General features: G+C 33.8%; 1 non-coding gene and 7 pseudogenes across 1 annotated transcript; 3 read left to right on the plus strand and 5 right to left on the minus strand.

The window, feature by feature from the left end:
- Positions 1–36,553: 36,553 nt before the first annotated feature.
- LOC109677442 (olfactory receptor 6C3-like) lies at positions 36,554–46,069 on the minus strand (annotated as a pseudogene).
- Positions 46,070–46,341: 272 nt separating this feature from the next.
- On the minus strand, positions 46,342–46,888 carry LOC109702898 (chromobox protein homolog 3 pseudogene; annotated as a pseudogene).
- Positions 46,889–60,242: 13,354 nt separating this feature from the next.
- LOC141425518 (olfactory receptor 6C6-like) lies at positions 60,243–61,189 on the plus strand (annotated as a pseudogene).
- A 14,741-nt stretch (positions 61,190–75,930) lies between these two features.
- Positions 75,931–76,892, minus strand: LOC109677435 (olfactory receptor 6C6-like; annotated as a pseudogene).
- A 22,888-nt stretch (positions 76,893–99,780) lies between these two features.
- Positions 99,781–100,717, minus strand: LOC109674381 (olfactory receptor 6C74-like; annotated as a pseudogene).
- Positions 100,718–107,956: 7,239 nt separating this feature from the next.
- Positions 107,957–120,326, plus strand: LOC141425923 (olfactory receptor 6C65-like; annotated as a pseudogene).
- A 4,072-nt stretch (positions 120,327–124,398) lies between these two features.
- On the minus strand, positions 124,399–124,505 carry LOC141410520 (U6 spliceosomal RNA). The gene has a single exon (XR_012435380.1). It is a non-coding gene; the product is annotated as a U6 spliceosomal RNA (small nuclear RNA).
- Positions 124,506–138,670: 14,165 nt separating this feature from the next.
- Positions 138,671–139,629, plus strand: LOC141425924 (olfactory receptor 6C2-like; annotated as a pseudogene).
- Positions 139,630–144,179: the final 4,550 nt, after the last annotated feature.

A 144,179-nucleotide genomic window follows, 5' to 3' on the forward strand; every position in this document is an offset into this window, starting at 1 on the left:
TGGTTTGCCTTGAGTTTATCCTGCTTGGAATTTGTTTAGCTTCATGGGTTTATCTTACATCAAAAACTGCCTGCACCCAGACCTGCATTTGACAGCTCTGTGCCTCTAATAGCTCTGCCCTTGTGGCTCATAGAACTTCTTTTCTGGCTCCCTACAGAGACTTTCCCTCCTTTTGGAACTTCTTCCTTCATCTGTGTCAGTTCTGAGTTTGGGCTTCCAGCACAGCCCTCTGAATCCTGCAGCCTCTTTAACCCTGTCTTAGCACTTCCTATATATTGTTATTGTACAAAGCATAATTGTGATCTGAGAGTTAATATTAGTAACTAAAACTGGAATAAAAGAACCTCTGTGGCCAATGGCTTAGGCTATCAAGTGACATCAGTAGTACTGGTGAATTAACACCAACAAAATTGGCATACCTTGTGAATTTGTTGTTATTTAATAAATTCTGACCTTGTGAAAAGAAAAAAAACAATTGGGAGGTTTTCAGCCTCTCAGATATCATTTCTGCCCCATTCTTTCGTAGTTCTACAGATGAGATTCACACAATGATTATTTTGATCTGTTTGGAAATGGTAACAAATATAAATGTGAAATTTGAGTTGATTCCAATTTTCGATGAACACTAATGGCTTAGCTGAATTTATTCCCTATGTAAGCTTCAGTTGTAAAACCTTATTACAGTTGTGTCCTGTGATTTCAGCATTGCTTTGTAGGTTGTTTTATCAGGTACTTGTTCATAGACCTCTGCCTTATTTTGCCTTTCATATTTTAAGCTGATTTCTTCTTGATTTTAAGGATAATGCATGTAGCATATGAAAAGGAAGATCAAAGGATAATAGATACCTAGCTAACATCTTTTTTTTTAAATTTTATTATTCATATGTGCATACAAGGCTTGGGTCATTTTTCCCCCCTGCCCCCACCCCCTCCCTTACCACCCACTCCACCCCTTCCCTCTCCCCCCCAACCCCTCAATACCCAGCAGAAACTATTTTGCCCTTATTTCTAATTTTGTTGTAGAGAGAGTATAAGCAATAATAGGAAGGAACAAGGGTTTTTGCTGGTTGAGATAAGGATAGCTATAGAGGGCATTGACTCACATTGATTTCCTGTGCGTGTGTGTTACCTTCTAGGTTAATTCTTTTTGATCTGACCTTTTCTCTAGTTCCTGGTCCCCTTTTCTTATTGGCCTCAGTTGCTTTTAAGGTATCTGCTTTAGTTTCTCTGCATTAAGGTCAACAAATGCTAGCTAGTTTTTTAGGTATCTTACCTATCCTCACCCCTCCCTTGTGTGCTCTCACTTTTATCATGTGCTCAAAGTCCAATCCCATTGTTGTGTTTGCCCTTGATCTAATGTCCACATATGAGGGAGAACATACGATTTTTGGTCTTTTGGGCCAGGCTAACCTCACTCAGAATGATGTTCTCCAATTCCATCCATTTACCAGTGAATGATAACATTTCATTCTTCTTCATGGCTGCATAAAATTCCATTGTGTATAGATACCACATTTTCTTAATCCATTCGTCAGTGGTGGGGCATCTTGGCTGTTTCCATAACTTGGCTGTTGTGAATAGTGCCGCAATAAACATGGGTGTGCAGGTGCCTCTGGAGTAACCTGTGTCACAGTCTTTTGGGTATATCCCCAAGAGTGGTGTTGCTGGATCAAATGGTAGATCAATGTCTAGCTTTTTAAGTAGCCTCCAAATATTTTTCCAAAGTGTTTGTACTAGTTTACATTCCCACCAACAGTGTAAGAGGGTTCCTTTTTCCCTGCATCCTCACCAACACCTGTTGTTGGTGGTGTTGCTGATGATGGCTATTCTAACAGGGGTGAGGTGGAAACTTAGCGTGGTTTTAATTTGCATTTCCTTTATTGCTAGAGATGGTGAGCATTTTTTCATGTGTTTTGTGGCCATTTGAATTTCTTCTTTTGAGAAAGTTCTCTTTAGTTCACTTGCCCTCTTCGTTATTGGTTCATTAGTTTTGGGAGAATTTAGTTTTTAAGTTCCCTGTATATTCTGGTTATCAGTCCTTTGTCTGATGTATAGCTGGCAAATATTTTCTCCCACTCTGTGGGTGTTCTCTTCAGTTTAGAGACCATTTCTTTTGATGAACAGAAGCTTTTTAGTTTTATGAGGTCCCATTTATCTATGCTATCTCTTAGTTGCTGTGCTGCTGGGGTTTCGTTGAGAAAGTTCTTACCTATACCTACTAATTCCAGAGTATTTCCTACTCTTTCCTGTATCAACTTTAGAGTTTGTGGTCTGATATTAAGATCCTTGATCCATTTTGAGTTAATCTTGGTATAGGGTGTTATACATGGATCTAGTTTCAGTTTTTTGCAGACTGCTAACCAGTTTTCCCAGCAGTTTTTGTTGAAGAGGCTGCTATTTCTCCATCGTATATTTTTAGCTCCTTTGTCAAAGATAAGTTGGTTATAGTTGTTTGGCTTCATATCTGGGTCCTCTATTCTGTTCTACTGGTCTTCATGTCTGTTTTTGTGCCAGTACCATGATGTTTTTATTGCTACTGGTTTGTAATATAGTTTGAAGTCAGGTATTGTATACCTTCTACATTGTTCTTTTGGCTGAGTATTGCCTTGGTATTCATGGCTTCCTGTGTTTCCATATAAATTTCATGGTGGATTTTTCAATCTCTTTAATGAATGTCATTGGAATTTTGATGGGAATTGCATTAAACATGTAGATTACTTTTGGGAGTATCGACATTTTTACTATGTTGATTCTACCAATCCATGAGCATGGGAGATCTCTCCACTTTCTATAGTCTTCCTCAATCTCTTTCTTCAGAAGTGTATAGTTTTCCTTGTAGAGGTCTTTCACATCTTTTGTTAGGTTTATGACTAGGTATTTGATTTTTTTTGAGGCTATTGTAAATGGAATTATTTTCATGTATTCTTTTTCAGTTTGCTCATTATTAGTGTATAGAAATGCTTATGATTTTTCTATGTTGATTTTATATCCTGCTACCTTGCTATAGCTATTGATGATGTCTAGAAGCTTCTGAGTAGAGTTTTTGGGTCTTTAAGGCATAGGATCATGTTGTCTGCAAATAGGTATATTTTGACAGTTTCTTTGCCTATTTGTATTACTTTTATTCCTTCTTTTTGCCTAATTGCTCTGGCTAGGAATTCCAGTACTATGTTGAATAGGAGTGGAGATAGTGGGCATCCTTTTCTGGTTCCTGATTTTAGATGGAATGGTTTCAGCTTTTCTCCATTAAGTATAATGCTGGCTGTAGGTTTATCATATATAGCTTTTATAATGTTGAGGAACTTTCCTTCTAGTCCTAGTTTTCTTAGAGCTTTTATCATGTAATGGTGTTGGATCTTATTGAAGGCTTTTTCTGCATCTATTGAGATGATCAAGTGGTTTTTGTCTTTGCTTCTGTTAATGTGGTTTATTATGTTTATTGATTTTCGTATGTTGAACCACCCCTGCATCCCTGGGATGAAGTCTACTCAGTTGTGGTGAATAATCTTTTTGATGTGTTGTTGAATTCGGTTTGCCATTATTTTGTTGAGGATATTTGCGTCAATGTTCATTAAGGAGATTGGCCTATAGTTCTCCTTTTTGGAGGTGTCTTTGCCTGGTTTTGGGATAAGTGGAATAGTGGCTTCATAAAATGTGTTTGGCAGTTTTCCTTCCCTTTCTGTGTCGTTGAACAGTTTAAGGAGGGTTGGTATCATTTCTTCTTTAAACGTCTGATAGAATTCAGCAGAGAATCCATCAGGTCCTGGACTTTTCTTTTTTGGGAGACTCTTGATTGCTGCTTCAATTTCATTTTGTGTTATAGATCTATTCAGGTGATTAATTTCCTCTTGGTTCAGTTTTGGATAATCATATGTATCTAGAAATCTGTCCATTTCTTTAAAATTTTCAAATTTATTTGAATAAAGGTTCTCAAAGTAGTCTCTGATGACTTCCTGGACTTCCATGGTGTTTGTTGTTATCTCCCCTTTTGCATTCCTGATTCTATTAATTTGGGTTTTTTCTCTCCTCATTTTAGTCAGGTTTGCCAGGGGTCTATCAATCTTGTTTATTTTTTCAAAGAACCAACTTTTTGTTTCATTAATTCTTTGTATGGTTTTTTTGGTTTCTATTTTGTTGATTTCAGCTCTTATTTTTATTATTTCTCTCCTTCTATTTGTTTTGGGATTTGCTTGCTCAACTTTTTCTAGGAATTTGAGATGCATCATTAGGACATCTACTAGGTCCATTTGATCTATTGCATATTTTAGATCTTGGATTTCTTTATTGATTTTTTTGTTTGGATGACCTATCTGTTGATGATAATGGGGTGTTAAAGTCTCCCACAACCACTGTGTTGGAGTTTATATATGCTTTTAGGTCTTTCAGGGTATGTTTGATGAAATTGGATGCATTGACATTGGGTGCATACAGGTTGATAATTATTATTTCCTTTTGGTCTATTTCCCCTTTTATTAGTATGGAGTGTCCTTCTTTATCTTGTTTGATCAATGTAGGTTTGAAGTCTACTTTGTCAGAGATAAGTATTGCTACTCCTGCCTGTTTTCAGGGGCCATTGGCTTGTTAAATCTTTTTCCAGCCTTTCATCCTTAGCCTATGTTTATTTCTGTCGGTGAGATGGGTCTTCTATAAGCAACAAATTGTTGGATCTTCCTTTTTAATCCATTTCATCACACGGTGCCTTTTGATGGGTGAATTAAGTCTGTTAACATTAAGCGTTAGTACTGATAGGTATGTGGTGATTCCTGTCATTTAGTTGTCCTAGTTGTTTGAAGGTTTGATTGTGTGTACCTAAATTGAGGTTACTCTCTACTTTCTTGCTTTTTCTTTTCCTGTGGTTTGGTGCTGCCTGTCTTTTCATGGTTAAGTTGGGTTTCATCTTACATAATTGACACTTTAATCGTTGTATACCAACTCTCCAATTCCCCAACTCCCCATGTGAGTGCTGTTATTTTCAGTACCTCCCACATGTGGAGTCATGCATTACTTGTCATTCTGACTGACATAATATTAAGTTCTCCAGGTTCATCATTGTTACTTGTAGCAAGATTTCCTTATCATTTCAGGTTGAATAATATCACACTGTATGCATATAACACATTAGGTAACATTTGCGTTGTTTGTATGTCCTGGTTTTTGTAAATAACAATACTATACATACATATAGAATACAGATATCTCTTTAATGTCTTGGTTTCAATTTTTGAATATCTATCCAAAAATGGAGTTTATGGATCATATCATAGGTCTATTTTTAATTTTGATGGAGACACTTGTTCTCTGTATGTCTGCATCATTTTGCATTCCTAATAGCAGGATACATGAGTCTCAATTTCTCTTTCTTTGGCCAAAACTTGTTATTGTGGAAATTTGGAGGAGGGTTGAGGTGTTGTATTTCTTCCTTTCCTTTTTTTTTTTTATTTAAGTAATAGCCATCATAACATGTGATATCTCACTGTGTTTATTCCCTCCCTCTCTCTCTTCCTTCTTTCCTTTCTTCCTCTCTTCCCTCCTTTTTTCCTTCCTCCATCCCTCCCTTCCTTCCCTTCTTTCTGATAGCATCTTGGTATACAGCCAGGCTGGCTGGGAGCATGTCATCTTCCTGCCTCAGCTTCCTGACTACTGGGATTATTGGCCTATGCCTCCACGCCTGAATCTAAATGTGCTTTTGACTTTCATCTCCCTGATAGAATGTTGAGAACCTTTTTCCGTGTGTTAACTATATGTATAGGTCTTTTGCCTATTTTTCCCCAATTGTGTTATTTTTTTATTCTGTGGAGTTGATGGAGTTCTTCATATATTTTGAATATTAACCTCTTAGGAGGTATATGACATAAATACTTTCTTCAATTGATTTTCTTTGTGTTCTATTATTTCCTTTGCAGTGTAGAGATTTTTGTTTGATGTGTCCCCACTTCTCTATTTTTATGTTTGCTGCCTGAGTTCTTGGTGCTATAGCTAAGAAAACATTCCCAACATGGTTCATGTCATGGAGGTTTTCCCATATATTTTCTTCTAGAAGTTTTACTCTTTCAGGTCTTATGTTTCAGTCTTTAATCCATTTTGAGTTGATTTTTGTATATAGTATAAGATAAGGGTTCATTTTCATTTTTTTAAATATGGAAATTCAGTTTCCCAGACTTTACTTATTGTAAACATGAATATTTCCCATTGTCAAAGATCAGTTGTCTGCACATACATGATTTATTTATGTGCACTTTATTTGGTTCAATTGCTTTACACAACTGTCTTCATGTACTTTACACACACTGATTTAATTATGGTAGCATTATATTATATTTGAAATCAAGAAGTGTGATACATCTAGCTTTGTTCTTTCTCAAGATTAATTTGGCTATTTAAGATCTTTTGGCAGTCTTTGCTGCATGTTAATTAGAAAAGAAGTACTTCATTTTTTTTCATTTTCGTTAGCATATATTCATTGTACAGAGGATATTCATTGTGCCAATTCCCAATAGCTTTACATTGTACATTGGTTAGATTGCCTCCATCTCCTCTCCTTGACCCCCTACTTAAAATAATTGCAATGTTATATGTGGCCTTTTTTCCAAGTGAATTACAAATTTGGTGCAAATTTGTGTTTTCACTACATCTCATTTCTAATGATTGTACTTTGGCTTCAGTTAAAATGTTATATTTTTCCAAAAGTTAATTAACTCACATTTGTCTTATAAAAATATGTTTATAAATTATTATAAAACTGGTACATTAAAAGTGGCTCATTTGATGCTTCCTAGAATTTTAGTATATTTTTCTAAGACATAAATTTGAAAACTGTTCAACTAAAAATAATTTAGATATTTTTTAAATGTCCTATTTATTTTCAGAAACATCTTAAAATTACTTACAAAAGATATGATTACATGTCCCACTGCAAATATTTTGCATCCAATTGAACTAAGTTTAGGTCTCTTATCAGATAAAAAGAAGACTCTTGTGATCACGTGTGTCATTTTAGAATTTTCAGCCATTGTACAAAATTCAAATGGTTGTACATAACAAACATCAACCACTCTGTAACTCTGTCTTGTACAGAATAAATAATTGATAGACCTCTAAGGAAAAGAAAATAAAAAGAAGAGAATGGAAGTATGCTATATATGTGTGAGCATTAAGATAGTGTAATGAAACTCACCAAACTATTTAAAAAATGGAGGAGAAGGGGGTGAAATATAATGGAGAGAGTAAGCATGCTGAAGGTGCACTGTACATATGTATGGAATAATCACAATGAAATCCTCTCATTTTAATGTATACTAATTCAAAACCAAAATTAAATTAAAAATGAAATGACAATTTATCTATCTCATTGAATTAAGTGTGGATTGAGGGAGATTATTACCAAAATACCAAATTGCCTGTCAAAATAATAGCCAAGTGTTTAATTGCAATTTTTAAAAATAAATATCATTTGTTGCAATAATCACATAACAGTCAACATTTTATCTCATTTGAGAGTATAGAATATGAATAAACATTTATTAGTTAAGCACTTATAAAAATTTCAAATAATACCAATAAATAACAAAATTAGACTTCACTTTAAAAATAGTTTCCCAGTGCTGAGATCCTGGCTTCTCACACCATTTCTCCACAAAAGGAACCTGGGATCCTTAAAGATTCAGCTGGTCTTAGCTTAGGTACAGAATTTGGAGAATATATGATGTGCACAAAAATCAAAACCAAAAGATCAAATCAAAGGGATGCAGGAGCCAACTGAAGGCCAATGAATGATGCTATAATAATCAAAGCAAGAAAATGGGAAGTTTTGATTATTATCTAAACTATGAAATTAATGAGTCCATACTGACAAAAGCACATCATTGAATAAATAAATGGAATGTAATGAACACATGTTCTACACGGAATATCCAAAATACAGACACTTTTCACTTGAAGAGTTGAACATAATTCCATATATTTTATATTTGGTCATCCAGTAGTAACTCTTTCTACAAAGAATGCAGTGGAATAAGTGGGTGCAGAGGAAGAGTAACTTGATTGTGAAGAAATCTCACAGTCACTACTTCAACCAAACACTGAAAGTTTATGTTAAGGTAAACAAGTCTTTTTAGTAACATGAATTTTTTAAATGAAGTGCTAAAAATGAAACTTTACTACTTTAGACTTTCTCTCCAAATGTATTTTATTATTCTAAATATCAGAAAATCATCAGGCAAATCCCAGTTGAAACATTTTCTGAAAGAGACTTGGTTAGTATTCTTTAAAACTGTCAAGGTCATCACTGACATGGAAAGCATGGAAAAACTTCAATGTTTAGAGGAGCCAAAAGCTACATGGCTATCAAAAGTAATGTGGTAGTTTGAAACAGGAAAAATAACACTGTGTCTTGGAACAGAAGTATTTGTCTTGCAACACAACAAAGATCTTAATTTAAAAGTAGTGGAAAACAATGTATGAACCTTAATTGAGAATATTGTATCAATAGTGGTTCGTTAGTTATGACAGATATAGAGTAATAACACAAGTGTTAATAATAGAGAGGATTGGTTTTATTGCATACAGGACCCCTATGTACTATCTGTGTAACTATTCTGTAAATATAAAACTATTCTAAAATAAAAAGTTTAAAAAAATAAATGATTGCAAATAAATAATTTTGGAATCAAAATAATTTACATTTAAAGAAAATAGAATGAGGGGAGGAAGAATAAAGGCGAATGGTGGAGGGGGTGAATTTAAGTTTTATATATTTGAATATTGAATATTTAATCTACAAATTAAAATGGAGAGAAGAATTTCTTGGGAGAAATATTTTAGATTTATAGAACAAATTAAAACTTTCAAAGGATGTCACATCAATAAAACAAAACAAGACACAAAGTAGTTATTATAAAATACATGTGTCTAATAATGTATTTTTTTCTAGTAGCTATTTCATGTAAGAAAATATGTAGCTTAGACACACTAGAAAATATCATATAAAAACCCATTCTTGACAACTTCTCATTTAATTTATATTTTTGTACATTTTCAGTTAGAAAACTTGTCCTTCATTACAGAACCTGGTTTTTAAAAATCTTTGTATTTTACTTCTGCATGTGAGCATAATTATGGATGGGACCCCTAAGTTTAAACTACAAGAAAATGAATGGAAGTTTTTGTCTTGCAGTCTGGTCTATAAAAAAATTCCCCACAATCTGTACTTCTTTTCTCCTCCCTGTCTTTTAGAAAGCAGATATCTGGAAAAAAAAAAAAGAAAAACACAAACTCTTACACGGAAAGATGATTACAGACATGAGTAGTGACATTGCATTGAGTGAGGAAAAAAAGAAATAAACATTTTTTTTATTGTGACAAATCACTATGGGCACTTTTTATTAGAGAAAGTAATATTATTCACATTAAGAACTGCTCACTGAATGCTAATAGAAAGACTTCTTTGACTATCTCATTTGAATTGATTTTTATAATTTAGTGAATAAATACATGTTTTCTAAAGTTTATAAAAAAATTTGGAATTAAGTTTTTATTTGAAAGGCACAAATAATTTCCAATTTCAATTTAGTAATTCTATTATCTGATTAGAATTGTTCTGAATCTGTTTAAAATTTTGTAACCTATTTTCAAAAAAAATAAAAAAAGAACATGCATAAAGAATATAACACCATATAAAACACTGAAATGGTAAGATTAAGTGTAGTAAGTATTTACTTGATGCCGTGTCTTTTGCTTGTTTGGAGTTGAGTGCATGGGTGAAAATCCAGACCATTCCCTATTCAGTACTTCTCACAAATACTATTGCATTCATTCATTTATGTGCTGAGATTGTCTGCTGCACATGAAGTTGCAGAATATATGTGATCTTTGCTTGCACAGCCTAAATTACTTACTATCTGGCCCTCAGAAGAAAACATTACTGACCGCTGCTGCAGAAAATCCTCAAATAATTAGCCATATTTTTAAGGTTGCCATTGTGACTTTCTTTTGGTATGGTACACGTTTTACCTAGTGGATTACTATTGACACTAACACAAGTTTTGTTAAAGAAATGTGTATCATCTTCCTTTTTATAACAAATGACTCTGCACTGTACTAAAGTAAATGAATATTTTTCCATTTTGACTGAAATTTATATCAAAAACTCATTTATTTATGAGCTCAGGTTTTTATGACTTTAGTTTTTAAAAATTTAGAGAATGAGTATTCTCTGTTTACTAACTATGTGAATTTGTAAAAAAATGATTCTTCAAAAATTAAGAACACTGGCTTAAATATTTTGCCTTTTGTAGAGGTTTTGTTATACTGATTTTTATTACTTATTAAAGTATCTCTTAGATAAAGTCATTTACCCAAAGAATGGACTTGATTATATTGTGCATTTATAGATACAATAGAAAGTAAACACAAAAATGTTTGTATAAGTAGTGCTGTAGAGCTGAGCAATGGAGGTTCATACATGTCTGTTTCTGGTATTGTAATTACAGATCCTCCACAAATGGCATGGCTTTCAAACTAACGTTCTTAATGCTATATATATCTTTTAAATCCATTTTTTTAGTTTGCTTCTTTATCTTTTTTTATTATTGTTGTACTGAGGGTACATTGTGACATTTACTAAACTTCTTACAATATATCACATTTGAATTCACTTCCACTATCAATCTCCTTTATCTTCCTCCCTCACCCCATTCTTGGAATAAATTCGATAGGTCTCACATTTCCATTTTCCAAACAGAACTAATAAATGTGGAAAATAAATCTGATAATGAAGTTCTTTTCCTATGAGCTATTTTCCTCGGGATTTAGATTGAAAGTTTTCAATTAAGCTGGTCTTCTTTCCAAATTTGAGTCTTAAGGTATAAACTTACATATGTATTTCCTTCAAAAAATAAGGGTTTATTATTTTGATTTCTATTTATAGTGAACTAAATTTTACTTCAGAAATGAGCAAAAATTTAATTTGTTCAAATAGTTTTCACTTTTCTTGATAGGGCTAATAAGGTTTATTCAAAGAAAACCTCATAATTTTTACATAAAAAAGCAAGATATGGACTACATATATATTATCTATTTTGGATATCACAACATTCGATTTTAGTCAAAACAAGAATCTATGACTAAGTCAGGGGTGGTGCTGGATGCAATAACAACACTAGGGAGACTGAAGCAGGAGGATCTAGAGTTCATTGCCAGCCCAGGTGGCATAGTGAGAATTTATCTCAAAACAAATTCAAATAACGAATAAAGATGATATAAGATACTCATTCACGAAGATGCTGTTGTCATTAACTGATCCCTCTTGATGAACAAACATTGTCTTTCAATTCACTCTTTATTAAAAACTTCTGTGCTCAACACTTGCAGAAAAGAAATTGTGATATTAATTTATCCTCCAAACAAAATATATGCTAAATAGGAGTTTTTATGTTTCCATGTACAATACATGAGAGTAAAAACAGTCTCAAAGGACACACATACACATGCATACTTACACACACACACCTTGTTTTTAGCACATTTACTCATCTCCTCAATTGCATCTTGGGCATATACTGAATGTGCTTCACAAACTCTGGTTATTGCTGTTTGCTTAAAATATGTAATCAGTGCTAACCAGCAATTCAGTAAGACTGAGATTCTTAAATTAATGTCCATAAAATACAATGGAAGTCAAAAAAAATTGAAGACAACCCATTATACTGGGTTGAACGTATTGCTCATGTATGGGTTTAACCAGTGTTGTCCTCAAAAGTGAGGCATTTAGAGAGTGCTTAGTGAGTAGAGACAGCACAACTTTCAAAGTGCCTGACATATCAGTAATCACTTAAAGTTCCCCATAAAGTTAAATCTTTTTTGAGAGCATGGTGGGTATGGGGTTTGAACTGAGAACGTTACACTTGCTAGACAAGTAGTCTACCACTGGAACATTCTGAACTGTTTTTTGCTTTGTTTATTTTTCGTACAGGATCTCACATTTTTTCCCAGAGCCAGTTTCAGACTGTGATAATCCCAATGATGCTTCTCGACAGCTAGAATTATATGTATGTTCTATCTCACTCAGCTTGTTGGTGGAGATGGAATCTCAGTAACTTTTTCCTGGACTGGCCTTGAATTGTAATTCTCCTGATCTCTGCCTCCCAAGTTTCTGGAATTATAGGCACATAACACTATGACAGGCCACAATTAATTCCCTTAACTACGGAAAATTATGGACAACTCTCTGATTCTATTAATTCATCTTTTTTAGATTCCATATATAAATGAGATCATATAGTATTTCTTTTTGTGTATGATGTATTTCATTAAACATAATGTCCCCCAGTTTCATCCAAAGGTAGATATTGGTCAAAGAAGACAAAATTTCATTTAGATGGGAAAGATAAATTCAATCTCGATTGTAGAGCCTGATGACTATACCTAGTAAGTTATTGCATATGTGAAAATCTTGCAGAAAGTGGATGTTAAGTGTTCTCAAAAAAAAGTAATAAGTACATGAGGTAATGCATAGACTAATTATCTTGAGTTTTATATATATATATATATATATATATATATATAAAATTTCGTTCAGTATAAATATATGCAATTTTCTTTGTCAATTTAATAAAGAAGACCATGATCCATAAACTAAAATTTTAAATGTACATTTACTAATAACCAAACTATTACAACTAGGCTTTTTAACTCATAATATGAATGAATTTCAATTTGAATTTCATTAGTTGAAGGAGTTGTGTGATAAAATAATGTGTATTACAATGTTAAAGCAATAGTCTTTGCATTTCTATTCAGATTTAGTTCTGAGTAAAAAGTTGTTACTCTTTTCTTCTAGTATATAAAAGTTTTCAAAGCCTAATGCAAAAAAATAAACTGTTGATATAAGTAATTTTTATCTTTCAAGAAAGTAAATGCTTGAATTAGTAAGAATTCCATTTTAACAAAAGTATGTATGACAAATACAATGGAAATATTGTTTGACTGAATGTCTTATCTGCTTTATTGATGCATGTCTCTAAATGTGTTGCAATTAAAATAAAAAAACTAAAATGGTAGTTATCCATTAAACATGTTTGCAAAAGAAAGAAAATAGAGAAGAAACTGGGCAAAGCAAAAATGCTTACATGTGTTGAATAATGTTTTTTTTTTCCTGGATAGGACACTGTGTTGTAGGAACTTGCAATTTAAAAGCAGATTTAAGTGTATACTTTCAAGTGCTTGTGAAGTAAAAAAGACTAGAGAACAGAACACAGATAATGGAGAAATTAGTTTATCAGCTCTTTAAAGTCCATATTATGGTCATGCTGGTGCTGAGCCATGGTGGCCACCCACAGATGCTGTAATTAAATGCTCCGGTCTGGTCAATCAACATTATGCTAACTATTCATGGCAGACAAAATATTTTGGCTGTATTATACAGTAAATATTCTCTAATGTTTTGAAAATGAGTTAAAGTCAACTGTAGATTGAGTGAGCACAGGAACAAAAGGTCAATTTGACTTGTTTTAATGAAAGTAGCAATAAGGAGTACTAAATTGGAAGAGTGGTCAAAGAGATGAACTGTAAAAGGTTTAGTTCAGTATAAGTAATTAATCAAATACAAAATATAGATTTAACTGTTGATTCTGATAATTTCGACTCCCATTTCTTCTCTATAGCACTGGAACAATAGCATGACTCATCTCATGGTTGACAACAGTGCTTGCTTCTTCATGATTAAATCATATTCCTTTCACTTTAAGTGTTTACATGCTGAGGTTATTCAGACTGCATTATTAAAGGGAGCCTGAGTGGAAGGTAGGAAAATTCGCCATTTATAAATAGAATTAATCAGTTTTCCTTCTATTATCCTTTTTACGGTTTTTTAAAATTCAGGCTTATTTAATATTCTGGCCAAATTTTACTTAATTTTATGATTTTTAGCTGTATTTATTCTTAATGAATCAGACATATTTATCAATTTGTCATCACCTCCACTTTTCTTCATAACTCTTTTTTGGTGCTGGGGTTTGAACTCAAGGCCTCATGTTGCCAGGCATGTGCACTACCATTTTAGTCACTCCACCAGCCCCTGTTTATAACTTATAACTCCATTTGTGGGTGAAATTATACTTGACTATATTTTCTGTAAAAATCACAAACCAGCTAAAAAGGATTTTGGCCACTGACTATAGCATGAATGCATAACATTGAACATATTATATAGTTTGATTAATGACCCATTATAAAACCTGTGCCATTTGGCAAACCCAGTATGTGCAATGATATGTAGACAGTTTCTGGAAGAGTGACAGTAATGCTTATTGTAATCTACATTTTACACTAATCACTTTTGATTCACATTACCAACAGTAAATAATGTACAAGATGTCACCCTAACAATGGAGAAAAATTATAATAAAGTTGAAAATTGTAGATGAGGACTGGTTTGCAATGAGTTCATGACATGGTGAACTCTGCAAAACTCTAGAGAGTGATTAAAGTGCCATTTTTTTCTAAATTCTTATATTTTCTACTTTCCAGAATACCACCCACCCTTAAATTTTTGTATTACTCAACACTCTGTCCTTTTTATTTTTTGACTATACATACTCTTAGGATGATCATATCTACTCATGTGTCAACTACCTCTTTCCCAGAAGTGAAAAAGGGTCTTTGATATAAGTATATTATGATGGTATTTGAACTGTCATACATATCTCAATAATATGATCCAGGAGTAAATTCAAAACAAAATAAAATAAGGAGCAGAGAAAAAGAAAGCATTGGAATTTTTTAAATGCTCAGGATAGGAGATGCCAAGCTGGCAACTACAGGGAGGAAGCAGAAAGCATGCTTCCTAAAGTAAACTCTTGGAGAGACACTGGAGACACACCAGGCAGGAAAAACCACCAAGAAGGGCAAAACTCTGACACTTCCACACCCCCAACCCATGCAAAGCATCCCCATGCCACATTAAACAGAGAAACCAAGAGGGCTCTCATGCTATCAGACACCAGCTCCTAACCTGCTTGGGAGACCACCAGCTCACTGTTGATTAGTACACTCTCTCTCCCTGTTTATTTCTTCAGCTCTGTTTTTTTTGTTTTGTTTTGCTTTGTTTTTTTTTCCTTTTTCTTTACTTTCTTTGCTTTCCATCTCCTCTCACCCTTCCATTCTAGATATCACCATTGTTACTATTACAAGCTAGACAACACTGAATTACATAGAGTACAAGGACAGTAACAGTAGTAAGGGAAATGATGGGAAGATGGAAAAAAGAGGGAAACCATTTTCCCCCAATAATAAATTAGTACAGGAAGCAGAAGGAAATGAAGCAAAAAGATGGCCAGATCCAGACTCCACAAAACAAAGATAAACTATGCCAAAGAACCCAATGAAGGCCACAAGAACACTCTGAAAGCAGAAATACTGCAAGTAATCAATGAGAGTTTTAGAGAGATGATACTGGATATGGTCAACAAAAATATACAGCAGATAGTCAAGAATATCCAAGACAATAAAAATAGAGAATGTGAGAAAGCACAAGAACAAATAAAAGAAACTATAGAAGCACTGTATAAACAGCAAAGTGAAACAAAGAACACAATAAATAAAGAAAAGATCTCAGAATGAAAATAGACAATATTAAAGAGGAAGAGACTCAGAATATGGAAAAACTAAGAAAAAAGAACAAAAGAGAAATTCAAAACAAAATGGAAGGCCAATCCAGTAGACTAGGACAAACAGAAGACAGAATCTCAGAACTTGAAGACAAAATGGTAACTAAAGGAAAAACTGTAGAACTATTAAACAACTCAAGACCTGTGAAAAGAAAGTGCAAGAACTTACTGACTCCATCAAAAGACCAAACCTGAGAATCACAGGCATTGAGGAGAATAGGTGCAAGTGAAAGGAATCCATAACATATTAAACAAAATAACAACAGAAAATGTCCAAAATCTAGAGAATACTATGTCCATACAGGTACAGGAAGCCTCCAGAACACCAAACAGACCTGACCAAAAAAGAACTACCCCACATATATTATCATTAAAACAGCAAGTACAGAGAATAGAGAAAGAATATTGAAGGCTGTAATAGAGAAAAAACAAATACCATACCAAGGTAAACCCATCAAAATCACAGCAGACTTCTCAACAGAATCATTAAAAGTCAGAAGAGTTTGGGGTGATGTCTTCTGGGCATTGAATGAAAATAACTTCAACCCAAGGATACTCTACCCAGCAAAACTATCATTCAAAATAGATGGAGCCACCACCACAAAAGATTCTTCAAGGGTTTCTGCACACAGAAAGTGAAACCCAACATAACCAGGAAAGAGCAGGCAGTACCAAACTACAGGAAAAGAAAAACCAAGAAAGTACAGAGTAACATCGATTTAGCTACACACAATCAAACCCTTAAACAACTAAGATGACTAAATGACAGGAATCACCACATACCTATCAATACTAACACTTAATGTTAACGGACTTAACTCCCTCATCAAAAGGCACCTTTTGACAAACTGTATTAAAAAGGAAGATCCAACAATTTGTTGTTTACAGGAGACCTATCTCATCAATAGAAATAAGCATGGGCTTAGGATGAAAGGCTGGAAGAAGATTTACCAAACAATGATCCCCCAAAATAGGCAATAGTAGCAATACTTATCTTGGACAAAGAGGACTTCAAACCTACATTGATCAAGTGACACAAAGAAGGTCATTCCATACTAGTAAAAAGGGAAATAGACCAAAAGGAAATAACAATTATCAACCTATATGCACCCAATGTCAATGCACTCAATTTCATCAAACACACCCTGAAGGACCTAAAAGCATATACTAACTCCAACACAGTGGTAATGGGAAACTTTAACACCACACTGTCATCAATAGAAAGGTCATCCAAACAAAAAATTAATAAAGAAATCTTAGTTCTAAAACATACCATAGATCAAATGGACCTAGTTGATGTTTACAGAACATTTCCTTCAACTTCTACACAATATACATTTTTCTCAGCAGCCCATGGAACCCTCTCCAAAATAGATCATATCCTAGGGCACAAAGGAAGCCTCTGCAGACATAAGAAAATAGAAATTATACCATGCACTCTATCTGATCAAAATGCAATAAAACTAGAACTCAACAACAAAAATAAATACAAAACACATGCAAACAGCTGGAAAGTGAACAACTTATTGCTTTATGAACAATGGATCATTGATGAAATAAAAGAGGAAATTAAAAGGTTCCTGGAAGTCAATAAAAATGAAAACACAATGTACTGGAACCTATGGGACACAGCAAAAGCAGTCCTGAGAAGAAATTTTATAGCCATGAGTGCACATATTAAAAAGACTGAAAGATCTCAAACCACTGACATAATGATAGATCTCAAACTCCTAGAAAAACAAGAACAAGCAAATCTGAAAAGACATAGAAGGAGAGAAATAATAAAAATAAGAGCTGAAATCAATGAAATAGAAACCAAAAAAAAAATACAAAGAATTAATGAAACAAAAAATTGTTTCTTTGAAAAAATAAACAAGATCAATAGACCCACTGCAAACCTGCTAAAATGAAGAGAGAAAAAACTCAAATCAGTTAAATCAGGAATGCAAAAGGGGAGATAACAAAAAACACCATGGAAGTCCAGGAAATCATCAGAGACTACTTTGAGAATTTATATACAAACGCATTTGAAAATCTTGAAGAAATGGACCTATTTCAAGAAACTTATGACCATTCAAAATTGAACCAAGAGGACATTAATCACCAGAATAGATCTATAACACAAAATGAAATTGAAGCAGCAATCAAGAGTCTCCCAAAAAAGAAAAGTCCAGGACCTGATGGATTCTCTGCTGAATTCTATCAGACTTTTAAAGAAGAACTAATACCAACACTCCTTAAACTGTTCCATGAACTAGAAAGGGAAAGAAAACTACCTAACACATTTTATGAAGCCAATATTACACTTATCCCAAACCAAGCAAAGACATCTCCAAAAAGGAGAACTATAGGCCAATCTCCTTAATGAACATTAATGCAAATATCCTCAATAAAATAATGGCAAACCGAATTGAACAAAACATCAAAAAGATCATTCACCATGACGAAGTAGGCTTCATCCCAGGAATGAATGGTGGTTCAACATAAGAAAATAAAAAAATGTAATACACCACATTAACAGAAGCAAAGATAAAAGCTATTTTATGATATCAATAGATGCAGAAAAGCCTTTTGATAAGTTCCAACACCATTTGATGATAAAAGGTCTAAGAAAACTAACAACAGAAGGAAAGAATATCTACCTTTTAAAATCTATATTACAAACCTACAGCCAGCATATACTTAAGGGTGAAAAACTGAAACCATTCCCTCTAAAATCAGGAATGAGACAAAAATGCCCACTATCCCCACTCCTATTCCACATAGTACTGGAATTCATAGCCAGAGCAACTAGGCAAGAAGAGGGAATAAAAGGAATGCAAATAGGTAAAGAAACTGTCAAAATATCCTTATTTGCAGATGATATGATCTGATATGTTAAAGACCTAAAAAACTCTACTCAAAAACTCCTAGATACCATCAACAGCTATAGCAAGGTAACAGGATATAAAATCAACATAGAAAAATCATTAGCATTTCTATACAGTAATAATGAACAAACTGAGAAAGAATATATGAAAATAATTCCATTTACAATAACCTCAAAAAAAATCAAATACCTAGTAGTAAACTTAACAAAGGAAGTGAATGACCTCTACAAGGAAAACTATAAACTCCTGAAGGAAGAGATTGATGAAGACTATAGAAAGTGGAGAGGTCTCCCAAGCTCATGGATTGATAGAATCAACATAGTAAAAATGGCTATACTACCAAAAGCATCTATATGTTTAATGCAATTCCTATCAAAACCCCAATGACATTCATCAAAGACATTGAAAATTCTACTGTCAAATTTACTTGGAATCGCAAGAGACCATGAATAGCTGAGGCAATCCTCAGCAAAAGAAAAATGCTAGAGGTATCACAATACCGACTTCAAAATATTACAAAGCAATAGCAATAAAACCAGCATGGTACTGTCACAAAACCAGACATGAAGACTAGTGGAGCAAAATAGAAGATCCAGATATGAAAGTACACAACTATAATCAACTTATCTTTGACAAAGATGCTAAAAATATACAATGGAGCAAAGATAGACTCTTCAAACAAAAACTGCTGGGAAAACTGGTTAACAGTCTGCAAAATACTGAAACTAGATCCATGTTTATCACCCTATACCAATATTAACTCAACATGGATCAAGGATCTTAATATCAGACCCCAAACTCTAAAGTTGGTACAGGAAAGTGTAGGAAATACTTTGGAACTAATAGGTATAGGTAAAGACTTTCTCAATGGAACCCAGCAGCTGAGCAACTAAGAGATAGAATAGAAAAATGGGACTTCCTAAAACTAAAAAGCTTCTGCTCAAAAAATGAAATGGTCTCTAAACTGAAGAGACCACCCACAGAGTGGGAGAAAATATTTGCCAGCTACACATCAGACAAAGGACTGATAACCAGAATATATAGGGAACTCAAAAAACTAAACTCTCCCAAAATTAATGAATCAATAAATAAATAAGGACATGAACTAAACAGAATTTTCTCAAAAGAAGAAATTCAAATGGCCAAAAAACATGAAAAAACGCTCACCATCCCCAGCCATTGAGGAAATGCAAATCAAAACCACACTAAGATTCCACTTCACCTCAGTTAGAATAGCCATTATTAGAAACAGCACCAACAACAAGTGTTGGCGAGGATGTGGGGAAAATGGAACCCTTATACACTGCTGGTGGGAATGCCAACTAGTACAACTACTCTGGAAAAAAATTTGGAGGCTTCTTAAAAATCTAAACATAGATCTGTCATATAATCCAGCAATACCACTCTTGGGGATATACCCAAAGGAAAGCAACACAAATTACTCCAAAGTACTTGCACACCCATGTTTATTGCAGTGCTATTCACAATAGCCAAATTATGGAAACAGCAAGGTGCCCCATTATTGATGAATGGATTAAGAAAATGTGTTACTTATGCACAATGGAATACTACTCATCCATGAAGAAGAATTAAATCTTATCATTTGCAAGTAAATGGATGGAAACTGGAGAACATCATCTTGAGCGAGGTTAGCCAGGCCCAGAAGGCCAAAAGTCGCATGTTCTCCCTCATATGCGGACTTTAGATCAAGGGCAAACACAACAAGTGGATTGGACTTTGATCACATGATGAGGCAAGAGCACACAAGGGAGGTATGAGGATAGGCAAGAAACCCAAAAAAGCAAGATAGGATTTGATGTCCTCAATGCAAAGGAACTGATGCAGAAACTTTAAAGTGACAGAGGCCAATAGGAACTAGGCAAAAGGTTAGTTTGGGAAGAATTAATTTAGAATATAACACATATGTACAGAAAAGCAATGCGTGTAAATTCCCTGTATAGCTATCCTTATCTCAACTAGCACAAACCCTTGTTCCTTCCTGTTATTGCTTATATTCTCTCTTCAACAAAATTAGAGATAAGGGGAAAATAGTTTCTGCCTGGTAGCAAGGGCATGAGGGGGAGAGGGAGGGAGCAAGGGGAAGGGGGGAGAAATGACACAAACATTGCATGCATGTATGAATAAAAGAAATTTTAAAAAATGCTCAGGATAGCTTTATATTACACTGAGAACAAATAGCTCGACTGTTAATCATAGTACAAACAGAATTACCACCTAAAAAATACTAAAGAAAAGAAAATACATTAATCTAGGGAAAACACAATTGAATGAACATTGGAGAGATTATTCTGTGTTATCAATACAATTTTGTTTTTCTTTTTTTTCTTATAGAGAAGGCTGACATAATGGAAATAAAGAAATAGTTAAGTGTTTGCAGCAATAAAGCTGCAGTCTAGATCAGGGATATAGAAAAAGGCTTGAGTTCATTGAATGCTTTTGAGAAATATTCAGGTAACAGATAAAATAGGCTTGAATGTTGTGCTATTCATGTGAGAAGAAAAACCATGCTCAGATTCCAAGGATGAATAAATAGAGTGTTCCTCAAGGGTCATCAGCAGAGCTTCCTGCATACTGAGTTTGTCAGACTGTGAATTCTTCAAGTCAAGGTTTACATCAGGTAATTATAATAGGTGCATCTGAAGCATGTGAGAGAGTTCTGGGAATACTACACTCTTATGAAGCATCACTCGGGAAGAAATACATAGAGAAGAATCAAGTTCTTTCCTTGGAATAGGCACCAAAAAACAGTAAAATATAATGGATTGCTAGAGAATCTTATAATAAGAAACTAAGGGAAAGGGAAAGACAAGAGAGGGGTATTTTTCTCAGATTTTCCTCACTGTCACAAAATACCCGAGAAAACAACTTAGGGAAGGAAAGATTTATTATGACACCTGCTTTCAGAGGCTTCAGTCCATGGTCAGCTGGATCCATTGCTATTAGACCTGTGGCACACAGAAGCATCATGGGAAAAGGGCATAGTGGAGGAATGTTGTTTACCTCATTATTGTCAGGAAGCCAAGAAAGAGACAGGAAGGGACCAGGCACAAAATACGTCTTTGAAAGACATGCCCCCAGTGATCTACTTCTTCCAACCAAAACTCACCTCCTAGCAGTTCATTCAGTTCTGAACTCATCAATACATTAATGCATCAGTGAATTAGCACACTCTTGAACCCATCACCTCTTAATAGCACTGTCAGCTGGAACTAACTCTTCAACACTTGATCCTTTTGAAGGATATTCCTTACCTGAACCATAGCAGGAAAAGGACACAATCACATTTATTAACTCATTTTCTCTTATAGGTTACTACAGAGTGGATGTATGCCTTTACTGATCCTCTGTCTCATCCACTCAGTGGTTGCAATATCTACTTGTCTCTGGTTAACACAAATTTTCTCACCTCCATCTCCTTAATCTGTAGTGAATTAAAGACCACACCCTATCCCTTATTGTTTTTTATATTCTCTCATACTATTGCAAAGAGTCTCACATCAAGTTCCTTATGTTTCCACATTCATTTGTGTTATGTAATCCTTGGCAGTATCCAACCACATTCATTAATCTTAATATATTCATGGGATGATGTTAGAAGGAAGCATATGAGATAACAGAGAGAGGAAACAGAATGTGCCTAGATGGAAATTTAAAAATCTGGTTCTATCATTACATTTAGGTAAAAGGGGGATAGATTATTATTTTAAAATTCATTAACAAGATGAAAGGAGGAATGGAAATATGGATAAGGCTGGGGTTTTTAGCAGTCATGTAGAAGAATTATTAGGTGGCGAGCTCAGAAAATTGTTTATTTTTTGTGTGTGACAGGGAAAATAATGTGTATAACAACTCAAGGAGATTATGAAATGTTTTGCATTTAAATGAATACATATTTTCCTTATGTTTATTGTAAAAATGTTCTTCTTATCTTATAGTAGCTGTTACTACTTTGACTGGAGTTACCATCTATCTAAAGCCAGAATCAAAGGTCACTATTTTTGCTTTGTTTGCTTTTGCTTTGTTTTGTTTTGAGATGGTCTCATATCTATCCCTGTCTAACCTGGAATTCACCATGTAACTCAGGAGAACAATGAAGTCAAGGTCTTCCTGCCTCAGTCTCTTAATTGCTAGGATTACAGGTACACAGATACACACATAGCCCAGAGATCATTTTTGAGACTAAGAATGGAGAATTTCAGAAATCATTACTCTGACTCTGTTTGGAATTGAAACAATGAGTGAAATGTGATACATAATTGTTGACAAATAGTACTCAATTAAGGAGAAGAAAGAGTTTGCTGAACTATCAAAATGAAGAATCAGAAAGATAATAAGGAAAACTACAAAAGATATGGCAGAGATGTGGCCGCTAATATATCTGGACCAACTGCTATTTTTCTAATCCCATGGTTTGCTACTTGAGCCAATTATTTTCTCATAGCATCAATGCTTGTTATACTGGGGTTTTGTCTAATTTTTCCAAAAGTAGCTACAGTTATAAAAAGTTAGGCAGAGTTGAAATGTATTTGATAGTATAGATCATAAATTTCTTGACATTAGTATTCAAATTTCTGTGATTTTTCTCTATCAGTATTCAGTATGCAAAAGTAGCATGTAAAAAAGAGATTTGAATTCACTCAGAATTGAAGAAATAGATTAAAAATGACAGGCTCTTTACCACTGACTAATAAAGGGGAGGTAGTCAACGTTTCAATGGTATAGAAAAGGAGGGCTGCTTTGGAAGTCTGTTATGAATACATTGTAATCACAATGGAATAGGTTTAAATGAAAAATTAAAATGTGTGTTCAATAAACAATACAGGAAAGGTTACTTGTATAAAGGATATGTCTTGGTATGTTTGGACTATTGTAACAAAAGTATTATAAATTCAGTTGTTTATATTCAACAAAATTTTATTCTTCAATTTCAAGCTCAAGGTAGCATCAGATTTGGTGTTTGGTGGAGACCAGCTTCTTCAGAAATATCCATTTTCTTTTTGCAACCTCACATGGCAGAAAGGACATGTCTGTCTCTTTTCATTTGTGTTTCCTCTCTCATAATTTAATCACAGCTGACAGAATGATTCAAGTGGTAGAGTACCTGCCTAGCAAGTATGAAGCCCTCAGTTTAAACCCAGGATTGCCAAAAAAAAGACATTTCTTTAAAATTAATAATGTAATGACAAACCAATAGCCATAGTTCCAAATGGTCCCACATTAAACCATATGGTTTAACATATGATTAAGTTTGGAGGAGCAATCATTCAGTCTATAGTAAGGTTCAATGGCAAGTTTTGGGAAAATACTCCACAGGGGAAGACTGGTTCAAGAGAAAAACATCACAGAGTATAAAGAGATAGGTAATATAGCACATTTATATTTTAATATTATTCATATTCTTCTAATAGCTGACATTTTGTGAATTTAGGAAGGCACACAAACATGCACTTGCACACACACAGACAAAAATTAATCCTGAGGTTCCTGACAACCATGGACTATCATATGATAAACCATTCCTTAGAAGACAATTATAAGCTATGAAAAAATTATTAAAACAAATTGAAAACACTAAAGAGTGACTAAAGCAGGAAGGAAATTGAGAATACTCAATTTTTGAAAAAGATAGCAATGTTGGACCAAACAAGGTTTACATGGCTTTTCACCTAAGACTACCTTAAGTATGCAGTGCTTGAGTAGTACCAGTAAGAAAAAAGACATAGATGAAAAGTAAAAGGAGAGTATGAGCATCCTTTAAATAGATAAAATATTGAAGCAAATGAGGGGAATCCATGTCAGGAGGAAATCATAGCTGGACAATTACTGGCTTGTTTTTTTTTTTTTTCTTATGGCACTGGGGCTTGAACTCAGGGCCTCACCCTTGCTAGGCAGGGGTTCTTACCACTTGAGCCACTCACTCCACCAGCAAGATTACTGGCTTGTAATAACATTTCCACAAATCTTTTATTAATGCCTAAATAATAAACAATTGGTAAACTCAAACTTTCCCATGAAAGTAACCCATGAAAGCAGAGTGAGAGTTTGGCATTTGAGTTCAGCCATGTTGATATCTTTCTATAATGAATAGTGTAACTATTTAGAAAGAGGAAAAAGAACTCAAAGTTAATAACATATCAGGCACAATGTCAAGGATATGATTAACTATTGTAACAGAGACTTTTCCTCAGAACACTTCACCATATTAAGACTACTAGAAATAAACACAAGGAAAAGTTCCACAACATAACATTTTTCTAGGAAATTGAAAGTGACCCAGAAAGCACAGACATCAAAAGTAAAATCAGACAAATGGGATGCTATCAAACTTAAAAGATTCTACACAGAAATGAAAATAATCAGAGTGAAAACACAATCCACAGAACAAGATAAAATATTTTTGAGGAATATATTTGTAAGAGGTTAATACCCAAAATATGTAAGCAACTCACATTGAATAACAAGAATGTAAATAACATGAATAACAATGAACAAAATGGTGGGGCTCTCTGGAATAGTGCTTACCTGGCATGTGCAAAGCTGTAAATTCAATCTCCAGCACTACAAATGTCTTGAACAGACATTTTTCAAAATTAGTCATACAAATGGAGAATGATACATGAAAAAAATGCTCAGCATTACAGTTAGTCAGTAAAATGCAATGAGATATCACCTCATTCCAGTAAGAACGCCTCTTATCAAAAAGAATAATGGTAAAAAGTGCTGGTGAGGATGTAAAGAAAAGAAAAACCTCAAACACTGTTTGTAGCTATATAAACTAATAGTGCACATATGGAAAGCAGAATGGATGTGCCTCAAAAAATTAAAAGTAGGATTACCATATGCTCTCACAATCTCACACTGAGTATATATCCACAGAAAACAAAATCAGTTGTGCTCAAGAGACAGCTGGAGCCCCATGTCCATTCTAGCACTATTCACAATAAAAAGTAAAAGAGTTAATGTAGGAAACATCCTCCCAAAGACTTGTGTTAAAGTCTTGATCTCCAATTTTACAGTGTTCAGAAGTGGGCCCTTAGGATGTGATTGGGCAATGCAGACTATAATTTCATCAACTGATTAATTCATTGATGAGTTCATGGTTGAATGGACTACTTAGAGGTAGATGTGTTAGAGGGGGGTCTTGCAAGTTAAATTTTGTCCCTGGTATCTTATGCTTTCTCTGCTTCCTGGACACCAGATGTAGAGCAACCTCTTCTGACTCATGATATTACCACCATGACATCTTTCCACACAGGCATAAAAGTCTATGTTGAGCATAGACTAAAACCTCTGAAATTGTGAGCCCAAATGAACCTTTCCTCCTTTTTGATTGTTTTTCGTGGGTGTTTTTTCACATCAGTGAAAAGCTGACTAACACAAAATGAAAAAAAAAAAACTGTCCATCAACTAATGAAGAAAGAAAGTATAGTACATTTGAACAATGGAATAAAGTTCAGTCAAAAAAATAAGAAGACCCTGATATTTCCAACCTGACAATCTCGATGGAACTGTAGATCATTATAACAAATAAACAAGACCAGGCACAGAAAGACTAATGCCACCTGATTTCACCCATATGTAGAGTTTTTAAAAGTTAATTTCATAGAAGTTGAAAGTAGAATATTTAACATATCTTACCTCATTTATGTATACCTTGATTCATAAAAATTTACTATTAAGGATTAAAAGTTTTCTTATTATACCAGTGTAATTATTAATGGACTTAACCTAAAACTTACAGTGTTTTAAAATACAATCTTAATGCAGACATAATTAGGGTGAAATTAAACTATGAAGTCATTCTTTCTTTGTTTTGACATTATTTTATCTTTATGTCTCTATTTTATTCCTACATTTTGTATGCTAAGTTAATCTCATAAGTTTAACTTTTATGTTCAAAATTCAGAATAATGTAACATAGGAAGGTATATTACACTTTCTTATCTATGATTTTTATAAAATTTAGGGTAAGATTGCAGAAAGCAAAATTCAGCAATAATATGATTTAACAAACTTAATCATATGTTAAACCATATGTTCAGAACTCCAGAACAAATAGCAAGAACATACACAGTGAAGGAAGAGTTGTTGTCAGGAGAAGTGTGACCAAAAATGTCTTGAATGAGACAATCAAAGAAGCTTTTTAAAAGACATGCTTAGAGAAAATGTATTCCTAATAGTCCAATTAGAGAATTACATGGTCTTTAATAAAAGGTTATAAATTAAAAAAAACAAGGATCCAATATAGTGAATAGAGGGAGGAAGCAGATAGTGTGAGCTCTGTAAAACAAAAATTTTGCTGAGATGCTGGAGCCACAATGGGCAGAAGAAAAACCACGAAGAAGAAGCAAAACTCTGAAAACCTGAACCTCCAGCCCGTACAAAGCTTCTCCACACCACGTTACACTGAGAAAAAAAGGAGGGCTCCTGCACCACTAGACACCAGCTCCAATCCTGCTTGGGAGACACAGACCAATAGGTGAGCAAACAAGTGGCACTTGGTATTCCCACAGCTACCCCTGGGATAAACCAGCATAGCCCCCTGGACAGACTGAACCCCATCCCACAAAAAAAATGGTTAATAAACGGGGAACTGAAAAGACACATAGCAGAGGGGGAAGGGTACACTCAGTGCAGTGGAAAAGGGGGGACCTGCAAGGAGCTGAACTCCATGCAAACTTTCAGTAAACAAAGCCTGGAAAAGTAGACAGGCTGAGAGTAGGCTAGTGATGAGCTGCTGCCTGAAATAAGACAGAGAGCAGCCCACAAAGCTCACTTTCTGATCCAATCACCTGACGAGGCTATGACACAGCTACTGTTTAAATACCAACACTAGGACTGGATGCTGAAGGAGTAACACCAGAACTACTAAGACTGAAATTGTATTGTTCCTGAACATGGAATTTTTTTTTCTATCTCTCTGAGTGTTTGTTTGTTCACTGTATGTTTGTTCACCTTCTCTCCCTGATGATTTCTTTGGTTCTCTATATTTTTCTCTTTCTTTTCCTTTTTTATCTTTCTTGGTTACATTTGTTTTACTATTGTAAATTAGCTAACAATAAATTGCACACAGACCAGAGAAAGAACCAACACCAAGTGGAATGATGGGAAAATAAAAACAGGATGGCAACCATGCTCCCCCTAAAAAATAAATTAGTACAGGATGCAGAGGGAAATGAAGAAAACAGATACCCAGTTCCAGACTCCAACAAAACAAAGACAGACTATCCCAAGGAACCAAACAAAGCCCACAAGAACATCCTGAAGAAAAATCCTGAAAATCACTTAGAATTTCATGGAGATATTACTAGACAAGGTCAACCAAAATGTATAAGAGGCACTCAAGAAATTCCAAGAAAATAAAAATAAAGAATATGAGAAGACACAAAAATAAATAAAGGCACTCATAGGAACCCTAAATAAACACCAGAGTGAAACAGAGAACACCACAAATAGAGACATAAATGAGTTAAGGAAAAAAATTAGCAATATTAAAGAGGAAGTTAGCCATGGTGTGGGAAACCTCAGAAAAAAAAGAATGAAACACATACACAAAATAAAATGCAGGGGCACTCCAGCGAACTAGAACAAACAGAAGACAGAATCTCAGAACTTGAAGATGAAATGTAAATTAAAGGAAAAACTGAAGAACTATTACTCAAATAATTCAAAAACTGTGAAAGGGATATACAAGAACTCACCAACTCCATCAAAAGACCAAACCTGAGAATCATGGGCATTGAAGAAGGAGAACAGGTGCAAGCCAAAGGATTTCATAACATAGTCAACAAAATAATAACAGAAAATTTCCTAAGTATAGAGAAAACTATGCCCATTGAGGTAGAGAAAGCCTCCAGGACACCAAACAGACTTGATCAAAATAGAACTAACCCATGACATATTACCATTAAAACAACAAGCACAGAGAATAGAGAAAGAACACTGAAGGCTGTAAAAGAGAAAAAAGAAGTAACTTATAAAGATAAACTCATCAAAATCACATCAGATTTCTCAACAGAAACCTTAAAAGAAGAACATGGAGTGAGGTATTCTGGGCACTGAATGAAAATAGCTTCTACCCTAGGACACTCTACCCATCAAAACTATCACTTACAATAGATGGAGCAATAAAGTTTTCCATGATAAGCAGAAACTAAAACAATATATGACCACCAAGCCATGACTGCAAAGATTCTTCAAGGAATTCTGCACACAGAAAATGAAAGCAAGCAAAACCAAGAAAGGACAGGCAGTACCAAACAACAGGAGAAATAAAGAAAAGAAAGTAGAGAGCAACATTGATTCAGCTGCACACAATCAAACCCTTAAATAACAAAGACAATTAAATAACAAGAATTACCACATACCTATCAATACTAACACTGAGTGTTAATGGACTTAATTCCCCTATTAAAAGACACCGTTTGGAAAACTGGATTAAAAACGAAGATCTAACAATTTGTTGCTACAGGGACTCATCTCATCAACAGAAACAAACACTGCCTTAGGGTGAAAGGCTGCAAGATTTGCCAAGACAATGGTCCCTGAAAAGAGTCAGGAGTTGCCATACTTATCTCAGACAAAGTGGACTTCAAACCTACCTTAATCAAATGAGATAAAGAGGACACTCCATACTAATAAAAGACAAAATACAACAAAAGGAAATAACAATTATCACCCTATATGCACCCAAAGTCAATGCACCCAATTTCATCAAACATACACTGAAAGACCTAAAAACATAAAAACTCCAACACAGTGGTAGTGGGAGACTTCAATACCCCCTATCACAAATAGGTAGTACATCAAAGCAAAAAAAATCAATGAAGAAATCTTAGCTCTAAATCACACCATAGATCAAATGCACCAAGCTGATATCTACAGAATATTTCATCCAACTTCTGACAATATACTTTCCTGTCAGCAGCCCATGGAGCCTTCTCCAAAATTGATCATATCTTCAGGAACAAAGCAAGCCTCAGCAAAAATAAGAATATAGAAACAATCCCATGCATTATATCTGATCACAATGCATTAAAACTAGAACTCAACAACAAAAACAACAGTACAAAACATGCAAACAATTGGAAGCTTAGCAACACATTGCACAATGGTCAATGGGTCATTGATGAAATAAAAAAGGAAATTAAGGGGTTCCTATAAATTATTGAAAATGAAAACATGACCTACCGGAACCTATGGGACACAGCAAAGGCTGTCTTAAGAGGAAAGTTAATAGCCATGAGTCTATATATTAAAAGGACAGAAAGATCTTAAACCAATGATTTAATGCTTCATCTCAAACTCCTAGAAAAACAAGCAGAAGGAGAGAAATAATAAAAATAAGAGCCCAAATCAATGAAATAGGAACAATGAAAACCATTCAAAGAATCCATGAAACAAAAAGTTGGTTCTTTGAAAAAATAAATCAGGTTGACAGACACCTGGCAAACCTGACTAAAATGAGGAGAAAAAAAAAAAACAACCACATCTGTAAAATCAGAACTGCAAAAGGGAGAGATAACCACAAACACCATGGAAATCAAGGAAATCATCAGAGACTACTTCAAGAACCTATAGTCTAATAACTTTCAAAATCTTGAAGAAATGGACCTATTTCAAGAAACTTATGACCATCTAAAATTGAACCAAAAGGACATTAATCACCTGAATAGATCTATAACACAAAGTGAAATTGAGGAAGCAATAAACAGTCTCCCAAAAAATAAATCCAGGACCTGATGGATTCTCTGCTGAATTCTATCAGACCTTTAAAGGACTAATACCAACCATCCTTAAACAGTTCCATGAGAAAGAAAAGGAAGGAAAACTGCATGACTCATTTTATGAAGCTAATATTGCACTCATCCCAAAATCAGGCAAAGACACCTCCAAAATGGAGAACGACTGGCAAATCTCCTTAATGAACATTGATGCAAAAATTATCAATAAAATAATTGCAAAACAAATCCTACAATACATCAGAAAGATCATTCACCACGACCAGTAGGCTTCATCCTGGGGATGAACATATGTAAATCTATAAATGCAATACAGTACATTAATAATAGCAAGGACAAAAACCACCTGATCAATAGATGCAGTAAAATCCTTCAATAAGATCCAGCACCAATTCATGATAAAAGCTCTAAGAAAAGTAGGAATAGAAGGAAAGTACCTCAACATTGTAAAGGCTATATATGACAAACCTAGAGCAAACATCATACTTACTGGTGAAAAACTAAAAACATTTCCCCTAAAATCAGGAACAAGACAAGGGTGACCACTATTCCCTTTCCTATTCAACATAGTACTGGAATTCCTAGCCAGAGCAATTAGGCAAGAAGAAGAAATAAAAGGAATACAAATAGTTAAAGAAACTGTCAAAATATCCCCATATGTAGATGATATGATCCTATACCTTAAAGTCTCCAAAAAATCTCTAACCAAAAACTCCTAGACACCATGAATAGCTACAGGAAGATGGCAGGATACAAAATCAACTTACAAAAATCATTAGCTTTTCTATACACCAATAATGAACAAACTGAGAAAGAATACATGGAAACAATTCCATTTATAATAGCCTCAAAAAAAAAAAAGAAATTCCTTGGAGTAAACTTAACAAAGGATGTAAATGACTTTTACAAGGAGAACTATAAACCCATTAAGATAGAAATCAAGGAATACTAAAAAAAGTGGATAGATCTCCCATGCTTATGGATTAGTAGAATCAACATAATAAAAATGGCTATACTACCCAAAGCAATCTACAAGTTTAATGAAATTCCCATCAAAATACCCATGACATTCATCACAGAGACTGAAAAATCTATGCTAAAATTCATTTGGAAACACAAGAGACTTTGAATAGCCAAAGCAATACTCAGCAAAAAGAACAATGCTGTAGGTATCACAACACCCAAATTCAAAGTAGTTTACAAAGCAATAGCAATAAAAACAACATGGCACTGGCATGTTACTTTCTCCTTTAATTTATATTATTTTTCATATTTGAGAATTGCTCCAGTAAGAGAGATAAGCCATCTCCAAGAAAACTTGTGTAATACTTTTATTTATTTATTTATATTTTATAAAATAAATATTAGTGCTCATACTTTTAAAAAATAAAGTTTGAGTGATATTGCCTTAGAGATGGATATAGGAAAGAATGAAGATATGTAACTTTGAGTTCAATCTACTTACTAGTTCTGAACCAATCAATCATCTGTGCTTAGTTTCCAAAATATGTAAGTGTAAACTTTGTACTCAATATCATAGGATAATGGTGAGCTGAAATAAGTTGATGTATTTGAAACATTAGGAAAAGTACTTGACATTCACTGAAAGTCATGTAGAATGTGTTCAATGGAGAAAATGTTCCCTAAACACTGATCCTAAACACTTTGGGATTAGCATGGTGTCCAATGTAAGGAGGTTGTGTCTTAGAAAAATATTGTTAAATATATTACTTCCAAGAGAATTCCAATAGTGATAATGAACCAGAAAAATTAAAAAAATAGGAGGGATTACCTGATTGTGCAGTACTAGTCGCATCAGGCAAGTAACTCTTAGCTTTGTTCTGTCATGCTGACTTCTCTGATCATGTTGAATCTGCCCACTCACTATCATTATTGCCACCCAACGTGCTCCCCATCCTACTTCTCCCACCTTCAGCCAGAATGTGATCACTACATTTGAGTATGATAGATGTTCAGAGCACATTAAGATTTCTACCAATGCCCAGTTTTTTTCTATACTCCTTGTTAGAAATAACTTTTCTGAAAGTGATTTTGAAGCTTGTAACACACACACACACACACACACACACACATGCATAAGTTATCTAAAGATACATACACACATATATATGACAGGCATTAGATGCAGTACATTGTAATGACATCTGAAATCACCATTTTCTCTAGTTCCAGGACATTACAAATAACATCCATTACATAATGACCCAAGAACTTTTTTCTTATTCTTCCAAATCCACCACACTTAGATTATGCTAAAATTTCCTGGGAAATCCACCATTGCTCTGTGCATTCTTTCAAGTTTAGACAGGATCTTATCTTCAAAGCTATTTACTTATGTTGTAAGAGGTATTCACATAGTTGGCAAAAATTCTTTCTATTCAGCATGTTTAAAACAAATGATATGTAAAGGAAATCACATTTAATAGGGATATACATATATATATATATATATATATATATATATATATATAAAATGAAAATTTAAACAATTATTTCTATGTTACTTTCTTAGCATGTTTGTAGTTTGTATTTTCCAATTAACTTTATTCCTGCTCAAGTAGTGTCATTCTTACTTCATCAGAATTTACTTTTGATTAAAAGCATAAGATCCTTATACACCCATGAAATTACAAAGTACCATCTCAAACAGATAAGATTTAGTTTCAGTCTCAACTTCCTGAAATTACTTACTTTTATTGGAGACTGATATTGTAAAAATGTATATTACATTATTACTATTTCATAGAGAAAAAGTATTAATGGACTGTATTTAAACCTCATTTCAGGTTTATCCCTTATCTATTTTTCCTCTTACATTTTCTGATAGTTTTCATACTTTGTCTGAATAATAATACTGTAGCTACTTTTTTTACTTGTGATTAAAATTTCCTACCTGGAAGGTAGAATGAACTGTGAGGAAAAGTATAAATAGGTACAGAAAGGGTTTAAGAGAGCATCACAAAAATATGAGCATTTCTATAGCCAGTCTTCAAGGACCAAAGAAACATTAGTAGGTGATCCAGTATAAAAAACTGACTGTGGTACACTGAAATTTTACTTGAATCTGTTTATGAAAATTCAGTGGACTGTATTCATTTGCCAATAAATTAGCCTTAATAAAAATTATCAAGGAATAGAAGGCAATGTTAAATGTGGTGCATATGACCCACAGAGCCTTAAATTATTCTAAGCATGTATTTGTGGAGGAGATGAAGGCTATCTCAATGACTTAACTCATCAGTTCAGTTATTTTTGTTCCTTAATGAAGATCCATTCTTTTTCCTGGAAGAACATTGCTTAGATTAATCAGCTCTCATTCCTTTCTACGAATTTTATCAAAATTACTTCTTACTTGCATTCCAGAGAATCAGTGAGTGATTCCAAAGGCAAATTAACAATGATCCTTAATATATGTCAAATAAGATAGCTACATGGCATCATCAGTGCTTTCATTCTGAATGCCCTTCCCAAATCTGTAACATCCAATGAATATTAACAATGACCAAAAAGCATATAGGTTTTGCCATTAGAGAGGTTTAGCTTAAAAATACAAATAGGCCTTTTAATAGATTTCCAATTTGGATGAGTTACTTTAAATATATTGAAATATAATTGAAATATATTTGAGGATTCAATGAAATTATATAATAATTTTACCTGCATAAATTCTGTGACACATGGGCTTTAAGACTAGCTATATCAATTATTTTATTTTCCTTTTGATTGAAATTAATTCCCAGGTTTGGGAAGGATATTTGTAGTGATATGTTTATTAAATGTATGATTTAGTGCAGTGGCTAAAAACTTTCATACTTAACTTACTTATCCTTTATCACACAATTACAAAATCTTCATCTTTATTCCCAAATGAGACATTGAAATTCAGAGATTAACTTCCACTAACTCATAAAGCTGGAAAATGATATGTATAATCTCAGAGTACTTAAAATTAAAGTATGTTCCTGAGCTACCAGCTTGCAGGCTCTGCTGAGCTTCTCTAGCTGTAATCTTTCCTTTTTCTCTAATAAATCCTACTTTATATACCAAAAATAAATAAATAAATAATGTTCCCTTTAACACAGTTCTACATAGCATGTATTTGATTAGAAACACAAAGACACAGAGACAATAATTTCCTGCTTTTAATCAACATAAAATGAGTGAATTGATATCATAAAACAAAACATGTTAACAATTTTATAAAATTTAATTTCAAGTTGTATTTTAATAAATCCTAATTAATATGATAGAATTAATCTCATTTAATTAATTTTGATTAACATTTGAACTGTGTAGTTATGAATGAAAGTTGAAACTTGAGAGTTCTACTGCTTTCTGTATGTTCCACTTTCATTTTCACACAGTTTCACTAACACTCAGGTTAGAATGCTGAAAACATCAGCCAATGCCATTGCTGTAATCCAGGCAAAATAGCATTTCTTAAAAAGTTCCCTCTGTTCCACTAAACTAGTTTATTTCTTATTGTTAATGATTTTGCTTTCATCTTCCCATTTTACACAGTGTAGATATATTTCTTTGACTGTGGAGAATGGGGAAGAAGCAAAAATAGAAAATAGAAAATTATCAGAAGTTGTTTAAAAAATGTTTGCTATGTTTTCTACATAGATTTATTGGCTCAAGGGGATCAATTCAGTGAATCAAAATTGCCAAAAGAGGAATATACACAAAACAGAGAGGAATATAAAACACAATATACATAAACATTAAAATTGGAAAGGAAGCTTGGGGGACTGTGCCCAGTGAGAGACAGAACAAAATAATGACAAACAAATAACAACACTGTATGAAGGTTGTTTCCCTTTGGCATCCTTTTTTGAGACAGACATAGTGACCTAATATAGAAGTTTAATTCCTAATACTTAAAGTGCACAATGCTTCATAATATTTTCAAACTGGGAATCTACTGCATTGAACCAAAACATACATTGACTGCATTATGGCTAGTCTGCCTCCTTCAAGAAGTTTTACTTCCATAATGCTGCTTAAGCTTGATACTTTCTCCCACACAATCTATCCCATACAACAGCAATGAAATAAGAAGCGTTTCTTCTTTTTACTAAGTAATGTTGTAATTTATAGGTCAACACATTATTATTAATCAGTACCTTTCATGAAAAATTAATTATATAGTGCTGCTCATATAAGACAGTGTGACTGAAAAACACCAATAAAATGTGTAGGACCTTAGCAAAATCAGGTAAAATATAAAAGTAGAGCAAAGACTTCTTTTTTGCTTTTTAAATTAGGCTACTGTATTAGGTCAATGACTTTAGTCAAGTCAGTGAACTTTTCTGAGAATCAAGTTACTCATTTATGAAAAAGACACAAGCATGTTAATTAAGCCATATGAACGATGATAACTGAATTGGATATGTCATTCCACATACCTACTCCAAAAGATGGCATGCAATAAATGCTCTTCACATGAGAGTGTTGTTTAGGAAATCCCTGTCAAATTTCTGGGTTAAATAAGAAAAATAGTGTCTACATATATTTATGTCTTTATTATTTTATTAATATAGAAAAGCAAGAGGACATATAAAACCAGATATAACAGTGATTTCAAAATAATCAGGAAAGAAAAAATATTATAAATTCCAAATTATTCACAAGTAGAAAAACAAATACCCAATGCCATTGGATAAATGGGAAGAATTAGACAATATATGGTAGACAAATCATGTTTGTTTCAAATATTTAATTCACTTTCAATGTCTTATAATTTGTAAAGTAGGACTCATTACAAAAGAGAAATTTTAAATTACATTTATTAAAACTGTTTCCTGTTAGATGCTATTAATATATACAATATGTTTAATATTAAGTATAACCAGTAAAATGATATATACTTTACAGCCATTGGCTTTCTATATAGAGGTGTAAATCAAGTTGGGACCATGGGTTATGATTCAGCTACTCTGGAAGTTGATGCGTGAGGATCAGGAGTTTCAAGTCACACTATGCTAAGCAGCTACAGCTTGTCTCAGAGAAAGAAAAAATAAATGAATTTTAAATCAATGGCTAACTGGAACCAAAATATAGCTTTAAGGAAGACACAACATAGGCATTTTCAGCTTAAAAAGAAATCTGATCTGAAGTCAATGAGCTCAGCACCAGACAGCTCCGAGATGGATACAGAAGGATAGAGGGTAATTAAAATGTCATTTCTGTCTTTTTGGAACCTCATAGTTACATTCATTCATGTCAATACATACTTTCATTTGCTTCTAAAAACCACTACTTTATGAGCCAGATCTTTGCAGGCTTGTTTTAGTTGCTGGTTCCTCAAGTTATAAATAATAGAGTTCAGCACGGGAGCAACTGAAGTGTTGAGAACAGCTACTCTTTTGGTCAATGATGATCTTTCTGTTGCCGAAGACTTGACATATATGAACATGCAGCATCCATAAGAGATGGAGATGACAATCAAGTGAGAGGAACAGGTGGAGAAAGCCTTTTTCCTCTGGGTGGCAGATAGAATTCTCAATATGGTGGTTATGGCGCATATGTAGGACAGAATCGCTAATGCCAGTGTGAACAACAGAGCAACAAAGGCAAAGTAAAAGCCAAACCTCTCCAACAGCCATGTGTATGAAAATGAGAGCTGTAAATTGGGAAAGTAGTCACAAGAGAAGTGATAGATGATATTGGAAGCACAGAAATCTAGCTTGAGGATAAGGATGAGTGGTGGAAAAATGGTCAGAAATCCTGCCAGCCAAGAAGTGAAGACAAGAAGCGTGCAAATTTTCCTATTCATGATGGTGATGTAAGGCAGAGGCTTGCAGATGGCAACATAACAATCATAGACTTCAGACATACCATGGAGATGAAGAAGAATAATTGAGCTAAATAGTTGTTATAGGAAATGGTCTGGACTTTAGTAATTATTGACCACAAAAATCTAGGGTTGGAAACACTCGTGAATATAATTTCTAAGAAGGAGAAATTCTGGAGAAAGAAATACATAGGCATCTTTAGACATGAGTCTAGCCATGTCAGCATGATGATGGTTGGGTTTCCAGTGACACTTAACAGATAAGTCACAAATAAAAAGATAAAAGTTACAACCTGAAGTTCTGGGTTCTCTGATATGCCCGAGTATAAACTCTGTGATCACAGTGTGGTTTCTCCTACTGAATTTTTTCTTTCACCAAAATCTGTTGATTAAAAAATAAAACACACATTGAATTTAATATAAAAGAAGTGAACATTGGCAATGAAATGAAGCAATGAACATTTTCCCAGTTGCAATTTTATGATATCTGCTCATTCCTTTAAAGAGAAAACATATACAGCCCATAGTAAAAAGTAAACTTGTATTCACAGATTAATATCTATAAGTCAGCATCAGTGATTTTACATAACACCAGTGCACATAATTAAATTCTCCACATGCAGTACACCTTTGAATAACATATTTATACAGTATTTATTAGCTATATCTGTAGTTTCAATATTGAGACATTCTTTTCCAGTTTCAAGATTGTTTGCTTTTACATCTGAAATCTCAATTTAACTTTGAATTCTGATGTCATTTACAAAAATAAAAACTTTCCTGGTGCCAATTCACAATTGTTGCCTTCTAGAGAAGTGCTGGACAAGAAAGGGGTCTGAGCTCTTCTCGGTTTGGTTATATATGTTTTTTAGAAAAGTCTCTTGTTTTTCCTGGGCTGGTCTAGTTTGTGATCTTCCTCAGGCTTTCTATATAGTTAAGGTTACTAATGAGCACCACCACAGCTATTGTTTTCCTTGTTGTTGAGACTGAATCTAATTATGATCCTTCTGGTTCCATCTTCAAGTAGCTGGGATTATAGGCATGGGGTAGTGCTTCTGGCAGAATTACTGATCTTAATGAAAGTTATAATTTTTATTTGTAACATATATTCTTTTCATTGTGGGTGTAGAACTAAATGTGTTTACAATCACACAAATATATTAAATAGTGTAGCCTTGGTTGTAAAAGAAAATCAAGTCCTTAGTTTATTGGAATGAAAACAGAGTTCAGAGAAATAAATTATTACTCAAAGAGAGCTGAATAACATCATTCTACAACATACCATTACATTTATATCATTATCATACATATTATTTTATTTAACAATTAAGTTTTTATGGTTATTCACTTAGTGTTATTACTCTTAAATTTGCCAGAGGACAAAAAAAATAACTGATACCAGAGTTTTTTGATGTCAAAACATAGCATTGTGTCTCCTACCAAAGACTAATTAGAATAAATTAAACTTTTAATAGCATTAATATCATAGTAACCACAAGGCTTGAAACTGTAAGTGATATGACTTCTATCTGTCATGTTCTCTCCTTATAAGTAGAAAGCAACATTTTGTCTGCGGTATGTTGTCAGTTCACTTGTTGTATGACTGTATTCACATACCCTAAAAGAAAGCAGTTTGACAATACTGACCCTCAGTTGAGTTGGCCAGTAGAACAGTAGAGGATAACTATCAAAGCTAGTAGCAACAGGCATTTTTCTGTCTTTCTGTTTTAGGTTATGAATATACTTTTCTTTAGGAATATACATATTTTGTCATTCATCTAGCATTAAGAGTGGCAGATCAAAGGCAGAGACCATTAGTGTAGTTGGAGCAATGGTCAAAAGGTGAAAATCTATAGTTAATAATTATAAATATGTCAAAGTGATAATTTGAGGATACTTGCAATTTGTTCCAATAAAATAAACTTTTCAATGATAGGCAAAAATGCATTTTTTGACAAATATGAAGCATACATTTTGATATGTCCAATGATATCAATTAGAAATATCACCTAAATTTGCCTTTATTTATTTAAATTGTGAAATATATTAATAGTTTAATTCAGGGAACATCTATTACATAAAAGACTCTCACAGGTTGAATTAAGGATAAAATTTCTACCAGCATTTGCTCAAAGTAAAAATAAAATCTCTTTTATAGTTTTTATTTTTCTGTACAAACATAAATATTGCTTGGTTCTAAACTTCAAAATCTACTATTAATCTGAAAATTTTGAAGTTAATTTCCAGGGTACACCAGTAACCTTATGGTACTGGAAGACAAAACATATTAAAGTTCTCTGGATAAGATAAAGACTGAATCCCACACAAAGATAACACAATTTATGTTCTCTGGCCACTGTCTACACCACTGAGAAACTGGGTTGAAGAAAGCAAGGATGCCAGCAGAACATTCAATAAATGTGGTAATATCATGACACATCTTTCTGGAAAGCCAACTAATATAAGGTTCTATCAGATTTTTTAAATATATTTACCCATAAACACTATCACACAAACTCAGAGATATTTTATCTTTGTATACTTTATGTAATTTTACAAACCATATAAAAGCAACAAATTTGTCAACAGTGTGTAAGAGATATCCTTGTGAAGTTATCTAGAAAATGTTTATCATTTCATAAAAATTCATTAGAGTAGGAGGGTAGAGTTTTATATATAAATTTTTAATTTCACTATTGATAAAGATTAGAGAATTATGCTATTACCAATTTCAATCATTAGTTACAAAACTGTATGTATTCATTTGTACAAGTATAATTGGTACAATTATAAAATCTAACTTTGTTACATATTTCAGCTTTCTCTTCCTAGAAAAAAGAATGAACCCTTTTCATTGCATCCTAATCAGCATTGAGTATTACAAATTGCTTAAAAGTTTTATATGCAGAGTGATGAAGATGTTATCTAAATTCATTTAATGATAAAGATAGTATCATGAAGACCATTCACAATGCCTGGGTTTTGAAGTTAACGAGATACTTTTTTTTTGCCAGCACAGTAAATTTATTTGATCTAAGTATCATTTTTCTTACCTAAAAAATGAGAGGACTGATAGTTTTAACTCATAGGATGCTACAAAGTTTAAGTGAGACCTGTACAAAAGTGCTTAGGAATACTTAGGGTACAGTGATTAATATATACATTTTATATATTTAAATTTTTTTTCATATAGCTTAAATAATAGATTGAGCATTTTTTGATGGTACTGGGATTTTGAACTCTTCTTTGGACTTGCTAGGCAAGCATTGTAGCACCTGTGCCATGCCTCTGACCCTTTATGCTTTAGTTATTTCTTGTATAGGTCTCAGATTTTTGCCTGGGTCAGCCTGGATCATGGTCCTCCTATTTATCTGCCCACATATTTGGGGTGACAGACAAATGACACAACACTTAGTTTATTAGTTGAGATTGGAATCTTACAAGATTTTTGCATGGACTGTGGCTTTGAACACCAATCTTCCTGACTTCTGCCTCACAAGTAATTGGGATTGCAGATGTGAGCCACCAAGCCTGGCCTCGATCAAGCATTTTTTTTCAGTATTTATAATACTTTTTGATGAATTGTCTAATAAGTATTCACTTTTCAATAGATTTATTGTTTCATTAAGAGACATTTATGTATATTAATGTGTGTTTTCTGTTGCAATATGTTTTGGAGCCTATTCTTATTTTCTTGGTGTCCTATTTTTTTTTGAGGACGTCCTTTTCAAATTATATAAATATTCATTTATATTTAATACTTCTATACTTGTGATTTTAGCAAACAGCTTTAAACCATCCAGAATTTTTCTTTTCTTTTTAAGTGTATTTATTTATGGTTCTGGGGATTGAATCCAGAGCATTGAGAATTCTGGGCAAATACCTTACTACTGAGGTGCACACCCAGTTCCAGAATTTATGCTCATATGCAATATGGGTCTATTTGTGCTGCTTTTCAATGAACAATCAACTGCCCTAACAAATTAAGTCTAGAAATAATATGAAAGTCTGGGCAGTGAGATACCAAGAGCACCCATATCATGTTATCTTCACAACACCTCTATGCCAGAACTTTCATAATGAAATCCATATGTGATCTGTGAGCTAGGGATGAAACAAAATCTAATAAAATATAATCTTGTTGTGAGATAGTTGAAGTTCTCACTTTTAAGTACAAAACCCCAACATTCCTTTTTCCAAGGGCCTTGATGACCTTTTACTGCCACAGACTCACTTCATACCATCACCATTCATTCCTTACTGCACCAGTGAGCTCAGCATTGCAGGCAGCTGTGAAATGGATACAGGAAGATAGAGGTTAATTAAAATGTCATTTCTGCTTTATTGAATTCTCACAATGGTATTCATTCATGTCAACCATATTTTCATTTGCTTCTAAAAAAACACTACTTTATGAATCAGATCTTTGAAGGCTTGTTTTAGTTGCTGGTTCCTCAAGGTATAAATAAAAAGGTTCAACTGGGAGCAACTGAAATGTTGAGAACAGCTAATCCTTTGGTCAGTGATTATCTTTCTGTTGCTGAAGGCTTGACATACATAAATATACGACTTCCATAAGAGATGGAACAGGTGAGAGGAACAGGTGAAGAAAGCCTTTTTCCTTGGGTGGCAGATGGAATTCTCAATATGGTGGTTATCATGCATATGTAGGACAGAATCACTATGCCAGTGTAACAACAGAGTAACAAATGCAAAGTAAAATCCAATCTTCTCCAACAGCCATGTATCTGAGCATGAGAGCTGTAAAATGTGGATAGCCACAAAAGAAGTGATCAATGACACTGGAAGCACAGAAATCCAGCTTGAGGATAAGCATGAATGGTGGGAAAATGGTCAGAAATCCTGCCAGCCAAGAAGTGAAGACAAGAAGGTGCAAATTTTCCTATTCATGATGGTGGTGTAATGCAGAGGCTTGCAGATGGCAACATAATGATCACAGGACAAAGCAGTCAGAAGAAAGAATTCAGACATACCCATGGAGATGAAGAACAGTTGTTATAGGAAAAGACGTTGACTTTAGTAATTATTGACCACAAAAATCTGGGAATGGAAACACTCGTGAATGTAATTTCTAAGAAGGAAAATTTCTGGAGAAAGAAATACATAGGTGTCTTTAGATGTGAGTCTAGCAACGTCAGCATGATGATGGTTAGATTTCCAGTGACACTTAACAGATAAGTCAGAAATAAAAAGATAAAAGTTACAACCTGATGTTCTGGGTTCTCTGATATGCCCAAGAATATGAACTCTGTGGTCACAGTGTGGTTTCTCATATTGAATTTTTTCTTTCAACAAAATCTTTTGATGAAAAAGAAAGCAGAGTAAATTTTTATGTAAAAGTATTAAAAATTAAATACTGGCATTAAAATCTCCAATGAAATCAAGCGAAGGAACTTTTTACTATAAGAATTGTTGCACTATCCTCTAATCCTGATTAAAACCAAAAACATATACAGAGCCTGTTGAAAAGGTAACACATAAACACAGACTTTCCATAAAGTCCTCTCATGAGTGATTTTACATGAAACTCTACTTATGTCTTCCATATGTACAATAAATCATTGAATTACAGTTTTCTGTAATTTTTTTAAATGTATTTGGATTTTGAGTTTTTAGACATGGTTTTCCAGTTGCTACGATTGAATGCTTTTGGAACTAAAATACCTAATTTTTAGTTTTGTCTCCAATGTCATTTACAAAACATACAATTAACTTATTAGCTAATTTTTAACTTGTAAGTTATGTTCTTTTAAGTTTGACCACAGGATTAAATGTGCTTGCAATCACAGAAAGAAAACTCTAGAATTGCATTGGTTGTAAACAAGTAATGTTCCTGTCTTTTAGGAAAGAAAACATAGGTCAGTGAAATTAATTTATACTGATGGAACTCTAGCTGAATAGTATAGTTTTAGAACCTACTGAAGCATTAATACTATTTTTATGCTTGTTATTTTAATTAACATGGCTTTTTCCTCCACGTTTACTTTGTTAAGGGAGGAACTCACAAAGAAGATGTTTTGATGCCATAATATAGTGTTGCCTCCATTACCTAGGACAAACTAATCAGAACAAATAAAAATTTTCCTGAATTTATACCATAGAAACCTTGTAGCTTTAAAATGTAACTGATATGACTTCTTTCTGCCTTATTCCTTACATGCAGCAACCAGTATACTCTCTGTGAAATAAGTTCTGAATTATATATATTGTATTACTTTTTTATGTATCATGGAATGCATAACCCAGTAGGCAGTAAGGATTAAAAGTAATATTGGATATATTTTCACATTTTCTATTTTATATCAGTAATTTTTTCCTTTACAAATATACATATTTTGTTAATCATCTGTCATTACAACTGGCAGATCAAAGGGAGAAACTATTATGGCTTGAACAATGTTTGAAACATATTGAAATCTATAGTTAATAGTTATAAATGTGTTAAAGTGATAATCTGTGGATACTTGCAGTTTTTTCCAAAAAAATAATCTTCTCAGTGACAGACAAAAATACATTTATTGACAAATATGAAACATACAATTTTGAAGTCTGATGATACCTATACTGTATTTGATTTCATTTACTAAAAATACGAAGTGCATTAATAGTATACTGCAGGAGACATCTTTCAAAATATAGTTCACCCTGGCATCTATTACAAAGAAGCATCTCACACAGAAAAAGCACAGGTTGCATTAAATGTGTGATTTATATGAACCTCAGTTTGAAATAAAAATAAATTTCCCTTTTATATCTTTTATTTTTCTATACAAACAGAAATATTGCTATGAACAGAACTCCCAAATTTACTATTGTTAACCTGAGAATTCTTAGGTAAATTCCAGGGTATACCACTTTATGATGCTGGAAGGCGAAATGTGTCAGAGTTCTCTGGAAAAGATAAAGATTGAATCCCACACAAAATAACACAATTTACCTTGTCTGGCCATTGAACAAACCCCTGAGAAAGTGGGATGAAGAAAGCAAGGATGCCAGCAGAGTGGAGTTTAAGAGATGTGGCAATGTCATGACACATCTTTCTGGAAAGCCAAGCAATATAGGGAGGTACAGCAAAGTGTACCGATCTGCTGACACAGTCAGCCTGGTTTCCCTTTGGCCAAACTTCATTTTCCTAATGTGCACATGAACTCAGTCTGCACTCAGGAGATAATGTATTCTCAATTCCTGTGGGATTGGTTTATTCTACAGTGGACCCTCCTTTGAATGTGTGACCCATATTTAATTCACTATGTATCTCTGCAAACACAGAGAAGAATGAATGACAAGAAAAGTATTTTAAACTTATTTTTCACTTTGAAGTTGACATGTTTATTGTTATAATAATCAAGTTTCACAAGTATTCCTGTGGACATACATAATAGTCCTTGTTCTTCCTATCAGGCTTCCATTTCCTTTAGATCTTTAATTTAATCAGCATAAAACATTTCAGTATGGCTTACCAGACATTTTTCCTGTTTATTTACTCACAAGACAAGTCACAATTACACACCCAAGAGATAGTTTATCTTTGTATACCTTATGCAATTTTATAAACTTTACAAATGCAACAAATTATCCAATTTTACTACAAAAATATTCAGCCACTTTCCTGTTTTTCAGTTAACAAGGTGTAACTAATATCCTTGGCATGTTATCTAGAAAATGTTCATTACCCTGAAACAATTGCCCAGAATAGCTGACTAGATTTATATATAATTTGTTAATTTCATCTTTGATAAAGATTAGGGAATTAGGGAATGCTAATTTCACATCTTTAGTTACTACACTGCATTCTTACATATTTATTTGCATATGCACAATTTATATATGTGCAAACCAACTTTTGTTATATACTTCAGCATTTCCCTCCTACAGACAAAAATGAACCCTTTTCATTTCATCCTAGCCTATATTCAATATTATAAATGATTTTATAACCAGACACAAAAATAATATCCCAATTCAGTCAATGTGTAAAGGCTATATTATAAATACTAGCTCTCTGTGCCTGGGTTTTAAGTTAATAAGACAATTTCTCTGAAAACTTGAAAAATTATTTGAAAGTTTTTAAAGGAATTTAAGTCTATTTATTGTCTCCATTAACTATTAATTACAATATAGTAAACAGTTGGATAACATTCAATTAGTACAAAGTTTTCTTGGAGTCTAGAAACAGAAACCTAAATACCAAATATACAGCCTACATATGAGCAATGAGTTGGGGTAAAAAAAAAAGCATGTGGATCAATAATGTAATTATGAAATTTTGTTTGCTCATTTAGGCCAGCAGGTACTAAATTTCCAACATCTCTAATGAGTCAATTCCTTTTCCATGAGACAAGTCTTAGATATTCCATGATTCATGACATAGATTTCAACTTTCTTACAGGAATGTCTCACTAGAGGAAAGTTTAAATATCCTCTTTGTTTTGTTTAAATAATGAAAACTAAGCAGGATTTGTCAAGTTACTTTATCTGGGTAAGGAAATTGTTGGCAGTAATGAAAATTTTTCCTTTCAGGAATTTTGCAAATAAACTGTAACATTTATGTGTCTATTTAAAACCAAAACAAGTTGGGTTTTGTGGTGCACACCTGTAATGCCAGCACTTGTGTGATGAAGGTAGGATGATTGAAAGTTGGAGGTCAGCCTGGGCTAAGGAGCAATTTCAAGGCCACCCTGAGTTCCACAGCAAGACCTTGTCTCAACAAAGCAAAGTCTAGAATGTAGCAAGGTCTAGAATGTATATGTATATATACATTCTATGTATATATATATATATATATAAACAAATAAAGAAAAATTTCAGAATGGTCCTCTATTCCTTCCAGAATGGTATGTTGATACCACTTAAAAATAAGTTCTGATTAAATAATGACTGCAATATTTCCCTAATATTTAGAAAAACCTGTTCTCAAATGCAGAGGAAATACGTCATGGTATCAAATATTTTTTGATAAAAGAAGCAACTGCGTAATTTTTTTGTTGAAAGTAACCAGTGCTATTGATGCAAAACTAAAAGCAACTCCCCAAAAAATCCCAACTCCCCAAATAGTACTTTCAAAACCAATACCTTGAACTTGACTTTTATTCAAATATAATTTTCACAGCAATAATTCAACAGCCAAGACTCAGATTTTATATCTATTTACCTGTCATCTATCTACCTATTTATCAGTCCATCTCTATCTATCATCTATCATTTATCTGCTATAAGCAATGCAAACAATTATTGAGCCTCATTTCTGGACAAGACTGACAAGTTAGTCTCTCTTCATAAAAAAAGCAATTGCAATTTGAGCATACTTCATATTTGCCTCTTTTGACAGCACCAAGTCTGTCTCATCTGAATCTTCTTACTTCATGAGAAACATCAGTTCTCCATTGCTGTTTGTGCCACCAATTACTATTCTGGATCAAGACCTCTGGTACATATAGCCTCTGGGTTTCTCAGGAGTATTTTTTTTCTTCTTTGACTTGCTATCTACATATTTAATATCAGATAAAGATTTTCTTTTTGTACTATCTTTTTCATTACCAGCTTTTTGAGAATTATGAAATGGTTCAGTTAACTGTCAACAACCCAAATTTTCTTTAGGTTCCCAACCATCATTAGCATCCATAAATCTCTTCCACTTCAAGAAATACTCCACCTTCCCATTCACTACATGTGGGTCTAGCACTTTTTCTACCACAAATTCTTTAGACTTTATCTGTTCAATTTTTTTTTACTCTTTCCATTCTTCTTCTTTCCCATTTTTAGAGTGTAGCTTTATTGGAGGCAATTTTTATTTGCAGACTTGAAGAGCTATTACTCTGATGTTCTGGGTTGCTAGTCCTGCAGCACCTTGGGTCTACATGCCTCCAGTTTCATTAGATTGAAAGTATTTTTAAATTTTTCCTTAGCCTTCTTCAATGATCCATTGTTTATTCAATATTGTGTTGTACAATTCCCATGTGTTTATATAATTTCTACAGTTTCTTTTACTGTTGATTTGGTTTCATTCTGTTATGAACCAATAATATATAAGAAATGATTTTCATTTTCTTATTTGTTAAGATGTGTTAGGTGGCCTAATGTACAATCTGTTTTATAGCAATTTCCATGTGGCAATGAAAGTATTGTGCACTCTGCAGCTGTTGGATATAATAATCTGTTCTGTTAAGTACATCTGACTTGTAGTGTAATTTAAAAACTATTTTTGAGATACTGCATGTATGTTTATAATCATTATATGTTCTTGATTAATTGTTCCCTTGATCAGTGTATAGTGACCTTTTTGTCTCTTCCTATTTCATTTTGATGTCTATTTTGTGGGATATAATAGCTTCTTCTGCTTGCCTTTTAATTCCATTTACTTGAGTTTTTTCAGTTTTCCACTCCTAGTCTGTATATGATTTTGTAGGTAAGGTGAGTTTCTTGTAGACAGCATTTGTTAAGTCTTTTAAAAAAAAAAAAAGAAGACATCAGCCAGTCTATGACTTTTAGTTAGAGAATTAAGACCACTTATATTTAGAGTTATTACTGAAAGGTATATGCTTGTTCTTATCCTTTTGTTGATTTCTTCTGATTGTTTTGAATATTCCATGTTCATTTCTTGCTCTCTTCTTTATCTTAGAAATTTGATGGTGGACTGTATTGAAAATGTTTGGTTCTTTCTTAGTCTTACTTGCCTGATATTCTTCTAGTGGGATTTATTCTTTCAGATTCTCTCATGACTTTGTTTACCTTTCTTCCTCTTCTTGTTGTAGTACTTAGTCAAGAATCTTCTGTAATGTAAAACTGTTGGCCATGAATTTCATCAGTTTATGCTTATCATGAAATGTCTTTACTTCCCCTTTAATTCTCCAGGATAACCTTGCTGAGTACAGCAAACTTGGTTGGCAGTTATTATTTTTTAGGATATCAAATACATCATTCCACGCCTACTTGCCTTTAGATATTTCTGCTAGAAATCTGCTGTTAGTCTAATGATTTTGCCTTTAACTATGACATGCTACTTTCATGTTGCAGATTTTAATATTCTTTCTTTATCCTGCACCTTTGGCCATTTAACTATAAGATACGATTTGAAAATCATTTTGTGGTCATGAGTATTTGGGGTTCTAAGTGCCTGATGTACCTGAATGTTGATATATTTTCCAAGATTTGGGAAATTTTCTGGTATTATTTTATTGAAAATGTTTTCTATGCTTTCAGCCTATAGCTCTTCTCCCTACTCTATTGTGATTATGTGGATATTTGGTCTCCAGTGGTTTCCCAGATGTCTTGTATAGTTTCACTGTTCTCATTTTTTTCTTTATTATATGATCTACTGTGCCTGCCTCATTTGTTTGAATTCTTTGTCTGGAACCTCATCCACTTCAGTATCTTTGGAATTTGTTGGTACAAAGTTATGAACTTTAGGAATTGATATCTTACCATGATTTCCATGTTTCTTAGTTGAGATTTGCACATCTATGGGGGTACATAATTGTACTGATTTATATGTGACTCTCATAGTATGTGGTTTTCTTCTGCATTGACAGAAAATTTGAAGTATCACTTTGTTATATAGTGTTGAGATTATATTCAAATGGCTTATGTAGTTTCTTTGGTTGTGCTTTGCACAGTTTGGGGTCAAAGTGGCCCTTTGACTCCTCAGTGACTCTATAAGTCTTGTGAGAGTTGGGACATGCTGACACTTCAGGCTGATGTGATATAGGGAGTGAGGTATGTGGATTGTCTCCTCTGTGGTAACTCCTACTCTGGGAATTGTAGTCTCTATTAAGAATTGGGGATTTCTGTAGGTGATGTTGATAATATTTCTGATATTTGATGCTGGTTCTTTCAGGCATTTTGAAGGTCTAGGTACTTCATGGGAAGAGGGTGGGCCTGGAATTACAGCACCTCCTCTGTGGGACACCCTTTCAGACTTGGTGTAGCAGCACTACTTGATCTGACCAGTTGCTGCTTTGATCAGTGTCAATGATTCACATAGATGATATGTCACCAACTATTGTGTTTCTTCTGTCTGCAGTTACTATGATGGTACCTATCAAAAAGCTGGACCTTAGCATACCCCAATCTGTGTTATCCTGGGGACAGGTCAATAGCTGGGTGGCTTGAGTAGAAGTGTCTTTAGTAGAAGGGAATGAGGAACTAGGTTGTATCTGAAGCTGGGCTTAATTCCTCTCAGTGGAGCTGGGAGGCCCTAATGTGTGTGTGGTCCTTGGATTGATCCTTCACCAGAAGAAATGTCAGAGAAAAGAAGTTTGGATGGAAAAGGGGGAAAGAGAGAGAGAGAGATTATTGAGTAAAAATATGTACATAAAATCCTAAAAATTAAAAGAATAATGAAGAGCAAGGTAATTTCAAAATACTTAAACAAAAATGAAAAAAATGAAGAAAATTAAATAAAAAATAATAAAAGAATTGATGGAAGAAAGAATGTGAATTAAAAATTCCTCCTAGTTGAGGTTCTCAGATGCTTCTCTCAGCATCCTCTATGTTTTAAATCTGCCAGGTATGGGAAGGGGTAAGTGGTTGTCACTGCAGCTTGTAATTCCTTTCAGATCTTGCCACAGGAGTTGGTTTGGAGTGCAGGCTATTCAGGTTGCTAATCACCAATCAGGTTAAGGCAGAACATTTGCACACCAGGTGTATATTTTCTGCAGGGGTTTTTTGTCTGCTCACCCAGGGACACAGCCAATTGCAGGGCTGCAGCAAGCCCTTCTTGCTGACTGACACTGATTGATGTGTGGACTATGTTGGGCATACATTCTTCAGAAAGATTTTAGTAAGTTCATCCAGGGTCATGCCAAATGTCATAGCTGCATTACAAATATCTGAACCTTCAATCCTATTCAAATTTCACCAATTGTCTCAAAATGTTCCTTTGTAGAAAAAAAGATACAGAATTGTATGATATTTCTGGATGATTAGATTGGGTTCATGAACCTTAGCAGAAATATCACAGAAGTGTGGCTGTCTTCTCATTCAACTCTATCAGGCATCACAGAATACTAGTTCATTTTTTCATGACTAATGATGTCTTCTTTGATTTATTTATTAAGGTAACAAAATGTAGACTTCTTCACAATACCAGTATCTTTGATCTTTATAATTAATGAGTATTTTGATATCATGAATACTACATCAATATTTCAATCTTTATAAACTTTTGATTTAGAGATTATCTTTCATTATAGACTCTTAATTCCCAATTATTGATCACTGTCATTATTGACTTTGATGTTCAGTTGCTCAGTGTAAATGGAAAATTTATGAATGTTTAATCAATCAACTAAGGTTTAAATACTGCTTTTGCCTAACTCTCAGTTCCTTTTCTTAAAACCTCAGATGCTCACCAAGGCTCCAATCTCTCTCTCTCTCTCTCTCTCTCTCTCTCTCTCTCTCTCTCTCTCTCTCTCTCTCTCCCTCTCTTCTATTATGTTTTGTTTAGCCTAGCTCAATATTTGTCAAATTTTTTATCTGTCAATTTCATCCATGTTTGCTCTACTCTTTGTTATTTCTTTCCTTCTGATAAACTTGAGCTAGTTTGTTCACTGAGGTATATAGGTAGGTTGTTTATGTATATGGTATTTCATGTTTCTTAATGTAAGCATTTATTGCATTGAATTTCTCTCTTTGAATGGCTTTTGTTGCTTCCCTTTTAGCTTTTCTTCCAATGCTGGAGATTGAATCCAGGACCTTGTGCATACTAGGTATAGGCAAACAAGCATTCTATCCCCATTCTATCTCATAAGGTTTGGTATGTTACCATTTCATTAATATTCTTTTTCAGTTCCCATTTGAGTTCTTCTTTGACCTTTTCCTTATTCATGAGATTTTTTTTGTTTGTTTTAGTTTCCACATACTTGTGAATTTTCCAGTTTCCTCTAGCTATTGATTTCTAGTTTTATATTGCTTTGGTCCCAAGGATAGTTTATATAATGGAATAGCATCAAATTAAAAATCTTAGCATCACAGGAAACAATTACCAGAATGAGGAGACAGACTACAGAATGGGGCTCAATCTTTGCTAACAATTCATCTGATGAGAGATTAATGTCCAGAATATATAAAAATGAAACACCAAAAGAACAAACAATCCAATTAATAAGTGGGCAAGTGAATTGAATGGACAGTTCTCAAAAGAAGAATTACAAACTGCCAACAAACACATGGAGAAATGTTCAACATTCTGAACCATAAATTAAAGGCAAATCTAAATAACACTGAGATCCCACATCATCTCAGTCAGAATGACTATCATCAAGGAAAGAAACAGTAAATGCTGGCAACATAGTGGAAGAGGAAGCCTTATGAACTATTTTTGGAAATGTTGATTAGTCTAGCTACTGTGGAAATTAGTATGGAGGTTACTTCAAAAAAAAAAAAAAAAAAAAACAGGTGTGGTGACTCATACCCATAATGCCAGCCACTCATGGGAAAACCATGGCTTGAGGCCAGCCAAGACAAACAAAGTTAGCAAGGCCCCATCTCAACCAACAAGGAAGGCATGATGATGCATTATTGCAATCCTAGATATGTGAGAAGAATAGGTAAGAGGATCATCATCCAGGGCTGGTTCAGACAAAAAGCACAAAAACCTGTCTGAAAAATAATGACATCAAAAAGTCCTTGGGGGCATGCCTCAAGTGATAGAGAGCTTGCCTAGCAAGTTCAAAGTCCTGAAACTAAATCACATACTGCCAAAAAAAAAAAAAAATCCCAAACAAACAACAGAATTGTCATATATCCAGCAATTCCACTTCTGGGTGCATAGCCAAAGGAATTAAATACATTAAGTATGTGAAAGAGACAGCTACACATCCGTGTTCATTGCAGCATTCTTCTTAATAGCTGAGATATGGATGAGTAGATGAAAAAAATGTGGTATATAAGATTGAATACAAAAAATAAACAAGGAAATTCTGTTATTTGTGATACATGCATAAAAATGGTCAACATTATATTATGTGAAATTAGCTGGGCACCATGAGATAAACAATCTACCATCTCACCTATATGTGGACTCTAAAAAAAGTCAATTTCATAGAAACAGTGGGTAAAGAAAGAAAATTGAGGGAAATAAGTAGCCAGGATGGGGTAAGGAAGACATTGATCAAAGTATTCAAAGTTTCAGTCAAACAGGAGAAATAAGTTTTAGTGATCCATTAGACTGCATGGTGATCATGTTTAATAATAATGCGTGATGTACTTCAGAATTGCTAAAATAGTAGATTTTAATGTTCTTACTAAACGAAAAATGGTAATTTGGAAAAGTGATGTACATGTTAGTGGTTGAGTCTTTCTGTAATGTATGCATACATCCAAACATGATGTTACTCTATAAATATGAACAATTATTTGAAAATAATCACTTGTCAATTAAAAATGAATAAATTTGCTAAAAAATTAAAAGCTAAATCCCTGAGATAGGTGGGAAAAACACTGGAGTACAGGAGAGGAATCTCAGTAGTGATAAAAACAGATAAAAGAATGATAGTCATTCAGTTAAAATACCTTCTAATTACTGTTTTGACTATATCATGTATTTATGAGTTGTATGTAGGGATGAATCTCAATTTCCAGGCAATTGGGATTTAAAAAATTTTAGTTATATTTTTGTTACTGATTTTACCTTAATTTCTCCTTTACCAGAAAACATATTTTAAATGATTTCAATTCTTGAAGTTTGTTAAAGTTTGTCTTATGACCCAATACATGGAAATTATTTTATATACTGTATTTATACAAATTGTTATTAAATGCTAGTTAGATCATTTGTTCATTATGTATACAATTTTTGTTTGCTTGTTCTCACAGCAATTGGAGTTTCCCTTTATGATTGTAAAATTGTTTGCTAGTTTTAATTTTTATATATTTTCAAGTCATATGGCATAAATATACATACTCATAAAATTGTGATGTCACTTAAGGAGCAACATCTCCTTAAATGAATTAATGCTTTTGCCTTAAGGTCCATTCTTTCAGGGCTTTCTTTTGCAATATACATATATATATATATAATATATATATATATATTTACTCTTATAAAAACAAGATAGTACTAAACTATACTAAATAAAAATACTACATTTCATTTATGAAATTGATAATATTTTTTAAAATGCTGAGATAGATGTAATGTATGCAGTGTGACTCCAATTCTGTTATTTGTGACAAAGTATTAAAATACTCATATCATACCAAATGCTATTGCATTATAGTATTAATTTGCATTTCTCTGAAACTGACCATTTTTTTCATAAAACTGGTGCCATTTTTAGGCCTTGTTTTGAGAAATTTCTGTTCACATCTTTTGCTTATTTTTCATATCTGGATATTTGCTTACTTGCTCTTTAGTTGCTTCAGTACCTTATATGTTTTGAAGATTAGTCCTATATCAAATCATTTATTCATGTATTATTTACACTAGTAAGACATTGGACAGAATCTAAATATTTTTCAGGAAAAAATGGGATAAATAAATTGTTGCATAATTGAATGGTAGATATTCTTTGGGCCTTAATATATTTCAAGCATGAAAGTATGAAATTACTAGAAGAAAACTAGGAAAATACTTTAAGACATTTGCATATGCAATAATTTTTGGATATGACCCCAAAAGCTTAGGAAACAAAAGCAAAATAGAAAACATGGGATTACATCAAACTAAAAAGATTCTGCACAACAAAGACAAAATCAACACAGTGAAGAAACAACCCATAGAATGAGAAAAAAAATCTTTGCCAATTATTCATCTGACAGAGGATTAATATCCAAAATTTTTAGAGAAATCAAAAACTGAACAATAACAACAAAACTCCAAATGAATCAATTTAAAAATGGGCTACTTGAAATATAAATGACCTATAAATACACGAAGAACACTTAATGTCATTAACTATCAGTGAACTGCAAATCAAACTACAATGTGTTATCATCTCACCCTAGTTAAGAATGTGTATTATAAAAAAATTCTGATGAGGATGTGGAGAAAAAGGAACCCATTCACTGTTGGTAGGAATGTAAATTAGTAGAAACATTATGGAGAATAGTATTGAGGGCCACCAATAAATTGAAAGTAGATCTACATGTGATCCAAGAGTCCTACTTCTGGATATATATTCAAAGGATATGACATGATGCTAAAGAGATCTGCAAACCAGTATATATTGTGGCACTGAGAGAGGGGCAGATATTATTCTGCCATAAAGAATGAAATCTGTAATTTTCAGCAAAATTGATGTAATTAAAGAATATTATGTTAGGTGTAATAACCCAGACACAGAAAGACAAGTACTCATGTTTCCTTTCATGTATGGAAGTGAAGAAATCAACCTGAATATACAATAGTGATTGCTAGTGGATGGGAAAGATGGAATATGAAGGGTGGACCAAAGGAGACTGGATTTAATTAGTGTATGCTACATGTGTGTTACACTGGACCTTGTTAATTTGTACAATTAATATATGTTAATCAAAAATAAACTATTAGAATTTTCAAAAAGAAAGAAAAAGAAATGCATTACATGGTGAAAATGCCCATGGTTTGGTAAGTAACAAAGTCAAACGTATAGCTTATTAACAATTAGTCATTTATATCTAAATAAAACATCCCTGTATATGGATAATTATTCCAGGGTTTGAAGACTACAGGGATTTAAATCAGTTTCTTTAGAGTTTTTGCTGAAGTTTTCCAAGGATTTCTATAGAAAACCCTTATTAAGTGTTCAATCAGAAGTAGATGGACATAGGACATTATTTTAAGTGTTGCCAGTAAACTTGTCACTGAGCAGGTGATATAGTCTGTCAGCACATTGATCATCTGGGAGCTTGTTGGACATTCATATCTTGCTGGGAAAAACTGCTGTGTTCAAATCTGGTGGTCTTTGGGGATCTTGTTAAAATTCCTATGTGGTCAAGGAGGCAATTTTTCTTTCCTGCTTCCTACATTTCACAGTACTCATTTCTTCCATGTTTTTACTTTAATGCCTTCATGTTTTAATTATTCCCATGTCTTTTCTTTTTGTTATTTTTTTTGTTTTCTCTTTTTCATTGTTCTGCTGGGTGGGAATATTTGTGGCATTTACAAAAGTCCTTACAATGTATCAAATTTATCATACTTGGATGTCTTTTCTTTTTAAAGAAAAATATGTTAGCTTTGGACCTGACTTTAGATGATAGTGGTGTTTGTACATATTTCCTTTTAAAAACATCAATAGTGAAAATGCTATTAGTTAGCCTAAAAATTTATTTATTTATTTTCCTGATAGGATCATGTGAGTTTTACTTTTTTTTAAAATTGTTGTGGCATACGTGGGTACAGTGTAGCATTTACAAAGATTCTACAATGTATCAAATATATCACATTTGAATTCCCCCCTTGACTTCTCTCCCCCATTCCCTCTCCCTTGATTCCATGCCTAATAATTTAAAAACTGATTTTGTTTTGAATGATTATCATTGAATATCATGCTCTTTAGTCCCTATATAGTTCATTTAGTAAGAAATTAAATGAAATATCACATTCTCCAAAACTTGAATTTCACAACTAAAACTTTTATAATTGAAAATGTTCAAAGTTTTTCTTCTACTTAGCCATTATCTCAGGATCCATCATTTTAATATGTACATTGAAATTTATAATCTTAATTCTTCACTAACATGCTGCACCTTAAGCTTTTATAGATAGTTGTTAAAAATGAATTAATCTGATGATGTTCAACTTCTTGTTATACTATCTAGAGCATAAATAAAATTTCTCCAGAAACATTTCCTCCTGCCAGAAAAAAAATGTAAATTAAAGTCTGAAAGTAAAATTAAGAGAAATAATTCCATTTAAAATAGCATTACATTAGAAAGAATAAAACAACTAAGGAGTTGCTAACAAACAATGAAGGAGTTGATCACCTTAGCACTGAAAACTACAAAATGTAGATAAATGAAATTTAGGAAGACATGGAAAAAGGGAGAGCCATTCCATGTTCATGAATTACAAGACTTGATAATGGTTAAAATGTCCATTTTTTTCCAAAATCATTTGTAGATTCAACGCAAACCCATCAACTATGCAATGACATTTTTTACAAAAAGAAAAACATTTTAAATTCATTTGAATCTTTAACAACCCCAAATCACCAGCAAAACATTGAGAAATCAAAGTGCTGGCATCCCAATTTATATCTTAAAATACATTACAAGGCTGTAGAAATTAAGAGTTTCTTCTGGCATAAAACAGCTGTGTGGACCAATGGAAAAGAATAGAGAGTGGAGAATTATACCCATGCAAACACAGTGAACTGATATTCGATATGTGTACCCAGGATACACAATGTGAAAAGGACAATCTCTTCAACAAATGGTGTTGGGGAAAATGGATATCCACATGGAAAAGAATTGAACTGAATATTTATGCCATATACAACTCTACTCAACTCAAAATGGGTATTTAAGCATAAAACCTAAAATTGTAAAAGTCTTGGAAGAAAACTTTTTCTCCATGAAAAATCATGGAGGATAACATGATGACAGTTGTCTTGTAATAATTTCTTGGGAGTGGCACCAAAATGGTAAATAACAAAAGCAAAAATAGACAGGTGAGATTACCAAAACCTCTGAACAACAAGGCAAAAAAATATCAAGAGACAACCTACAGAGCTGGATAAAATATTTATAAGTTATAAAAATCTGGCAGGGGCTTTATCACTAAAAGAGACAACTCAAGTAGTCCATAGGTTTAAAAGCCGAAAGCAAACATCTAAAATAAACCAATGAAAAAGTGGGCAGAGGTCTTGAATATACATTTCTCCAAAGAAAACATACAAATAGCCAACAGGTTTGTGAAAAGATGCTCATACTAATAAATCATCAGGACATGGAAATCAAAACAACAATGAAATATTTCAAACCTGTGAGGATGACTTTAACAAAAATCAAAGATGTTGGTCAGGATGTGGAGAAATCAGAACTCTTGAACACCGTTGGAATGTCAAACTGTACAATCACAAAGAAAAACATTAAGAGCACTCTTAAAAATTAAAAATAGAACTACCATAGGATTCTGCAATCCAACTTCTAGCTATATATCTAAAACAATAAAAAGTAGGATCATGAAGACATAAATTCACTCTTACATTCATTGCAGCGTTATTCACAATAGCCATGCTGGAAGGAATTTAAATGTCTATAGTTGGGTGATTCGATACAGAAAATGTGGCATATACATACAATGGAATATTACTCTGCCTTTTAAAAGTTGGAAATTTTGTCATGTGCAAGAATATGAATGAACATAGAGAACATTATGCTCAAAGAAAAAAGTCAACTACAGAGAGACAATTATTTCATGATTTTAATTATATGAGGCATCCAGAACAATCAAACTCATAGAAGCAGCACTGAATGGAACCAGTGCCATGATGGATGGGTAATTTATGGTTTTCGATAAAATTTAATGTGCTAGGCACTTGCCTATTGCAGCTTTTTAGCACTTGGGATGTATATAATGACTGAGAAGCTGAATATTTAATTCTAATTCTTTTAAATATATATATATATATATATTCAGTAATCTTAACTATATTTTAAAAATCTCCCTACAAATTTGAGTAGTATCTATTTTTTTAGGAAACACAGACCTGAGTCATTCTTTAAATAATTAGTTTAAAAGGTGACTCATGCCTGTAATCCTAGCTACTTGTGAAGCTGAGATCAGGAAGATTGTAGTTAGAAGTCATCTTGGGCAAAAAGTTTGTAAAACTTGAAAATACTCAACACAAAAAAGTGCTGGTGGCTCAAGTGATAAAGTACCTGCTAACGAGTGTGAAATCATGAGTTCAAAACTCAGTACCATAAAAAAAGAGGCAAATGGCATAAAAAATAAATCTGTTGGAAAGATGATTTAGACTGAATTTAATGGCAAAGTCCACCTTTGAATATGTTTTGATGAGCTTTGCAACCACCACAAGTATCAAGATTTAAAATATTTATACCACCCTAAAATTTTCTCTTATGATACTTTTGTACTTATCCCTTCCCCTCCTCCCCTCAGACTATGAAGCCACTGATCAAATTTCTGTCTCTATAGGTCAGTCTTTTCCAGAATTATATAAATAAAACTATGTAGTATTCTTGCATGATTGTGAAACCATTTTCTATCTGTCTATGTCAATTAGTTTATGGTTTTAAGGTCTCTTCATACTTTATACATGTCAGTGGTCCATTGCATTGTGTGTATAAACCATCTTGAGACTTCCCAGTGTTGCCCCTGACAGTGAACTGTTGATGTTCTTATTAAATACTTTATTGATTTTTTTAAAATCACTTATGACAATTCTCTGGGAAGCTTTCTCTTCAGCATTGACTTCAAGTAGACTATAGTGTTGCCTTTTATTGCCAGTAATTAGTATTTTTATAACAATGATCCCCAGAGAACATTTGTTTTTCTTTCAGCAGTTTCCCTTGAGTTAGTAGTAAGCAGAAAATGATAGAACTGCAGCATTTGCTATGTGTGGTGTCTCTTTCTTGGAAGAGTTGTGTATGTTTCAACAGTGATTTTATATTTTGCTTCCAACTTTTCATTTTATTTCACTCTAAAGAATATTCATCTAATTTGAGATTTTGAATGACAACAATCTCAAGTGTAGAAACATTTCACAAAGTTCAGCATATCTGGAATGGAAGGTGAGTGCATATTAAGATTATTGATATCTGACACCCAAACTTTGATAGTGAATTTGTGGGAATGCAGAAATTCTTTATGGAAGCATTGCCTGAACCTACAAAAGTCATTAGTAATAAATTTACCTATTGGATAATAAGATAAGCAAGTGAACTTGTCACTAATTATATTAGTACTCATCTACTTCAAGCACAGAAGGGAATAAATAATAGCTGAAAGAAGGTAAGTCCACACAGTGTACCCACAGTACAACAATAACAAAAAAAAGAAACTTTAAAAACATAAGTCCACTGTACTTTTAAGTTAATTGCAGAATCAGAAACTAAGGCAAATACATAGTAAGTACTCCCCAGAAAGGAGTCATATTTGAATGAAGAATGCTCATATTTTACAAATTTTTTAATGTAGATTAATTTTATTGTTAAGAGGTGATTTAATGTATTTCATTCATATATTATTGCATCTATGTGTCATTTTCTCTGACTCTTTATGAGTTAGGCTTGGGTGAGATGATGTGGAAAAATACTAAGAATTTCTTCCATAGAATTTGAGATAACATAGCTCTAAAACAGTGTGTCAGACCTACATATTTCAAAAATTGTTTGACTAACTCCCTAGAAAACTTTTCAAATTATAACAAAACAAAAATCTGAGTATTACTGATAACAAGGATAATAACACACTTTTTTTGTGATAAAAGCTTGTGGCCACTTAGTAGATAAACCCTGCAAGTCTTCAGTGGTCATTAAAAAGTACTAAAATATTCACTAATATCTATTTTGGAAGCACATTATGCATGTAAGTTTATTTCAAAATTAGTTTATGAAAATAATACATGAACTGTAAAGCAGTATTAATATCACAAATGCAAAATAGTAACAAAACAGTGCTTTAATAGACTCTTCCAAAAGTCCACAAAATAATGCATATGTGAAATAGACTGATATGTTTAATATAACAGTGGATACTACTAGATTGGACTAAATAAAATTCCTATAGGTAAAAAAGCAAGGAAGTAATATTCTTTCTGGGATATTCAATAGTTCGTTAAAAATGTGGTGGAAAGGGTGTAGGTCATGGTTCAAGTGGTAGAGTGCTAGACTAGCAAGTGTGAGGTTTGAGTTAAATCACCAGTACTGAAAAAAAGAGTATTGTGGAATTTAGTGCCTTTAAACCCAAAATATAGATTTTTCAAGTTGCCAGGAAAATTTGTGAGGAAGGTTAAAGAGAACAGAATAGACAGAATTTTTAATTAACCTGTGGCATGTAATTATATATCATCTGAACTTTTAGACTACAAAAACTATTTGTAAGTGCATACATTTGGTCATATATCCCCTTTTTGCCTCAGTGTGTGTGAATATATGTTAGTACAATTAAGATATTTCAGTTTTTCTCCTTTCCCTATGTGTCTCTGATTAGGCTTGCAAAAGAGAAATGAAGAATCAGTCAAAGGCAATAGAGTTCATTCTCTTAGGATTGACAGATGACCCACCAGTGCAAGTTGTGATTTTTATGTTTCTATTTCTCAAATATACCTTGAGCCTGATGGGAAATTGAATCATTATCCTCCTCACTCTGCTGGACCCTCGCCTCAAGACTCCAATGTACTTCTTTCTTTGTAATTTCTCCTGTTTAGAAATCATATTCACAACTGTGTGCATTCCCAGATTCTTGATAACCATCGTGACTGGAGACAAAACCATTTCTTACAATAGTTGTGCAGCTCAGTTATTTTTTTCCTTTTACTGGGAGTTACCAAGTTTTACCTACTGGCTGCCATGTCCTGTGATCGCTATGTGGCTGTCTGTTGACCTCTGCATTAGCCAATTGTTATGAACAGCAAAGTGTGCCATAAGCTTGTCCTGAGCTCCTGGGTAACTGGGTCCTTGATCATCTTTCCCCCTGTTGTCATAGGAATCAAGCTGGAGTTCTGTGCTTCTAAGGTAATTGACCACTTCATGTGTGAAATATCTCCTATTTTGCAAATCTCTTGTACAGATACACATGTCCTAGAAATGATGTCCCTTATCTCAGCTGTGGTGACATTTGTGATCACATTGGTATTAGTGATTCTTTCATATATTTGCATCATTAAGACTACTCTGGAATTCCCTTCTGCATAGCAAAGGACCAAAGCTTTCTCCACCTGTTCTTCCCACATGATTGCTGTCTTATTAACATATGGTAACTGTATCTTTATGTATATTAAACCATCTGCAAAAGAAAAAGTGATTGTATTCAAAGGTGTAGCTTTGCTCTACACCTAAATTGCCCATTTACTAAGTCCCTTCATAATTTACACTCTCAGGAACCAGCAGATGAAAGTAGTTTTCTAGGACATACTACAAAAGATTTTGTATTATACAAAAACCAAATTTTGAGTATATGGAATGAATTAGAGGCTTAAATTTAAAAACTGAAAATCCTGTTCACACATTTTTATGATCTTTCTTCTGCCTCACCAGTTGCATCATATAGAAGATTTTCTTGAACAGTCTTGTAATTCAGATCCACCCTACATTGTACCCTTTCTCATGAACTATTTTACTCTACTATGATAACTTCTTTCAATCTAAATGTTAACTAACAATTCCTTATTGTATATCAACTTCTAAAAACTATGGTTTTGAGTAAAATAAACTTTGTATAAATGTAAGCTGCTGAATGCAACTTGTCAAGTTAACATGCATTGTTGTACATCTATCTTATTTCTGACATTGCAAGGGGCTCAATATTTACCTTTAAGAAGTTTTCATTGCCTAAAGGACACAAACACACAAACCAAGTATTGCTATGCTATATGTGGTAAGACAAGGTGTACACTAATATTATGAACCATGTGGGATGATTTTGGTGGAACTTCAAAGAAAATTTGGAGAATACAATAAAATATGCACAAGAAGAGAAGAGTGCGGGACAACCATGTGCAAATTACTCAGGGGAATGCATTTGAAAGGGTACAGCTAATGGCTAGCAGTGGCTTTGATATCTTAAACTAAATTTAGTAAACTCTTTACCATATACTTCTCTTGGTATAGATTATTCTAACCTTTCATGCTTTAGTTTCTCCTTATATAACATAGTAGAAATGTAACCTGAACCTCTTGTTCAACCACATATTCATATCTGATTTTGAGATTTTAGTCCTCAGTAAAGGATAACACTTAAATTTCTGAAGTATTCAAGAACGTAGTACAATAACTTATGTGATAATATAGATAGAGGCAACAGTCTGTCTGGAGAGCTGGAAGGACCAACACACAAAGGGACTTAATATCAGAATAATGTTTTAGACTTAACCCTACTGTATTAGTTCTTGTCAAATATTCTGTTATATGAATATCTTAGATAAGCTTACATTTTAGTTTATTTTTCCTTTTTAAAAATGATGCACAGCAATTATATATATGTTTAATGGGAGCAGTGCAGCATGTTATTCAATGCAAATACACATTATGCAATAATCAAATCAAGGTAGGTGACCATGACTTCATACTTTCATTATTTCCTTGTGGTGTTCCAAGTTATTATTCTTAGAACTTCTGAGTGAAGATGTCTGAGATACGGTCAATATACCGATGTTTAATATGCACCTTGGGTTCTTCTGAGTGCATAGTTTCTACTTGACACTTTCAATTAAAGAAGTTATTGAAAGTATTTAAAAGAGAGAAACTTCCATATTTCATCTCTTATTTTAGGGGGATTACTCTAAGACTGAGAATAAGCTATTTTAGAATCCAGAGCATTAAGAATAGGCTGTTGCTTTAAACTATCTGTAAATTTTGAAGCTGAGTAAATAAATCTTACAGCAGGTCCAGTATACAATAATAGAGTCAGAGATAATTAGGAGTTAGAGATGTAATTACACTTTCAGATTATGATGATGATAAATTTGTTCTAACTGTTTTAATTCACCATTCTCACCCCAATATATACAGTTAAATTTTTTTTAAAAAAGTATTTGTAATTGTCTCATAAATCTTTTCAGGCACAGACAAATTACCTAAATTAGTAGTTATCTAAAGAACAGATTAACCAGTCCACATAAGGATTCTATAATGAATAAAGATGGAACAAGATGCAGACCTTTTAGGATGATTTACAGTTGTAATCATTTTCTGCTGCTTCTCTGTATTGATATATATATATATATATATATATATATATATATATATATATATGGAGGTGTAGTTTCAGTTCTAATTATTCAATTTTTTCCTTTTGTTTTCAGTCCCTTAAGTCACCCACTTAACCCCTAGGGAAATATTGTCATGTCATCTTTTTACTCCAGTTGCCCACTTCACTCTCCCTTACAGGTCATCCCTATTTCCCTCAGCTTCAAGATTTCCTGGGTCCCGGTTTGGTGTAACAAATACCTAGGGATGCAAAATTTTACAAATATTTGCCTGATATGCCCTTCATAAAGCCAAAGCAAGGAATCTTATATGAATTGAACATGATGAATTATGGTATACAGTTTTAAATAACTGATCAACAACAGTAGCTTATTGAATTGGAGTATTTTATTAACTAATTAATATAATACAATTATAAGAGCTTCCTGCCCTACCCTACCATTGCCAGATATTTGAAGTTTCTCCTACACAGTATCCTCACTCTGTTTAGAGTGCAACTGTGAATGATAGTTCTCATATCTCAGGCCCAGCAACATAATCTGATCACTTTCCCAGCAACTTTATCAAGAATTGTTTATTAAGTACTTAAATAAGAGAGTTGCAGTGTCAGGTCCTTGGTAAGTTTATATACCATTGCACATTTTCAACTAGACCTCCCATGAATGCACTCCAAGTATGAGCATAGAAGTGCATGCAATTCAGATCAATCATTATTTTCAACTCAGTCATTTTATTCTACAGTGTGTAGCAATTCTGACAATTAGCATTTTTCTTTTCAATTAGGACAATTCTTTCATATTCTGTAGAGAAACAGTTGGCCTTTAAATTGTAATTTGACTATAATATGCCATTTCTTCATCTGGATAAAATGAGATGACAGTGACACACACAGAGAAGAGGAGAGAAGAGAAGAGGAGGAGAGGGGAGAGGAGGAGGGGAGGAATGGGGAGGGGAGGGAAGGGAAGAGGAGGGGAGGGAAGAGGAGAATAGAGAAGAGAAAAGGAGACACGAGGAGAGAGAGGAGAGGAGTGGAGAGGAGAGAGATATTGGAGTCTGACTACGAGTTAAAAATTTTTAGTGTCTGAAAAAGCATAACTTTTTTATTTGCATCAATTCCTCATTTTTTGTGTAAATCCCTTCTTTATTATGAAAATCTAGATTTTCATAATGTAAAATTATAGCATCATTTGATTTTCTGTATGAAAATGTTCTTTCATATATTCACATTTCTTCTAAGGTAACCCAGGAGACATAATCTCAAACCATGTAAGTGTTTAGTGATATAGGATTTTCTCTATTAAGACTATTTTTTCTTTTTTTGTGGTAATGGAGTTTGAACTCAGGACACATACCTTGAGTTACTCTGCCAACCCTTTCTTATGATGGGTTTTTCCTCAAGAGAGGTCTCAAGAATGTTCATTCAGGCTGGCTTTGAACTGTGATCCTCCTGATCTCTGCCTCCTGAGTAGTTAGGATTACAGGCATGATCCACTGGTGCCTGGCAATGCTAAGACTATTAACATATCTTCTTTTTTCTCATGATCTTCATTTCCTTATCATTGTCATTACCACATTTTGAAAATTTTTGAATGCATTAATAAACTAATTTGGATTTTTATTGACATATGAACAGTATCATCATCTCTTCATTGGTCCTCTGATTTCATGCATTATAGACAAAAATTAATATTAAATCATAATTTATATTCAATTTCATTTTTTTTGTGTGTTGCAGTTTTTTAAAATTATTCATTTATTCACATGTGCATACATTGTTTGGGTCATTTCTCCCCCTTGTTCCCCTCCCCTCCTTCCTCCCTCCCTCCTTCCCCTCCGCCCCCCCTTTCACTTCCAGGCAGAACATGTTCTGCACTTATCTCTAATTTTGTGGAAGAAAAGACACAGCATAATATGGAAAACAAAGCATTTTTGCTACTTGAGTTAAGGATAGCTATACAGAGAGATTCCTAGCATTTCTTTCATGTACAAATATGTTACAACCCAAGTTGATTCATGTCTAATTGATCTTTACAGTGGGTCCTGATCCCCATCTCATGTTGACTTGTTGCTTTAAAGTTTCTGTATTAGTTCCTCTGGAGTGGGAACATCAAACTCTTTCATGTTTTGGGTTATCTAACTACTCCCATATCTCCCGCATGTGTTCTTCCCTTGTCATGTGATTCAAGTCCAATCACATTGCTGTATTTGCCCTAGTTATAAAGTCTGCATATGAGGGAGAACATATGAGTTTTGGTCTTCTAAGCCTGGCTAACCTTGCTCAGAATGATGTTCTCCAGTTCCATCCATTTACCTGTAAATTATAAGATTTCATTCTTCTTTATGACTGAGTCAAATTCCATTGTGTATAAATACCACATATTTTTGATCCATTCATTAATAGTGGTGCATCTTGGTTGCTTCCTTAACTTGGCTATTGTGAATAGTGCTGCAATAAACATGGGTGTGCAGGTGCCTCTGGAGTAACCTGTATTGCATTCCTTTGGGTATATCCCTAGGAGTGGGATTACTGGATCATATGGCAGATCTATGTTTAGGTTTTTAAGAAGCCTCCACATTTTATTCCACATTGGTCGTAACAGCTTTCATTCCACCAGCAGTGTACCAGAGTTACTAATTCCCCACATCCTCTCCAACACATGTTGGTGGTGGTGTTTTTGATGATGGCTATTCTAACAGGAGTGAGGTGGAATCTTAGTATGGTTTTGATTTGTATTTCCTTTCTGGGCAGAGATGATGAGCATTTTTTCATGTGTTTTTTGACCATTTGAATTTCTTCTTTTGAGAAAGTTCAGTTTAGTTCACTTGCCCATTTCCTTATTGGTTCTTTGATTTTAGGAGAGTTTAGTTTCTTAAGTTCCCTGTCGATTCTGGTTATAAGTCCTTTGTCTCATGTATAGTTGGCAAATATTTTCTCCCACTCTGTGGGTGGATTCTTCAGTTTAGAGACCATTTCTTTTGTTGTGCAGAAGTTTTTTAAATTTTATGAAGTCCCATTTGTCTATCCTTTTTCTTAGTTGTTGAGCTGCTAGGGTTCTATTCAGAAAGTCCTTGCATATACCTATTACTTCCAAAGTGTTTCCTACTATTTCCTGTACCAACATTAGAGTTTGGGGTCTGATACTAAGTTTCTTGATCCATTTTGAGTTGATACTAGTAGAGGGTGATAAACATAGATCTAGATTCAGTTTTTTGCAGATGACTAACCACTTTTCCCAACAACTTTTGTTGAAGAGGCTCTCTTTTCTCCATTGTATATTTTTAGCACCTTTGTCAAAAATAAGTGGGCATAGTTGTGTGTATGCATATCCGGGTCTTCTATTCTGTTCCACTGGTCTTCATGTCTGTTTTTGTGCCAGTACCATTCTGTTTTTATTGCTTTTGCTTTGTAATATAGTTTGAAGTCGAGTATTGTGATACCTGCAGCATTGTTTTTTTTTTTGCAGAGTATTGCCATGGCTCTTCGTGGTCTCTTGTGCTTCCAAATGAATTTTAAGGTAGATTTGTCAATCTCTATGATGGAAGTCATTGGGATTTTGATGGGAATTGCATTAAACATGTAGATTGCTTTTGGTAGTATAGCCATTTTTACTATGTTGATGCTACGAATCCATGAGCACGGGAGATCTTTCCATCTTCTGTAGTCTTCCTTGGTCTCTTTCTTCAGGAGTTTGTAATGCTCCTTGTAGAGGTCATTCACATTGTTTGTTAAGGTTACTCCTAGGTATTTCATTTTTTTTTTTTTTGAGGCTCTTGTGAATGGAATTGTTTCCATATATTCCTTCTCAGTTTGTTTGTTGTTGGTGTATAGAAAAGCTAATGATTTTTGTAAGTTGATTTTGTATCCTGCTACATTGCTGTAGCTGTTCATGTTGTCTAAGAGTTTTTGCATAGAGTTTTTTGGGTCTTTGAGGTATAGGATCATATTGTCTGCAAATAAGGATACTTTGACAATTTCTTTACCTATTTGTATTCCTTTTACTTCTGTGCTAATTTCTGGCTAGAAATTCCAGTGCTATGTTGAATAGGAATGGGGATAGTGGGCACCCATATCTCATTCCTGATTTTAGGGGAAATGGTTTAAGTTTTTCACCATTAAGTATGATGTTGGCTATAGGTTTGTCATATATAGCCTTTACAATGTTGAGGTACATTCCTTCTATTCCTAGTTTTCTTAGAGCTTTTATCATGAAGTGGTGTTGGATCTTGTCGAAGGCTGTTTCTGCATCTATTGAGATGACCAAGTGTTTTTTGTCTTTGTTTCTGCTAACGTGCTGTATTACATTTACAGATTTGCATATGTTGAACCACCCCTGCCTCCCTGGGATGAAGTCGACTTGGTCATGCTGTAGGATCTTTCTGATGTGTTGTTGGATTCAGTTTGCCATTATTTTATTGAGGATTTTTTCATGGATATTCATTAAGGAAACTGGCCTATAGTTTTCCTGTTTGGAGGTGTCTTTGTCTGGTTTTGGAATGAGTGTAATATTGGCTTCATAAAATGAGTTAGGCAGTGTTCCTTCTCTTTCTATTTCATTGAACAATTTAAGGAGGGTTGGTGTTAGTTCTTTTTGAAACATCTGATACAATTCAGCAGTGAATCCATCAGGTCCTGGACTTTTCTTTTTTGGGAGACTCTTGACTGCTGCTTCAATTTCATTTTGTGTTATAGATCTATTCAAGTGATTCATATCTTCTTGGTTCAGTTTTGGATGGTCGTAAGCATCTAGAAATGTGTCCATTTCTTCAAAATTTTCAAATTTATTAGAGTATAGACTCTCAAAGTAGTCTCTGATGATTTCTGTGGTGTTTATTGTTATTTCCTTTTTTGCATTTCTGATTTTACTGATTTGGGTTTTTTCTCTCCTCATTTTAGTCAGGTTTGTAGGGGTTTGTCAATCTTATTTATATTTTCAATGAACTAGCATTTTGTTTCATTGATTCTTTGTATGGTTTTTCATTTGTTTGTTTGTTTGTTTCTAGTTCACTGATTTCAAACTTTATTTTTTATTATTTCTCTCCTTCTGCTTTTTTGGGATTTGTTTGTTCTTGTTTTTCTACGAGTTTGAGCTATAGTATTAGATCATTGATTTGAGATCTTTCTGACATTTTAATGTATGCACTCTTTGCTATAAACTTTCCTCTGAGGACTGCCTTTGCTGTGTCCCATAGGTTCTGGTCGGTAATGTTTTCATTTTCATTAACTTCCAGGAAACTTTTAATTTCCTCTTTTATTTCATCAATGACCCATTGATCATTGAGCAATGTGGTGTTCAGCTTCTAATTGTTTGAATGTTTTTTACTGCTGTTTTTGTTGTTGATTTCTGGTTTTAATGCATTATGGTCAGATATAGAATGCATGGGATTATTTCTATTTTCTTATATTTGCTGAGGCTTGTTTTGTGCCCTAAGATATAATCAATTTTGGAGAAGTTTCCATGAGCTGCTGAGAAGAATGTATATTGTGCAGAAGTTGGATAAAATATTCTGTAGACATCAGCTAAGTCCATTTGATCTATTGTGTGATTTAGTTCTAGGATTTCTTTATTTATTTTTTGTTTGGATGACCTATCTATTGGTGATAAGGGGGTATTAAGGTCTCCCACTACCACTGTTGGAGTTTAAATATTTTTTTAGGTCCTTCATAGTGTTTGATGAAATTGAGTGCATTGGTGTTGGGTGCATATAGGTTGATATTATTAGTATGGAGTGTCCTTCTTTATCTCATTTGATCAATGTCATTTTGAAGTCTAAATTGTCTAAGATAAGTATTGCTACCCCTGCCTGTTTTGGGGGCCATTGGCTTGGTACATCTTCTTCCAGGTTTCACCCTCAGCCAGTGCTTGTTTCTGTAATGAGATGGGTCTCCTTTAGGCAGCTTATTATTGAATCTTCCTTTTTAATCCAGTTTGGCAAATTGTGTCTATTGATGTGGGAATTATCTTCATTAACATTTAGTGTTAGTATTGATGGGTATGTGGTGATTCCTGTCATTTAGTTGTCTTTGTTGTGTAAGGGTTTGATTGTGTGAAGCTGAATCCATGTTACTCTACTTTCTTGCCTTTTCTTCTCTTGTGGTTTGGTACTGCCTTTCCTTTCATTGTTTTGTTTACTTCCACTTTCTCTGTGCACAATTCTTTGGAGAATATTTTGCAGTGGTGATGTGTTGGTGGTATATTGTTTTAGTTTCTGCTTATCATGGAAGACCTTTATTGCTCCATCTGTTTTGAATGATAGTTTTGATGGGTAGGCTATCCTAGGGTTCACGTTATTTTCATTCAGTGCCCAGAATACCTTGCTCCATGCTCTTCTTGCTTTTAAGGTTTCTATTGAGAAATCTGCTGTGATTTTGTGGGTTTACCTTTGTATGTTATTTGTTTTTTCTTTCTTACAGCTTTCAATATTCTTTCTCTAGTCTCTGTACTTGCTGTTTTAATGATAATATGCTGTGGGTTAGTTCTATTTTATTAGGTCTGTTTGGTATTCTGGAGACTTCCTGTACCTGAATGGGCATAGTTTTCTCTAGATTTGGGAAATGTTCTGCTATTATTTTGTTGAATATATTACACATTCCTTTTGCTTGCACCTCTTCTCCTTCTTCAATGCCCATGATTCTCATGTTTGATCTTTTGATGGAGTCAGTGAGTTCTTGCATATCCCTTTCACAGGAATCCTGTGTTAATTTATTTTGGGGGGAGAATGGTTTCCATCCATTTTTTGTCTTCCCATATTTCCACTATGTACCATTTCTGTCCCTGGACTATGTGTTATTTAGTATTAGCTTAGTTACAATAGTAATACTATTGTATTGAATGCAAAATCAAGAAAGAAGGAGAAAAAAGAGAATGAGAAAAGAAAGAAAAAAAATGGAGAGCCAAAGAAAACAACAGGGAGAGTTGGTGGATGATCAAAGAGCAACCCAGACAGCCAAACGCTCAAAGAAAGGAAAAATAAATAAATAAATAAATAAAATATCACCAGTTCTGGAGCAGTAGAATTACAGTATTTGTTGTTCTGGTGTTACTTCCTTAGCATCCAGTCCTGTCTGTGTTTTTTAGGCAGGTTTTGAGCCCTCCTGTGGTGGGCAGCAGGCAGGTGGGGTCCAGCAGGCCTGCAGGGTGGAACCTGGAAGAGCAGAGATTTGGCCAACCTGCCATGCGGGGGTCTGGTGGAGCAGCTATCTGGCTAGCCTGTGGAGTGGGGGCCCAGCAGAGTGGAGATGCCGCAGGCCTGTGTCTCCAGGGCCTGTCAGAGCAGTGGACCTGTGGGCTTGCAAAGTGGGGGCTTGTTGGGCCTGCAGGGCAGGGGCCAGTGGAGTGGAGATCAGGCAGGAACGTGGCAGGCCTTTGTAGTGGGGGCCCAGAGGAGTGGACATCCAGTGGGCATTCATAGTGGGGACCTGGCGGACTTGTGGGGCAGGGGCCTGGCATAGCAGAGATGTAGTGGGCCCCTGAGCTGGGTTTTGGCAGGCCGAGGGCCTATGTTGCAGGGGCTTGGCAGGCTGGCTGTTCTTTTAGTAAATCATGGCCTGGAGAAGCCTTCCACGAACTATGGGTTCAGAGTGCAGAAGTTTCAGCTTTCTCTGAGCCAAGTGTGCCTCCAGCGTCTGAGCAAGGTCCCTGATTCACAGAGCTCACACAGTCTACAGCTGTGTCCCAGTCTCTATCTTGGATCCTCTCTTGTCCAATTTCTTTAGTGATCTATTTTTTAATATATTATGGTTTAAACTCAGGGCCTTCTAATTGCCAGGTAAATTCTCTATCTTGTAAACCACACCCAGCCCTATTTTCAATGTCTTTATTACTTAGTTTTTATACTTTATTGCAAGAAAATTATGAAGTAATATTTATGACAACATAATAATATAAAGTTGATGACCTATGATATACTAATTTTTATATTTTGCTTATAAGCACAGAATCAAATGTTCATCTTGAAAATTAAATAAACACAAAATGCACTGGTACTCTTCCTAATAATTTTATCTGAGTTGAACATTATGAATCATGCTGTATGGTTTTAAATAACTGATCAACAACAGTAGTTTATTGAATTGGAGTATTTTAATAACCAATTAATATAATTATAAGAGCTTCTTGCCGTACTCCACCGTCCCCTCCATAGATCCAAGCCATTGCATTCCTGCATACTTAATCCACATGAAAATTTGTTTTCAAATGTTAAGAACAGCTTTTGTCATGTCAATCAACAGCAGGACACAACTAATATACATCAACAGATAAATAAGTTTTGGTAAAGTGGTAATGTAGTACTGGTAAGAATAAGAAACATATTAATAATACAGGCAGTAGCATGGTTGAATAACAAAATAGGCTGAATAAAAGAAGCTTAGCTAAAAAATATTGGATTATTCCATTAATGTATTATTCTAGAAAATGGAAAATAATCTATTGGGACATAAAGCAGTAATTTCATCCATGAAGAATGGTGAGAGTACTATAATAAACAAGGATTATAACGTTGTATTAGGAAGCTTTTGGCAGTGATGGATCTGTTACTTTTTAATGTGGTAATGGTTCAACTTCATATAATTCTCAGAAAATAAGAATCTTTTATGTATGTCAAAGCTTATCACATGGTATACTTTAAACGTATGCATTTTATTGTATACCAAACTTAGGTAAAGCTTTTAGAGGTGTATTGAAACTAAATGAATCATCATGGTAAAGGAATATTGCATATAAGCATATGCCCCAACTATTTTCTAAAATTTTCTTATTAACAACAAAAAAAAAAACTTGTGCTATTTCAAATACAGTATCAGTTAAAATCATTAGCTAATATAAAGTTTATTTTTCAAAGACAGTTTTAACTCCATTTCCTTTTCTACCTAGCAAATCTGTATTGAATAATTCTGTCTTGGGAAAACCTCACACTTGTCTTCTTCTCTGCCAACACTAGTGTGCATTGGGCATTTAATTATTCAGTCAGCTGAATTACATACATTTTCTTGTGCAGGTATTTCTTCCATTAACTTGACATCAGGAAGGTGGTAGAACCTCATCATTTCTCTATTCCTTCTCCTTTGTAAATATAGGTCAATGGTTCTACATCTTAGATGACCATATTTAGAATCTGATATGCTAACCCTTGTGTTTTGGAATTCTGCAGCCATTCCTGGGCAACATGAAATTATTCTCATTTATCATTCAAATGTTAGTGATTTTTATTTATAACTCCAAGCATCATCATCATTATTGTTTTATTATTATTAAATGTTTCAGAACAGTTTCTCAGATTGTTCAAATGTTTGTTATCCTCAATCTACTCTTTTCAATTCCTTCTGAAAGCGTCATCTTAAGTATTTCAACTCCCCATAAAGTGGTATTATTGTAAAGATAATTAATAGAACAATCTTCCATTGGATCATTTTATTCATGTTTAAGGGTATTATTAGTGTAAGTATAATAACCTTAAATAATCCTGGCCACAGTCTGTAATACATACGGAAAAGCAAAACATTTACCCAGAATGCCAAGTCCTCTTGGTCTTAACAATGCCTTCCTGATCTAGGATGGATCTTTAATTTTCAGATTGTTGAAAGTTTAATTCATTTTGGTTAATGGATTTTGACTGCTTTAATGTTGTAAAAAGTAAGAAGAAATAGTTTACAAAAGAAGCCCTCACAGGCTCACTAAATACTTAGGAACCTTTATTATACATCTTAATAGTCAAGTACATGCTTGCAGTAATACAATTTTTTGTATAGAGCACACTCTAATCAATGTAACTACAAATATTTCACTTTCAAGATCATGTCTGTTGTGTCATCTTCTATAGATGTTAAAAATTCTTAGAGTTTCATTTGGTGAGCCAATGAATGCATGAATGAACAGATGAAAATGGTTTCTTCCTAAGGTATGAGATTTGCTGAGTAAAAAGAGTTTGTTGAGAAGAACTAAAGTAGAGGTCTTGTTCTTCCTGGGACAAATATAGGTCTTAATATCTATGCCTGTTTTTCTTCAGCAAAATTAAAATCTTCATATTATCTATTTTCTTACATTTGCTATTCTTTATTCTAATTTCTTTCCTCCATCAGCCTAAATTATAGCCCTGTTAGAACCACGTTTTCTACACAGAGTATCAAAGGGGTCTGGAATAACATGAAAGGATTTTATGAATTTAAACATTCATATTTATTAGGAATTGTCCCAACTTATTCCCAATGCTGGCATCATTTTTTTTATTCATTTATTCACATGTGCATACATTGTTTGGGTCATTTCTCCCCCCATCCCCTCCCTCTCGTCCCCACCCCTCTCACTTCCAGCAGAATCTGTTCTGCCCTTATCTCTAATTTTGTTGAAGAGAAAACATATGCAATAATAAGCAAGACAAAGCATTTTTGCTGGTTAAGATGAGGATCGTTGTACAGAGAGACTCCTAGTGTTGCTTCCATGTGTTACATCCCAAGTTGATTCATCTCTAACTATCCTTTTGACTACTTCCTGATCCCCTTCTCATATTTACCTCTGTCACTTTAAGGTTTCTGTATTAGTTCCTCTGTAGTAGGGACATCAAATACTTTCATGTTTTGAGTTCCGAAGCTATGCCCCTACGTCCCGTGTGTGCTCTCACCTTATCATGTGACCCAAGTCCAACCATAATGTTGTATTTGCCCTAGATCTAAAGTCTGAATATGAGGGAGAACATATGATTTTTGTCTTCTGACCCTGGCTAACCTTGCTCAGAATGATATTCTCCAGTTCCATCCATTTACTTGCAAATGAAGATTTCATTTTTTTTATTGCTGAGTAAAATTCCATTGTATATAAATACCACATTTCTTAATCCATTCGTCAGTAGTGGGGCATCTTGGCTGTTTCCATAACTTGGCTGTTGTGACTAATGCTGCAATAAACATGGGTGTGCAGGTGCATCTGGAGTAGCCTGTGTTGCATCTGGCATCACTCTTGAGTAGAAGCAGTAATAGAAGCATTGATTTGCAATTTCTGAGATAATGGTTGTTTTTTTTTTAATCTGCATTAAATCGTATGTTGCCAGGTTAACTAACAGAGGACTAGTCTATTTGTCTTTCTAACAGAGGAACAGAAGGTTGGAGGCCATTTCTCAGAAGTCTCCTCTTTATAGCCCTATAAAATCCTCAATGAGAGGATTTTGTATAAACTTGTAAGTAGTAGTAGGAGTAGAGACTATTGTTCTACAGATGTCTTTGTAGTTGAGTTGGTGAACTAATGTGATAACCATACTAGCTTTTGATTAAATGTATGAAAACTGACCTTACTGCTAAGACTATTGGTAAGACACTCTCAGAAATTACCAAAATTAAAGGTCACTCCCACTAATATTTCCTACACCTACTCAGTAGGGCTCCAACCTAAGATCTTGAGTATTAGCTTCCTCAAATTTCTTTCAGCAACATTCAGACCTTGGCTACCTCAGCTATTCAAATGTAATTTGAGCATTAGAGCCTGTTGCATACAAAATCAAGTAGATCAAGTGAATTCAGCTGAGGTGAGACCTAAAGGGAGCAACAGAATGTGGAATGTGCCCTTTCACAGGTATCCTTCTTCTTATCAATAAGGATAATTTATTTAGCCCATCTCTCTGGAGAATGTGAACTGAGGAATAAAATTCCCAAGACATCTGAGGATATCCTCTCCCTACTAATTCCAGTTTGCACACAGTTTATTTCAAAAAACATTGTGGAAGGATAGAGACTGCCAGGGATCAGCATTTAAATGTACTCATTTCTCACACTGATCAAAGGAAATGATCCAGTCTTATGGAGAGATTCCTCTGAGAATGAAACACCAAAGTATGAGAATAATGGGAGGAAAGCTGACAAAAGCAAAGTAGGCATGTTAATAAACACAGCCTACACAAGAAAGCAAGTATAGATACAGAAAATAACATGGGAGAACATACATTATTATACTGAAGCCAGACAAAGTTCAAACTTTGTGTGATTTCTCTCTTATGAAATTCCAGAAAATGCAAGAGTAATATACAGTCAATGAAAGATCATCAATAGATACTTTGAAGGGTAGATGGAGGTGGAGTGGTATAGGGAATCACTGAAGAGAGGCAAAGGAAACAATTCATAATGATATTCTCTATGGTTAGAGGTGTACATATTTGTCCAATAATAACATGTTCTTGAAGGTAGGATATATGTAATTAATTTGGTGAAGATTAACATAGGCAAGCTTAGGAAATTATAATTTGAAAATTATATTTAATATATAAAATTTCACCAAACTAATATATACATGAATTACATGTTGAATTTTTTCATGATAGGTTTATTTCTAGTCTTCAAATACCAGAATATACATAATTAGGAATGATCTTGGAGTTCAATTATTTTTACCTAACACAAGTTAGTTATATTAACAAATTAAATGTTCTCATTTATCATAACTGTGTAGGAGAAAATTTCCAGTAGAATCTCAATTCCTTTGCACATGTCATACCTCATTGCACCCTTCAATTTTTCTTTTTGTTACTCATTCTTCAAAGTTTTTCATAACCAATGCTTTGTCTTGAAAAAATACCTTGATCTTTAAAATTACTCAGATTTTCTACTTCTTTTCTATCACAACCTCAATGATGTTATATAATATTTGTCATGTTCTGTGTTTGTCTCTGAGAATTTTAGCAATACAGAATAAAGAGAAAATGCCAAATGCAGGTATCAAAATAATAAACTAAATCTATCTGGCAAGGTTCACTCTATAAATCATTCATGACATAAAACCATTATTTATGAGAGGAGAGATTTTTAGGTAAAGATAGATTTTAATACTCTTGACTGAAGAATGCTGTTTGTACCTAGAGGTTAGGAAGATCTGCTCAGGAAGAAGAGTAAAGATCATTTTAATAAAGCTAATGTGATATAAATACTAAAGGGGAAAATGGCATAGATCAGAACAAATGTAATGGGTAATTGTATTCACTTTTTTCATTCATATTCCAATGGCATGTTATTTATGTCTAAAATTTACCTCTTGATTTTGAAAAGAACAAAACATTTGAAGCATATGCTTGAAAGCTTCTTTTACCTGCTGGTTTCTTGGAGTATAAATGAAAGGGTTTAGTAAAGGGGCCACAGAGGTATACAGCAAAGCTACACCTTTAGCAAATGTCACCCTTTCCTTTGCAGATGGTTTCATGTACATAAAGACACAACTTCCGTAAGTAATGGAGATGACAACCATGTGTGAGGAACAGGTGGAAAAGGCCTTTGTCCTTTGCTGAACAGATGGAAATTTTAGAATGGTTTTGATGATGAAATTGTAGGAGAGTACCACTAGAAACAACGTGATGACAAGTGTCATCAAAGCTAAGACAAAAGCCAACAATTCTATGAAACGTGTATCCGTGCAAGAGATCTGCAAGACAGGAGAAGTGTCACATAAGAAATGATCAATTGTTTTCGATGCACAGAAATCCAGCTTGAGGCCCAAGAGTAAAGGGGGCAAAATTGTTAAAAATCCAGTTACCCAGGAGCTGAGCAAAAGTTGGTAGCACACTTTACTGTTCATAACGATTGGATAATGCAGAGGTTTGCAGATAGCGACATAGCGATCATAAGACATAGCAGCCAAGAGATAAAACTCAGTAACTCCTAATAGAAAAAAAAAGAATATTTGAGTTGCACAACCATTATAGGAAATTATTTTGTCTCCAGTGAGAATGCTCGTCAAGAACCATGGGACGCTCACTGTTGTGAAAAAAATTTCTAAGAAGGAGAAATTTCGAAGGAAGAAATACATTGGAGTCTTGAGGCAGGGATCCAGCAGTGTGAGCAGGATGATGACTGAGTTCCCCATCAGGCTCAAGATGTAATTGAAAAACAGAAACAGGAAAACCACAATTTGTAGTTGAGGGTCATCTGTCAGACCAACCAAAATAAACTTTATCTTGCCACTGATTGGTTCTTCATTTCTCTTTCTTCCTATCACATCTACAGAAAATAAAAACTAGTATCACATGTTAGAACAGGCATTTCTTTCTTTCCAATCATACAAAGTTCCATATTCAGAAACTTATGAATTCACAAATATTTTCATAAATCATCCTAGAGTTCCTCACAATGAACATATCCTCCACTCTCTGTGTGTTTATAAAAATGCAGAGATTCTTACTTGTACAGAGTTGAGCAAGTCCTGTTTACCAATTTACAGGAGGGAGATTACATTTGTGAAATGTAGATCATTAGTATGATTAGTGTTAATCTATGAACCATCTTTCAAATGCCTTATCCCAATAGGCTGTTCAAGTGTTTGATATTTCTTAACTTTTAACTTACCTAATATTTCAATTAAGTTCCCACTTGAGAATCACCATGTTTATAGGAAATCCTGTTTGTTATTCCTAGTAACTACAGTAACTAACAATTTAGGGATATATGTAATAGTATAGGAAGTTTCTAAGAAGGAAAACTCCAAAGGAAAAAGTAAATGAGTGTTTAAAGTGAGAATCCACCTGGGTGAGTGTAGCAATGAACAGACTGAAGTAGTGCTAATTAAGTAATTGAAAAGCAGGAAGGTAACGCAACTTGGAGGGTGGCTCATAAGTCATACCTGCTATGATAAACACTGTGTCTCTTGTATGGTTTCCCTTTACCATCCTCTATTTCATATCCTGTCTGAACGGGAAAAATATCTCCATGGAAAAATAACAGTTATAACTAATGCTTAAGCTGTATTCAGAAAAATGATGTTTTTGGTGAGGTTATTCAATGTTCATTAATGTTTTATAGATAATTATGCTAGTAACACAAAATCATTGTATGTTAGAATACTTTGACACAATACTAATTCTTTAGTTTAGAATTATAACAAGATTATAAACCTATAAATGCAATGACTATTGATTTTTATGTGAACAACTAGAAGACCAAAATTATTCTCTTTGAAAGGTGCTGTTGAGAAAACAAAAAGTCAAACCACTAACTAGAAGAAAGCAATTATAAATCATAGTATAACAAACTTATATCCAGAATATATAAAGGACTCTCAAAATTCAGTGATTAAAAAATCAATTTTTAAAAATTGGCCCAACAGTTGAATAGACACTTCACCAGAGAAGAAATATGAATGGTAAATAAGCACATGGAAAGCTAGTCAACATCGTTAATCATCAGGAAAAGGAAAATGCAAATCACAATGAGGTGGTACTTACTACAATGTCAAAAATTAAAAAGGCTGACCATGCTGAGTGCTGACAATGTTATGGGTTGTGTGATAGTCATGAGAATCAAATAGAAGTCTCCAACACTGCTGGAGGAAACATGAAATGCTATGACCACCTGAGAAGCACTTTGATAGTTTCTTAAAAGGTTAAACATACATCTATTATGTGACCAAACCATTCTACTGCTGGACATTTGTGCAAGAAAAATGAAAGCACATGCTGTACAGAGACTTGTGTGCGAGTATTCACAGAAGCCTCCTTTGTAACAGCAAGCAAATGGAAACAGTCCAAGTGTATCAACAGGTGAGTGGATATGTCCCTATAATGGATATTTCTCAGCCATGACCAGCTGACAGTTGATACAATACATGAATTAATGTAAAACAGTTTTTCAGAATGGAACAAAACCTAGATATCCCCCCAAAGAGTATATTTTGTGTAATTCCATTATGGAAAAGTTCTAGAGAATGCAAAATTATCCACAGTGGTAAAAGCAAACAAACTAAAAGAACACATTGATGGCTAGCTGGGGATGGAAGGAAAAGATTGGGAGGAATTAGAAATGGGTATGAAAAAAACTCTTGGGGTGATGTATATGCTCATTTTCTTGATTGTGGCCATCATTTAACAGGTGTATATGTTTGGGAAACATCAAAGTGTATACTTTAAAATATGTGCAGTTTATTTCAGATCAATTATATATAAGTAAATATGGTTTAAGATGTTTTAAATAGGTAAGATAGGAAAAAGAAAGAAGGAATGAAAGTAATACAACATAGGCAGAGTGCTTTTTTTGGAAAGGTGAAATTTGAACAAAGACTTGAATGTAGTAAGGGAGCAAGTCATTCTGGTGTCTCAGAAAAGAGTTCCACTCAGTGGGAACAGTATCCTGCTTGATATTGTAATGCCAAGATACTACTAAGAGTGAGGAACCAACAACCTTATTTCTGACTGTTCTTAACATTAGTCTTGCTGTCTGCTATTATATAATAGCTATTGAAAGCCTAGGACATGAGATCAACGTGTTCTTATTCTAGGACATAGTCTGAAAACTGTTATAATTGTACTAAAATAAATCCATGATTTAAAATAAAAAAGAAACAAACAAATTTAGCCCATACCAATAATCAGAATTTATTCACAGGTACTATTTTATTCAGTGAAACAAAGCTTAACATACCTGATTCTTGAGTGATTTTGTTTTATGGCTAATGATATGATATTCAGATATTTCCATGTATCAAGCAGAAAACGGTTTATTTGCTTTTCTTTTGAGAATCCCCAGTCCTTCATCTTTGATGACAATTACCTCAGATATGCTTCCTTCCAAAATGATTACATTATGAACAGTTTCATAATGCTGATACAGACAGCAAAAATAATGTTTTTCTTCTAGTTATGGCTTTGAAGGTAGAATCTAGTGATGTGAAATTCACAATGAAGTGCTATAAAAACAGAGGATTAGGATTTGTTAAGATAGAGAAACAAAATAAAAAGTAAAAAGAAAGATAAAGGAAAATAGATATATTTTCAATTTAGGTAAATGAGTTTAAGAAAAAAATTGAAGGATTAAAATTATAGAATTTTATAAGTATCTTGGTAAAGAAGTGATGAGGGAAATGCTTTGAAAACAGAATATGCTCCTATGACTAATACGTACCCCTGGCTCATTTTCTAATTTATGTACTAAGGACATGAATATATTTTAAGCCAGCATGATCTGCAGGAGGAAAAATACAGAGTATGTGATCAATTTAACATTCACAATGTCTAGTGTAGGAATTTACAGAAGGAATTTCTGAGTATTTGGTCTTTTGGTTGAATCCTATAAAGTGATGTATAGATGAGACATGAGAGTCCAGGCAGATGAAGAAGCATATGATGAAGAAATAATGACTTAAAAATGATTTGGTTGGCAACCGTATATAGAGTTCTCCTATCTCATCATCTAGGATAAAATAATACATTTTTGTAATAACAGTGGCCCAGTACCCAGCATTTTAATTATGAAGCAATAAATTACAAAATGTTCTCATTTAAACAAATCATCCCAGTGACAACATTGATATGTTTACTATATAATATTTAAACTAGAATTTCCTCATATCAAACTACTAATCTATCCTGCTTCAACAATCACATATGCTGTGAATCCCCACAACACACATTGTAAGGTGAGACAACATAAATCATATTATGACAGCATGTGAACACAAACGAATAAATAAAGTATATTTAGTTTTCTTGTATATTATAAGTATCACATAAAAATGAAAAGGATTTTCAGTTTTAACTCATTATTAAATTGCCTCATTTGATAACATAACAAAATTATCATTATTTAAATGTCATATTTATAATCTTTCATCATTCTCTTTAGTAACAATTTAGAAAGTGGTAAAAACACAAACCCTTTAATAGTTTAAAAGCTTTCTTTAATAAGTTGCATACACAGATAGGAAAAACCATCTGCACTTCAATACTTATCTCATCAATCTGATGAACTGAGAGACTGATGATCCGTTCTTTTCTCCCAAAACTTCATTCAACTCTAAATTTATAATTGATTTAAATTCTGTCACAGAGATATTATTTTTGACTAATTTACTGCTTGTTTTTATGAAAGTCTATCAAATTACCCTCTTTTCTACAATTTATTTAATCATTTTACACCTTGGTAAATGTGACATATAGTACAGAATTAAAGTTGACCTGTGGTCATTGGAGGATTTATGCCTCTTTATCTTGCAGGAAAATGTCTAATAAGAGCAAAAAATTCTCAGGGTAACTGAGTCTTAAAACATTATTTCCTAAGGGATTGCCAAATTGTCTGACACAAAAGTGGTTTCTATATTAACACACACACACACACACACACACACACACACACACACACACACACACACATACTTTTTATGGCAACAGAGGATTCAGTATAGATTGCTGTATTTCATTGCCTAGAACATATTCATCATTTGAAATCAGTTACCTAGTTTAGTGTTTAGAAGCAGAGAGAAAGAAAAATATTTTATACAAAAAATGAGAAAGAATATTTTAGGTGAAAAGTCAGAACTCAAGATGGAAAACACTGCACTGTTATACACCAATCAATCCCAAGCTTAATGTGTTATATTATAAATACCTTGTTTTTTGGTTTACTACAAATAACTTGGGTTTTTTTGTTTGTTTGTTTTATTTTGTTTGCTGAACTTTGCTGAACCATTTTTCTGGTCAGACATAACACATAAATCCATGAAGATATTTCAGATTTGGTTAGAACTGCATAGTGCACTTTTGAGAGAATGTACCATAGTTTATTGAATTGGTGCCTTATATGTCAGATAATAGAATTTTCCCAGTTTTGGTAGTGAGACTGAGGGTACCAATGAATAAAATTGTATATATTTATTTTATAAGGTGTTTTCAAAAGTCAAAATTTTCATAATTTTGAAGGTAATAATGTTAAACCATTAGGATAAATTCCTAAAATTGGAATTGCTGAATTACTTATAGTTAAGCTCTATAGTTAGGTCCTGTTTCTTAACATTCTAACAACAAAGTATGTTTTCTTCATATAGTCAATGTGTATTCGATAGATTTTTCTGAAATGTATTATATCTACTATATTTTATTACTTTGTATTGGCATATTTTAACATACTGGCTGCACTGTGACATAACTATATGTGTATATGTTTTTAGTAGCTCATATAGAAACAGAATAATCAGATTCATTATGACATTTTCATACATGCAAAAAGCATACTCTGATCAAATTCACTTTCCAGCCTGTTCCCTTACCCAACCCCTTGTCCTGGGTACATTGCCAATAACAGTGCATAAAGGTTCTTTCTCTCCTTGCACATCCTTGTCAACATTTATTACTTTTCATAGTCTTTTTTTGGGGGGAACTGGTGTTTTAAACTCAAGGATTCCCACTTGAAGAGAAGATTCTCACAAAGCAGGCACTCTACAGCTTGAGCCACAATTCCAGTTCACTTTGCTCTGGTTATTTTGGAAATGGGATCTCTCAAACTATTTGCCCATGCTGGCCTTGAACCACAGTCCTCCTTGTTTCAAGACTTTCAAGTAGTTAGGATTACAGATGTGAGCCACCGGTCCCCATCTTAAGTACATTTTTTGTGCATTTATTTTTCATTACCATATTATTGTTGTACATGGGGTACATTGCAGTATTTACAAAAGTGCTTTCAGTGCATCTTAGATTCATCCTCTCTATCATTCTATTTATTCTCCCCCATCCATCCTTAGAATAGTTTCAACAGGTCTGATTGTTTCATTCTCATACATAATATTTCCACCATATTTGTCTTCCACCATTTCCTTATGTTTTTGCCCCTCCTGCTGGTACCAACCCCCAGACAGGACCCATTTTACCTTTCCTTTATTTTCATTTTATTATATTATTATTGCACTGAGCTACATTGTGACATTTACAAAAGTGCTTATAATATATCTTAGTTCAATTCACCCCTGATGTATATGGAAATACTACTGATTTTTGTAAACTGATATTGTATCCTGTTACTATGCTGAAGGTGGTTACATGGTCTACAAGTTTTTTGTTGGAATTTTTCAGGTCTTTTGGGTATAAGATCATGTCACCTACAAATAGAGACAGTTTGGCTTCATCCTTTACTTTTTTGTCTTCCTTTTATTTCTTCTTCCTGTCTTATTGCTCTGGTTAGGAATTCTAGGACTATTTGTTGAATAAGAGTAGAGAGAGTGAATACTTTTGTCTTGTTTGTGACTTTAGAGGAAATGGCTTCAATTTTTCCCCATTTAGTATGATGTTGGCCACAGGCTTGTCATATAAAGCCTTTATTATGTTGAGGTACATTCCTTCCATTCCTAGTTTCATCAGAGTTTTTATTATGAAAGGATGTTGAATTTTGTTGAAGACTTTTACTGCATCTATTGAGATGACAATTAGATTTTGTCATTGCTTCAGTTAATTCTTTGCATTACAATTAATGATTTACACATGTTGAACCATCCTAGGATCCCTGTGTTGAAACTGACTTGGTCATGGTGTATGATCTTTTTGATATGTTGTTGAATTTGGTTTGCCAACATTTTACTGAGGATTTTTCCATCTACATTCATTAAAGAGATTGGACTGTAATCCTCATTTTTGTGTGTCCTTGTCTGATTTTGGGATGAGTATAATCCTGGATTCATAGAATGATTTTGATAGTGTTCCTTCCCTTTCTATATCATGGAAAAGTTTGTGGAAGTGTTAGTATTAGTTCTTCTTTAAAAGTCTGGTAGAATTCAGCAGTGAATCTGTTAGGTCCTGGACTTCTCTTTTTTTGGGAGATGCTTTATTGCTCATCAATTTAATTGCTTATTATAGATCTGTATAAATGAATTATATCCTCTTGGATCAATTTTGGATGGCCATATTTGTCTAGAAAATTTTCCATTTCATCTAGATTTTCCAATTTATTTCAATATAGCTTTTCAAAGTAGTTCCCTAATGATAATGGGAATTTCCTTGGTATTTGTGATGATTTCCCCTTTTTTGCTTCTAATTTTATTAATGTGGTCTTTTCCCTCTTCATTTTAGTCAGATTTACTAGGAGATAACCAATCTTATCACTTCAAAAACCAGCTTTTTGTTTTGTTGATTCTTTGTGGGGTTTTTTGTTTTGTTTGGTTTGGTTTCTGTTTCATTGATTTCAGCCCTTATTGTTATTTTTTTCTCTCCTAATAATTTTGGGTTTAGCTTGCTCCTGTTTTTCTAGGCATTTGAGATGCAGCATTAGGTAATTTCTTTGAGATCTTTCTGTTTTTAATATGTGCGCTCATGGCTATAAACTTTCCCCTTAGCACTGCCTTTGCTGTGATTGGGAAGTTTCTGCTATTACTTTGTTGAATGTATTTCGTATGCCTCTGGCTTGCACCTCATCTCTTTATTCAGTGCCCCTGATTCCTATGTCTTTTGATGGTATTGCAGAGCTCTTGCATATTCCTTTCATAGCTCCTCAGTCTTTTCTCTAAGTATTCCCATCTTTTTTTTCTTTAATATCTATTTTGTCTCAGAGCACTGAAAATCTGTCTTCCACTTGTTCCAGTCTGCTGGAGTGGCTTTCAACTGTATTTTTCATTTGAATTAAGGAAATTTTAGTTTCCACATTTTCTGTTTGATTCTTTTGTTGTTGTTGTTGTTTTCTTTTTGAGACTGTCCATATCTTCTTAATTTGTTTTTATTTATTTTTTAAAATTTTTATTTTATTATTTTTACATTTACTTACATGTGTATACATTACTTGGGCCACCTCTTCCTCTTCCCTACCATGTCTAGGCAGGATCTGTTCTACCCTCTTGTTCCCCAATTTTGCTGAAGAAAAAACCATATAAGGTAAAAAGAAAAATGTAGCATTTTTACTAGTTTGAGATGAAGATAGCTATACAGGGAGATTCCTTGTGTTGTTTCCATGCATATGTGTATTATAATCCCAATTGTTTCATCTCTACCAGATCTCTTCACTACTTCCTAGTCCTCTTCCCATAGTGACCACTGCTAGTTTAAGACTACTATATTTGCTCCTATGCAGTGAGCACGTCAACTACATTTAAGTTTTTGGTTCCCTCCCTTTCCTTATCCATCCTGAGTGCAGTCTCTCCTTAGTGTGTGACCTGTACCCAATAATATTACTGCATTTGTTTTAGGTCTATAATACACATATGAAGAAGAACATGCAATTTTTGGCCTTCTGAGCCTGGCTAACTTTGCTTAAGATTATGTTCTCTAATTCCATCCATTTTCTTGCAAATGACAAAATTTCATTCTTCTTTGTGACTGAGTAAAATTCCGTTGTGTATAAATACCACATTTTCTTAATCCTTTCATTGGTAGTCGGGCATCTGGGCTGTTTTCCTAGCTTGGCTATTGTAAATAATGTTGCGACAAACATGGGTGTGCAGGTGCCTTTTCAATAAACTGAGTCACATTCCTTTGGGTGTATCCTTAGGAGTGGTATTACTGGATCATTGGCAGATCAATTTTTAGTATTTAAAAACCATCCATACTGATTTCCATAGTGGTTGTACTAGCTTACCTTCCCTCCAGCAGTGTATGAGGATTCTTTTTGCCCTACATGGTTGCCAACATTTGCTGTTGTTGGTGATTTTGGTATCAGCAATTCTAAAAGGAGTAAAAGGAATCTTAGTGTGGTTTTGATTTGCATTTCCTTTATAGACAGGGATGGTGAGCATTTTTTCATGTGTGTTTTTGGCCATTTAGATTTGTTCCTTTGAAAAATGTCCGCCTAGTTCAGTTGCCCACTTCTTTACTGGTTCATTGATTTTGGGGAAGTTTAATTTTTTGGGCTTCCTGTATATTCTGGTTATCAGTGTCTTGTCTGATGTATAGCTGGCAAATATTTTCTCCTACTCTGTGGGTGGTCTCTTCAATTAGAGACCATTTCTTTTGTTTTACAGATGCCTTTTAATTTCATTTAGTCCCATTTGTCAAATCTTTCTCTTAGTTGTTGAGTCACTTGAGTTCTACTGAGGAAGTCCTGGCCTACACCTATTGTTTCCAGTATATTCCCTGCTCTTTCCTGTTTGGTGCCTGATATTATTGTCCTTAATCCACTTTGAGTTGATACAAGTACAGAGTGACAAGCATGAATCTAGTTTCAGTTTTCCCATGCAGATAAACACTTTTCCCAGCAACACTTGTTGAAGAGACAGTCTTTTCTCCATCATATGTTTTTGGCAACTTTGTCAAAAGTTATGTGGGTGTAACTCCATGGATTCATATCTTGGTCCTCTATTCTGTTCCACTGGTCTTCATATCTGTTTTTGTGCCAGTACCATGCTGTTTTTATTGCTACGGCTCTGTAGTATATCTTGAAGTTGGGTATCATTACACCTCCAGCATTGCTCTTTTTGTTGAGTGTTGACTTGGCTATCCGTGGTCTCCTGTGTTTCCAAATGAATTTTGGGTAGATTTTTCAATCTCTGTGATGAATGTCATTGGGATTTTCATATGAATTTCATTGAGCATGTAGATTGCTTTTGGTAGCATAGTCATTTTTACTATGTTAATTCTGCAATTCATGAGCATGGGAGATCTTTCCACCTTCTGTAGTCTTCCTCGATGTCTTTCTTCAGTGTTTTGTAGTTCTCCTTATAGAAGTCATTTACATCCTTTGTTACATTTATTCCTAGGTATTTGATTTTTTTGAAGCTACTGTTAATGGAATTGTTTTCCTCTATTCTTTCTCAACCTGTTCATTATTGGTATGTAGAAATGCTACAATGACAATTGATTTTGTATCTTACTACTTTGCTAAAGCTATTTATATCATCTAGGAGGTTTTAGGTGGAGTTTTTAGGGTTTTTAAGGTATAAGATCATGTCATCTACTAATAGGGATAGTAGTCACTTCTTTACCTATTTGTGTTCCTTTTATTTTTTCTTGTCTTTTTGCTCTGGCTATGAATTGCAGGATTATGTCGAATAGGAGTAGAGAGAGTGGGCACCCTTGTCTTATTCCAGACTTTAGGAGAAATGATTTCAGTTTTTTCCCATTAAATATGATCTTAGCTATAGGTTTGGCATATGTAGCCTTTATAATGTTAAGGTACATTCCTTCTATTCCTAATTTCCTTAGAGCTTTTATCATGAAGTGGTGTTGAATCTTATCAAAGGCTTTTTCTGCATCTATTGAGATGATTAGTGGTTTTTATCTTTGCTTCTATTAATGTGCTGTATTACATTTATTGATTTGCAGATATTGAACCATTCCTGCATCCCTGAGATGAAGCCAACTTGGTCATGGTGAAGGATCTTTTTGATATGTTCTTGGATTGGGTTTGCCATTATTTTATTGAGGATTTTTGCATTGATGTTAATTAAGGAGATTGGCCTGCAGTTCTTCTTTTTGGATGAATCCTTGTCAGGTTTGGGGATGAATGTAAAGCTGGCTTCATAGAACGCATTAGGCAGTGTTACTTCCCTTTCTATTTAGTGGAAAAGTTTAAGGAGTGTTGATATAAATTCTTCTTAAAGGTGTGGTAGAATTCAGTTGAGAATCTGTCAGGTCCTGGGTTTTTCTTTTATGGGGGACTCTATTGCTGCTTCAATGTCATTAAGTGTTATAGATATGTTTAGGTGGTAAGTATCCTCTTGGTTCAGTTTTGTATTGTCAAAAGCATCTAGACATTTGTCCATTTCTTCAAGATTTTCCAATTTTTTAGAATATAGGTTCTCAAAGTTGTCCCTGATGATTCCCTGCATTTCCTTAGTGTTTGTTGTTGTCTCCCTTTTTTCCTTTCTGATTTTACTAATTTTGGTCTTTTTCGTTCTTATGTTAGTCAGATTTGCCAGGGGCTTATCAATCTTCTTTATTTTTTCAAAGAACCAGCTTTTTGTTTTGTTGATGGATTTTTGGTCTGTATTTCGTTGATTTAAGTCCTTATTCTTATTTCTCTCCTTCATGATTGTGTTTTGCCTGTTCTGTTTTTCTAGGAATTTGAGATGTAACATTAGCTCATTTATTTGAGTACTTATTGTCCTTATAATGTATACACTCATGGCTACAAACTTTCTTCTTAGGTTGCCTTTGTTGTGTCTTATACATAGGTTCTGATAGGTTTCATTTTCATGAAATTCCAGGAAATTTTTATTTCCTCTCTCATTTCTTCTACGAACTACTGATCATTGAGCAATGTGTTGTTTAGCCTCAAATTATTTGTGCAATTTTTGGTGCTGCTTTTGTTGGTGAGTTGTAGATTTATTGCATTTTAATCAGATAGAATGCAAAGGGTCATTTCAAATTTCTTACATTTGTTGAGGCTTGCTTTGTGCCCTAAAGTATGTTCTATTTTGGAGAAAGTTCTGTGGGCTGCTGAGAAGAATGTATATTTTGCTGTTGTTAATGAAATATTCTGTAGACATCAGTTAGGTCTATTCAATCAATGGTGTCATGTAGGTCTAGGATTTCTTTGTTGATTTCTTTGTCTGGATGACCTATCTATTGGTGATAGGGGTATTAAAGTTTTCCACTATTATGGTATTGGAATCTAAATGTGCTTTTTATGTCCTTTAGTATATGTTTGATAACACTGGGTGCATATAGGTTGGTGATTGTTATTTCCTTTTGATGCATTGCCCCTTTCATCAGTGTGAAGTGTCCTTCTTTGTCTCATTTGACCAATGTTAGTTTAATGTCTACTTTGTCTGATATAAGAATATCTACTCCTGCCTATTTGGGGGGGCTATTATTTTGGTAAATCTTCTTCCAGCCCTTCACCTTAAACCAGTGTTTATTTCTGTCAACAAGGTAGGTCTCTTATAAACAATAGATTGTTGGTTCTTCCTTTTTAAAATTTGCCAAATGAGGTCTTTTGATGGGGGAGTTGACTACATTGACATTCAGTGTTAATATTGATGGGTATGTGGTGATTCCTGCCATTTAGTTATTTTTGTTGTTTAAGGATTTGAGTGTGTGCAGTCAAGTCAATGCTACTCTCTGATTCCTTGTCTTTTTTCCTCCTGTGGCTTGATACTGCCCATCCTCTCATGGTTTTGTTTGGTTTCATCTTCTGTGTGCAGAATTCCTTGCAGAATCTTCTATAGTGGTGGCTTAGTGGTCATATATTGTTTTTGTTTCTGTTTATCATGGAAGACTTTTATTCTTCTCTCAATTTTGAATGATAGTTTCACTAGGTAGAGTATCCTAAGGCTGAAATTATTTTCATTCAGTGCTGAGAATACTTCACTCCATGCACTTTTTGCTTTTATGGTTTCCGTTGAGAAATTTGCTATTATTTTGATGGGTTTACTTTTACACCTTTTTTTTTTTTCTCTCTTACAGCCTTCAATATTTTTTCTCTGTTTTCTGTGCTAGTTGTCTTGATGACAATATGTGGTTGAGAGGTTCTATTTTGGTCAAGTCTGTATGGTGTCCTGGAGGCTTCCTGTACCCGAATGGGCAAATCTTTCTTCATGTTTGGGAGTTTTCTATTATTATTTCATTTAATATATTATGTATCCCTTTGGCTTGCACCTCTTCTCCTTCTTGAATGCCCATGATTCTCTGGTTTGGTCTTTTGATGGAGTTTCTGAGTTTATGTATATTCCTTTCACAGTTCTTGAGTTGTTTAGCTAAGAGTTCTTCTGTTTTTTTCTTTAATTTCTATTTTATCTTCAAATTCTGAGAGTCTATCTTCCACTTGTTCTAGTCTGCTAGAGTGAACTTCCACTGGTTTTGTTGTTGTTGTTGTTAACTAAAGGTACCTTTTATTTCCAGGATTTCAGTTCAGTTCTTTTTTTCTGAGGTTTTCCATTTCTTTGTTCAACTCCTCTTTTATATTTTGTGTTGTCTTCTTTATTTCATATATCTCTCTTTTTATAGTGTCCCTTGTTTGTTGAAGTCCTCTCTGAGTTCACTTATTTGTTTCTGTGTCTTATCAATTTCTTTATTTGTGGTGTCTTGAAATTTCCTGAGCGCATCTTGTACTTTCTGGTTACTTGTGTCTAGTGCCTTCTCTATGAGTTTCTCATTGTTTTGCTGGGGTCAGGAAGTGATTATCCATTTTCTTCATTTCCCACTAAGCCCTCCATTGAATTTTTTTTTTTTTTGAGGAATGTAGTTTTCTTCCTTCTTTATTCTCCCCATCACTCCAGTTGATGTGATGCAACTGTATTTTTGATTGGCTAGTTGGTGGTTTTAACTTTCTATTGTCTTTCCCTTGCTTTAATTTTTGTGTTGTGAATGACTTAGTTGTTGGCTAGGTTCTGTTCCTGGCCTGGAGGCATAAATTAGCAATATTAAATTCACAGTTTCAATGCCAGACCAGTTGTTTACATATCATATAGAAAACCCCTTGGTGATAATATCTATAAACATTAGAGCTGGTGGGGGCAATGTTTTCTGGCTGGAGATAGAAACTTGGGTAACTGGTGAAGGTGGCACTAGAAGGGAGGTTGGAAAGGGACTGGGTGGATAGGGTATGGGGGCTGCTGGGTTTTGTGGCTCTATGTGTATTTGGGTATATTTCAACTGTTGTAGTGGAGGTGCTTGTGTCAAGGATTGCAGGGGGTTAGGGGGTGTGCATGGTTGGTACAATAGGCTAGTCAGCAGGTGGTGAGTGTGTAGGAGGGAGAGATGGTGTGGTGACAGGTTGGGAAAGAACAGGATGGGGAGAAGACAAGGGGAGAGTGTGGATGGAAAGTGACAGAAAGAGTTGCTGGGAGGGAGAGCAATGGATTGTACCACAAGAAAAGGAGGGAAAGTGAAGGGGGTAAGAATAAGGATTAGAAAATAGTGATGATAAAGTTAATAATTCTGAATATTGTCTATAAACAGTGAGATGACATTTGTTTGTATAGAGATTCATACTTAGGGAATTACAATGATGGTGATAGAAGAGAAGACAATGAGGGGTGTTAGGATTGGGGGGAGAAGAGGTCTGAGGTGTGGGGGCAATGGGGTCATAAGGCACTAATATCTCCAAAGGTATAGTTCAGTCATTGTGGGAGAGGGTGCTATTATCAAAAACTGCAGAGGGATAGGAAGGAAGGGGATAATGTGTAAAGGGTATAATAGACTACACAGTGAATGGTTAGTGTGGAGGAGAAAGGACCAGTAGGGGAGAAAAGAGGTAGAGAAGGGGAAGATAAGAAAAATGTAGGAAGAAAGAGAAGAAGAAAGGAGAAAAAAATCAAGGAGAGAAACAAAAGTGGAACAAGAGCAGGCTAAGCAAATTAAAAGTTTCAACAGAATGGAAAAAGTGTATAAGTAACAAATAAAAGCAAAAGTGAAATATATATTATCTGAATGTCTTCGTTGGTATGGAGAGAAGTAGTTTTCTTGGTTTCCTCTGAGTTCAATGAATGCTCTGGGCACTTCCGTTTGATTTGTAATCCTGGTGCTATCCCTTCTTAGTGTTAATATGCTAGGCTATGTGACAATTGATGGTTCCCGTCTCTACCTGTTAAGTTTTGGGGGGGTTCCACTCAGGGTGTTTAAGCCTAGGCTATTCTTGGGAGTAGGTAGTCTTGTTTGAGTAACTCGATTCTCTGAAGTGGTTTCACAAAAAGCTGATATGTGAGCAATGGCCAACTCCTTCTGCCTATAGGACAGAAGCCTAATGGTTTGTAAACCAACACTCTTCTCTGGGAGGCTGGTAAGTTCTGCTCACTACCAGTTTCTCCAAGGTGGATGAATGTGCTATTTTCTCCAGGCTGTGGCTGAGACACCCTCTCCCATAGGCTGGATCAGTCCTCCATCTTATAAAGAAAATAGTGTTTTGGATGCCCCACCCCCATCAGGTGGAACTAAAATATGTTCTCTGTTTATTAAGCCACAGATTTATATTTTAAGAGGGTAAAATCTGCCCACCAACTGTGCTATATTATGTGGTTTTCTCCAGAGCAGATAGTGTGGCACACTCACCTGGAAGGGTTGTAGTTTGTCTGGTGGTATTGGGGGTCAGCAGTCCTGGATTACAGGCAGGTGGCAGTCAGATGTTCCATGTCCATGATTTTGGTGGGTCCAAGACAACCCAGGCACATGCAGAACTTGTTCTGAAGTTCTCTGCATTGAGTTTTTGCTCCTTGGATAGAGGAAAAAAGAAAGGAAAAAGAGAGAGAGAGAGAGATAAGCCACTCTCAAGGTGGTCTTCTCTGGCAGCTGGCAGCTGTAGCACCCTGGCTTCTAGGGCTGTTATATGCTATAATGAGCTAATTAAAAGGTCGGTTTTTACAGAGGATGTATCACCAATGTGCATTGGCAGCATCTTATTTAGTGAAAAGCCAGACTACCAGATCCTTGCTACCATGAATCTGAAGTTTTCTTTCAGTCTCATGAGAGCTCTGTTCTGGTTTATCAGCTATCTGACACTTTGGTCCCAAGTAAGTACATTCTTATTATTGTGTAACCATCACACCATCCGCCTTTTCATAATCCCAAACTTAAACTCCAGACCCATTAAATAACTCCTCCTTCTCCTTTAGTTTATATACTTTTGTTCTATAGTGTGGATAACTGTTACCTTTCTTTGCTGTTGTTTCTTTTTGTGTGTGTCTGGATTATCTATTTATGAGTCTGGGATATTGAAACCACCCAGTATTACTACATTGGGGTTTATATGAGCCTTTATGTCAAGCAGTGGTTCTTTAATGAAATTGGGCAAACTGACATTTGGTGTATATTTATTTATAAATCTCATAACATTTTGATGAATTGTTCCTTTTATTAGTATGAAGAGACTTTTCTTATTTCTTCTGACTAAATTTGACTAGACATCTGATTTGTCTGATAAGCATAGTTACTCTTCTTTGCTTTCAGGTTATGTTTGCTTGGAATATTTTTTCCATCTTTTCAGGTTCAGTCTCTGTGTGTCTTGGGCAGTGTGGTGAGTTTCTTACAGGCTGGAAACAGTTGAATCTGTTTTTTTAACTCAATCTACCAGTCTGTTTCTTCTAATTGGAGTATTAAGACCATAGCATTCAATGTTATTTTTGAAGTGGATGTACAAATTTCCATCATTTTCTTGTTTTTGTTATTTTTTTCTCTCCTAATTCTAATGTACTTATCCACTCTTCTAGATTTATTCTTTGTCAACCTCTCATGTTGTGTGTATTTTTCTTCCTCTTCTGTGTGTAGTATCCTTTCAGTCTCTTCTACAACATTGGCTTCACAGTCACAAATGAATATAGAAGATGTTCAACACCATTTGTATTACACAAATGCAAATTCAAACAATTATGGGATACCACTGCACACATACAAGAATGGTTAATGTATAAAACAATAACATTATGAATAGCTAGCAAGAATGTGGTGTAATAACTCTCTTCTCTCAGCCTGGCAGAGATGAATAAATGTGGGTTGTAATACACAAGTGCATGGAAACAATGCTAGGAATCTCTCTGTATAGCTATCCTTATCTCGAACTAGCAAAAATGCTCTGTCTTTCTTATTACTTCTTAGGTTTTATCTACTACAAAATTGGAGAAGAGAGAGGAATAGGTTCTGTCTGGAAGCAAAGGGGGTGAAGAATATGGGGAGGAGGACAGGGTCAGGAGGGAGAGATGGTTCAAACAATGTGTGTGCATATGAATAAATATATAAACAATAAAAGAAGAATTCTCTTACTCTCATTCCTTGCTAATGAAAAAATAGTAAATTTGGAAATACTTCCACACTTTCTATAAAATCTAATTACAGTTTTTTTTGTAAAAAAGAAATTTTAGTCTTAGTTGTTTGTTCAACTGATTTAAAGCTTTATGTCATTCAAATATCTTCAACAACCTTATTTACAATTATCCCAAACTGGAAGCATTCACAATATTCCTCAATATATGAATGAAAAAGAAGCTGTGGTGCATCCAAACAATAATTATTTTTTTCAGTGAAAAAAATAAATAAACTGTCACACCACAAAAACCTACAGATGAGCTTTGAATGCATATGGCTAAGGGAAAGATGTCTATCTGAAAATGCAGCATACTGTATGACTATAGTAACAAAATATTCTGGAAAAGAGAAAACATAGAAAATGTGAAAAAAATCAGTGGCTACCAGGATTTGGTGGGAAAAAGTATAAACATATATGGATAAAGCAAAGAGACTTTAAGGCAATAAAACTGAGACAAAAAAACCACAATTTTGTATAGTATTGTAATTGTGAATTTATTGTACTATGTATTTGTCCAAACTCATTGAGTATTACAATATACAGTGAATATTAATTTATGAAAAATCACAAAATATCATTTAAGATGTCAGAAGACCACAAAATGAAATACACAATACGATAAAAAAATCTAACTATAATCTCATTATAGAGAGTTCAAGGAGAGTTTAAGAGGCTGAAAGTTGCTGACCTAAATATTTTGGAAATATCTAGAATCTGGAAAACTAAATGCAAAGAAAACCAGCTAAATATTATTAGTAAAATGGCTTTTTATCTTTGTATAGGTCAACAATTCTGGCAATGCTGTATGCTCATACAAGAATTCAACAATTGAATGGATGAGGGTAGTGGAGTCAGGATCATTATTGTTGCAGTGGGAGGTTTGAGAAGCAAGAGAAGGAGACTACAATGATTTGTATAGTAATGGAGACACCAGTATGAACTCGTTTTTAGCTTAATATAGATTCAGAAGGCTACATACAGTTATATTGACAAATATGTATCTACACATAGAATAATATGCACATATATGAATGTTTGCACTGTCCTTAGAAAGCCTAGATGCACTGACATATAAAGCCCAGATATTGTTGACTAAGACTATTATTATAGAAGCAACCAGGAGTCACTGGAGAAATGGTTAATTAGATGGCTATAGAAGTGAAATACAAAATGATCCAGGAACATTTCTTCATCTTCTCCCTTTTTTTAGTATCATATTAATGTTGTACTGAGGGCACATTGTGACATTTACAAAAGTTCTTACAAAATATCATAGTTGAATTCAACCCTCTCTTTTTCCCTCACCCCCCATCCCTGGAATAGTTTCTGGTGCCTAAATCTAGTAAGAATGGTGTCTTTGAAGGAGAAAATACAGACACACACTGAGGGAAGTGAATCATGGGTAGATGGAGACAGAAATTAGGGTGATGGGCATATTAGCTTAGGAATGCCAAGGATTGCTGACAACTACCAAAAACAAGGAAAGAGAAAGGAAGATTCTTCTCTGGAGGTTTCAAAGCATGGTCCTATTGACACATTGGTTTCAGATGGTCAGCCTGTTTTTAGAATTGTGGAAGAATAAACTTTTACTATCAAGTTTGCAGCTTTTTATTAATTTAGCCTTAAGAAGCTGATACACTACCATTTGAGATACTTTGTAACATAACTTTCAATTTGGATTTGTCTCATATTTTCTCATAATCAGATGGTGCTTTAAAATTTTTGTGAAGAATATTGCAGAAATGAGGTAGTGCTCTTCTCCAGTCATTTCTTGGGAATGTGGTATCAATCTGATTTACCACCAGTGATGTTTGCTTTGATCATATGTATAAGATTGTGCTTCCAGTGTTTCTGCATTCAAAGTTACACTTTTTCCCTTTCCATATGCTGTTGTTTGGGAAAGAGTTATTAAATCCAATCTGTTCTTCGGAGAGTGAAATCTAACTCAATTATCCGGAGTGAGTGATACCTAAATATACAAGTGGTACCCTTTTGTGGAGGGAAGATTTGTCCAGTCTGTTTTTCAGGGAAGGAAATCTATCTCTATTATCTGGAGGGAGTGATACTTACATGTGTACTTGATACCCTTTCTGGGGAAGATTTGTTTATCCTTACACATTTAGTTATACAATAATTTATTTACATCAAATTGACTGATGGATAATGCTAATATAAGATTAGTAGAGAACCTGTTTTTACTGGAGAAATAAGGAAAACTCAAACAAATAAAACCTGAATTAGATTTTTTCCAGAGACTTTCAGGATGCAACCAAAAAGTGTCACTTATAGCTATAACTGCTTTCTATATATGACTCTTCAGTAAACATAACTAAGGATCCTAGGAAAAATTATTCTAGGTCTGGAATAAGTAAATAAAAAGGTGACTCAAGAGTATATTATAGTGATAGAACAAATTGCTCAAAAAATGGTTGACATGACACACAGTGCCAATGTGTAGAGCTCTAACTATGGGCAAAGATAAATAATATTTTATCATAGCCAAAAGTATACAGTGAATATCCATTACTCAATTTGATGGGGCAAACATATGTTAGAGAATATTAATCCAGATTTGTTTGCCATGTCAAATGTCTCTATATGTCTGCAAGGTGCCTTTTAACAAGTTGTGAAACTTTTCTACCTGAATGTTGAGGTTTTTTTGTAGGAGTATTTTATGGTGGGAAATTTCTGTCAAAAAAAGGAAATATTTGGGTTCAATTTCTCCCTGCTGGCCTTGACCTCTTTAAGACTTATTTGTTTGCACTGAAAATGTTAGGTAGCAATTAGTGATGGATGAGGTAGGAAATTTTAATATTTTAATAAATATTAAAAGAGCCAGCCTCAGACATTGAGATGAGAAAGAAAAATCTAAATAGCCAGAGCTAATAACCACTCTTTCCCATCTACTTTTATATGTTAAGTTACAAGAACAGGGAGACTTAAAGGGGCTATCTACATCTGCCTTTCTCTGAGATGTTAACATGCTGTAGGATCCTTGGATAGGTGAAGGAACAAAAACAAAGGCATAGCTAGCAAAAGAAAGTCCCAAAGTACAAATATTGTTCCAGTGTTTTGGGCAGATTTAGATGATATCTTCCTGTTTTAGCACCCATCTTAGTTACCCAGATCCATTATCTTAATGATTGGAGGCTGCTAGACATGACCACCTATATTCTTCCACCTCAGAAAGGACAAAACTAGAGATGAAGTCCACCATTTAATCTTTACTAACATTTTCTGCATGGTGAGAAGGAAATCTTTCTCTGTTTTTTTCTCATTTCTCCTTACTTTTTTCTCATAATACTAAATTTCTTCCCCAATAAACTTAACTATCATTTTCTCTATGTTTCTCATCTTGCCTGAATTCTTCTCTCACTGGACTCAAGAACAAATGTGGATACCAGTGCTAAACTTTCTGGTTACAAAATCACAGTTCTTTCATGAGGTTAATAGAAGTCATACATTTGTCATTCATTAGCTGTTTATTTTGATACAGGGTGAGAAATACACTCCTTTTATCTTTCTACATTAGTGAGTTAAGACAGAGATCTTCATTATGGTTCAATCATTCTTAGTCATCCTAAGTAGCACTTCTCAAGGCTACATAATTAAAAATGTTTCTGTTTAAGTGTGTTGTACATTCCCCAATGTTTCTATCTCTGGGGAATTTCCCCCTTTGATTTTCATAAGAAAATACAATCACCATATTTATCGAAACTTATTCAAGATTAAAACGTGATTTACTGTTTCATCAAGCTTACTCCTAAGGAAATAGCAAAAATAATGAGAGATAATAGTCTTCAGATAATCTTTTCTCCATTCCAGTGATGGTGGAAAAATTAAACTACTAATTGTTAATTAAATTCTACAATATATCTGATCCAATAATTTTGTTATATACTTACATATTTTCTTTCTTATTAATTATCTGACTGTCTCCCTTTTGTGGTTACACAGTATGCACACTTGACAAAATTCTTTATGCTGTGCAGTTAAAAATGTGTATCTAATATAATTTAAATCTCACTTAAAATAATTATAATAATAAAGACAGGATGAGGTATTTCAATCATCTGATCAGTTTTCTTATAAGAAAAACATTGAAGGCATAGTCCATTAGGTTATACTTTTTCTACATAGTTATTCTGTGTGTACATGTTCCATACTGTATTTACAGATTCTCAAATGAATTATAAATGCTTATTAACTGAATAAATATGTAAACATTTATTAAATGAATGTGTAATTGAATTATATGATGACACAATGTTAGTCATTTTTCATGGATAAATATTGTGTTAATGGAGCATACTTAGTGTGCATGTAAATTCAGGACTAATTAGTTCTGGTTTTTATTAAGATTCATCTAGGATTGATAATTTTATATATATTCAGAATCTATTTGCTAAATTCTGTCTATTGTATGTTACTTACATCAAAAAAGCTTTCAAAGATTTGTATTTTCATTATGTACCAAAAAGAAATCAATTACTTTAAATAGTGGCACACAATCCTGGAAATTGGAGGGTTTTATGACACTTTTAAATAGTGTAAATGATAAAACTCAAAGGAAGTATGCAAATTACATTTTGGGGCTCCAGAGATTACTTTGATTGATTCTTTATTGACAAAGATAGTATATACATATTGAAACCTAAATTCAACCCTCAAAATCAGATATAACTCTTCCATTATTGCTTGTCTTTAAATTCACCAGAAGCAAATAAAAACCAATGTCCTTGTAAATGAGGTAATGCATTATTTCCACTTGTATAATTTTCCCACTTAAACAGAGCCTCTACAATGTAACTCATGCAGAAGTAATGTATACTTGGGCTGTTACAGAGGTCCTGGCAATGAAAAAAATGCCTAGAAATTATATCTCAAGCTTTGAAATGTACAGCTTGCTTTGTAGATTCCTAGTTTACAGAAAAAGTAACTCAGGAAATTTTAGTTAAAGGCACAAAGTTTAAATCATATATTTTTTCCTCTTTTTGTAAGACTCCATAGTAAAGTATTATTAATGATGGAAAGTGTACAAATTTTAATAAAAGAGCATTAGTGCAGCTAATATTAGATGAAATTTCAGTCATTTTGGAAGATGGAAAAAATGAGAAGTAGTCATTGATATAGGAAGGTAAAAAAAGGCAAAACTTTTTAGATTTAAGAAAAGAACCTCTTAAATTGTCTTTGAATTTTCTGTCTATAGGAATATAATAATGATGGATAGCAGTCAACAAATAATGATAACTGACTGTCATGGAATATGTGCACACAGTTAGCAAAGAATTTAACATATGGATTTCGAAATAGGAAAAATACCAAAAAATTAAATAGAAATTAATGAGATTATAAGAAAGAAAAAAGAAATAAATACGATAATCCTCGATTTTATTCTGGGTATCTGAAAAAATCACCTCCAGAAAATGAGCCCATTTGAAAATAATAGTAGATAAAAACTTCTTCCTTCCTTGTTACCAAAATCTGAGGATAGGTTGCTTGTTTTGTTTGTAACAAAGGAGACTGATAGCCAGCTATCATTCTTGTATGTGAAAGAGTGATGTTTTTGCTCATGATCGTGTATCTCCAATAAATGTGGCCATGGTCTTTTAAAAAAGCCTAAAAGTGCATGTTTTGTGGAGAGCAGTGGAGGTGATCCATGGGAGTTTGGTAGAATACATGTACGTATAAGATTGAGAGGATAGATATTGATAATACGCTGTGTGGATGGTCCTGTTTCTTCATTGATTTCTTTAGTTCAGAAATTCAAATGAACAGAGGGGATAGTGGAATGTGTCACACACACACACACACACACACACATATGTTGCATAAATATTCTTTATATCATTCTGCCATACAAGTATATAACTTTACATATTTGGTTGAGATCAAAGAATAGCAAGGAAGAAATATTTTAAAATATAATACAATACGTATGAGAAAAGAAGAAAGAAAACATGGAAAATAATTGCCATTATTTATAATTACATTAAAAATAATCAGAAAAAAAGAAGAAAGGAAAGTAGGCAGAAAGGAAAAACAGTTTGTAGAAATACAATATTTTAATAAATTATTAACATTATAGGCCATAAGAAAGAAATTTTTCCTAGAAATTCTCAAATACAATGCTAATATTTGAAGAGTTCAGGACAAATCTGGAGGTATGGGGTTTTCAAAGTAAATTCACAGTGGACTATTTTGAGGATGAAAAAATCAGTGAATTAAGTTAAAAGAAGGAAGTTATACCTGCCCTGCATAAGAGAATATCATAGAGGTAAGCAATATCATTAAAAGGATAAAAACCCAGGAGGAGATTCAATGACTATATGGGTGGCTTTAGTTATTATAGTTTACTATAATATAAAAATAACAAATATATATGAAAAACAGTCACTAATATATGGGTATAATTTTCAATATTTTTAGTAGTATATTTCTATAAAAGCCAAAGTTAGTATTTAAAAGTAGTAAAAGTACATTTTTTTACTATATCCTTTAGGGCTTGTTTCACTCGCTTATTTCTTATGGTATATATAAAAGGATTTAGAACAGGTGCAATTGAAGTAGTGAGTACTGCTACTCCCTTGTTTATATATACCCTTTCCTCAGCAGCAGGCTTGATGTACATAAAAATAGAGCTGCCATAGGAGATGGAGACAACAATCATGTGGGAAGAGCAGGTAGAAAAGGCCTTCTTCCTCTGCTGGGCAGAAGGGATCTTCAGAATTGTTCTTATGATGTTTGCATAAGAGAACAGTACCAGTGTCAAGGTACTCAGGAGTGTAATGATGGCTAAAATAAAATTTGACAGGTCTATGACTGTTGTGTCCATGCAGGAGAGTTTCAGAACAGGAGAATAGTCACAGAAAAAGTGCTCAATAATGGCACCACAGTATTCCAACCCCAGACCTATGATAAGTCCAGGAGAGATAGTTAACAGCGCATTCATATAATAGGCAGCAACCAGCTGGATACAGACTCTACTGCTCATAATGTTTGTATAATGAATGGGTTTGCAGATGGCCACATAGCGGTCATAGGACATGGCAGCCACAAGAAAAACTTGATACACCAAAGAAAATGGCAAGAAACAATTGTGTCAGACAGGCTTCAAGGGAAATCATTTTGTTCATAGTCACTATGCTAACCAAGAATCAGGGGATGCAGACAGATGTCAATGAGATTTCTAAGAAGGAAAAATTCCAAAGGAAGAAATACATGGGTGTTTTGAGGTGGGAATCCAACAAGATGAGAAGCAGAATGATGAGATTTCCAGTGTTACTCAATAAGTATGTTAGAAACAGAAAAATTAAAATTACAATTTGCCACTTTGAGTCCTCTGTTAGTCCTAGAAGAATAAATGTTGTCACAATTGTGTGGTTTCTCATAATTAAATTCTGTTTAGATTCCATCAGACCTGGGAAAAAATAGAGAATCTTTGTTTAAAATGATTTTTGAGTGTAGGTTTTGAGAGAAATGAATAGAGTAACTCAATTGAATGCTTTTTTCCCCCTTCTATAGTTTTTAACTATTTTATCTAGGGTTCAGAACCCCAGGCTCAGCACTACTGATTTCATCTCTTTTTCTGGATACTCATTTCCCTAATTCTCTTTTCAGATTTTTTTACATTGGAAAAGAATGACTTTATCATTTTCAGTTATAAGTTACCTCTACATTTCTCTACACTTTGTCCAAGATTGGGAGACACAACTCCTTCAACCTTACTGACACCACAGGAAAACGTTTCTAGTTGAGCTTGGTCCATCACTTTATTGTTAAAGCAGTTTTGTACTTAGTTTCTTCCAGGAACATGTATGTTGTTTACAGACCTCTACAGTTTTAGAAGATTAGTTAATTAGCAATGAATTTTCACAATTAATCTTTTTTAAATTGTTACTTTCTGATGATGTACATCTGTTTAGTTTTGGGGCTCTTTGATGCTGTCATTTAGAAATTTCCAAAAGAAAAAATACATTTATGAATCTTACACCCAATACTAAATTAACCTCAAAATTAAGATACAAATATCAAGCTGAAATTTTATGTGGGATTCAGAATTTGTTTACTCAATTTTTCTGCCAGTTATAATTCATGAGTAGCTTTATCAATGTAAGAATAATTTACATTCAGTATTATACTCAAATTAAAGTACCCAATTTCATACTAAGTAAAAAGGAGTATGCACTAGTCAATTTTTAATAAGAACTATTGAAAATTATTGTTTATAGTTCTGTGCTATTTTACAAATACAGCCACTCTTGTTTGAATCTTTAATCATGATGGACACAAATGTTTTCTTTGTTTCTCTGATTCTGAATTTAATTAACTTAATCTTATGGTCATCTATTCTTAACAGAATAGATTACATAACAATTTCTTTGTATATCAAACATCAAAACACCAAAAATACTTACTTTCCAGGAATTCCACAAAGGTTTTCCAGCTGATTGCATTGTGAAACTTTTTTTCTTGAGTATTAACCAAAAACACAAAATGATTTTTAAAAAAAGGTGTATAATTGTTTAACCCATATTTGTCTTTGCCTCATCACTTTAACAGAGACCTTTCTTGTTCACACTGAATTCCATAGATATTTAAATAATAAACATTTGTGGTTTCTCCTATTTCCTCTCTTTCCCTCTCTCTCTTTCTCCCTCTCCAACCAGCATACATGTGACATTTATAAATTTCCCTAAAAATAAAATGATTTTGTCTGGGTTCAGCCTAACTTAAAATCTGGAAATCAAAGTTATTTCTTAGTATCAAAATGTTGTTTTATTATTTTTGTTTCTTATTTCTTTTTAAAAGTATTTTAGTCACTAATTTTTTCTAGTCACTAATTTTTTTTAGTCACTCATTCTTTCTTCGCTAAAAATTGTTGTTTCCAATAACCATAGGTTAGCTTTATTCTTTAACAATAAGGAGTGTTTTTACTCACAGCTGATATGAAATATTGAGGATTCTTGTGGGAAAAGGCACTAATTGACTATTTTCATCGTTACCTCTTAAAACAAAATAACAAGGCTAATTAAGACTCTAATTATGGTGTTTATTAGGAAGTCTGAAATGTTGATGTCAGAATGGAATCTGTCTAATTCCTATAATAGGATTCAGATGTTATATAAGAAAATTTTAGGCTTCTAAAAGTGTCTGAACTAAGGGAGCTCTTTCATTCTCCAACAGAGGAAGAATTAAGAAAGGAACTTTGAAGCTCTAAGAAAACTAGGAATAGAAGGAAAGTTCCTCAACATTATAAAAGCTATATATGACAAACCTACAGCCAGCATTATACTTAATGGAGAAAAACTGAAAGCATTACCTCTAAAATCAGGAACCAGACAAGGATGCCCACTGTCTCCACTCCTATTCAACATAGTACTGGAATTCCTAGCCAGAGCAATTAGGCAAGAAGAAGGAATAAAAGGAATACAAATAGGTAAAGAAATTGTCAAAATATCCCTATTTGCAGACGACATGATCCTATACCTTAAAAACCCAAAAAACTCTACTCAGAAGCTTCTAGACATCATCAATAGCTATAGCAAGGTAGCAGGATATAAAATCAACATAGAAAAATCATTAGCATTTCTATACACTACCAATGAGCAAACTGAAAAAGAATGTATGAAAACAATTCCATTTACAATATCCTCAAAAAAAAATCAAATACCTAGGTGTAAACCTAACAAAAGATATGAAAGACCTCTACAAGGAAAACTATACACTTCTGAAGAAAGAGATTGAGGAAGACTATAGAAAGTGGAGAGATCTCCCATGCTCATGGATTGGTAGAATCAACATAGTAAAAATGTCGATACACCCCAAAGTAATCTACATGTTTAATGCAATTCCCATCAAAATTCCAATGATATTCATTAAAGAGATTGAAAAATCTACTGTTAAATTTATATGGAAACACAAGAGGCCACGAATAGCCAAGGCAATACTCAGTCAAAACAACAATGCAGGAGGTATCACAATACCTGACTTCAAACTATATTACAAAGCAATAACAATAAAAACAGCATGGTACTGGCACAAAAACAGACATGAAGACGAGTGGAACAGAATAGAGGACCCAGATATGAAGCCACACAACTATAACCAACTTATCTTTGATAAAGGAGCTAAAAATATACGATGGAGAAGTAGCAGCCTCATCAACAAAAACTGCTGGGAAAACTGGTTAGCAGTCTGCAAAAAACTGAAACTAGATCCATGTATACCACCCTATACCAACATTAACTCAAAATGGATCAAGGATTTTAATATCAGACCCCATACTCTTAAGTTGATAGAGGAAAGAGTAGGAAATACTCTGGAGTTAGTAGGTATAGGTAAGAACTTTCTCAATGAAACCCCAGCAGCACAGCAACTAAGAGATAGCATAGATAAATGGGACCTCATAAAACTAAAAAGCTTCTGTTCATCAAAAGAAATGGCCTCTAAACTGAAGAGAACACCCACAGAGTGCGAGAAAATATTTTCCAACTATACATCAGACAAAGGACTGATAACCAGAATATACAGGGAACTTAAAAAACTAAATTCTCCCAAAACTAATGAACCAATAAAGAAATGGGTACGTGAACTAAACAGAACTTTCTCAAAAGAAGAAATTCAAATGGCCAGAAAACACATGAAAAAATGCTCACCATCTCTAGCAATAAAGGAAATGCAAATTAAAACCACGCTAAGATTCCACCTTACCCCTGTTAGAATAGCCATCATCAGCAACACCACCAACAACAGGTGTTGGTGAGGATGTGGGGAAAAAGGAACCCTCTTACACTGTTGGTGGGAATGTAGACTAGTACAACCACTCTGGAAAAAAATTTGGAGGCTACTTAAAAAGCTAGACATCTATCTACCATTTAATCCAGTAATACCACTCTTGGGGATATACCCAAAAGACTGTTACTCCAGAGGCACCTGCACACCCATGTTTATTGCGGCACTTTTCTCAATAGCCAAGTTATGGAAACAGCCAAGATGCCCCATCACTGACAAATGGATTAAGAAAATGTGGTATCTATACACAATAGAATTTTATGTAGCCATGAAGAAGAATGAAATGTTATCATTCGCAGGTAAATGGATGGAATTGGAGAACATCATTCTGAGTGAGGTTAGCCTGGCCCAAAAGACCAAAAATTGTATGTTCTCCCTCATATGTGGACATTAGATCAAGGGCAAACACAACAAGGGGATTGGACTATGAGCACATGATAAAAGCGAGAGCACACAAGGGAGGGGTGAGGATAGGTAAGACACCTAAAAAACTAGCTAGCATTTGTTGCCCTCAATGCAGAGAAATTAAGCAGATACCTCAAAAGCAACTGAGACCAATAGGAAAAGGGGAACAGGTACTAGAGAAAAGGTTAGTTCAAGAAGAACTAACCTAGAAGGTAACACCCACGCACAGGAAATCAACGTGAGTCAATGCCCTGTATAGCTATCCTTATCTCAACCAGCAAAAACCCTTGTTCCTTCCTGTTATTGCTTATACTCTCTCTACAACAAAATTAGAAATAAGGGCAAAATAGTTTCTGCTGGGTATTGGGGTGGGAGAGGGAAGGGGTGGCGTGGGTGGTAAGGGAGGGGGTGGGGGCAGGGGGGAGAAATGAACCAAGCCTTGTATGCACATATGAATAATAAAAGAAAAAGGAAAAAAAAAAAGGAAAGGAACTTTGACATCTATCTTGACAATATTGTTTACAACCCTTAATTCAATATGCAAAAATTGACTCATAATATTTGTTTTATTTATTTATTCAAAGCATGAATATTTGTATACTACTAACATGGCCAGGAAGCAGTAGTATACCTGATATTTAGATGATCTTATAATAGATGCAATTAAATAAAATCTTTTACAAGAATAAAAAGCTAGACTTCTGGATACATGTTCTCTAAACCATGGACATGATTTACTCTTGCACTAAATATAATGCAAGATCACAGGAAAATCAGAAAAGTAAATGATTTCTGTGTCTTTATTATTATTATTATTATTATTATTAAGAAAGCTATAGTAGATGAGTAAAATTTAATGAAAAAAAACAAAAACTTTAATTGATCACAAAGAAACCAGAGAGGATTTTTACAGATTGATATTGTAAGAAGTACTTAAAGTACTTTTGCTGAAAAAGCCTGACTCCTTACTTCAACATATGAACTGACTAAAAACAGGAGAAAAGCTTGGCATCTCTGAGTCCATTTCATACCCATTGCCCTTTGCTCTGAGACATTCTCTCCTGACAAGGGACTGAAACTACCCCTAAGGAACAGTGGAACCTTTTAGGACAGACAACCCCCTGCCAAATAAGAACAATTACCTACAATAATGAAGAAGCACCGTGGAGCAGGAATAATCATCTCATGGATACCAGATTGCTCCCTGCAAGTGATGATGGTGATAACAAATTCTCTGGGAAACTTCTCCAGAATCCTCAGATTGAGATAAGGGTCAACCAGAACACACCTGTGACTAGGATTCTTTGAATATACAGACCTTTTGCCCCCTGCCCCTAATTCTTTGTCTATTTAAAGCTAAAACTTATGTCTGTATCCCAAAGATGGCTGAAGATGGGCTGAGTTATTACTTTGCCTCTTCCCATGGCATGTTCCAAGCAGTATAATAAAACTTATTTCTCTTCCCTTCATCATGCTTCTTTATTTGGTGTATAGGAGCAAGTGGATAGACCTGGCATATGAAATTCCAGGAGTTCAGGATTTTGATCCTTAGGCCCAAAATTCTGTTTTTAGTATCAGTGATTGATTAAGATATATATATATATATATATATATATATATATATATGTATACACACACAAACACATATGAGAATGTGTATATATATACATATATGCATATATATATGTAGTATGGCAAAGTATTTTCTTTATGGAGAGTTGATTATATTTTAGAAAATGCCTATAATTTAATATTTAACAAAAAAGAAAATATTTCACTTTTTGTGAGTTAATGTATTCTCTTTATATGGAACTTAAAATGGTAAAGAAAAATGAAATAAATGATAAGGTTGATAATTGAAGCAACTCTATTATGACTGATGTAAAATACATTGACTTATTTTGGGCCCTGAAATATAGTAAATTGCTTCATCACAAATGGAGGAATATAGTAGCCTCTACATCATTCTCTTTCCTAATTAACTCTCAACAATTGCTGCTGTTATTTAAGTTATATTAAACTGTATTAAATTGAGTCTTGGTTGCAACACAGTCTAGCCATTATGTATTTGACATATTTGGAGAAGGAAAAATGATTTTTGTCTGCAGCTATTGAAATATTGATGCTGTTTGTGAACAAGCACACCATAGGAAATCATCACAGCTGTGGGTTTAGCTAAGTTGTACAGCTCTTGCCTTGTAGGCAAGAGGTCTTAGAGGTTTGATACCCAGGACTGCAGAACATATTTTTAAAAAAGAAATAAAAAGAAAAAGAAGAAAGAAAGAAAGAAAAAGAAAATCTTCTATAATATAACAATGATGCTTTCATAGACAATTACAGAAAAACAGCTTAGTAGGAACTATTATTGTGTTTCTCTTGCCTGTTACTTTATTTTATGGTGCTCTTTATAGTTTAAACCTCATTTTGTAAGATATTAAGGTAAAATTTTCATTGAAGTACAAGAGGAATAAATGTTTCCCAAAGAACAAAGTTATAACTTGCTTTTCCCTTTACTGAAGATAATGAATTGAACTTGTATTTCATTGTCTGAGAGATAGTGATTTGTATTTGGAAAGACTATGTTCTTTTCAGAGTTGCTTTATTTGAGATTTTATATGGGTAGCTAGGCATGAGTGACTCATGCCTGTAATCCTAGTTAGTTGGGACGCTGAGATCAGGGCAATCACTGTTGGAGGCCAGCCTGGACAAATAGTTCAAGAGACACCCATCTCCAAAATAACCAGTGTAAAATGGGCTGGAGGTATGGTAGATAGCCTGCTTTGCAAGTGTGAAGCCATGAGTTCAAACTCCAGTCCCATCAAAAAAAAAAAAGATTTTGTTTTTTACTATTGTAAGAGACAAAGGAATAGCCTTTACTGTTCACCATTCATTAGATAAATGATTTCTTTTCTGCCATCTTTCCAGCTGAAGATATGCAGGGGAAAATTAATTTTTCATGATCTAATTTCCTTTATAAAAATGATCATTTACTTAATTCAATTTTTCCACACATCTAAAAACAATAATATTGTAAAGGAGGGTAAATAAGAATACCCACAATGCAAGCCTTCAGCATAAAAATAAAACACAAAAATCATCCCCAATTGTATACGAAAGTAAGGAGTAATCTAAGAATCCTGTGAAGTTTAACAGTTTTCTATACCGTATAACAAATTACCACAAACAACATCTTAAAAGGGCACACTTTGTATTGTCTCACAGTGTCTGTATGTAAGAAACCTGGATGTTTTGCAACACTGCAATTAGGGTTTCATGAGGGTGGAATCCTTCTGAGGCTCAACTGGGGGTGATGGGTCCACTTCTAAGATTGTCCTAAGGTTTTCAGGTTGTTGACAGAATTACATTTGCTATGGTTGTGGAATTTTAGAAAGCTTCTCCAGAGCTAGCAATGGATATAGACACTCTCGAACATGTTAACTCTAGCAAGAGTCTGTGTATGTAACACAAACACAAGCGTGAGAACACACCATCTTTGCCATTCTATATTGGTTAGAAGCAGGGTAAAGACTGGCAAACTCATGGAGAAGAGATTGTGTAAGGGCATGAAGACCAAAGATGAGGGATCATGGAGACTCAAATTCTATTTGCCATGTTGTAAAAAAGAAATATTTTCTTACAAGCTTAATGTAAATGTAAGGTGTAAAAAGTTTGTGCCCAAAACGTACTAAACATGACATTTACAAAGAAGAGGGAAAAGGTACCTTATTTTTTGGTTTAAATCTACTGTCAGTCAGGTGTGGTGGATTACACCTATAATCCCAGGTATTTGGGAGATAGAGATTGGAAGAATCCTGGTCAGTCCAGGCAAAAAGTTAGCAAGATTCCATCTCAACAAGAAAAGGAACTGGGTGTGGTGTCATGCTCCTGTCCTCCTCGCTATGTGCAAGTGTAAGTAAGAGGATCACGGTTCAGGCCTACTCTCCTGAAAACACAGAAGAAAAAGCTCTGAGAATGTGGCTCAAGTGGTAGTGGTAGAGTGCCTACCTAGCAAGTGTGAGCCCCTGACCTCAGCCCTAGTACCAGCAAAAAACGGAAAAAATAAACTGTTCTTGATTGAAAATTCTCTTAAAAGAAGACAGTAAACCTAGGGTACCACATTTTTCAACTTATCCCCATAGATTTCCCTGAGGAGGCAAGTCCAGATGGATAGAAGAACACTTTTAAGGATAAAATTAATTCAAATTCAGCATCCATACCAAACATAATGTAATGAAACAATTCAATAGCTTTTAGATACTGTAACAGACTCCAGGTGCCCAATAGGAAAGTCAGACAGCAACAATAGCATGAGCACTTTTCCTGCTTTATTTCTAATGTGAACAAAACAACAAATAAGGAGATTTTTTCTAGATACCAATTTTATGAGTTTTATGTTTATAGTATATAGATTCTCAATTTTATTGCATCTTGATTATGTACCTATTTTATAACTATGTTTTGCTTAAAATAAATACTCAATTTTTTTATTATCAAATAAAACATTTGAATGGGACATTTCATGTCCTGGTGGACCTTTCTTTATTTTCAGTTTTTGTGTTTATATGAAAATACTGTTCATATTACACTGGCAGACATTTGGTTCAAGTTAAAATATATTAGAAATATGAAATATGAAATAACTAGACTCTTATTTCCTCACTGTTTTTTGCAGTATACACTTTTCTGACATTTAATGCTATTAAATCATTTCTTAAAACTGCCTAATTAAAATTATGCATTTGATCATTAGGTTGTGCTCATCAATACCATCTCTACCCAGAAACAGTTTAATGCAGCTTTCCTATATCGTCCGTGTCTGTTTTGAACAACTATATGCTCATTTTGAAAAGCATATGTAAGTTTCCTAACCAGAAGGCGCATATGCTCACTGTTTTCACAGTGCCAGGTCCTGTTTTAGCCTTGATTTCATGGTACAGCATGGGCCACATGGTCTGGCATTCCCATGATTCTGTTAATTAGAACCCTGGGATCCATTATGCTAATGACCTATCTCAAGTTAAACTGTAAAGTACCCAAATCTGGGGTCACATTTTTAATCTGTTCTCTCTAAATTCTCAAATGCTAAGTAGTTATTTTAAGAAAAATGTAATATTTTGCTAATTCACTGAACTAAAGTGGCTGATCATTCCCAAAGAACTTTAGGTCTACTCAGAAAACTGATTTTTCACCTTTTTTTGTGCCATAGAATGTCTTATTGGAGTTTATTTTAGGCCATGATTACATTCTAACCTCATAAATCATGTTTTCTCCTTGAAAATTGCTAGAGAGCCATTTAAAATAGTAATTGGAATGATAATTTGAAACAATTATCCATCAAGTAATCATTCTTTCATCAATCTTTCTCTGCTTCAGGCAAAACCTAACATTAGAGGTGACATTCTATATTCCCTCAATACCTAATGACTCCCAAGGGAACCTGATTAGTGTGTTGCCAAAATTAATTGTGTTGTAGGTGAAGAGATTTCTTTGGGATAAAAGAGTTCTGGAAAACCTGTGTCATTAAACAATGTCAGAAAAATCATGAAACACCTGGCATTTAAATCCTCCCTCAACATTTTTGGAAGTATGTCGATTGGCTATTTCTATACCAGTTGGATTTTGGATTAAGAAATGGATGGTTTATGTAAAAAACTTTTAAAAATAATTTAGTGGCTATACAAAAGTGAGTTAATTTGATAAAAGATATAAAATGCTCTAAGCTTTATCTATCTAAAACATCATTTATCTATTATTGCAGATAAAAGAAAACTAAGTTTAAACAACGATTTGACCAACGTAAAAGTGAGTCTATTTATTCTGGGTCCATTATTACCTATCTTTCTGAAACATAGTGAAATGTACTATGAAGGCATTTTGCCAATTCTTGCATTACATTTTCTGCTTAGGTCTTCCTGAATTTGTTACAAGTGAGTTCAGAAATGTACAACACCCAACTCAGGAAGAAGTTAGGCAGGACTTTCTTAGCTAAACCTCAGTGGTATTGCTCAGTGCAGACATAAGAGACACAGGACACATTGCTCCTTCCAGTGTCATCTGCATGGTTCCTAATGCCTCGCACTTTAATTTTGTTTCTTAAAACAGATTACAATTCTGGTTCACTCAAGAATCACCAACGTGGATTTTCTCTTACTAGTACTTCAGTGGTAGATCATGCTACACAACTCAGGAACATGTTGAGTATCTACCTCACCAAGACTCCAAAATCTCCATTTTATTAGCACACATTACTACAGGTGTCAATATCAGTCAAGATTAGCTCAGGCCTTACAGATAAAACAAAGCCCTGAATCCTGAGGCCAGTACTAATCAGGGTCACATAGACATTTTTTGAATTATCATTTCACTAAATCATAAATAAAATAAAATTGATGTTGAATTTGAGTTAAGTTCTGGAAATGGTATAGTAGGAAACAAACATGGATGCTATCCTGTTGTCATGTACTACTTATTGTGACCTTAGGCAAGTGACACACCGCTCTGAATGCTCATCTGCAAAATTAGTCTCTAAAATAGAGCCCATTAGGAGGATTGCTGGGGATAGAGTAAAGCTTATATAGACTTTTTTATAATAACAAAAAGAAGAGAAAGTAGGAGAGTAGGAGAATAAAATTAATTATAGTTTATCGTATATGATTTATTACCATTGTTATTATTATTGTTTTTATCTTCCTCACATCTTTCCTTTCCCTGTCATATCTTTGAAAAAGAAGGAAGTTATCAAATTATTCTTTTTCAAAGCAGAGCTGCTTGATAAAATTGTCATGCTATAACTTTCTGAAATAATATATTTAGTCAGTGGGATTAACCTGATTTATTTTATATTATATTTGAGAAGTCAAGTTTAAATTTTTTACGATGATCCTGTTCATTAATAAAGGCTGACATTGTACTTGTGTTAACTTCAATCAGAAAAATGTTAACAGTGCCAATTTTACATAATGGCAAAGTGCAGATGAAGTTGGCTGAATTTCCTATAAAAAAATAGTTTCTATGAACATATCAAGAATCATTTTCAAAAAAATTGACTTATGACCCAAAAATAAGCTTTTCAATCAAAAAATTATAGCTTTATTTATGGTTAAGTTTTCAAAATTACTATGCATGTCTTCTGACAAGTTTTTAATCCTCCTCAAGTACAATGAAGCTAAGTACTGATTATCATTACCCATTTTTATAACTTAAAATATCTCTTCTGGGTGTTAACGCACTAATTGAAAATACGTGACAGAGAACTGTCAAAGCTGAGATTATAGCATGTTTTTTTTTTTTAATGTGGTAAAACACAGATTAATCTTCTCCCTGTCAACAAATTCTAAAATGAGCCCTCAATTCTGATGGACAACTGTTTTGTCACATGTTGCTGAATGCATCTAGGAAAGGTTTTTCTGCAAAATAAGAACACTACCAGTGCATTTGTAGTCATTTTGCACATTGGCATTCTTCTTTTTTACTTGCAGACCTGTCAGAATTCAGAGCTTAGCCATTCCAAATAAGAGCTCAATTAGAGAATTTATTCTTCTGGGACTTACAGATAACCCAGAGATACAAGTTATGATATTCTTCTTTTTGTTGATCAAGTACTTATTGCATGTAAGTGGAAACATGATCATCATTATGCTAACACAGTCCATTGTTCATTTGAAAGCTCTTACGTACTGTACTTCTTTCTCAGGAATTTCTCTTTCTTAGAAATTTCATTTACAACAGCCTGCACTCCTAAATTTTTGATCAGCATTGCTACAGGGGACACAACCACTTCCTAAAATGCTTGCATGGCACAAGTATTTTTTTTAATCCTTCTGGGATCCCCAGAGTTTTTTCTTCTGGCTGTCATGTCCTATGATCGCTATGTGGCTATCTGCAAACCTCTGCATTACACAACTATCATGAGCAACAGAGTCTGCTATCATCTTTTAATCAGCTCCTGGCTAGCTGATCATTCCCCCCACCCCCAGTGATTATGGGCCTCCAGCTGAATTTCTGTGACTCCAACATTATTGATTACTTCACCTGTGATTCTTCTCCTATGCTGATGATTGCTTGCACAGACACAAGGTTTCTAGAGCTCATGGCACTTTTCTTAGCAGTATTCACACTTAGGTTAACTTTGGCCTTGGTGGTTCTCTCCTACACACTCATCCTTGGAACAATTCTAAAGATCCCTTCCAGCCAGCAAAGGAAAAAGGCCTTTTCTACTTGTTCTTCCCATATGATTGTGGTGTCCATTTCCTATGGAAGTTGCATTTTTATGTATGTAAAAACATCTGCAAAAGAAGGTGTGGCTCTAAGCAAAGGAGTAGCAGTACTCAATACCTCTGTGGCTCCCATGCTGAATCAATTTATTTACTCCTCAAGGAACCAGCAGGTAAAACAGGCCCTTAAGGACTCCACCAAAAGAATGGTATCAGTAGACAAGCACTAGTCATTCTGAAATGTATAGCTGAGATCACAAATAACTTTCTAGGCAATAGATATTCATAAAGGAATAAAGTACTCACAGAGTCAAACAATAGCAGAGCTTGCTTCTAGTGATAAGATACTCACATTAAACAGCCAACATATCAGAAAAACAAATTACCTGCTAATTTAATCTTTAGTAAGTGAAAAATGGTATTGCTAAAAGGAAATACAATAGAAGGGGTGGTGAGTAGAGTTCAAATTGGTCAAAGATTTCACAGTCATGTTAACGCTCCTTTAAAATTTTTTTCTACATTCAAATGTATTTTCCTATAGTTTTCACTTCTCTCTTTTTCTGTACTTTGATCAGTCTATGTCAAGCATTTTGATAGTGTGTGGTGTATCTATAAAACAAATGGGTGGTATTTGCTTTTAAAAGATACACAGTAAGCTCTATATAGCTTATTCACATTCTACCTGAAAATAAATGATCCTAAAGAAATTTCACATCAACTCATTTTTGGAGGGAATCTAATTTGAAATCTTACAAATCTGTGCTTCTGATAATTTTAAAGAAAGGGCTGTTTCTACTTTTCTATTCTCCTGAAGGAGATATTCAGAATTTCCACAAAGAAAGATAATGGAGAAACAATGGCCTTCTGTGAAAATGAGGTATTTCAAGCTATCCTAAACAACAAAAAAGATTTGTTGATGCCTGGAGCAGTTGGAAAAAATTATCTTCTCCAATGATGTGCTTTAAGTCAAGTTACTTGAAATGACTGTTTTTATATGAAATGTACTAACTCTGAATTTTGGCATATCATATTATCATAAATTTTCACTATCAAATAGGCAGAAATGAAGATCACAAAAATTCAGCCCATGAAGTTGCTGCAAATCATGCAGGATTTATACAACCTGTCTATCATGCATATAGTGATTTGAGAACAAAGTTGTTGGTGTCCAAATAAGTAAAGTTAGTTCAAAGACAAATCTTATACCTATGATGTTTTAAAATAGTTACTGTAAGTAGTGCACTATTCAATTAATAGATCTGAAAATACTAAGAATAGATGTGAAATTCAGAACCCTCAAGTTAAGAAAACACAAAAGTTATGGAAAACCACAAAAGATATGTGAAAAACAATGAAAGTAAGAAGAACACTACTAAAACAATAAAATTGTGTAATTATGTGATACAAAGGTAATAAGGTGCTATATGCAAAAATATAAAAAAAATTAGGAAAACTTAATAATTAGCAAGTATTCATAGAGCAGCAGATAAACCGAATGAATATTTTTAACATTGAAATGAATTACGAAAAATACAGTTCTAAGCCATGCCTCCAAAATATTCATGATTTTATTAATATTTTAAAATTTACATGCACAAACAATTCACTTGAAGTACATATTTTGTGAACTCTAAAATGATTGCAAAAATGATTCACTTAGTAATGTACTAAAATATCCATCAGATATATGTATCTACCCTGTATACAATCCTACTATAATGGTTCAATACTTTAAAAAAGATACTATCTAGGTCAGAATGAGAAACACAAACATATTTGATTATTAGGAAACTTTCAGATAAAAGTTATTATCATGTTGTCTTTAAAATAGGTTAGACAAGAAAAATACTTAAAATATCTTAGTATATATTAATATTTGCCATGAATCATAACTGAAAAGTAGGAAAAAAATCTCTTAATTGAAATGGATAAGAAAGTAATCATGCCAGGACTATAAAAAAATATTAAATGAAAAACTGAAATTTTATTGAGAGGAAATATATCATTTATAGAAATGAAAAAAAATAACAATGCCACACTCTCCACTGTGTATTCATTAGTACAGAGACTTTCACTTTAGGTCATTTAGTGGATGCTAAAACACACAAAACAGAAGCAAACTCTACAAATATTCAAAATGAGAAGACAAATATGCTTTTTTCTCTGATATTTTCTATGAATGCCTCCCAGATAATTTTATTTTTGAGTAGTAGTTACTTTATTCATCTTCATTACATATAGTATACTCTTGTACAAGTATCCCACAATTTGTTTATCCATTCTCTCTTTGTGGACATTTTTTTAAAATCTATTATCACATTATTGTCACACTGTAGGTACATTGAGACATTTACAAAAGTTCTTCCAAATATCAGAGTTGAATTCACCCCATCCATCATTCTCTTTACCTATACTCCCACCCCAGTTAACTTTAGAAATCAGCAAAAATGATATGGTATACTTATAAGAAGTTGGAGTTGTAAATAAATGGAAAGAAATATGTGCTCTTGGATTGGAAGAATTCATATTATTAAATATTCATATTACTTAAGTAAACTATGTATACAATGCACCCCTGTCAAAATCCAAATGCCATTTTTTCAAAGACATAAAAAATCCTTAAATTAGTAATGGACCACAAAAGACCTTAAAACACCAAACCAATTATGAAAAGAACAAAGCATGATTTGAAACTATATTATAGCACTGCAGTAATTAAAACTGTATGGTACTGGAATTAGAAAGACATACAGAGCAATGACACAGAATACGGAGCCTTGAAACAAACCATGTATATATGGTCAACTAATCTTTGATAAGGTCACCACCTTTGCTGGCCTTACAATACAGAAGGCATAATCTCTTCAGTAAATAGTGTTTGGAACACGGGATATTCACATGCAAGTGAATGAAATTGTGTCCTCATTTTATACCATTTATAAAACTTAACTTGAAATGGATAAACAATTTAAACATAAGACCCAAAACACTAACACATCTAAATAGAGAAAAAAAATGTCCTTGACATTGGTCTTAACAATGATTAGTTCTTGATAGGACACCAAAAGCACATGCTATAAAAATAAAAATAAATAAATATGAATACATTCAACTAAAAGCTTTCTGCATGGCAAAGAAAATAATCAACATAATGAAAAGGCAAGTACAGAATGGAAGAAAATACAAACATATATCAGATAAGGGGTTAATATGAGGAACTCCTACAACTCAATAGAAAAATAGAACAATTTATTAAATGGAAAATGTCCATAACAGACATTTTTATAAACAAGACATACAAATGGCTAAAAAGCATATGGAATGTATCTCAACCTCATTACCCATTGAAGAAATGCAATTAACAAACATAGTGAGATAGCACTTTGTTTTTGTGAAAATGGCAATCATGAAACATAAGAGTTGTGACAAGTATTGGTGGGAGTGATGAGAAAAGGGAACCTATTGCCTCCTGGTTTCTTTTTTTTTTAAATTATGATGTGCATTTTTTATTTATGCTACTAACCATAGGAAAAGCCAGCAAGTTGAAGATAAAAAAAGAGGAGAAAAATCTTTTGAAAAGTTGTTTCTCTCTTATTAAATAGAAACAGTTTCCATCTTCAAAGGGAGCAGAACTTCAATGTATTTTACATGCCCCACTATGCTTAACCTGGCCAGCTCTGCTGCTGGTGGACAACAGCAACACAAGAATGCCCTGCACCTAACTCCATGTCCAAAACCAGGTATGTGTCACCTGGTCCTACTTTATGCACTTCTGTATACTTTATTTACTTCTGTATGGACTGAACTTCAAACAGCTGCCCTGAGACTTTAGGGAGAAATGGTTGCAGCTCAGACATCTACAGTTATACCTGAGAATTTTAGTAGCCCCTACTGCTTGAGACTGAAGGACAAACATCATCAAGGAATAAGACTTTCCCTTTCATCAGGCAGTTCTCCTCTGAGAGGGAATACTTACTGAGCATCCAGTATGTTAGGTACAAAGATAAGGAATGGCCTATCTGAGCCTCTTGCACCTAACAGGGTAAGATAACAAAACAGAGACCAAAATAACATGGAAAAAAGAGGTAAGTTAAGGTTGCTGGAAAGGTTTAAGAGGGTCTTTGAGATCAAAGAAAGGAGGAATGTAATAGGGAGACAGAAAAGGCATTGGAGCGATGATAGAAGGATGTCTAGAATTTCTTCATAAGAAAATTTCTGCATATGTAAATTTTTGTGAAACCCTGAGACATTCTGGAGGATGTTCATGGGAAAGACATTCTAGGTGGCCATGGCTTGGTGTATCCATCGGGGGGTAGGCAGAATAGAAGTTGGTAAAATAGCTTGAATAGCCTTAAATTAGGGCTGAGCAAGATAGAAACTCAGGAGACTGGCTGAAGTCTAGGGGTAAATGGCTTTGGATTTCATAAACTCAGAGGCCCATAGAATTGGAAGAGATTTTCAAAGGATCTGGTCCAAGAACTGCTCTTCCCATGGCAGACTCTCTCCTGCGACCATGGCAGACATCACTCACTATCCTGGTACTTTCTTCTTCTAAGCCAGAAGGAAGGTTACAGTGATTCTCAACAAAGCAAACACCTGCTTATTTCTAATGAGAAATTAGTGATAGGTTCATTGATGATTTCTTGTAGTTAGTGAGTCACTTTTCTGTCTGTTGCTCTCAAAATTCTCTTTGGTTTTGACTTTCAACAGTTTGATTATAATGTGTCTTGATGTGGTTTGCCTTGAGTTTATCCTGCTTGGAATTTGTTTAGCTTCATGGGTTTATCTTACATCAAAAACTGCCTGCACCCAGACCTGCATTTGACAGCTCTGTGCCTCTAATAGCTCTGCCCTTGTGGCTCATAGAACTTCTTTTCTGGCTCCCTACAGAGACTTTCCCTCCTTTTGGAACTTCTTCCTTCATCTGTGTCAGTTCTGAGTTTGGGCTTCCAGCACAGCCCTCTGAATCCTGCAGCCTCTTTAACCCTGTCTTAGCACTTCCTATATATTGTTATTGTACAAAGCATAATTGTGATCTGAGAGTTAATATTAGTAACTAAAACTGGAATAAAAGAACCTTTGTGGCCAATGGCTTAGGCTATCAAGTGACATCAGTAGTACTGGTGAATTAACACCAACAAAATTGGCATACCTTGTGAATTTGTTGTTATTTAATAAATTCTGACCTTGTGAAAAGAAAAAAAAAACAATTGGGAGGTTTTCAGCCTCTCAGATATCATTTCTGCCTCATTCTTTCTTAGTTCTACAGATGAGATTCACACAATGCTTATGTTGATCTGTTTGGAAATGGTAACAAACATAAATGTGAAATTTGAGTTGATTCCAATTTTAAATGAACACTAATGGCTTAGCTGAATTTATTCCCTATGTAAGCTTCAGTTGTAAAACCTTATTACAGTTGTGTCCTGTGATTTCAGCATGGCTTTGTAGGTTGTTTTATCAGGTACTTGTTCACAGACCTCTGCCTTATTTTGCCTTTCATATTTTAAGCTGATTTCCTCCTGATTTTAAGGGTAATGCATGTAGCATATGAAAAGGAAGATCAAAGGATAATAGATACCAAGCTAACATCTTGCTGGATAAATTCTTCAGTATTTTCCTGGGACCTATGTCATATAACAACCAATTAAAATATGAATTTTGAAATTGATCTTCTGTATCAATTCATTAGTGCCCAATTCCTGTTTATCCCAAAAGACATTAAGAATTTATTTGCCTTAAAGAATATTTCTGAAATTATGTGTAGCAAAACACATGAAAAGTGATATTTTTACTTTCTTCCTAGGGAAGGATAATGTAGATGGTTGGGCTATTCTGTTCAAATAATTATAATTTTTTTATTTTATATGAGTAAAACTGCCATCTAAAATGGTGTAATATCTCAGAATTCTAGATGTTGGACAATGTTGGAGCTTTCCCAAGAAGAAGATATTTCACTGGGTGTTTTGAGATGAAACCTCAAGGGGTTTGTGAGGGAATTTGCAGTTTTATGGGAGTAGAGAAAAAAATTTATTTCTCCATCTCCCACTGACCCACTGCTTGACATGATTTAAGTGAATTGAGCACACTATTCTGTGTTCAACGTTTCACTTCTACCACCCATAGTTTGATAATAGGTGAGTATTTTCAAGTCATTTTCCTATTATCTTTCATCTTCTTTTCTCTGATGCAGTGGATTTCATATCTCTTTTTGTTTCATATACACATAGATAATAACTACACACAATCGACTTGGGATCCGTGGGTATATGGTCCTAAGAAGACAACCATCGAAGAAAAACCATGAATTCTCAGGATGCATAGAGTTCCGTGCTGTGCTGCAGATGCTTGACTCATTTTTCCCATAATGCCACTCACCTTTTGCTAAAGAGATGCTGCCTGTCAATAAATCTAAGCTTTTTCACTTTATCATTTAAATTAAGTGTATTATGCTCCCTTTTTGTTTGGAAGGATTACAATAATGTTTTACTTTGCTTTGGGGGGGGCACCATTTACTTTTTGGGAGGCATATTTTCACAAATTAAAGGCAAGGAAACACTTGACAGATCACATATGATTTAAACATGACTTATGGTAATGAGGGACTGAAGCTTTGCATCAACTCAGCTACTTTGTCTGCTGTGTGCTTGTGAACGTAAAGTTTTTGCTTTATAAATTTCTTTCGATGCTTTTATCTATTATTTTTTGACCATGCTTGGTCAAAATTGCATGTACTAAATCCATGAATAAGGTGGGATTACTGTATATATTTTAGGTTAATTTGATAAATGGAAACTTGAAAATATATTATGACAATTTCTAGAAATTAGCTGAAATATGTGTGCCATTGTTCCCCTAATATTTGTGCATTGTGCACTGATAAATTAGAAAGACCAGGTTCATGTTAATGGCATGGATATCCAAGGTAGTTCTGAGTAACACGTAAAGTGTGTTTTGTAGATGTGATTGTAATATATGAGCATAAGTTTATAATATTTAAGTATTTTCTGACCATGCTGTTTGATGCCAAAGTAGATTTTTAAAAATAGTTTAGTAATTTTTTATCAATCAAGAAAAACACTACACTAATTGAATTGTAACAGAAAGACTCTTTGTTTTAAATCAAGAATGAAGGTGGGGATTCATTGTAATAAGTAGAAATAAAATGTACAATGAACTGAAAGAAATGGGATGCTGCTTACTTATACCATTATTAAATGTTCAAAATAAAAAAAATTAGTGGCCTGGAGCGTATGAGCTTTGTTTTAGCTTTGTTCACTCTTATGACCACTTTGACATTAATTCTCTCCTACACTTACATACTCAGAACAATTATGACAATCCCCTCAGCTCAACAAAGAAAAAAGGCCTTCTCAACCTGTTCCTCACATATGATTGTTGTCTCCATCTCCTATAGAAGCTGCATCTTCATGTATGTGAAAACATCAGCAAAGGAAGGAGCAGCTATGCTCAATACCTCGTTGCTCCTATGCTGAATCCATTTATTTATACTCTAAGGAATCAGCAGGTGGAACAAGCATTTAAGGATGTTGTGAGAAGGATACTTGCCTCAAAAACACTGATTTGAATACGATTTATTACTGAAACATGCACTCAATTTTAATAAGAAGACCAATAAACAAAACATTTCCCTGTGTTAATTTTATTAATTTATGGATGTATATGTATATACTTTCTTTCATGTGTCTGTGTGCATATGTGCCTGTGTTTGGGTAGTATATGTAGGCCCCATTTTATCTTCTTCTTGGTTATGAGGCAGGCTAGACTTAGGAAAAGGTTGAGACTCTTAAAACATATGAATATTGTATTTCAGGTTAAACATTCTTCTCTTTCTCTGAGCCTTCTTTTCAATAGTAAATGTGTACAGATTATTCACACACTGTTGTGGTGACAACTCAAACCATAACAGCACAGCCCAGGGACCACCCATGCCCCTTCTCACTCATTATCATTGGTGGTTAGGAATCACCAGGTTCTTCCTTTCCTATAAATTAACATAGATTTTTAAAAACACCTAGAAAGAGAAAAGACTCTCTCTCTACTTCCATCTTCCACATGATCCCACTATGGCCTTTTGTAACTTTTTTCCCTACCCTTCAGGAAACTCCATTAACTCTCATACCACACCCTTGTGTCCCGAGTGGATGTTCCCATGTGGCCACAAAGAACTTGGAAATCTGATCAGAATCTGCTCACCTGCTGAAAGCAGTTCCAGAAATTGAGTATACTCTGTTTTTAATGGTATTACCATTTTTTAATGATGCATAGAGAAAGCCAGACAATGGGATATAGGAATAATCAAGGACAAACAGTAAATAAAAGTTAAACAAGGTAGAAAGAAAGATGTTAATTTTTATATTAAACATGAAAGTTAATTTACAGCTTATTTATAACCTACACAAAATTAAGAAATTGAACTTATGTCTGTGGACATTATAACAGATCAGTAAGGATATAAATATTTTAGCTAGCTATTGTTTGTAAAACAGGTTATTACATTTATTATTATTGTAATTATTATACTTAGTTATAAGGGTTTAAATAAGAAAAACATATAACTGACTTTTTAAAGAACAATTTCATGAGTGTAGAACTTTTCTAGTTATAATTATTACTTATAATTATTACATAATTATTACTTAAAGTGGGGCAATGGCAAATAATCACATTTTTGTAAATCATTCCTAAAAAGAGCACATATTTGACTGGGAAATGACACTCTAGGAACATTGCCTTCCCTAAGTTAGGGAGGTAGACATTTATATCTATACAGTGTTCTCACTAAAGATATTGTTTTATCTCTTTTATCAGTAGTCCCAGTCTAATCTTGATAAGATTTGCTTGTAGTATGATCTGAGATAACATTGGTTGCCAAATAAGCATTTAAAAAAATGAAAAAATGATTTAATAGATTGAAAATGTAATGAAGACTTGAGAGATCAAGGAAATTTCCATTTAGCTTAGGAGCTAGAGAGAGTGATTGATGTACCCATTACTAACTTTTGCTATTAATCCCTCTTACATGCTTCTCTTGCTTCCTGTTTTTAACATATCATAATGTCACTCATTACTGCTTTGCTTCTTTGTTCCACAGAGCAGATAGTCTTATATCACTTAATAAATTGTACTCTTTCCTGTAGACGCCAACTCACTCATTTTAAGTAGTTCAGTACTTTTTGTTTTTAAATTTAGCAGCTCTATTGAGGCATATTTTTTTCTTTTATTGTTGTGCTGGGTGGGAGTACATTGTGGCATTTGCACAAATTCTGACAATGTATCAAATACAGCATACTTGAATTCACCCCCTCTACTGGTCTCCTTTATCCTCCCTTCCCCCTAGACCCTGATTCCTGGAATAGTTTCAACAGGTATCATTTTTCCATTTACATACATGTATACACATTTTTTGCACCATACTCACCTCCCTACTCCCTTCCTTGTCACCTTCCCCCCTCACTGGTGTCAGCCCTCCCCTCTGGGCATAATGGATATTAATAGCTGTACATATTTAAGGGACAAAATCTGAAAAGTTTCCATATATGTACACATCCATGAAACCATCACCACAATTAAGGTATTAAAAATATCTGTCACTTCCAAAAGTTTCATCTGCCTCCTCTTTATTTATTTTGTTTTTAAATTTTGTAAGGACACTTAACATTAAGATTACTCTTTTCACAATATTATAAGTACACAATATTGTATTGTCAACAGTAAGCACAATGCTATACAGTAGAACCCTAGAACTTTTTCATCTTACATAATTGAAACTTTAGTCGTTGTATACCAACTCTCCAATTCCCCAACTCCCCACACCTGACAACCATCATTTTACTCTTTATTTATGTGAGTGCTGCTATTTTCACTACCTCCCACATGTGGAGTCATGCATTACTTGTCATTCTGACTGACATAATATTAAGTTCTCCAGGTTCATCATTGTTACATGTAGCAAGATTTCCTTATCATTTCAGGTTGAATAATATTACACTGTATGCATATAACCCATTAGGTAACATTTGTGTTGTTTGTATGTCCTGGTTTTTGTAAATAACAATACTATACATACATATAGAATACAGATATCTCTTCAATGTCTTGGTTTCAATTTTTTGAATATCTATCCAAAAATGGAGTTTATGGATCATATCATAGGTCTATTTTTAATTTGGGGGAGACACTTGTTCTCTGTATGGCTACATCATTTTGCATTCCTAATAACAGGATACATGAGTCTCAATTTTTCTTTCTTTGGCCAAAACTTGTTATTTTGGGATTTGGGAGGAAGGTTGAGGTGTTTTATTTCTTTCTTTCCTTTTTTCTTTTTTTAATTTAAGTAACAGCCATCATAATGTGATATCTCACTGTGTTTATTCCCTCCCTCTCTCCTTCTCTCTCTTCCTTCCTTCCTTTCTTACTCTCTTCCCTCCTTTTTTCCTTCCTCCATCCCTCCCTTCCTTCCCTTCTTTCTGATAGTGTCTTGGTAGTCTTGGTATACAGCCAGGCTGGCTGGGAGCATGTCATCTTCCTGCCTCAGCTTCCTGACTACTGGGATTATTGGCCTATGCCTCCATGCCTGAATCTAAATGTGCTTTTGACTTTCATCTCCCTGATAGAATGTTGAGAACCTTTTTCCGTGTGTTAACTATATGTATAGGTCTTTTGCCTATTTTTTCCCAATTGTATTATTTTTTTATTCTGTGGAGTTGATGGAGTTCTTCATATATTTTGAATATTAACCTCTTAGGAGGTATATGCCATAAATAATTTCTTCAATGGATTTTCTTTGTGTTCTATTATTTCCTTTGCAGTGTAGACATTTTTGCTTGATGTGTCCCCACTTCTCTATTTTTACGTTTGCTGCCTGAGTTCTTGGTGTTATAGCTAAGAACACATTCCCAAGAAGGTTCATGTCATGAAGGTTTTCCCATATATTTTCTTCTAGAAGTTTTACTCTTTCAGGTCTTATGTTTCAGTCTTTAATCCATTTTGAGTTGATTTTTGTATATAGTATAAGATAAGGGTTCATTTTCATTTTTTTAAATATGGAAATTCAGTTTCCCAGACTTTACTTATTGTAAAAACAAATCTTTCCCATTGTCAAAAATCAGTTGTCTGCACATACATGATTTATTTATGTGCTCTTTATTTGGTTCAATTGCTTTACACACTGTTGTCATGTACTTTACACACACTGATTTAATTATGGCAGCATTATATTATATTTGAAATCAAGAAGTGTGATACATCTAGCTTTGTTCTTTCTTAAGATTAATTTGGCTATTTAAGATCTTTTGGCAGTCTTTGCCTATTTTAAATACTTTTTTATTTCTGTGAAAGATGCTGTTGAAATTTTGATGGAGATTGTATCAAATCTTTGTGAAAAATGGACAATTTAACTGATAAGTCATTCAACCCATGAACATGGGATTCTTTTGGTGTCCTTTTATTTCATTCATCATTGTTTTGCAATTTTCAACATCTAAGTCTATTTTGAAACATTTTTTTCTTTTCATGCTACTCAAAATAAGATGGTTTTCTTAACAAGCAGTTTGTTGTTAATGGGTAGAAATGCAGGTGACATTTGTATGTTAATTTTGTATCATGCAACTCTACATTTTTTGGCAGCAAAACTTTTCAAAAATATGAAGTATTTCAATAATTTGTATGTCATCCTTGTGCAGGGTACATGATAATGTTTTCGGTATCATCCAAGTTTCAGTATATATGGTGCCGAAGTCAGCACTATCTTACAACTGTTTGAGTTTATTTACTGGTTCTTACAGGTTTTTTGTTTGTTAGTTTTTTGCTGTGTACCTTCTTTGGTGTTTCTACATAGAAGAAGATCATGTGATCGACAAACAAAGAAATTTTACTTCTTTTCCAATTGAATTCTTTGCATTTTTTCCTTGTCTAATTTCTTTAGCTATCACTTCCAGTTCTGTGCTTAATTAAACTAGATATTGGAAATATTTGCCTTGATTTTGATGTTTGAAGAAAGTGCTTTCAGTTTTCTGTCACTGAATATGTTAGCTGTGGGTTTTTTTATACACTGCCTTATTATGTTAAGATAAATTCCTTTTAAACCTAGTCTGAGATTTTTTTTAAACCTAGTGTGAGATTTATCCCTGGAATGGAAGAATAGTTCAACATGCACATATAATTAATTAGACTCTTTGCATTAACAGAATGAAGGATAAATATCACATAATAATCTCAACAAATATAGCAAAAAGCATTCAGTAAAAATCAATACCCCTTCATGATAAAAATCTAGTTTCCTATTATTGGTTCTTTATAAAATGACAAGAGATTCTTTACCACCAACTTTAGTGAAAGGATCAGTTGGGAGGTGTTAATTGATCTCCCTTTGAATAGGTGTCAATCACTAGCCATCACTTTGATGGGGGGGAGGGGGCAGCAGCTAATCATGATTGACATTGAAAGGGAAACATTTCCTGATTATAGGAAGTCTTCAAATTTATTTCAACCAATTCCTTCACACCTGCAGGTTCAGAAAGCACTTCACAAAGTAAAAGCCACCTATGAAGTGTGCAAAATTCTTCAAAGGCAACAAAGACATGGGAAACTTGTGATAGTAAAGATTGGCCCTGTGCCTTATCCAAGTGCTATATTTTATCAGATTTGTATCCCTATCGGTCACATTAGAAAGATAATCAAATATATATAACATGAAAATTAAGCACTCAAAAAATTTCAATTGCTGGAATTTTCATGTGGAGGAAGCTACATTTTTTTATCACTATACAGGAAAGATGAGTAGCTTTCAGTAATAGATTGGCATAGGAATTTATATTATTGTTTTTTGTTGTTGTTGTTATTTCATCATTAGGCAAAAAGATACTTGACTAACCATGCCTTCTCATGAAATCATCTGTAACAAATCTACATGCTCCACTAAATTGTCCTATAGCAATACAGCTGAATTTTGATTTTACATATTTTCTTTAATTTTTAATATGAGCTAATTGTTCCTAAGAAACCTGCAGCAAACTTAATATCTTAGTTTGAGTGTCTTAGTTTTAACTGTTAAATTGGGTTAATAGTACATAGTTTTTTCTCTGGTATTTTATTGTAGATTTTTACATGTTAGAAAAAGGAAAATTAAATCATGTGTTTCTGGAGTCCAATAAATGTTAGGTATTTTATTATATAATCTTACCTTTTTTCATTCCCTCTTCATACCTGTGTTTTAGAACACACATACACGTTTATTTCCTATCTCCGTGTTTAGGGGTTCTTTATCTTTTTAGCTGTTAAATATTTATTCTCTGTAAGTGAACTGACAATATTTCTGTGCTTTTGTCCTGTTTACCCTATTTTTAAATATCATTTTAGATTGTAACCTTACTTTCTACAATAATGACTTCTAATGTGTCCTAATCTAAGTATGTGACTTTCTGAGTTTCATCATAAAGACATAATGTACCTAAAAGACCCAGCACCAAACAGATACTAAAGGCCCTTATTTCTAGGCCAGAGATTAGAGTTTGAGATTCTAGACCTACCCTAGTATTGGGCAGAGATCTGCACCTCAGTGGGCTGGGCTCATTTTGACCTGCCTCATTGCCAGCATTGGAGTCAGCTTGATGCACACAGGCCCTCCACTGAAACTGATCACATATCTGTGACTGTTAGACTTAGGTGCAATCCATTTTAGTATCAGCCTTGATGGCCAAGTGACTATCTCCACAATTCCTCCTCCAACTCAGGCAGCACATCTATTTCCTGGCCAGTAAACTCAAGTAAAATCTTCAGACTTTCTCCAGCACCAGGAAGAGATCTGGGTTCCAGTGTTCAGATTTTTGATGGCATCACTGCCAACCTTGGCAAGGGTCTGGGTGCACTTCTGAGACTATGCCGGGGCTTTTGCCTATAAGACTCATGTGCAACAAAGTTTAGCATCACCTTGGTGGATTAATATATATTTTCAACCACATGATCTTAAACTTGAACAATACTGTATGGTGCAAGAAATCTGGAGGTCATACATGGTGATTAGCATAGGACTTTTCTTAGAGTTCATTGCTGGCATAGTGAAACCTAACCCTGGCCAGATCCTAAAGGATCCTGTCCTAAGATCCATATTCCTTGTCAGAGGAGTGTGAAATGGCCCTGGTACCATGTGAGGACAGGTCCTCCCAGTCTATTGTAATTGTTTTCTAGCAAAAATCATCTGTGGCAGTTGTAGCAGTCTTGGGCCATTAATTCACCTTACAAGTTAGCAGGCCATAGCAATGTGGGTCTTGGTCTATCCCAGCACAGCACTTTATTGGTCATTGTATTCTGAGGGTTTGAAACACTGCTGTGGTATTGGTGGGCACAGCAATGACATAGGAGGCATTGGCTCCCCATGATATTTTTGCTCAGAACTTGGCAGAATTCCAAATCCTTGACTCTAGAGCAGTGACTATGGATGAAGCATCTGAGTTTACACCAACCTCAGGAAGAGGCTTGCAGGTACAGTTTACCTAGTATGCTTTGATATTAAATGTTCTCCAGTGGTCCATATGCTAAAGGCTTGGTCACTACATTGTGGCATTATTGTGAGGTAGTGGGACTTAGGAAGGTGGAAACCAGTGGAAGAAAACTAGAACTTTGGGTACATGCCCATGAAAAGGATATTAGGACCCTGGATTCACTCTCTCTCCTCCTCCTCTCCTTTTCTTTTTCTTCATTTTGCTTCCCAGATGCAATGAGGTATACAGTCTTTCTCTACCACATTCTCCCACCATGTTCTTCTGTGCTACTATAGGCCCAAAACAATGGGCCAAACAACCATGGACTAAAATCTCTGAAACTATGAGCCAAAAAAAAAACTTCCTCAGTATAAATTGATTATCTAGGTATTTTCTTTCATCAGTGGACACTACCCTTTTCAGGTACTTCTCCAGTGCATGTGCTAACAACACACTGCATGTTTCATACAAACCTGTATGTCAATAAACCTCTAGTGCTGAAACAGCAATAATACACTAATAGCAAATGTGCAGTAAACCTTGACTTAGGGCATCATATAGTGCTTAAGTAGCAGAATTGACTATAGGCTCAGAGAAAATAAGTATGCTAGTTAGAAATTCTAGAAAGATAGGTACAAACAAAGCCAGATTATGAACAAATGTTTATTCCTTTAAATGTACAGATGATGTTACATACAAACACATATCAAGAACTTTCAGGAGAGCATAACCTCAACTAAAGTCAAAATATGATGCCAGAAGTCAATCAGATAGTATCCAGTATGAATAAGCCCGTGGATGGGGAATTTAGACAAGTGTTTTAAGGAAATAGTGAGGATAAAGAAAACAGATTCAATTCTCTAGGAGAGAAACTTAGAAGTGATAGAAGCAGTTCAAAAAGAATGAAATGAGCAGAAATCTCCGATCTTAAAAGTACACTAATCAAAAACATGAGAGAATCCATGAATAACAGAAGAGAACAAACATAAGAAAGAATTAGTGAGCACAAAGTCAAACTATTTAAAGATACACATTTGGAGGGGAAAGGGATAAAGAAAAATAAAGCTTATGGGAACTTTGGGACAGCATTAAAAGGGTAAATAATCAGATTATTGGGTTCAAGGACTTGAGAATGCCAAATTGATAGAAAGTTTATTCAATGAGATAATAACAAATTTCCCAAACTTAAAGAAGAATGCAAACATCCAGGCACAGAACCCAAAGGTTTCAAGAAAGACTTAACTCAAAAATATCCCAAGACATACTCTAACCCAGCTTTCAAAGATGAAAAGCAAAGGGAACATTTTCAAGGCAACAAGAGAAAAAAAACAACACATAAAGGTGTCTGGACTCAACTAGGAGGAAACTTCTTAGCATGAACCTTATAGGCCAGGAGAGAGTATTATGCAATTTTCACAATTGCATTTTCACATCATTGAAGGAAAAAAACAACTATTAACCAAAAGTACTGTACCAAGCAAAGTTAGCTTTACACATGAAGAAAATATAAAGATATTTTCAACCAAACAAAATGAGAGACAATTTATCACCACCAGAACTAAATTCTAAGAAATGCTAAAGAGAATTCTTTGAAGTGAAAGAAAGAGATACTGAGGAGTAAGAAGAAAGTGTAGGAAGGTATAAAACTTGTTACCAAGAGTAATTATGCAGACAAATACATAATGTTCTAATAATGTAAGCATGATGATTAAATCATTTATATCTTTAGTATGAAGAGAAAAAAGAAATATTTAATTTATAATAACTACATTGGTATGTGAAGGAACAGGTAATACAGAAAGATTTAAAATGTGACAACAATACTTTGTTATGGGAGGAATAGAGTGCAAGTGTAGACTTTCTGTTAGCATATTTTGTATTATTCTTTTTTTTATGATCATGCTATATTGTCACTGTTTTAAATTATCTTGGTACAATCAAAAGATATCTTTGTAACCTTCAAGGTAACCACATAGTCAAACCCTATGATAGACAAACCAAATATAACATATAAGAAATCAAACACACTACTAGAGCAAATAACTTAATCACAAAGGAGACTGTGATTAAGACAGGAAAAAGCAAAACTGGGGCTATAATGAAATAAAAACAAAGTACAAAATGACTGTAAAAACTTATCTATTAATTATTACTTGAAATATAAATGAATTAAATTCTCCAATTAAAAAGACACAGTGTAATTGAATGGATAAAAAAGAAAATCCTAATGATATATTGTTCTTCATCTTTAATGGCACATAGATTGAAAGTGAAAAGACAGAATAAGGTACTCCATGCTATTGAGCTCAAAAGAAAACAGAAGTAGTCATGTGACAAAAACAAAACACAAATCAAAAGCAGTAGAGCTGGTACTATCTGTCAGTGGTGGGTGCTTGTTTAGCATGTGTGAGGCCCTGAGTTTTACAACAATGGCAACATTATGGAAGCAAGCACGAAAGAGAGAAAAAAAAGAAAGAAAGAAACAAAGAAGGAAAAGACAAAGAAGTTAAAAATCAAGAAAAAGTCAAGAAAGATCTTTATATAATGATAAGGGATCAATTCAGAAAAAAGGAAATAATAATTACAAATATATATACACAAATATTGGAGCACACAAAAAATATACCATAAATGTTAAGCTACTGAACAGAGAAATAAACTTCTAAACAACAATAATAGAGGACTTTAACATCCCACTTTCAACAATCATTCAGGCAGAAAATCAACAAAGAAACTGCAGAATGAAATTGCACTCAAAAAACAAATAGACCAAAGAGATATCTGAGCAACATTCCATCAAATGACTGAAGAGTACATTCTTCTAATTACATGGAACATTCTTCAAGACAGATCACATAATAGGGAAAAAGCAAGTATGCTATTTTCTTTTAAATACTGAAATTATATTGAGTATCTTTTCAAACATAATGCTTTGGAATTAGAACTCATTAACACAGAAACCTTTGTGTTATTTCTATTTCTATTGGTTTAAATCAATAGAAATGAAATAACTTTCTCTTGAACAATCAATGATTATAGAAAATAATGGACAAGGAACTTAAACAGTTTCTTGAAACAAATGAAATTTGAAACACAATACACCAAAACCCATGATACAATAGAAACAGGTGTTGATAGCAATCAAAACTTATGTCAAAAAAAAAAAAGATCTTAAATAAAGATATTAAGTAACTAATAAAACAACAATTAATCAAACCTCAAATTAGTAAAAGGAAATAAATAATAAAGATCAGAATAGAAACAAACAAAATCAGAGAAATAAATGAAATACAAAAGATAAATGAAATAAAGAACTGGTTTGTTTTAAATGATAAAAATTTTGCAAATCCTTAGCTAGACAAACAAACAAAAAAGAAAGAGGGCATTCAAAATTAAGAGATGAAAAGGGTTATATGAAAGCTGATACCACATAAATAGAATCATTAGAGATTATTACAAACAACTATATGACAAAAATTTGATAAGCTAGAAGAAAGGGAAAACACCAAGACACATACATCCTACCAGACTGACTCATGACAAAATAGGAAGCCAGAACACACCAATGATGAGTAATGGAATTAAATCAGTAATTAAAATTCTCACATCAAAGAAAAGCTCAGAGCCAGATGACTTTGCTGCTGAGTTCTACCAAATATTTAGAAATAGTAATAGCAATTCTTCTGAAGTGATTCCAAAAAATCTGAAGAGGACAAAATTCTTCCAAGCTCATTCTATGAGATCAGCATTATACTGGCACCAAAACAGACAGAGACATAACAAAAAGAAGGCTACAACTCAGTATCTTTGATGAATATATATGTAAACATCTTCAACCAAACACTAGGAAACGTCAAATGGGAATCATCCCAGAGATACAATGATGGTTCAACATATGTAAATCAGTAAACATGGTACCCCACATCAAGAGAATAATGGATAAAGTCAGGTTGTCATCTGAATAGATGCTGAGTAGGAATTTGATAAGATTCACCATCTCTTCACAATACAAACTGAACAAATTTAGAAATAAAATTAATATACTGCTGCATAACAGCATCCACAGGTAATAAGCAAACAACTAACATAGTGAATGGAGAAAAGTGGAAAGATTTCTCAGGTAAGAATTCTCACTTTCACTACTCTTATTCAGCACACTACTAGAAATACTAAAGGCACCCAAATATGGAAAGAGGAAGTCACATACATATCACTGTATATATATATATATATATATATATATATATATATATATATATCCTCCAAAGTCAACAAAAAAACTATTGGAACTAATAAATTAATTTAGCAAAGTTGCAATGTACAAAAGCAACATTCAAAAATCAATAATATTGCTGTATGCCAATAGATAATTATGTGAAATAGTAATGAAAAGAGCAATAATTATAATAACTACAAAAATAAAGTATTTAGAAATAAAATTAACTAAACAAGTGAAATGTCTCTATTATAAAAACTATAAAACACTGGTAAAAACTGAAGTGGATATAAAGAAATGGAAATATATACCATTTCATGGATCAGAAGAATCAGTATTGTTAAAATGTCTACAAAACCCAAAACTATCTACAAATTCATTCAATCACTGTAAAAAAAAAAAGCAATGTTATTCCTCACAGAACTAGCAAAAGCAAACTTAAAATTTATTGGAACTACAATAAAATCCCAATAAATCAAATTAATACTGAGTAAAATAAACAAAGCTGGAGTTGTAACACTATATGTCTTTAAAATGTAGTACAGAATTACAATAATCAAAACAGCCTACTATTGGCATATAAACAAAAATGCAGACCGACAGAGCACAATAGAGTATTCAGAATAACCTCGTGCAGTCACAGCCAATGGTTCTCTATACAGGTGCCAAAAAATACATTGGAGAAAAGGATAGTCTATCAATATTGCTGGGAAAACTGAATATTCACATGCTAAAGATTGAAACTTGTCCCCTACATCATACCTTGTACAAAAATAAGCTTCAAATAGATCAAGACCTATATATAATAGTTGAAAATATGAAATTATTCAAAGAAGACAGAAGGGAAACACTCCAAGACATCAATATAGACAATAAAATTTTAAAATAAGTCCCCAAAGCACAAGAGACAATAGCAAAATAGACATATCAGATTATGTCAAACTAAGAAGCTTCTGTATGGCAAAGGAATTGACCAGGTAAAGAGATAATCTATAGAAGGGGAAGCTATTGTTTTTTAAAACTATTCAGTTGACAAAAGATTAATGTCAAGACTGTATAAAAAATTAAAACCTAATTACATAAATAATATTGCAACTTGAAAATGCTCAAATGATATGAATAAATGCTTCTCAAAAGATGAAATTCAAACGGCTAAGAAATTTATTAAAAAATACTCAACTTCATTAACTGTCATGAAAATGCATATAAAAACCTCACCCCAGTTAGAAAGGATATTATCCAAAAGAGACAGATAACAAATGCTGCAAGGATGTAGGAAAGCACATACCTTATGTTCTACTGATGGAAATGTGAGTGAATATAAGTGGTATGGACAATAGTATGGAGGATCCTCAAGAAGTCAAAAGCAGGTAGAATGTGGTAACTCATGTCTGTAATCCCAGCTGCTTGGGAGATGGAGATAGGAGGATTGTGGGTCAAAGTCAGCCTAAACAAAAAGTTAGTAAAATCTTATTTTAACAAACAAGCTGGGAGTGGTGGCAATGACTATGGTCCCAGCTACACAGTTAGGAGGAGTGAGGTCCAGAATGGCCATAGGTAGAAAGCTCAAGACCCTAACTGAAAAACAGCTAAAGTGAAAAAGGTTGTGGGCATAATTCAAGTGGTAGAGCACCTGCCAGGAAGTGAGAAGCCCTGACTTCAAATCCTCAAACTGCTAGGAGTAGGGGATGGGGTGAAGCTAAGGTAACTGGGTGTGGTGGCATAATTGTAGCACATGGGAGGCTATAGCAGAAAGCCTGAGAGTTCCAGGCCTGCCTGGGCCACAAAGAGAGAATCTGTCTCAAGGAAAAAAAGAAGAAAGAAAGAAAGAAAAATAAAAAGAAAATCAGAAAAAAGAAGAAATTAAAGATAGATTACCATACGATCAGGATACATTGCTTCGGATATTCTATGCAGAGGAAATGAAATCAACATAACAAAGATATGCCTGTACTCTCACATTTACTTAGGCACTATTCACAATAACTAAAATATGGAATCAATCTAGATACCCACCCCATCAAGAGATGAACAGAAAAAGAAAATGTGACATGTATACATAGTGGAATGTCATTCAGTCCCATCAAATTTATAATATTTCATATGTCACAAAATGGATAGAACTAGAGAACCTGTTAAGTCAGATGATGAAAGCCATATATTGTGTGTCCCTTTCATACATATAAGTTAAAAACAGAGAATCACTGGATGGTACAATAGTTATGAGTAGAAGCTGGGAAGCAGGGGAAGATTGTGGGGTAGCTGGACAACTGGTTCCCAAACACACATAGAAATTAAGTCCTAGTGTTTGACAGAACAGTGGGGAGAACTATAGTTCACAACAATCTGTTATCCATTTGTGAATAACCAGAAGAGAGAGAAGTTCCAAAGACAGAATAATGACAAGAAGATGAAACACTAATTATCTTGATTGGCTAACATAAGCTGTATGCATGTATTGAAGTAGCACAGTGTGTAAAATAAAAATACAGGCTAATCAAAACTTTTGAAGAGGTTAAGGAAATGAAGATTTTAAATCTCTTGATTTTATCATTATGTACTGCATGCATATATCAAATTATTGCACTGCACCCCATAATGTGTATACTTAAACTTATTTTTTAAATGATATTGTGATATAAAAATATGTCATGTAGAATTAACATGAAGGTACTACGTACATGTTATGTACACATTTACCCACACATATTGTGATAGTGATATATATTAATATATGCATCAGTATGTTATATATACATATAAATACATTCATGCAGATATGTGTACATGTTATATAACATAAAAATGCATAAACTATACAAATACTTGACAATGAATACAAGGAAGGAAACATAATATATACACATAGGAAACAATAATATTATCCATAAAAATTTACACAGAACCTATGATTTTAATTTTCCTTTGTTACTGATGAAAAGAACAATTTTAACCAGTTCTCCAAACCTTAATTTTGTATATTTTTAATCATTCATAGTCATTTTGAGATGATCCTTTTAAATACACTTATTTAAAAAGTCTTAGAGGCAGACATCTCCAGGCACGAATCCATTAAACCAGTGGTTGCTAATTATGTGAACTGTTTTTGAAAATCGTCCAAATAGTAGCAGTCTTACAAAACATTGTCTGCAGACAGAATAATGTCTGACTTATGCATCCCTTCCTGTTTTTCAAATGTAAATAAAGTTTTCTGTGATTAACAAAATTGCTTTTAAAATATCCGTGTATACATAAGTCATTTTGTCAACATGAATTTCATATGTGGTAGATATTTTGCTAAATACTATGTCAAGGGGAATTAGGTAATCAAAATATTTTATTAAAAACAAACATACATAAATCCTCAGAAAGTATGTAAAGAACTGGATCAGATTTCGTCACTTTTTTTCCTTTAGAATGGGCCCTGGCCTCTGTAGGATGCTGATTTACTTTCTACCTTAGTGTCTCAAAGGAGAGTGTGTCTGTTGTCATCTATTTCAGTTGCTTTTTAAAAGCTAATTACACAGAGTGTCCATTAGTGATGTTTGAACCTGGTCACTAAGATACTTCATTTTATTCATTCAGGTAATCCCACTGCATCTACAATTGATAGAACAGAAAACATAAATATCATTATTTCTGGAGTAGAAATGTTAAGTGCCTGCTGGGTAAGATCAGAATATCCAATCTTCTCAACCCAGATACTTTTGTTTTCCTCCTTTACATCATATACTTTTTACAGTCATGATGGAGAACAGAGAAAATGTTTTCAAAGTTTAAAATAAGAAAACTCTAAAGATACAAACATCTGATGTGAAACTTGGAAACCAGAAGAACTCAAGGCCTTTCCAAAAATGCCTAAGGGTAAAATTAGACAATCGCATTAGAACAGTTCAAATTCCATCTTCACAACACAGCACAGTTCAACCCACTAAGGACCTGCCAGCCAAAACTGCAAAAAATTATCAAAAGTGTAAGTAATGTAAACAGATAGAAGAATCACTTTCTCTTTTGAGAGATAAGGGGAAAAATTTCTATTTGGTGCCTTCTTCCATAATTTTTTTACACTTGTTTCAACTATTTAATATGGAAAATTGTAGTTGACATGTTTTAAAACTATTCAATAGCTCTTTGACAATGCTGAAGTCATAGCCAGAAAATATTTGTGAGTCCATGTGTATTCATATACATAGTAATTTGTAGTTACCCATGCAATGCAATTCAAAAGACACAGAAGTATGCTTTCAAAATCCTTGAAACATATACCAAAGAATATTACATTGTTTAAAAGTTCAATATTATGTATGTCATAAACACTTCTTTATGATGAAAATTTTAAATAGAAGTAATTCAATTTCTCCTATTAGGTCAATGAAATTGTTCCCTTCATATCTAAGTGAGACAAATCATTCCCTATTGAGAGAAAGTTGTTCATGATACACTACACAGAATTATCAAAGCTGAAAAGATGTATTTTTGCCTGGTATGTCTTTAGAGGGGGATTTATGAAAAATAAGATGATAAGTTACTTCATAGCTTGTTTAACTCATTGCACTTTTGTGGTTCTAAAGTAGTTGGGAGAGAATTAGTTCAAAGCATAAGGTATAGTACATTATTAGTACATTATTTTTTACTTCATCCAAGTCAGGCCAGGTCTGCACAATTTCTCTTAATTTTCTGCTTTAATTCTCTTTCCTTGTGGTGGCCCCTTGAAAGCAATCTGAGCTATACTATATGTACTTCATGGAATTTTATAAGGCATATGTCTCTAGAAACAAAGAATTTAATTACCCGGGTCCAGAGGACTCATGGTATTTGCAGGAATTTTTAAAAAGCAAACTGAGTTAAACAACATTCATATAACAAAGTAATTGTTATCTCCTGGGAGAAATACCATTTTATTCAATGATAGAGAAATACCAAGAGTCCTACAGACTATGTTTTCAGAAAATATACATGTTCATTGCTACTGTGATAAATAATCAATGCTGGCTGAGACTAAAAGTAGTTACTACTTTACAGACAGAACATTCTTTTCTTCTTGCTGAAGAACACCCATAATGTTCAGAGATGACATCAACAAAATAAGACTTGCATTGCAAGTAAAAGATGCCATTTAATAGTCATCCTTCATTTGCATCTAAATTACAATACAAATATATGTTAGATGACTGCTTATGGTATAATAAACAGCACTGATGGGTGTGTAGATGATGTTGAGGCTGAGCAATAAACTTCTTTAATTGCCTTGGTGATTCTCACTGTTCATATGTATATGAAATTTGATCATACTACAATTATTCTAGTTTCTAATTTCTCTACTAACATCTGACCTCACTCTCCTACTTCCTGGTGAAGGAACTTTGAACCAATTGACTAGAATAGGCATTAAAGAATATGACTCACTCTCAGGATACAGATAATTCTGTTTTGTTTCCCTCTAATTTACTAAGCAACCTATATATGTTAGAAATAAGGGAATTTAAAGGCATATAAAATATTTTCTCTATCTTAGAGAAATGTACAGAAATATACACAAGGATTATTACAGTGTACAACATAATATAATATAATATTTTCAAAGACAGTGTAAGCAAATAGTAGCTTCAAAAAATACAGAGGCATAATTTCACATTCTCAGAGTGTGTAAGGACTAATAGGCATTAGTCACTCAATAGCCTATATAGAGCAGAGACTATGCAGAAAACATGAAAAATTCCAAGTGGTCAATGGAACTTAAACCATATGGAAGAAAGGTAAGAAAATGGCAAGTGATGTAATAGGAAAATAAAGGAAGATGCTTTTCATAAAGAGTCTTGAAGGTTAAACAAAAGAGATTAATCTTCATCAAGAAATAGTTAATAGCAGAAGAAGATAAGTGTTGGCAGAGGAATGACTTCATTTAGAGCATGTGGTAATTGAGGTATCTGTAGAATATCCACCTGGTCATGTTTTGAGCACCCACAGATTTTGGTATCTGCAATGGGTCCTGGAAACCATCCTCAGCAGACAGAAAGCAATGACCCATATGTTGAACAATGTTTTTTATGGGGAATAGATCTGGCCTTTGGAATACATCATATAAATGATAAATTGGACTAGCTAAAATGACCCAGGGAGAGTATAGAGAAAGAAGAGAAACAGACAGAAAACCATTAAGTGAGAGGTCTGAATATAGAATACAGGGGAGCACCAATACTTCACATACGAATAGAGAAAAGAGAAGTCTTAAAAGATGAACAGAAAAATAGGTATCTAAAGCTAGGAGGAAAATCAGAATGGTCGTATGCAGTCCATATAAAACATGATTGAACTTTATTTTTCTAAGGCTGTGGCAATGCAAGGCGGGATAAAAAGTAAAACACGCCATTGGCTTCAACAGAAATGAAGGTTTTATAGGTGACAAGACAGCTACAGAGTTAGAGTGAAAGTCACAGCATAGATGTTTAAAGCCTAAGTTGAAGATGAGGTGAGGGGTCAGGGGTGAGCTGAAAAGAAGATATAATGTCTTTTGAAGTAAATTTAAAACATAATGAATGAAGACACAGTCTAGGAGACTAAATGTAGTAATAGTAAATGTAGTCTAGCTCCAATTGCTTTGAGAGAAAAGAGACCAAAATCAAATAACTGAAAGCATTTAAGAATATTCCTTTGTAAATATCTTGAACATAACATTTTAAAATAACTGTATGTCAAACTATCCATACTTATGAACTACAGTTTTGAATATAAGGAAACTTGTTGCTGTCATTTTCTGTTTTTTGTTTTGTTTTCCTAGGAGAAATGCATCTTACTCTTTAAAAAATCTCCAGATAGGTACTACTGAAGAGAATTCACATTCTTAATTACTTAGATGTGCCCTACAGCCAGAATTTCTCTTGGACAAAGAACTGTTAACTGCCCATGAAATGCTATCACCTTTCTATAACCCACTTACAAATCCTAACTATGTAATTAATTAAAACTAACTACATATGAAAATTCTCAGAGAAAACAAATAAGCAACAAAAATTTGTGTTGTTTTACAGTAACATGAAGCCTTTAGGAAATTTACACTGCTCATGGATGGAAAATGTAGGTAGTGACAATATTGATTATGATGTAAAGGCAAAAAATAAATGTAGCTTGGGTTTCTTGGCTTCCAAATGTACAGCCTTTTGCTATTGAACTTGGACATCTACTTCTTCACAAAACCTTTATTTTCGAAGGCCAGTGATGAGAAACCACACAACTATAACAACCTTCATTCTCCTGGGTCTGACAGATGACCCACAACTGCAAGTTTTGGTTTTTGTCTTTCTATTTCTCACTTACATGTTGAGTGTTACAGGGAACCTGACTATTATTACCCTCACATTGGTGGATCCCCACCTTAAAACACCTATGTACTTTTTCCTCAGAAATTTTTCCCTCTTAGAAGTTTCATTTACCACTGTCTGTATTCCTAGATTCCTGTACAGTGTATCAAGTGGAGACAATTCCATTACCTACAATGCTTGTGCAAGTCAAATATATTCTTTGTTATTCTGTTTGGAGCAACAGAATTTTTTCTCTTTGCAGCCATGTCTTATGATCGCTATGTGGACATCTGTAAACCCCTGCATTACATGACCATCATGAGTCACAAGATGTGTATCTTAATAGTCCTCTCCTGTTGGGTAGCTGGCTTGATAATCATTGTTCCACCACTTAAGTTTGGGCCTGCAGCTTGAATTCTGTGACTCCAATGCCATTGACCATTTTAGCTGTGATGCAAGTCCCCTTTTAAAGATCTCATGCTCAGACACATGGAACAAATAGTACAACTTATGGCTGTGTTTGCACCCATCATTACTCTGGTCTGAGTGGTTCTGTCCTACACATACATCATCAGGACAATTCTGAGATTCCCTTCTGTGCAACAAAGAAAAAAGGCCTTTTCTACCTGCTCGTCCCACATGATTGTGGTTTCCCTCACCTATGGAAGCTGTATTTTCATCTACATCAAGCCATCAGCAAAGGAAGAGGTGACCATAAATAAAGGAGTTTCAGTTCTCACTTCTTCTGTTGCACCTTTGTTAAACCCTTTCATTTATACCCTGAGGAACAAGCAAGTGAAACATGCTTTCAATAACTCTATGATGAAGATTGCATTTCTGTCAAAGAAGAAGTTTTGCAGAATTAGAGTAAAATGAAAGAAGTTCCCCAACTATTTTACTTTAAGTTCTAACTTATTTCCTTTCTGCAATTCCTTCAGATCAACCTTTTTAATAACTAATATTTTATCCTGATTTCAACCATATCAAACTTTTTTTTTTCAAACCAAACTCATACTGTTTTCCCACATTGTGAAACTGAACAGGCATTTCCAAGAATTTTTTCCAATTTTTTTCTTCATTGATTTAGGAAAGGAAGAACAGTGATAAAATTTAGAAGTTTATAAATTATTTATGAATTAAAGTATGTGGTAAGAATCTAGCTTCCTTTTATAAATCGAAGTTATCATAATCAATATCACAAAACCAAGAATCAAAACAACAGATACTAGTGGAGACATATTAAAAATAAATTAAACCAAATAAGGCATTCTAGCTCAACTAAACTAATTGGAAAAGGAGATAACAATAGGAATATAGTATTTATCAGAATTGAACAAATGTAGACATCTTCACCAGTACTAATAATAACATGTATTAGCTATTTCTTTTTCATATATAAGAGCGGAATTTCAATTAACAGATATATACTTAATTTGAAACACATGTAAGCATAATGTCACTTATCATGGGTTGCAAAATAAGAATAAATAAATAAAATAAAATTGTAACACCAAATTTTAAATGCTGATGAAATAAGACAACCAATTACATTAACGAAGAGATATTTGAAAGATATTTGAAGTCTAATGAGTAGCATAGGAAAAAAATAAGGGAACACAAATGATAATAAGTGTTGGAATCAAGAGAACAACTCAAGAGAATATCAAGAATTAAAGATCTTAGGGTTTGAAGCTATTAATAGTATATTTATTAATGAGCAGTAAAGGAGAAGAAGAAAACAAGCCTCAACTGATTATATGGCTTAGTCCTATGGAAAATGAAGACACAAGATTAAGTAAATTGGGCAATGTATCATCAGTTCAAAATGGTGAACCCTGATTCTTACTTTCAGTCGTGTTCAATTCACTCCACTGTTCTTCCATGCAGGCTCCCATATAATATTGGTAAGGGTAGGATGAGCAAACATGCTTTAGAGTGATCTCTTTCTCTCTCGCTCCAAAAAATATACACTAAGTTCATTTCTGTTGCTGTATTGACCCTAAAATAAAAAATGAGCTGTCTAAAAATTCACAGATTTTATAAAGCATAATTTCTCATACCCTAGTTTATGTAGCACATTATGTTTTGATAAGATGAAATAAAATTGTGGTTTTCAACAACCTGCCAATGTGGAAGCATATTTATTATCATCATGACCTCATAAATCATTCACCGTAGAGTGATGTATTTCCACACATGCAAATAATATACTCTGATCATGTTTACCCCCATAACTGTTTCTTATTCCCCTCCCCTTTTTCCTTTCCCTTTCATCCCTCCCCCCACCCCAAGTAATCTTCCATTTACTTTCATGACCTTGTATTTTTTCCCTCTAGCTACAACAAATGAAAGAAAACATGCAATGCCTGTATTCATGAGATTGGCTTATTTCATTTAACATACTGATCCCTAGTTCCATTCATTTTCCTGCAAACAACATAATTTCCTTCTCCTTTACGGCTGACAAAACTGTATTTTATATACACACGCAACACACACATATATATGATATATATGGTGTATATCATATATATATATGATATATATGGTGTATATCATATATATACATATATATATATATACATATATATATGATATCTCACATTTTCTTTATCCACTCATCCATTAATTGATGGGCACCTAGGCTGATTCCACAATTTGCCTATTGTGAATAGTGCTGTGATAAACATGGCTGTACAGGTATCCCTCTAGTAAGCTGACTTTGATTCTTTTGGGTGGTAAGGCTGAATCATATGTAAGTTCTATTTTTAACTTTTTTGAGGAACTTCCATACTGATTACTGGAACATCTCATTCACTTTATTATGACATTCTTTTAAAGAAAATAAATTTTGAGTTTTACATTTTTAACATAGAGAGATTTTCATACTGAACAGCAAAGTTAGAGCCAGAATGCATATGCCAGAAATAGTTTCTAATCTTGGGCAAGGTAAAGCTTTGTAATACAGTGTTCACAACATGGGAAATATTTTATTGATATGTTTAATATTCTATTGGTTCAAACTTACATGCCACCCTTATCAGTATCTTTATACTGCTAGTAAAAGATAATGTATAGAACAGATGCTGCTTGTTCACAAATTATGTTTTATGTGTTTATAGCTTTGCACTTCTTTCTTATAAGAAAAATATTGAAAATTAAAAGTAAAATTGACGGGAAATATAGATTTTTGCAAAGATTTGAGATAGGGTACCATGAATAAAGGAGTTTACACAGACACAACTATTTTGAATAATTTCTTTGATACCAGTTGGTTTTCATACCTCATGTTTATGTGTTATAGTGATACAGCAAGACTGAGGATGGGTGAGTAGAGTGTGTGTATTTCATAATGTGGGAATAAGAAAATTGAAAAGGAAACTAAGAAAGAAGAACAAGCCTGACCTCTATACAAACTCAATATTAATTGTGTTTTCTGTTTCTCATTCTTCCTTTCATGTCAACCCTCACTTTCTACCACACAGCCACTGTACACTGTACACACTATCACAGACTTTCTCTCCCTCCACTCTGTTCTCCATATTCTCTGTGTCTGTAAAAAATTAGGTTCTGTCTGTTTGCTACTGAATATTCAATGCCCTTCTGCCATCACCTACCTTCGGTTCTGGTGCTGTTCTCTAGTGATGCTAGCTATTGGTGGGTCCCACTAATCTACCATCTTGATCTCTTACCATCTTGCCTGTATATTTTTTTGTTTTGTGTAGTACCAGGGCTTGAACTCAGGGCCTACACCCTGAGCCACTCCACCGACCCTTTTTGTGTTAGATATTTTCAAGATATGGTCTCAGAAACTTATTTTCCCTGACTGGCTTCAAACCGCAATCCTCCTGACCTCTGCCTCCTGAGTAGCTAGGATTATATGTGTGAGCAAATGGCACCCAGCTCTTCTTGCCTATTCTTTATGTTGAGGAATCTATGTATGTGTGAGGGAAAATTAGGCTGTGGAAGGAGTGAGATACAGCCTTCTTCAAATGGTTTGGGAGTGTATCTCAGTGGCAAAGTATCCACTCTACATTTCAAAGTGCTGGACACTGTTTTGACAGAGGAACCAGCCAACAGCAATATCAATCTAAAAGCAAACTAGATATAGACATAATAAATGATAATAAAAATATTAAAATAACAGCATCTATAACCCTGTTAACCACAGAGAAGGGAAAAGATAATACAGAATAGATTTTAAAAAAGTATACATTAGTGAAAATAAAATTAATATGAAAAAGGAATAAAGTGAGAAGGAAAAGATCTAAATTAAATAATTAATAAAAGATATATTTAGATAAGGTATGAAGAAAATAGCAAGGGAAAACAGTAAAATCAAACTATTTTAAGCAGTCAAACATTCCTTCTTGCTTAGATGTTTGAAATGGAGGCAATGAGATACTATTCTCTAAGACTTGTTATTTTGGCATCCATTGGGAAAGTAGGGGGCAGAGGAGTAGTGGATTCCAGGTCTTCAGTGTCTTCTTTCTCAGTTCAAGTCAAAAGAAATGTAACAAGAAAGACAGTGTGGGGTTGAGCCACCCTGTCCCACAGCTTGTGCTAAGACAGTGCCCTGAGCTGGGCTTTGCTCTCATTAGTGGGTTCTTTGTGCATGCCTAGGAATGGGAGGATTGTCACAGCCACCCACCTTGCCCCTTGCCAGGTGAGCTTGTGGACTGGGTTAATGCCTCCTCACTCCAAAGAGAGTGCACAGGGTAAGTTTTTCTTTTTCTCCGCAACCTCACCAGGGTTTGCTGTTTGTAGTTTTTATTTGCATTTCCCTGATGACTAAAGACTTTGAGCATATTTTCATGTATATATTGGCATTCGTGCTTCCTGTTTTGTAAAGCAACTATTTAGATTATTTGTCCATCTATTGTTTGGATTATTTGAGTTGGCTAATGAATAGCTGACAAAATTTTATCCCATTTTAGCAGTTGTCTTTTCACTGTGTTGACATAATCCTTTGTTGTTAGAAGATTTTTTAATATGATGCAGTCCAATATATCAATCCTTACTTTTGTTCCTGGGTACTGGATTCCTATCCAGGAAATTATTACCTGTGCCAATATCTTGAAGTATATCATCTATGTATTTCTGTAGTAGGTTTAAATATTCAGGTTTTATATTAAATTCTTTGATCTACTTGAATTGATTTTTTATACAGAGATATAGTGGTCTCATTTAACTCTTCTACATGCAAATATTCAGTTTTCCCAATACAATTTATTAAAGAGGTTGTCTTTTTCCCAATGTATGTTTCTGTGCTTTGTTGACAATCACTTGGCTGGAACTGTATAGCTTTATTTCTGGGTGTTCTATTCAGTTTCATGCTTTATGCTAATAATATACTCTTTTGTTATTATGGCTCTGTAGAATGTTTTGACATGAGGCATAGTGAGGCCTCCAGAATTGGACATTTT

Source organism: Castor canadensis, chromosome 8 (genome assembly GCF_047511655.1).
Source record: "Castor canadensis chromosome 8, mCasCan1.hap1v2, whole genome shotgun sequence".
NCBI lineage: Eukaryota > Metazoa > Chordata > Mammalia > Rodentia > Castoridae > Castor > Castor canadensis.